The sequence below is a fragment of the Akebia trifoliata genome, chromosome 15 (genome assembly GCF_017979445.1).
Source record: "Akebia trifoliata isolate Shusen 1 chromosome 15, ASM1797944v1, whole genome shotgun sequence".
NCBI classification, from domain to species: domain Eukaryota; kingdom Viridiplantae; phylum Streptophyta; class Magnoliopsida; order Ranunculales; family Lardizabalaceae; genus Akebia; species Akebia trifoliata.
In genome coordinates this window covers 27,353,516-27,472,286 of record NC_141389.1, presented here as the reverse complement: position 1 = coordinate 27,472,286, position 118,771 = coordinate 27,353,516, and the positions used below count along the sequence as shown (strand labels likewise).

At 34.2% G+C, this 118,771-nt stretch overlaps 12 protein-coding genes across 21 annotated transcripts in view; 8 read left to right on the top strand and 4 right to left on the bottom strand.

Annotated features, from left to right (window-relative positions):
- Positions 1 to 4,024: 4,024 nt before the first annotated feature.
- On the top strand, positions 4,025 to 19,965 carry LOC147384964 (uncharacterized). 5 transcript variants are annotated; one of them, XM_086425398.1, is made up of 19 exons: positions 4,027 to 4,173; positions 4,712 to 5,204; positions 7,257 to 7,348; positions 8,323 to 8,487; positions 8,588 to 8,981; positions 9,414 to 9,532; positions 9,671 to 9,743; positions 9,820 to 10,040; positions 10,150 to 10,194; positions 10,874 to 10,970; positions 13,563 to 13,754; positions 14,211 to 14,341; positions 14,488 to 14,578; positions 15,195 to 15,347; positions 16,361 to 16,486; positions 17,713 to 17,883; positions 19,207 to 19,266; positions 19,356 to 19,529; positions 19,691 to 19,965. In XM_086425398.1, exons 1-18 carry the CDS (start codon positions 4,133 to 4,135, stop codon positions 19,494 to 19,496), a joined length of 2,805 nt encoding a protein of 934 aa, XP_086281524.1. In that variant the 5' UTR covers positions 4,027 to 4,132; the 3' UTR covers positions 19,497 to 19,529; positions 19,691 to 19,965. The 5 variants fall into 5 exon arrangements, with proteins under 5 accessions (XP_086281525.1, XP_086281524.1, XP_086281523.1 ...); XM_086425397.1 differs by having other exon boundaries at positions 19,665 to 19,965; XM_086425399.1 differs by lacking the exon at positions 19,691 to 19,965 and having other exon boundaries at positions 4,025 to 4,173; positions 4,715 to 5,204; positions 19,356 to 19,687.
- A 13,605-nt stretch (positions 19,966 to 33,570) lies between these two features.
- On the top strand, positions 33,571 to 36,313 carry LOC147384963 (cationic amino acid transporter 7, chloroplastic-like). The gene is made up of 5 exons (XM_086426794.1): positions 33,571 to 34,031; positions 34,111 to 34,333; positions 34,528 to 34,876; positions 35,014 to 35,245; positions 35,681 to 36,313. The coding sequence occupies exons 1-5, from the start codon at positions 33,650 to 33,652 to the stop codon at positions 36,253 to 36,255; spliced, it is 1,761 nt and encodes a 586-aa protein (XP_086282920.1). The 5' UTR covers positions 33,571 to 33,649; the 3' UTR covers positions 36,256 to 36,313.
- A 5,338-nt stretch (positions 36,314 to 41,651) lies between these two features.
- On the bottom strand, positions 41,652 to 48,302 carry LOC147384962 (bifunctional nitrilase/nitrile hydratase NIT4B-like). Its single transcript, XM_086426763.1, has 5 exons — positions 47,676 to 48,302; positions 45,171 to 45,350; positions 43,756 to 44,049; positions 42,549 to 42,830; positions 41,652 to 42,125 (listed from the first exon to the last, which is right to left on the bottom strand). Exons 1-5 carry the CDS (start codon positions 48,127 to 48,129, stop codon positions 42,034 to 42,036), a joined length of 1,302 nt encoding a protein of 433 aa, XP_086282889.1. The 5' UTR covers positions 48,130 to 48,302; the 3' UTR covers positions 41,652 to 42,033.
- Positions 48,303 to 51,413: 3,111 nt separating this feature from the next.
- Positions 51,414 to 52,079, top strand: LOC147384961 (small ribosomal subunit protein eS17-like). The gene has a single exon (XM_086425818.1). The coding sequence runs from the start codon at positions 51,526 to 51,528 to the stop codon at positions 51,949 to 51,951; it is 426 nt and encodes a 141-aa protein (XP_086281944.1). The 5' UTR covers positions 51,414 to 51,525; the 3' UTR covers positions 51,952 to 52,079.
- A 612-nt stretch (positions 52,080 to 52,691) lies between these two features.
- On the bottom strand, positions 52,692 to 58,772 carry LOC147384960 (TLD-domain containing nucleolar protein). 2 transcript variants are annotated; one of them, XM_086425815.1, is made up of 8 exons: positions 58,611 to 58,772; positions 58,416 to 58,518; positions 58,132 to 58,236; positions 57,426 to 57,511; positions 56,209 to 56,450; positions 55,729 to 55,918; positions 55,122 to 55,305; positions 52,692 to 53,253 (listed from the first exon to the last, which is right to left on the bottom strand). In XM_086425815.1, exons 1-8 carry the CDS (start codon positions 58,661 to 58,663, stop codon positions 52,948 to 52,950), a joined length of 1,269 nt encoding a protein of 422 aa, XP_086281941.1. In that variant the 5' UTR covers positions 58,664 to 58,772; the 3' UTR covers positions 52,692 to 52,947. The 2 variants fall into 2 exon arrangements, with proteins under 2 accessions (XP_086281941.1, XP_086281943.1); XM_086425817.1 differs by lacking the exon at positions 58,611 to 58,772 and having other exon boundaries at positions 58,132 to 58,293.
- A 2,169-nt stretch (positions 58,773 to 60,941) lies between these two features.
- LOC147384959 (uncharacterized) lies at positions 60,942 to 65,363 on the top strand. The gene is made up of 3 exons (XM_086426483.1): positions 60,942 to 61,195; positions 61,973 to 62,155; positions 65,025 to 65,363. The coding sequence occupies exons 2-3, from the start codon at positions 61,997 to 61,999 to the stop codon at positions 65,190 to 65,192; spliced, it is 327 nt and encodes a 108-aa protein (XP_086282609.1). The 5' UTR covers positions 60,942 to 61,195; positions 61,973 to 61,996; the 3' UTR covers positions 65,193 to 65,363.
- Positions 65,364 to 80,713: 15,350 nt separating this feature from the next.
- On the top strand, positions 80,714 to 81,830 carry LOC147384958 (protein GL2-INTERACTING REPRESSOR 1-like). Its single transcript, XM_086425949.1, has 2 exons — positions 80,714 to 81,138; positions 81,241 to 81,830. The coding sequence occupies exons 1-2, from the start codon at positions 80,929 to 80,931 to the stop codon at positions 81,616 to 81,618; spliced, it is 588 nt and encodes a 195-aa protein (XP_086282075.1). The 5' UTR covers positions 80,714 to 80,928; the 3' UTR covers positions 81,619 to 81,830.
- A 5,224-nt stretch (positions 81,831 to 87,054) lies between these two features.
- On the bottom strand, positions 87,055 to 90,512 carry LOC147384957 (uncharacterized). Of its 2 annotated transcripts, none has more exons than XM_086426351.1 (2): positions 90,360 to 90,512; positions 87,055 to 89,027 (listed from the first exon to the last, which is right to left on the bottom strand). In XM_086426351.1, exon 2 carries the CDS (start codon positions 89,023 to 89,025, stop codon positions 87,163 to 87,165), a length of 1,863 nt encoding a protein of 620 aa, XP_086282477.1. In that variant the 5' UTR covers positions 89,026 to 89,027; positions 90,360 to 90,512; the 3' UTR covers positions 87,055 to 87,162. The 2 variants fall into 2 exon arrangements, with proteins under 2 accessions (XP_086282477.1, XP_086282476.1); XM_086426350.1 differs by having other exon boundaries at positions 87,055 to 89,041; positions 90,360 to 90,496.
- A 3,700-nt stretch (positions 90,513 to 94,212) lies between these two features.
- LOC147384956 (ubiquitin-conjugating enzyme E2 variant 1C-like) lies at positions 94,213 to 98,076 on the top strand. Its single transcript, XM_086425658.1, has 4 exons — positions 94,213 to 94,372; positions 96,238 to 96,377; positions 97,101 to 97,226; positions 97,699 to 98,076. Exons 1-4 carry the CDS (start codon positions 94,339 to 94,341, stop codon positions 97,837 to 97,839), a joined length of 441 nt encoding a protein of 146 aa, XP_086281784.1. The 5' UTR covers positions 94,213 to 94,338; the 3' UTR covers positions 97,840 to 98,076.
- Positions 98,077 to 100,668: 2,592 nt separating this feature from the next.
- On the bottom strand, positions 100,669 to 102,064 carry LOC147384955 (uncharacterized). The gene has a single exon (XM_086425657.1). It carries the CDS (start codon positions 101,888 to 101,890, stop codon positions 100,736 to 100,738), a length of 1,155 nt encoding a protein of 384 aa, XP_086281783.1. The 5' UTR covers positions 101,891 to 102,064; the 3' UTR covers positions 100,669 to 100,735.
- Positions 102,065 to 111,314: 9,250 nt separating this feature from the next.
- Positions 111,315 to 115,142, top strand: LOC147384954 (putative CCR4-associated factor 1 homolog 11). 4 transcript variants are annotated; one of them, XM_086425093.1, is made up of 3 exons: positions 111,317 to 112,233; positions 112,894 to 112,975; positions 114,151 to 115,142. In XM_086425093.1, exons 1-3 carry the CDS (start codon positions 111,467 to 111,469, stop codon positions 114,295 to 114,297), a joined length of 996 nt encoding a protein of 331 aa, XP_086281219.1. In that variant the 5' UTR covers positions 111,317 to 111,466; the 3' UTR covers positions 114,298 to 115,142. The 4 variants fall into 4 exon arrangements, with proteins under 4 accessions (XP_086281218.1, XP_086281219.1, XP_086281220.1 ...); XM_086425094.1 differs by lacking the exon at positions 114,151 to 115,142 and adding an exon at positions 113,730 to 114,145 and having other exon boundaries at positions 111,318 to 112,233; XM_086425095.1 differs by lacking the exon at positions 114,151 to 115,142 and adding an exon at positions 113,489 to 114,145 and having other exon boundaries at positions 111,318 to 112,233.
- A 1,578-nt stretch (positions 115,143 to 116,720) lies between these two features.
- Positions 116,721 to 118,771, top strand: part of SBPASE (sedoheptulose-bisphosphatase) — a 2,495-nt gene continuing 444 nt past the window's right edge. Inside the window, exons 1-8 of the mRNA XM_086425091.1 lie at positions 116,721 to 116,970; positions 117,130 to 117,252; positions 117,395 to 117,580; positions 117,697 to 117,778; positions 117,871 to 118,092; positions 118,189 to 118,289; positions 118,528 to 118,599; positions 118,711 to 118,771. The exon at positions 118,711 to 118,771 is cut by the window's right edge and continues 444 nt beyond it. Of these exons, the coding sequence (XP_086281217.1) occupies positions 116,857 to 116,970; positions 117,130 to 117,252; positions 117,395 to 117,580; positions 117,697 to 117,778; positions 117,871 to 118,092; positions 118,189 to 118,289; positions 118,528 to 118,599; positions 118,711 to 118,771 (961 nt within the window). The 5' untranslated portion in view covers positions 116,721 to 116,856. The remainder of the gene's footprint in view (positions 116,971 to 117,129; positions 117,253 to 117,394; positions 117,581 to 117,696; positions 117,779 to 117,870; positions 118,093 to 118,188; positions 118,290 to 118,527; positions 118,600 to 118,710) is intronic.

Below are 118,771 nucleotides of genomic sequence, written 5' to 3'. Positions count from 1 at the left end.
CTAGAAAATAAAAATAGGTCGAAGGGGGCACGTTGTCAGTTTGAAAACAAAAGTGGGGTATCTCAAATATTTACCAAAGTATAAAGGGGTTGGGGGAAAAAATGGAGGGAGTGGGAGTAACCACCACGTCATCGCAGGGTTGAAAGTAATATTGTAGGAAGTCAGTATGCAACATTTTACACTTCTATTTTGTGGTGAAACCAAACAGATCCTAGGATTATTTCTATTTTCAATTCTTCTAATCATGTGGGTCTTGTTAATGTGTGCCTGAGGGCACATGTTAGAGTACAATAAATACATATTGGGAATTAGATTTTGTATCAAAAATAAAATAATTTACTTTTATTAAAATACCCTTAGATTTTAATTTCAAAAGTGCATTTATTGCCCTTTAATGAGTGCCCTTAGGGCACATGTTAACAAAAACCCCTTATAGATGCATTGAAACTTGAAAAAAAAAAAATTGGTGGGACCTGATTATTTAATGGGGATGACATCCATATAGTGGTTTATATTTGACTTAATATCTTCACACCGTCATCACTTATCTAAATTAATCTCTATCATTATCTCTCTAATAGGATGATTCTTGATTCTTGATTCTTGAATGAATCTTTCCCAACTTGGAATATTGGGCGTCAAATATATCTTCGTGACAGAGGGCCTGTAACGACACGTCACTAAATAAAATAAAAAATATAAAAAGTCGTGCTCGAGTGACACTAAAATTTACATTGTTTCACATATTGCTGATGTGGAAGTGTCTACCGAACCATTGCACACACTAACGTGAAAGTGTATGAGAACCACATATGCTTTCCTTGAGATACGAGTGAAAAAGCATATGTTGGTTCCTATCCACTTTTACAACAAGATGTGGGATATGAGGTCCAATCTTGAGGTCACTCCCACACATCTCAATTAAATAATAAACATTAAATTTCATATATAATAAAATGGGTTTTGCTAATATGTGTCCTTAGGGCAGATGTTAAAGTGTAATAAATACACTTTGAAAATTGGACTTTAAAGGTATTTTGGTAAAAATAAAATTTTAAAGGCATTTTCCGTACAAAATCTAATTTTCAAAGTGTATTTAAAATTAACTAAATATTTGTGAGGACAAAAAATTAAAATTATCTTCTTTTTTCCGTGTAATTCAAAAAACAAATGACTGATATTTTAAAGAAGAGTTGAATTTAATCCAAATTTCTGGTATCATCACCAAAAGAATTTATCAAATTGATCCCGATCCCATTAGAGCTCAATTAAATCGAACTTTTCTTTCAGCCTCGTTCACTCTTTGACCATATAGGCAAACTAGTACTATTGAAGACTCCAACGAACTCCATGGTCCCCCTATCTATTTGTACCATAAAAAGTGGCATTCGAATAGTCGATTTTCATTAAAAATAAGTGATTGTGGGGATGCTGAGTATGATTTGTATGAAAATCGACAGTCAAACCATCACTTTTCATTAACTTTTTGAGTTGACTTGACTCATTCATTAAGTTTTTGAGTTCTAAATAACTTATCTTCCTTCCCTAAAAAAGATTTTGTATTTTGGATCGAGTTTGGGTGGAATCTTGCTAAGGGTTGTCGAACCCTCATGAATTGCCACGTTGGCAATTTTCTAGACCAGATTTACAATGGGGGCAATTGCCCACACAAGAATTTCTAAGACTTTTTAGGAGTTATTTGTAAATTAAAATTTTTTAAAGATCTTTAAGGAGTCGCCCCCTCCCCACAATTTTTTAACTTTGAAGGAGTTTATAGTAATATAATTTTCTTTTATATCTTTAAACAATGACCCACGTTTCGTAGTGTTTCGAGACCCATTTAATTACTGGGTCGTATAGATTCAATTATGTTTAAGGTTGAACTCGGAAACTATATACTTGGGGACTGGACATATATGATTTCTTATTGGGCCTGACCGTCATTACAAGGGCGAAGCTGGAGTTAGAATTTTGAGGCCTAAATAGAATTGGGGCCTGGCCCATTAATAGTCGTACACTCGTAATTGCTCCGTAAGTGCTTGTCCAATACAAAATTTTGATGCAATGAGTTGTAATGCAAACCATATTTTTCAAAATAATTAAAGGAGGGACCTCAGTGGGAGACATCTTGACGTGGTGGTGCACGCATGCCCGTAGATGCATTTTCTGCCTGATATGAGTAAAATGCAGCTACGGACATGAGCGCATCACCACGTTAAGGTGTCTCTTGTGTGTCTCCCACTGAGGTCACTCCAGCACGACTCATAATTAAATAAAGCACTTTTAAAAATTGCAAAATCATGATATTTGTTGGTGATTTTACAAAAGTTTCCTTATACAAAATAGGTCCCAATTACTAAAATACCCAACAATGAATAGTTAATATTTCGTTTTCAAGAGTAAGCTATGGAGTACTGATTAGGCTTTTTCGTAGAAATGATATTAATATTTTATGTTAAATTATTAGAGATACATATAGTAGAAATTAGCTTTTGTGGAATGGAATGCATCTGGCCAAACCCATATCCTTGGAATAAGTGTTTGATGATGATACCATGGCCAACAAACATCATACACAATCTTAATCGTCATCGGAATTATATAAAAATCGAAGGTGTAAAGAGTCTTTTTTCTACTTCTTTTTGGGGCTGAATCATATTGGACTCAAATTAATGGAAGTTTTTTGTTTTGTTTTTTGGAAGGTAATTAGGGGTTTAAGCAAACCCCAACATACGACCGCTCATTTGCGTCATCTTCTACAATACAATTTAGTTCATTGCTAAAGTCTTGGGGCCTTAAGGTGCCCTCTTGAACAGTGGAATACATAATAGAAACGTAGTTAACTGCTCTGTTAGTTTACTTATGAGCATGAGAACATTGTATATGTGTTAATTTTTCCATGCTTGACTTGATTTCTCTAACTAAATGTTTAACCTGCCAAGGAGAAAGGATGGAACCTTATAACATTTGAACCGCCACTTGTTAATTAGATGCAATAACCAACCTATCACACCCAAATCTGCTTGCAAGTTTGAGCCCTTCTATTACGGCTCTAAGTTTGTGGAATAAGACAAATCAAAAGAATAGAATGAAGGTAGAAAGCAGACGTAGCCACCGGAGACCGACCCACGTAAGGCACTTTGGGCTGTGCTTCCTTGTCTTTACGATCTATCTTCACAATATTCTTTTTGAATGTCTTGCTTGTGCAAAAGCGTAATTCAGTAGCCACCGGTGACCGACCCAGTAGGGCACTTTGGGCAGTGGGTCCTTACTATACGATTTAGCAACAAGAGCGACTCTTCAATCGATATTCTATACGAAAATCTAAAATATCGATTTTGGCGCACTACGGCTGCTTTGAAGCCTCCTCCTTTATAGTGTAGTTCCAGCAAGAAAACTAAAGCACTACTACTCTGCAACGGTGCTCGTAGATCAAACGCGCTCCCTCTGCTGTGGTACAACCTACATAAGTCACAATAGGGGTACCTTGTTGGTAAGGCCTCTCATAGAACCATATGTGTTCAAAGTCCAGGCACCCATGGGATAGGGCTCCCATTTGCATCTTCTCAATTGCATGTAATGGAAGGATGGCATGAAATTCCATGTTTAAAAGAAGGCTCGAGCCGAGGGAGAGTCGATAGCTTTCGATTCAAAGTCCAGGACTTCAGGCACCATGACCACCAAGAAGGGTAAGCCCAAGGGGTTGGATCTAGATTTAATTTTAAAAATTATAAAGATGAAATTAAAATAAGCCAAAATTGGCATGGCAATAGCAAAAGTTGGTGTGGCAATAGCAGCGCTATAAAAAAAATTCAGTCTAACCCACATGTACACATAAAAACCATGGTCCGACCGCTATGACAAATTTTCGGTCTAATCGTTGTTCAGTTTCTAAGACATAATCGTGAAGATTGGGACAGAGAAAACGACAAGTTTTATGATCTATGGCCACATAATGCCACGCGTACAGATACAACAACAGCCACGTCAGTTCTATAGTCTCTATCCACAAAAGCCCGCGTAAGTAGTTTCTCTTTATTTCCACCATATTTCTTTGGTTCTTTGGAGCAAATCTTTTGGGGCTCCTCAGTCAATCCAAGTTGAAATATTTTCCTGAATTTTTCGCTCATCAATGGAGGTCAAATTGCAGAATCACAGCTTCATCTCTTCAAGGTACCTAATCTCATTTTCTTTTTTGAGTAAATTTCGTGATTTTTAGGGTTTCTTCACTGTAAAAGAATTACCGTTTGATTGTATTTCGATCGTTGAGGTTATCTGTACCAGCAGAAAGCTCTGTTAATAGTTTGAAAATTTTCGTTTATAACAGAAAGATTCATAATTTGTTGCATTTCGTCTTAAATCTTTTAAATTTGTTTTTGTAATCTGCGAGTATTCAAAGATCGCTCTTTTTGGAGTTTTGTGGAATTTTGCGAGCTAATGGTTGCATTGGAGTGGATAAATTGAGGTTAAATGCAGTTTATTTGCTAAAAATGTTTTCTATGATTAACTTGTCATGTAGATATGGTAAATCAATTGAAGTTTATAAGTTTAATTACAAGTTGAGTGAGTGAGTTCAAGTTAGTTACAAGAGAATACTTGATTAAATCTATAAATTTGTTTCTGTAATCTGTGAGTATTCATTCAAAGATTGTTCTTTCTGGAGTTTTGTTGAATTTTGCGTTGGAGTGAATACTTCATGTTTGCTTTGCAGCAGTACGAATCCATGCCTTCCACACAAACCGATTAAGATTCATTTTTTCTGCAAGAAAGTTGTTGGCCTAAATCAACTACTATGTGAATGGGGTTATCCAAGGCAGAGATATCGTATGATGCATGGTGTATCGAAGTATGATAAGCACAACCACAGTTGCAGGACGGGGGCATTTAGAAAACTCAATTCAGACATTTGTAACGTTAGAAGGCTGGGGCAACTCTCTCCATTAGCTTCTGCTGATGATGGTGTAACAGTAAATGGGACTCCCCAGGCCAGTTCCAGCAGTGATGTGGAGGAAATGTGGGTCAAACTGAATCAGTCTTTGCAAAGTGAAGATTGTAATGATGGACTGATCCAGTCATTACATGATGCAGCTAGGGTTTTTGAGTTGGCAGTTAAAGAACAAAGCCCCTTATCGAAAATCTCTTGGTTTTCAATGACATGGCTTGGTGTAGACAAAATTACATGGGTGAAGGCACTATCTTATCGGGTTGGTAATGCTATGTCCTTCGGGATTTACAGTATTTTACAACACATGACCAATATTTTCCATAACTTTCAATATGTAGAACACATATCATGCATTTGCAATTGATAGTATCACCTAATCGCACACTCGCCAAGTGTCATGACAATTATGTGATAATGTGCTAACTGTACTTTATTTTGAAGAAATTTGGGTTCATTATAATATGTGTGGGTATTTTTGTTTTCTTAAAACTGCAACTCTCTTGTTTGACATCTTTGATGTTTATAATGATGATGATGGAGGTGAGAAACCACATGATACATGTGCTCTTGTACCATGTAGAAGAGTTGATAAAAGAGAAAGAAAAAAGAGTATAAGACAGAAATGTGATAATTTAGTAATAAGACACTTTTAATTAGGATAGTGAGGCAAAGAAAAAGCCTAATGCACCTTAATGCTCACCCCCCACCCAAACATCCACCCACACACACAATACAGTTTAACGTATATTATGACAATACAGCCCTATTATTCATAGTCACCATTTTTTTTTATTGAAAAAGTCACGATTAAATCATGAATTTTTTCCTTCAGCAATTTAATTATGAACTTTTCAACAACTTTTAGGAACTTCGTGATTAAATCGTGAACTTCACTATTAAAACACGGAGTTTGAGGTTAAATCGGGAAAAACGAAAGATGACCTTGATGCACTTGTAAGATTGGGAATTGATGGAGGTTACATCTCTTCTAGATCTTCTTAATTCAATCCAACTCAGAGAAAACGAGCAGGACAGAAGAGAATGGTTCAAGGCTAAGGATAAGAAATTCTCTGTCAAGTCTTTCTATTATTGCTTGTTGCCGTCGGGTGAAGTTTCTTTCTCTCCTTCTGTTATTTGGTCCTCTCTTGTTCCATCTAAGGTGTCTTTCTTTCTTTGGCTTGCGTCTTTGGGTAGAATCCTCACTTTGGATAACTTGATCTATCGGAGGTGGATTACTCCAAATTTTTGCTATCTTTGTTCTAAGGATGGGGAGTCTGTCAACCATATTCTTATCCATTGTTCTTTTTCTTGGATTATTTGGATGTTTTTCTTATCTCGTTTTCAAGTGGATTGGGTCCTTCCTTCATCTCTCTTTGAACTTCTAGAGGGTTGGAGTTTCAATATCTTCTATTCTAGGAAGAAACATCTTTGGGCCATCCTGCCTTCCGCCATTACTTGGGGTCTTTGGAGAGAACGCAACAACAGGGTATTTCATAGTAAGGAGAGCTCGTCTCACACAATGATCTTAGAGATTTTGGGTTTTCTATTCTTCTGGTCAAAGTTGAGTAAAGACTTTGAGGGAGTGGGGTTCCAAGATTATGTTTTTAATTGGGATACTATTTGTAACTCGTAGAATCCCACAGGGAGTGTATTTTTGTTTTCTTTTTCCTGTTTTCCATGTTGTTTTTTTTCTTGTTGTTAGGGGGCTACCTCAGCCTCCCCTTCTTCTTCTCTTATTTAATCTAATTTATATTTATCAACAAAAAAAAAAAGATGACCTTGATGAAAATGATATTGAGGAAGTGTCGAATAATGAGGATGGCATTGATTTTAATGATTTTGACCAATTGATGAATCCTAGCTTGGACTCATGATTGCATTATTTTTTATTTTGAAAAATATAAACCTTGAATGTGTTATGCACCTCTGGTTACTTGCTGTGGATGTGTACATGATATCAACATGGGGTTCAGTGATTTATTATTGTAGTTTAATATGAGATTTGATGATACAATGAGAAACACCACTTAGTATTATACCGCACCTTAGCATGATATTTTCCTTATTTTTTAAAGATTTTTTTCCTCCTGATTTTACCGAATTTTATGGGTTCTCCCCCTTGCCAACTTATTCCTGAACCCCGACTTGGTGACTATGCTATTATTATTTTGTCATATTTTCTTTGAATAAAGCAAATACGCAAAGTTCAGATCATGAATTCTTAGTGTAAATATGTGTTTCCTTAGAATGCAGCAAGTCAATTCTTCAACATTATGTTGCTTGTCTGATGATATATGAATTATTTTATCAGGCTTCTGTATATTCTTTATTGCAAGCAGCAATTGAGATTTCATCTCGAGGAGATGGAAGAGACAGGGATATTAATGTTTTTGTTCAACGGAGGTCGGTAATATTTCCAGTGCAAGCCTTTGTGTTTTAAGTTTCTATGCCAATCTTGTGTAGCTTATGTTGGGAGTCCATTTTCTCTACCGTTTATGTCTGAAAAATTAGGCAAATTTATTTTGAACCTGCATGAATGATGAACTTTAGTTGCAACTTCTATAGTCAATATTATTTTCCTCTTTTGGTTTGTATGATTGTGCATGGAAAACGGACGGAAAATTATTCCCCTCAAAGATAGAAAATTTCAGGTGTATTATTGCACTTTTTCCCTGGAATTCATTTTCCTTCCCAAAGTGATTTTCCACCCTGGGAAGGAAAATGCTTGCCCACCCCTGTGAAAATGATTTTCTCACCTAATGTTATTATCTCACTTTTAATCCCATCCCCAAAACTAAGAGCGAACTCTTTTTGACATTTTCCTAGGTAAAATCAAATGACGGAGTTTATTTTTCTGTGACCCTTTTCCTTAGGAACCCATACTTAACAAAAAAAATAAAAAATAAATTTTTTTGCAGTGCAATGATGGAGAATGAACTTTCTACCCTGGGTGCCACTCCCACTCCATCTCCTGCTCCAAAGCTCTCTCTCTCCCACATCCGCTTCTTAAAATAATTCATTTAAAACTGGTTTGTTACAGTTGCTTCCTCTCTCTCCCGCACCCCTTACTTTTTGAGAAACTAAGGTTTTCCTCATGACTTCAGTTGAAGAAATCACAATGACATGCAGAACTCATCTTTTCTTACAATTTCTCATGGAGTTTGGGAGCCTAAAGATCCTATAATGACATGTGTTAGATCGCTTAAGACTTCTAACCTTTTGGTTATGATGTTCATGTGCCTGATGTTAGGATTACATGTTTTATCTTGCGAATTACTTCTATTCTAGTTCAACTTTAGTTTCTTACTTCAGTACTTGTCTATTTATCTTGCCTCACATAAGTTCTAGTGATTTTTTATGCAATATTTCTGTTGCAGCTTAATGCGACAATCTGCTCCCTTGGAGAGCTTAATCAGGGATGAATTATTAGCTAAGCAACCTGAAGCTTATGAATGGTTTTGGTCAGAGCAACTTCCAATGGTTGTTACGACTTTCGTTAACTATTTCGAAAAGGATTCACATTTCAATGCAGCTACTTCAATGTATGTAGTGATGGTCCATGTACTTCCATCTAGAGGCTTTATATTTGCTTGGATGAAATTGCTTTGAGAAATGAATAATGTGTCTTTTCTATACTGCTAGATACGGAGGAGGACCACCCTCAGGTTTCGGCAATGCAAGTGATGTTTCACTCCTCATGCTTGCTCTGTCGTGCATTGCTGCAATCACGAAGCTTGGACCAGCTAAAGTTTCATGTTCTCAATTCTTCTCCATGATTCCTGATGTAACTGGTAGACTGATGGATATGCTTGTTGATTTCATTCCAATACGTCAGGTTTATTACCATATGAAGGATGTTGGCCTATGCAGAGAATTTCTTGTCCACTTTGGTCCTCGGGCTGCATCCTGTAGACTTAAAAATGATCATGGAGTAGAAGAGGTAGCATTTTGGGTGGAACTTGTACAGAAACAGCTTCAGCAGGCTATTGATCGGGAGAGGATATGGTCAAGGCTGACAACTTGTGAAAGTATTGAGGTTAGAACCCAAGGGCTGCTTAATGTAGTACGGTGGAAACAACTTTTGTCTGTTGCTCATTCAATAGGTGTCCTTCTAGGGTTTGGAACTCTGCATGGGCTTGCTGTCTTGAACTGACACAAAGCATTGCTCTGTGAGGTTATGCTGTATTGTGTGGCTTTGCTACATGTTAATGTTGGCTCCCTAGTATTTTTTTTTAAACCCTGGGTTTGATATCATCTTTCTAACTCTCCTTGAATGTGCTTTAATTGACAGTATCCACCCCGTATTTCACTTGTTTTCTTTCTTTCTGTTTTTTTTTTTAAATTAGTTATAAACTGGGCCATTACAATGTGGGTTTTTGGGAAACATGCAGAATCAGATGGAATAATAAATATGCAGGATTAGAACTGTGCTCATTGTTTGAAAATATTCCATGTTGATTTGCTGCAGGTATTGGACAAGGATCTAGCAATATTTGGGTTCTTCATTGCTTTAGGGAGAAGCACAAAGTCCTTTTTATCTGCAAATTACTTTGACGTCATTGATGATCCTATTGAAAGCTTCATAAGGTATTACTCATACTTTGTGAACCTTGTGTTTGAAAGCTTCATTGATGATACTTTTAATCTGGATGTTCTCCCTAACATCTTGTTTTTCTTCTTTGCTTTCTTTGGTTCTTTATTAATTTTTTGTGAGAGTTTTTCCAGGTACCTCATCGGAGGCAGCGTGCTATACTATCCCCAGCTCTCATCAATAAGTTCTTATCAACTGTATGTGGAGGTCAGCACGTTTCGTACTTATTGTCTTGGTAAAATATGTTTCCGTGGTCAATCATAAAATCTGATTTTATAAACAGGTAGTCTGTGAGGAGCTGGAGTGGCTTCCTTTCTATCCAAGCAATCTAGGCACATTCAAGCAATCTCGTGACCATAAAAGTAAACGTGAAGAACCTCCCAATGCAGAAGCAATTCCCCAGGTGTTAGATGTGTGCTCATACTGGATGCAAAGCTTTATTAAGTACAGTATATGGCTGGAGAATCCTAATAACATTAAGGCAGCCAGATTCCTTTCTAGAGGGTAATTAAACTTCTGATTGGTCAATGTGTAAAATGATTTTAATTCGTTGAAATGCTCTTATCTATTAAGCCAGTATTTTATTGTAAACGTTTTCTATATTTTCTCTCAGGCACAACAAATTGAGGGAATGCATGGATGAGTTGGGAATAGTAAAGTAAGTTCATAGATGCGAAGTCCTCAAGATACAACCATATCATCCTTTTGCCCATTATAATAAAAAAAAAGAAGAAAAAACAGCCTTGTTTGCTCATCTGTATTTTTTTCTTTTCTTTCTTTAAAATTTATTTTGGTTGAGTCAGAGGAGACCAACTTGTTACAAACCGGAAGTAGTACCTCTTGGCTCATGGATGTGGTTTATCCCAAGTTCTGAACTTGTATAATTAGTTCATATGGGAAGTGTTATTAAATTCCTACACTTATGTTCATATGGGAAGTGATATTAAATTCCAATAGTTTATGATTTGAATTCTAAAATTCAAATTAAATCTTAAGCCAAGAAATATGAATTTTGTGTGAGAATCCCTTCAGATAAAAATACCTTTCTATAAAATATTCTATCAAATCTTTTGATTTGTATAAAAACATGGGGCGCATTTTCAGGTGAAAACAATTACTCCTATGTTTTTATGTGTTTGTTTTATAATGTAGGGTATATGTTTTTATGTGTTACTTTTCCTAAACCTTAAAACACACTACAAGAAAAGAAAATAAAAATTAGTTGGTGTTCTTACTGATCATATCATCTTTCTCACAATATTAAACCTTCAAATTTTATTAGCACTTCATAATGATTGTTTGATAATGATGTAAAAAATTTCCAAAATGGTCTGCAGGAACAAAATGAGGCAAATTAGTCTGCAGCATCCTGGTGACCGGACTGGATCTGGAACTTGTTCACCAACTGAGAGAGAACTAGATTCTTTTGATAAGGTATATGTCACCCTCTTATATCAAATAATCACTTCAGTGCAGTTTATTTAAAGGCCTTTTAAACCTTTGTAAGTGACCACTGCTGCTATTTGTATGAGTCTTAGCATTCTCTTTCTTTTGGTTGGGTAAATGAACAACTAATCCATAAGGCACAACCTATTTAAAGAAAACAACTAATACGTAATACATTGTTGCATGCAGAAATATGTGAAACGTGGTGTATTTGAGGTTGATATAGATTTAATTGGCAATTGTGACATTATATCTTGAAAATGTAAGGCATCCTGAGACACTGCAAATGGGAATTCTTACATACTTTGGAAGTAACCATTTGAATGAAGTTTTGTATTACCATCACCATTCTTTTCTTTTTCTTATTAGTTTCCCCGATTTATTAGTTTTTGTTATCCTATTAAACTGAAAATGGTTTAGTTTACGATATGTTCTGGAATACTTCTCAAAACAAGTGAACTTGTTCCTTCCTTCTCATATGTTTTTCTAATATGATTTTTTTTGGTACATGTTTTCTGCATGAGTTACCTTTACTATTGTGTTCATATGTTGGTGCTGACTGCATACTGCAATATCTTATTTTGTTTCTCTTGGATCGCAAAAGGTATTTATATAAGGATTCTAGGAAAGAAACATGTTAATGATAAAGCATCAATCTTCTTTTTTGTTTTGGATGTGGTAAAAGGAGCCTTCTTTCCAAAACATTCCAGCTTGGAAACCCCCCTGAAGGCATGGGCATGAAAAGTGTTAGAAGCATATTTCAAGGTTTGGGCATGAGCTTTGGAATTCAATATGGTATGGAGTGTCACATGTGGTGGATACTTTAATGATGACATGAGTGTATTTTTTTTAAAATTATGTTATATATGGTTTATATATTGTATATTTAGTGACAAGAACACAGATGATGTTATATTTCCTACTGAAATGGAGAAATGAAAGAGAATAAGATAGAATCACATAACTCTCACATCTTACTGATCGAAGAAGAAAAAACTCACATCTTAGTCTGTGAAATGCTGGAATTGGACACACTTTGGACCATATGCTTCCTTGTTTGAAAGAAATATAGTGACAAAAATCTGCAATTTATTGAAAAAATCACTAAATCACAATTTTAAATTTTGTCAATTAAATCACAATTTTTCAAAAAGTCACAAAATTTTTGAAAAAATCATGATTAATCAATGATTTTTTATTTTTTATTTTTATAGTATTTTTAAGTGTTATTTTATCATTTAGTATATGATATGCATTTTTATACTTTAAAAAAAATATATTTTTTTTAATTTATTCGATGTTTTTCTGACTTTATCTCTTTTGCCAATTTTTTCCAAAGCTTTCTACTGCCGAATTATTCCTGAACCCCGACTTTGTAATTATGGGAAGAATCCATGCAACTTAGCTATTGGGGATTTTGGAAATGGAGACATGAAACAATGGGATGTTGGTGGGACATGGATACCCTTTTATCTTTCTTCGATGGGTCAGTAGGGATCAAATCTGTGTTCTCCTTGTGGTGGTGCATTCAACTAGCGCAACAGCAACTTGTTCCACCATAAAAAGGGAAAGGGAAATGTGCCAGAAACTTATGAATATTTTTTGCATGCTTTCCGGTGTTAGCTTGTTTTGAAATTTCATTTGTTCTTCAAAGTTGAGACAAATGATGTGTGACATTAAAATAGTCATAATCACATCATCCGGTTTGTAAGGAGGTACGCTTTTGGTATGTTTCTTGTCCGTAAGGAGGAGTTGCCGATCATGGCTTATAATGGAAGATTGTTGATCCCTGCCACTGGTTGATATTGGCCATGCCATAAATCTGTAGAATTTTGGTTCTTTTAGGTTTTTTTGCTTTCGGTATTGGGTGATGATTTCTGTATTGAAAAATTCTTGCTGGTTTCCTGTCTTTGTGTTTTGGCCAGGAAACGACCAAAATCCCCCAGGAATCCAAGGCCTATCATTATATGGGTGTAGATGTGCTATTAGTGCTTAATAGACCATGAAGTAGGTCAAGTACTGAAGCAGGCTAGGCTGACTAATTTTTTGAATCTTATAACTTACCTGGAATATCTAAACAATTTGCATCTTATCCTGGTTAGGGTTTAATGGGCTGAGAACTGAAAAATGTAGCAAGAAAAGAAACAAGGTCATATTCACCTGTGTACAATCTCATGTCTACGCTCACCTGGATAGGGACATGTATTTGTGTTTCTGCTGGATACTATTTTTTGTGTTAAGCGCCTGTCATTTATTATGAGGAATTGGCAATCCCCTTTATTCTTATTGATGTGCTTTTTCTTTAAAAGAAAATTAATTTCTTTGTCTTCTAACTCGAACATATGCAAGTAGCCATGCTACTACTAGACATTTCACGCATCAGAATTCAGAACATCCATAGCTCAGAGTTGCCTTGCTCCTTAGTTAACTAGTCCTCTCAGTTTTGTTGGGGTCCCACAGTTTAGCTCTTATAGAAGAGCAGTTTCTGTCCCATGGTCATCCTGGTCCTTTTCTATGCTTTAATATCTCTGGACTTGTTAACGCTTATAATGGTACAATAAGATTGATATGTGGTACCAGGCATTGGAGAATGTTGAAGAAGCTCTAAAAAGATTGGAAGAATTGCTTCAAGAGCTACATTTCTCCAGTTCTGATTCTGGAAAGGAGCATCTAAAAGCTGCTTGTTCCAACTTAGAGAGGATAAGGAGACTTAAGAAAGAAGCTGAATTTCTGGAGGCTTCTTTCAGAGCAAAGGCGGCTTCTCTCCAGCAGGTATTTTCTTCGTTTATTTCTTAATTTATAATTCAATATTACATATTGTGAAACAATGTCATTCGTTTGGGAATTACTGAACTGGTTCATTCATTTAGTCTGAGCCTATTAATCTTTTTGATATGCATAAGGGTTAATATGGGGTTTTGATCCCAGGTCTGCAGGATCAATTACGTGTTAATAGTCAATTAATTAACACTTAATCAGCATCACATCACAAATTTCTTGAAAGAAAAGTAAATGGAAGCACAGATCTCTCAATAGTTAATCATATTAGCCCAGTGTACACTAAAATCAATGGAGTCTCTCTTGGCTCCGCTACTTTTTTGCCTGCACATTGAACTGTCTGTAATGCTTTTTCTTGATAAGAAACACACACATTACATTAATGACATTAGTTCAACTTGATCTTGATCTTACCTTTTTCTGATGGTTTCTTTTGTGCTGATCAACCAGGGAGATGATGAAGGTCTTTCGATGTCTTCTATTAGTAAGCAGGGACAGCATTCAGTGAGGAAAGGTGGAAAAAGCGCTATTGTGATGCCCAAATCAGATAGGAGTTCCAAAGATGAAATCTCAGCGAATAGGTTTGGTTGCCATGCCTCAATCTTCTTGTGATTTTTTTCCTTTGTTATATTTTACACATTTGATTTTTTTCAGAGAATGGACCTTCAATTGGATTCCTTTATTCCTAATTTGGTACACTCTAATTTACATGGAACTTCTTTTTCAGGGTGTTCGGTAATCCTCGTGGTTTGTGGAGCTTCTTAGTGCGCTGTTCCACCGGGAAGTTAGGGACCAGGTCATCAGCATTGGATCAAACTGTATGAATTGTCTTTACCATTATTCAGTTATTTCTTATGGTTAGAGTACTATCTATTTAGTTTTTTTTTCTTTTTAACATACCAAAATCGCAATGGAGGGGGAATTTAGAAAAATAAAATAACTATGTGAGAGTATTACCAAAAGGGGAACCAACAGTTTACCTTTTTGTATTGATATTTATTCTGTAGCCAATATAAACTAAGCTTATCAATCCTGAGATTTTCATCTAGTTTTCTTTTTTCTTTAATGGTTGAAGAGTTTTGTCTAGTTGCATCTTAGGGTTTCTTCGAAATGTTAGCAAAGAGCCATAACTTTTCCTGTCATGCTCAACCCTTTTTATCTTTGTTTTGTCAAACCACATAAGATTGTTTCTTGCCGTGTAAATATGATCTAGAATTAAGGTTCATGGTGGGATGGCTTTTAACCAGGCAGAAATTGTAGGATTGAGGGGCAGAAAAAGGTACAATTTTGGGGCTTGGGGATTTTACCATTGGGTTTAGTCGAAAAAATAGAGAGAATTAACTCTGGAAGTTTGGTTTCTTTACTGTGAAGTAGAAAGTTTTCATATTTCTTTCGAAATGTTGATTTTCATATACTGTGTTCTCTTTTTTTCAGGAAGATGAAGATTTAGAACTGGCTACTACTGCAAATAAGGGTGATGCAGACCTAGAGTCAAACGAGATACGCCGCTTTGAACTTTTAAGGCATGAGCTAATTGAACTTGAAAAACGAGTTCAAAGAAGTACCAACCAATCTGGGAGAGAAGAGGTATCTCTTGAATATATTGTTTAGTTTTGAAATCTTGTGAGAGATATTCCTAGGACATTTGCTAGAAGATCTGAATCTGTGGTAAGAATTTACCAAATGTAGAATTCAGATCCAATCAATTGATGTATGATCCGAAAACTTGTTGGAGGCAATCGAATTTCTATTAGTCATACCAATCTTTTACCTTCCAAAAAGCTTGTCTGGCCTATAGCCCCCCAGCTTGTGCAACAAAGATGATTGGATTTATGATCATCCATCCAGTTTCTTTCTATTCATTTTTGTTTTTTGTTTTGAAGATGTCTAAGTTCGAAGGCTTAGGTCACTGTTTTTCTAAGATTTCTTTCAGTGTGATGGCATGATGGCACCCTAAATTTAGCAAAACTCACTGATCCCTCCTATTGTACTTCTAGGAGTTTGTTGTTCTTGTTTCTTTAAGAGAGACAGTGGAATGCTAGGAGGGGAAAATTTTCTAGTAATCTTAGTTGTTCTTTCTGTGTTTCCTAGGTAGGATTTCACAATCTCCAAGGTTTTGTTGTATGTACTATCGATTCTTTAATAAATTCTTTGCTGATTAAAAAAAAGGTCTTCGTGTCTTCTCCCAAAAAAGTTATGGCCGGAAAAAAAAAAGGAAATTGTTGTCAAACCTGTATGTATGGTTTGCAATGAAAGATATAAGTAATATATTAAGGCTACCTATAGCTCTTTCAATAAAGATGAGTAGTTACCCAAGTAGATGTTTTTTTCCTTTCCCCCCAATTGCACCACATTACTCTTTGCACCCATAAATCAGAAGGATTCAGTTTCAAAATAAATGATCGACTTGTTTGACCAATCATTGGGATCCACCAATAGATATCACATTGTATGATAGCATGTCAATGATGGTCAGAACTCCACTAAATGATGTTTTTTTGTAGTTTCTATTTAATACTCATGTTCGCTGCCATGAGTTCATTGCGGTTGTTTTGGATCACCACTGTTCATGAGGCTGAGATGTTTGTGCATTCTCTCAGGATATTCGAGTTACAGACGGCAATGCCAGTTATGGTGCTGAAGCTGCTGGTCGTCAATTAGTTCAGTTGCGAAAGGAAGAAAATCTTATTAGCAAATCAATGAACAAACTAAAAGAAGCTAGCACGGTATGGATGTATTCTATTTTCATCAGTTATTGGATGATCTGAGATGTTACAGATGCTAATCATGGTCTATAAACAGAAGTGCTTGTGTTGGTGAACCATACAGAAAGCCTGATAGATTAAAGCATATGCACAGTTATTAAAGTAATGAAAAATATAGTTATATTGAAACTATAAGTGTACTAGAATTAATGAGGAAAGTGGAATATGAAGATTTTATGGTCATCATCAAAGCCTTATCCCAAAAAATTATGAGTCGGCTGATGAAGATTTTTGTCATAAATGATTTGCATATTAGGTTCTGTGATGTTTTATTTGCTTATTTTTCTGTTTTTTTTTTTTTGTCTTTTTTTGTTTTTGTAGTTTTTAGACTCACCGAGATTGTATTCTTTTGTGATTGTTCTTTTAATGTTTGTAGGAACTGGTAGATTCTTCCTGATTATTAAATATTTCTCATTGTCTTAATCTTAACAAATTAATTTCACTATAGCTATATGCTTAAGAAATAGTTATAATAAATTGATGATTGCATGCATGTATATGTCACAAGGTGTTGTTGAAATCATATTATGGGTGACTATGTAAAGGTCACCTAACAATTTGCACTTGATATATCATAGATGAGTTATCACTAGGGTAGCATACAATTCAAGATTTTATTAAGAGTATTACCAATTATAGAATTTACAAATTATAAGAAACCAGCGTCAATTATAGTAAAAATATCCTATTTAAGAAATAAAATGCACTTTCATGTATTTGTCGATAACAAACTTTTATTGAATGGTAGACTAGTCAAGCCATATTTTAACTAGTGAACTGTTATTTAATTAAACTGGAAGGTGGCATGTGCAAACGCACATGTGTATGAAGGGCTTATTTGTAATTTAAAATATTAATTAAATGGTAGTTTTGAAGATTACATAGTAAAAATGATATTTTTGTAATTTTGAAAACTAACCAGCGTGGTTTTAGGATGTGCAATTGCAATTTTCTTGATTTTTGACCTGAGTGAGTGATTATATTAAATTTAAATGTTGAGGTGGGGGGATTTTTGGAATCTAAATTTTGGTGTCGAAACCCTTTGGTGGACTTCAAAGTTTGGAAGTTCACCAATACGGTCATTCTTATTTGTGCACGTTTAAACAAGAAATTAACATATCACTATAGAGATGTTTCTTATTGACCTCACAACTCAAGAAACTTGCTATGTTATGTTTGTAAAACAGGATGTTTGGCAAGGCACTCAACTCCTAGCCATCGATGTCATTGCTGCTCTAGAATTGCTCAGAAGATCTCTTACAGGAGATGAACTAACAGAGAAAGAAAAGAAAGCACTTCGAAGAACCCTAACTGACTTGGCATCCGTGGTACCAATCGGCATTCTTATGCTTCTTCCCGTGCGTACTTACTGCTCATCTTCTCTTATTTCTGTTTGTGTCTGCTACATGTTCTCTTGATCTGCTGTACTCATTTCTCCACATATTAACTGACGTTTTGGGAAATTATGGCTGTGATGGGCATAGAATGTGTTCCTGGTGGTGTGCCATGGTGGTTCATCCATGCATTTATGCAAACTAGTCAATGAGTGAGTTGGCCACCTATTGCAGGGACATGGTCCAAAATGTCTATTGGCTTGTCCCAATCATCAAGTGATTAAGTTTTTTAGAGCCCTTTTTCTTTGTATGCATCTTTTACTCATGTATTGGTTTTGACATATTTCCATTTCCACAAGGTCTGACATGAAATTTAATCGACAATTCCCTTTTGTCTATATTTCGAAAGAACTATTAATTTTGCGAAATATTTTGGTGAACAGTAAAATTTTGACTGAAATAAGTAAATTTCTGGTATAAAAATACAAGATTTTGGTAGAAATATGTCAATTATTATAAAAATATGAGTAACATCTATAAAATAACAACAAAAAAAAAATAGTTTGCTTGTAGAATGGACTTGTGAACCACACATAATATCCATTCATATTAGAAGTCAGTTATGATTAGTCAAGTAATTATTTATTATCATATTTTCATGTATTTTAAGTATGTTAGCACATTCTCGTATGGACATGCATACAATCGTTCCTGTTCTAATTAGTTGGATATATTAGTAATTTATTCCTACATATTAAAAAATAAAATAAATATAACAAAGCTCGTTAATTTATACTAGTATTTGACATATTAAAGTCTCTTTAGTTAATACAACTTTATTATTCTAATTTTCATGTAGAATTTAGTTGTTTGATAGCTTAGGAGTATGTTTTCATGTTTGTTTAATCAGTTCCTACAAAGATTAAATGAAAATTTTCTCAGTATTTCCATAATTTCTACCAGATTTCCATGAAAAAATTAGTGATCGAAATATTTCAATTTCCAGAATGACAAAAATAGACACCGTAACCAAGATTTAATAACTTTGTTATACTTTAAATGAGTGCCCACCCAAAATTGCAGTCTACATGACTAGAAGAGACTTTAAAGTATACTATATTTTTTTGAAAATGCTGGACTGACTTTGTTCAACACTGTAATGATGTGGCAGTGCACAGATAACCATAGATTTCTTTCCTTGTATCTTGAGGTAAAGGTAAGATATCTATGGTTCTCTGTGCACTGCCACATCAGCGCAGTGTTGAACGAAGTGTCTAGCGACGTCAGTGTATCACGACTCACGCAGTGTTGGATTTAACATTCAAACCATATTCTCATGATTAACAGGTTACTGCTGTCGGGCATGCAGCCATGTTGGCTGCTATACAAAGATACGTACCGGCTCTGGTATGTAGCTCCTCCTGTCTTCTCCTCGAGATCTAGTGTCTCCTTGGAGGCGTGAATATATAATATGGACTCAAAACTGTTTTTGGCAGATACCCTCCACATATGGATCAGAGAGGTTGGATCTCTTGAGGCAGCTTGAGAAGGTGAAGGAGATGGAAAGAAGCGAGATAATCCCCGAGGAGATTGCAGAGGGAAATAGTCCGAGCAGTAATAGCCCAGACAACATATAACTCTCGAAATGGAAACTAGTTTTCCCCTCCAAGGTTTGGATATCAACTAATTGTTCTCATTCTAACCCATCTTCATTGTTTAGCTCTCTTTGGCTCTGTATTTCTTGTGAAAACAGATGACATAGAGAAGCTCATGATTTAAAATATTGTATCATTTGAATGATTCAGTTAATGAAAAAAACAATTCGGTACAGGCCGATACATTCGATACAAACCGATACATTCCCAAAACATTATGTTTGGGAGTCAATGTTTCGTCTAGTTCTTGGTCGATACAGATACATTCTGATATTTTAATCCTTGGAGAAGCTTATTCCATGTCTCTGGCACTTCGGGTACTGACGAGGGTGCCTCGATCTCACTGGATTGCAGGTGAGGTGACCATCTTCCCTAAACTCTGTTAGATGTATAATGTGTAGAAACTTAGCATTTCTGCTTGCATTCTTCTGTATAATTAAACAATTGATTTATTTATACACAAACAAAACCCATTAACAGGATGAGGAGAAAAATAGTTTTCAATTACAATTGATTTTCATCAGAGATTACAATCACTATCAATGTGAATGCTTTTTATTCAAATATAAAATAATTATTTGATAATTTAATCATTTTACTTGGGCATTTAAGTTTCCGATTGGGATTGACTAAAAAAGTGTCCCGAATCCAATTTGGATTGGTAAGACTCAATACCTCACTAACAGATTTAAGATGGGTGTAGTTGAGAGGACTATATTACTACTGATTTGAACTGTCGAAGGAGATCCCATTTTTCTTTTACTTAGAAACCAATTTCCATTTTGACATGATCGCTTTTTAAGACCATGATATCAAGCGTATACCACCTTAGTAAAATATAAATAAACAATTTGACTATCTCATAAAATAGAGTCGTGATATTTGGACTATATTTGGACTCCGAAAATTTTCACTTTTCACTTGGTCTGTACTTGTTGATGTGGCAAGTGCACAGAATCATAGATCTTTTTCTTCGGGATACAAAAGGAAAAACACTTGCCACATCAGCTGCGTACAGGCTGAGTTAGTCTTTTCGAGTAGTGTCATTAGCCAATTAAATATCATAAGACTTGACCTTAAAGGAGTGGTGACATTGATGATGGCAGTTGAACATAACAGAATTGTTGATTATTGGATTTTTTTTAAAAATAAAAAGAAAAAAAAGAAAGAAAATGCCCCTTATCTATAACATCTAGCCTACAAACCCTTGATGTTTCCAAAAATCCATCATCTTCAAGCTTTGCAACCTTTAGGGTAAATTTTTTTTTTTTATGGATTCAACCTCATATAATGATTATGCCACCCAAGATTCTATCAACTTTTACTACCCGGAAGATCCTATTTTCTCGTGTGTTGAATGTAAAGTAGATAGAATCTTCAGATTGATTGAGAGGATAAATTTTTTTTTTTGCCCAAAATGAGGACATTTAAGTCATTTTAAGTCAAATCCATCAGAGAAGACTGATGTCAAGGACCTTTCCATCAGTTTGAAGCCAAGGGAGGTTTCTCAAATTTCACCAATACGGAGGGGTATCGCTAAATCACCCAAAAAAAGAATTATTTTGTTGTTGTGATTGGGCTTAGGTGTGATCTGATTTAGGTCAGGGTCACATTCCTTCATACTGTAAGTGACATGAAACCTCCCAATCATTGGGCCCACCTTCCCAAAATGCCCTCCAAAAGATAGCAAAACTACGAAACTATACACCTTCATTTTAATTTTTGGTGGTACAAACCATTGCAAGAGAAAATACACAATGATAGAAGGAGTCCAAGGACATATAGGGCTGCCAATGGGCCGGGTTTTGGTCTGGCCCATCATGAAATAGTTTTAGATCTTTTTTGCCATTCTTTCACAATCTTCAACTTGAATGTATCTTAAAGCAAAGTTTAAAACCACCTATGTTGAACATTAATAATAGGACTAGTGATAAACTGACGTGGCATGTTAACAGAACCTTAGATGTTTTTCCTTTGTGTATCTCGAAGAAAAAGATCTATGGTTCTATGCACTGCCACATCAGAGAGCATACAAAGGGCGTCAATTTATTAAGACTCCATAAGTCTTTTCTTAGGGATGCACAAGGAAAAGATCTATGGTTCTGTTCACATGTCATGTCAGAGAGCATACAAAGAGCATCAATTTATCATTAGTCTTAATAATATTAGGAGTCGTGATAAACTAACACTCTAAAATTAACACTCTTTCTATGCTCTCTGACCTGACAATTCACAAAACTATAAATCTTTTTCTCTGGGATACACATGTCATGTCAGAGAACGAACCAACATAGGTCGATTCCACTAAATTAGAATTAGAACTAAACCAAAATGTCATTGGGACCAAACCAATCCAAATTGAACTAAGGTCTATTTGGTTCTATGGGTTGCCAACATTCTATAAATTATAAATTAGAAGTAACATATTTTTAATGAAAAACAAACATATAATAAATGTAAGATTTCATACAATAAATCTGAATCTATACATAAAAAAGTCGTTAGTTTATCCATAATAAAGTCTTTAATCAACGTCTGAACTCCTAAATAATTCATAATACATTAATATATTTATTTATTTATTAATTACTTTAAGGGTTCAGTTTGGATCTTTACAAACTTGATTAGTTACGAAAGAAAATTTAATTTAAACATCTATGTAATAAAATACAACTAAGTTGCTACAGTTTTGTGTTTTTTGAGTTGAAGATAAATATCCCCATCAGCTATAATTTTATAATTGGACAAATGTCCTATTAACTTACACTATACTTTTTTACTTCATATATCTTTATTTATATCTCTTCTATAAATCATTTCATTATTATTATTATTATAACTCAACTTGACAGGGTATCTCGAAAACTCATTGATGTGGCAAGTGCAAGAATCATATGTGCAGTTGTGTATCCTAAGGGGAAAAATCTACGGTACACATTAGTTGAGTTACAAAAGAGTATTGATAATTTGACACCCCCAAGTGGCATACTCAAAATACTCCCTTGATGTGGGATGTGCTAGAATGATACATTTTCTTTCATCGGAATACACAACTGCATAGATGTATGGAGATGTGCAATTGTGTATCCTAAAGGCATAAAGTCTATGGTTCAAGCAAATGCCATGTCAGGAGAATATTTTGAGTATGTCGGGGGAGGGAGGGATTATTATATTTTTTTAATAATATTCCTCTAAATTTTTTTTTTTTTTTTTCATGTTTATCTGCTAAACCCTAATGGGAGAGAGAAGAAGGTTGCGCGTTTCGAACTCTATGAGTGATCAAATTTTGTTGTGTATTTTAGGAAAAATCCACGTGACAAACTCAATTGACTACCTTAATGTGACAAGCTCGGGAATTATAGATTTGCGCTCCTTAGGATACAAAGCCGCACTACCCCATGAAATAGTGTATCTCGAGGGAATCATGTTTCTCAAAGGCTCTATGTATCCCGAGGAACACAGATCTAGGGTTCTCGAACTTGTCACGTCAGGTAAGCAATTGTGTTTGCCACGTGGGTAGTCAAATTATCACGACTTTTTTAGTAATTTTATAATAAAACGAAGTAGTCTTATAGATCCATAAGCAAAATCTACGTGGCAAAATTATAGAGGTTAAGAGTTAAAAGGTCAATGATCAATGGTCAGTAGTCAATGGTCAATGGTCAATGGTCAATGATCAGATGAGATCAGAGCAGTAGTGCAGATGGTTGGATGTAAAGTGTACCCACTTTACCTAATGTCTGTGGCCAGCTGTGAACCCCATACAGTTGCAGTGGAAAAAAAATGGGATGATTGGATAAGTGATAAGGGAGACATCTTTTCTCTTTATCCACACAACTTCTATGCTGACTCCACTTTGTAAGGGCTAATGGTACTCCTGGCCTTCCCCTCATCTCTCCTTTCGTATCTAAACCATCTTTGATCGACTTTCTCAATTAATTATCTCTTTTAGGGACAATCGAAATAAAATACAAATCACACACAAAAACACGGTTTTTACGTGATTCTCTTAATATTGAGGTACGTCCAAGAATTACATCAATTTAACTATAAAGAGAAAACTCGTCGTTAAATATTACACCCTTTCACCAAAAACAATACCTCAAGAAACCTAATTCGACCTAACTAAATATGTGGCTTGATTTACAATAAATTTTTGTTGACCAATACTATCAAACAAACCACAATAATCGAAAAAACTAGAGTCTAGGTCAAGGTGTGTGGGTCCCTTCCCCCGGGTACGTGCAACGCCTGCACATCACACACACACCAAGTAAGTGAGGGTGCATCCTTGAGGGTGGCCTTGAGAAATTAATGCTCATACTAGATATTGAACTCACGACCTATAAACTTTAATCGCTTATTAGTTCAAAATTTTCATTAAGCCAATCCCTCAGGGTTTTCACTTACTATAGTTACTTCTACATCTTCTTTAAGTACTAATTTTTTTTAAAAAAAATTCCTTAATCTTTTAGTCATCTTCTCTACTATGTTGAGTTTATTAACATGATGACTTCGATTTCCCAACATAGAATGTCATAAATCTCATAAAATTTTTCCCTAATCTTTATTGGTTGGTCATAGCTTTTTAAAAGCACACTTGCACTTTAACCTTTTAATTATGATTCAATCGTAGACACTATTAAATGGTAGACATTTTTCCCTAATAGAATGAAATGTGTTGATAAATTAAAGTAACATTAGGGGATTTGTTGCCTACAGTTTCATATAATCATTTAAATCAACCTTTTGACCTAGAAAATTTTCCATTAGAAACAGTGGACCACTTACGCATCGAGTCGTGATAATTTGACTATCCCATGTGGCAAACTCAATCGACTACCTGACGTGACAAGTTTGAGAACTGTCGATGTGCGCTCCTCGATGGTTCCCTCAAGATACACTTTTTTATGGGGAAGTGAAGCCATGTATCTTGAGGAGAGCATATGTACGATTCCCTAACTTGTCACATCAGGGTAGTCGATTGAATTTGTCATGTGGGGTAATCAGATTATCACGATTCTTACGCATCAAATCAAATCCGAATCATGAATATTTGGGCCACTTTTGTTAAAAAATCATTAAATTTTTTTTCGATAAAAAATTATTTACAAAATTAAGTAACACCATCATCCTTTTTGGTTCTACTAAAGTCTAAGGATCTTATAAAAGAAGCATTTTTGTGAAGATAAAAAGAAGATATACTAAAGGTATTGAACTTTTTAATGGAGATGGGGATGGTATAAAGGTTGAAAGTGAGCAGATTCTGACCCACCAAAGACTCAAATATTTTTTTTATTTTTTGATATTGGTTAGTCCTTCATACATAAAATACAATAAATTTATATTTTAAAAAATAAAATAAAATTACTGCCTATTTGAGATACCCCAGTGTTTTAAAACTAATGGTATACACCCCTTTAACTTGGCCTGAATTGGAAGATTAATGAAAATGACCTAAATTCCCTTATTTTTTTTCTAGTCTCTAGTCAAAATTCCTTAATTTCTCTCGAAAAATCTATTATTTTCTAAATCTTAAATCTTTACAGAAAATAATTTTTAGCCTACTCAATCTCGTCTTCAATCCATCCTATTGTAAAAGAGTCATGATAAACTAACGCTCTTGACATGGTAGTATACAAAACCAAAGAAAAAGATCTATGGTTTTGTGCACTGTCACGTTAAGAGCGTCACTTTTTACTAGCATAGTTTCAAAACTCGTCCGAGATCAAAACGTATCACCTAAATTGTCTCGATATCAGCATGAACAAGACAGACAAATAGACAAGACAATTTTTTGAATGAGATCTAAGATCCCATATTCATTTTTCAAATTTTAGAATGAGAAATCTCAAACATATCGAAAAACTCGTCTGAGACAACTCGATATCTGGCATGGATGAGACGAGACGTGAAACTAAGTTTTAAAACCATGTTTACGAGTCAATTTATCATTAGTCATTGTAAAATCAAACCTTGATTTTTTTTTTTTTTAAACCCAAATATCCATCACTTGACACTTTCTAAAATGGTATCTTGTTCTTGGTGTTTAAAAGATGAGGGTGTTAATGTTATTTTCAATTAATCATTTAGAGAAGAACCACGTCAAGGAGTATCTTGAACGTGGAGTGGTCTGTTAATATTACCTCACTAGAACTATTTTATTTCAATTTATAAAGTAAATCTATTTATTATTTATATAAAAATTTGAAAATAAAAAATAAAAAATAAAAAAATCATCAATTTTGAGAAAATCTAGTCTTCTTTGTCGTTTGACCGAGACAGTGAGACCTATATCTAATATAAAAGATATAAATATTTATTTCTATATTGAGACCTAATTAGTAGCTGTGAACCTGTAATCAAGAATGTAATTAGTCAACATATCTGGTCAAAGTGAACAAAATATTAGTTTTGTGTTGTTTCAAGCCTAGATTTATTTTAATGGGTCTAATATGTAAATAATGACAAAATGGCTTGGTGGGTGTAAAAGATATGTCACATGAGCTTAAAAATAATAATAATTGTCACATTGGAAATCTAACTTGAATGGACTTCAACTAATAAAAACAATTTGATGGTGTTGTCATTAGGTCTTCTTCAGATATAGATTAATTAAAAAAAATGTTGCCAAATTGAATACTATTTGATTTTAGGGATGAGATCGAGTGACGGGTTTGGGCCGGTTTTAGCTGAATTTGACCTTAGCCTGATTATCATTATTCACCTCGAACCTAACTCAAATCCAAGGGCGGAGCCGGGATTTTGCTCATGTAGGGGCGACCAAGAGTAGAAAAAAAAAAAAATTGTGGGGACAATTAAGAGTGAAAAAAAATAGTTGTAGGGATAACTAACAGTGGAAAAAAAAATTTTGTGGGGACAATAATGACAAATTTCTTTATCTATCGATAAAATCTGTCGTAATAGCACATTAATCTATAGAATTTGAAAACTCTTGTCGGGGAAAGAGCCCCCACTCTAAATCCGCCCATTTTCGGATTTAATTTTTTTGACCTATTCCAGTCCATCTTTGAAAAAAAAATAACTCGTCAACAAGTAAAAGATGGAGTGCCAATAGAAGCTCTTTCTAATTCTTTTTTTTTTCTTAGATTTCTATTTTGTGGGTTTCAGATTAATATGAACTTAATCAAAATTATGAACAACAACCGAAATTGTTTGAAAGATTGTTAAAATGTTTTGGAATGTTGAGAAAATAATTTGAACAAAACCTCTATAATGTTTGAACGGAGTGCTTTAGTCTTTAATTTTTATTTATTATTATTATTATTTCCGGGGGAGGGGGGGCTAAATCATTTAAGAAAATGGGGTGTAATATATCAGGGTGGGTTAACGGGATATGGTATATCAAAACCATTCTCACCCCGAAATTAAATTGGGTTTTCATTTTTAATACCAAAATCTTTCTGAAACCATTTAAAAGTGTGAAAATCTAACCCTACAAAGAGGAGTCAGGGTGGGGTAAAATTGCCATTCTTGTTTGATTTTTCCCAAAAATCAATCAAAATGAATTTATAAAATTAAAAATATTATTTAAAAATAAAAATCAATTATTTTACTTTCATTAAAAGAATTTTGTCTAGAGATGGTAAATGAGGGTATTTAGGTTATACAAAGAAAGATCGATGTAAGGGAAGTATGTTGTCCATGATCAATGCATGGGGGGGGTTCAGTGTTGAGTCTTTTTCACACTTATTTTTAAGATCTTTATAATTATTTGAAAAAGATTGTGTAGATGTCTCCTACCCTTTATTTTCTTATGATTATTCAATATCAAACCCTCTTTTTCAAATTAATGATGTATTCGTGACTATGGTCCTATAAAAATACAAAATGCAATCAAAAGGTCCTTATCTTCCATCTTTTTTTCAAAATTTTCTCATCTCCAATCTCTTCAAATATTGATTTATTTGTTAAAATCATATAAAATAAAAAAGTATTATTTATTTATTTTGACAAATTAAAAAAAAAATAATAATTAAAATATAATATTTAAGGGAATGCTATCAAGATCTCATGAGGACATTAGCATTGTCTACCAAATTTACTTTCCAATGATACCCCTCCCGATTTCGTCTTTTAATAAATAAATAAAAAAGGATATATTGATCTTTTACATAATAAAGTCTTGTTTATATAATAAATATTAAAGGTATTTTAGTCTTTTGATTTAAATATCTTTTTTTTTTATAATAAATGTATTTATTAAGAGTATAATAAATGTATTTATTATATAAAAGACTAGCATACCCTAATCTTTTTTACTAAAAGATAAAAATGAAGAAGAATATTATTAAAAAAATAAAATTGTGGAGAATGCTAATGTCCCCATGACCTCATGGAGACGTTAGGGGGACGTTAGCATTCCCTATATGTGTATATTTTAATAGATTGGAAAGTCTATGGTATCATCATTAAGAGTCTTTACCAACTAAGCTAACTGGCAACTACTACAATAAATGCATCTTGGGAATAAGCATCTGTTTGATATAATTAAAAAAAAAAGAGATTTTTTAAACGGCATTTTCAATACAAAAATCAAATTCTATACTTAATGTAATTTAACGTGTGCCCTTAGTGCACATTTTAACAAAACCTTATTATAATATCATGAATTCTCGTCGTAAGTGATTTTATTATAAAATCATATTAGAAATGAATAGATGCTATAGTGACAAAATCTCATTTCATATGTTGCTTATTTTATAATAAAACAATTCTAGAAAAGATTTAAATAAAAAAAAATTAATTCCGAAAACAAAATTTACTTATTTAAAGCTTATTTTGATTAAAAAAAATTAGAAAGTAGTTTTGGGATGATAAAGTAATTTTTACAAAATAGAAAGTAATTATCGTTTACTTTTTAAAAAAAATAAGATTTTTATTTTTTTAAAGTAATTTTCTAAAAATGAATTTAAATGTGCTTTTTTACTTTTTCTTTTAATAACTTTCATAAAAAAGTTACTTTTCTATGTCCATCCAAACAGGATCTTATTGGATCATCAAATGCCTTTATTTAGTTAAACAAAGTTCTATAAAAAATAAAATAAGAGTTACGTGTCTTTGGCTTTTTGTCTTTTGCACTAATTCCGTTCTTATCCTCACAGCGACACTTTCTAAGTTTATGTCACGTCAACGTCACGTTCAAAGATGACTAGACACGTCATTTTCTTTACCAATGAACTTTCGCCACGTTTACGTTTGACATTACTCAACTAACATCTGGCCACACCTGTTAAAATTTCAGTTGAAACGGTGACATTGACGTGGCATGTCTTCATCAATTCGTTAGATAGGTGTTTTTAAAACCGGACCCAACCATTGGTCCTATCAGGTCCAACCGGATTTGTTATAAAATTAGTCCACTTCTGAACCACCGGTTCTTATGAATGTTAAATTATTATTATTATTATTTTTTCAAATTTCTGAAAAAAGAAAAAAAAAATTCATTAAAAAATGATTTTAATGAAGAATCATGATAATCTGACGTTCTTTGTACGTTTTTTTCACATAATCGTAGATCCATTGCTTTGGGATACATAAGGACAAAGATTTATGATTCTGTGAATTGTCAGGTCAGAGAGAGTACAAAAAAAAGTGTCAATTTATCAAAATTCTTGAAATGAATTATTATAGAAACTCCGCAAACTCTTTGAAAAAAATCCCAAAACCTATCTCCATCATAAGTTTCTATCTATAATCTAAATACCTACGTCAAATAAGAGAAAAATGTTTCGATTTGTGCTTTTCTTCTTCTTCTAACATGCTCATGTCATATCTAAATGCCCTCTGACCAAGTAGATTAAATGTATCATTTGATTTGTACGTAAGTTCAAACTAACGAACCTAAGCAAATCAATAAACAAGTATCTTTTCGTACTACTATGAATAGAGTTCATTTTAGAGTGGCGAACCCCAAGTTGAATTCAGATCAAGCAAGCCAAGTTGCATAGAACTAACCTTTGTTTTATAAAAAAAAGATCCACAAATTTTGGCATTATTATCTTGGATATTGAATCACATAGATTACAAATGTTGAGTTTAGTCCCACATCGGACACTTATTGCCTTGTCCTTTCCTTATTAACTCCTGGACATCTTCACTCATTGTCAATTGGTTTTGCATTGGACCCTCCAAATTTTCATGATATCAGATAATATTTGTTGAGTTTAATTTCACATTGGACACAATTTGCCTTGTCTCTCTCCTTATGAGATCTTGGGTCTCTTCACTCATTGTCAATTGATTTTGAGTTTGACCCTCTAAATTTATCATGGTATCAAAGCAAGTTTTTATTTCCTCCACATCACCCAATTCATATTTCCACGAGCGGGGTGTATTGAGTTTAGTCCCACATCGGTCATTCATTGCCTTGTCTCTCTTCTTATAAGCTCCCGGACCTCTCTATTCATTACCAATTGATTTTGAGTTCGACCCCCAAATTTATCATAAATATTTGTGAAGTGTGGTTAATGAATTAATTCAATTATCAGGTATTAAATAAGTTGCACCATAAACCGATTATAAGTTGCAACTAGTTGTTATATATCAATAATTTGAAGAACTTATTTTTTCCATTAGCAATAAAAACAAGTAAATATTTCTATTATATATTATAATTGAGAATAACTTATCACTAGAAATTAAATTTAATTAAAACAGGATTGATAATCAAAAAATATATATATACCTCAATATTCAAATATATATAGGAAACCTTTCGAGTGGGATTAATATGATTGGAAAAAATAATAAATGTATAGTTGTAAAGGGTCGGACTAGATCCACCAATTAAGGGATATGATATGATGATATTCGTGTCGTTATCGTTGCTCTAGCATTCATTTTCATTCCCCTCCCTTTTTCTGTCCCAAAAAATAAAAAAATGAATCACACACATACTTTAGATGAGATTTACGACAAATCTATGTGATTTGTCGGGTATTCATTCAAAGAAATATGAACTAATTCCTTAAGAAAATGATCACGAGAAGATTAATTCGATGGTGAGAAAATATAAAAAATATATATAATAGTTGATCTTTAGTTCTCGAGGATGGGGATGATCATGAGAGAATAACATTAGGTGGGAAAATCATTTTCTCTCTAAGGGTGGAAAACTATTTTTGTGGAAAATCAAATTCTTGAAAAAATGGATGAACCTTTCAAGTTGGACTAATATGATTGTGAAAATAATAGAATAGAGTGTCGGACTAGATCCACCACTTAAGGGATATGATATGATTTTCATGTCGTTTTCCTTTCTCAGACATTCACTTTTCTTCCCCTCCATTTGTCTCCTCCCCTAAGGGCACACACATACATTGGGTAAGATTCACTAAGGGCCCTTATGGTTTGTACGGAACCCATTATAAGAAATATGAATTATTTGAAAAAAAAAAAAAAAATACTTACGAGAAATTGAATTCCATGAAAAAATGAATACCACCATTTTTAAAATATATATATATATATATATATATATATATATATATATATCAAAAGAGTCGTGATAATCTGATGCCCCCATCACAGAATCATAAATCTTTTCTTGTGTATCCCGAGGCAAATGATCTACAGTTCTGTGATGGGAGTGCGTATGTCGCGGGGGGAGGGGAGGTTATTAGTATTGTGATGGGATAATCGTGAGAGAATAACATTAGGTGGGAAAATATGTTTACAAGGATGTAGGATGGGAAAATTGCTTTGGTTGCGAAATTGAATTCTTGAAAATTTTGTATAGAGTATAAACATACATCTAAAATCATGTTTTTCTAGAGAAATCTTTCCCATCCATTTTTCATGGGTAATCGTGTGGTCTCTAAAAGTTTTTTTAAAACAAATAATCTTGGGATCAAGTCATCAAAGATAATTAAGAAATTGATAGAGTATATACTTATGGATCATTTAATTAGCTAAAAATTAAAAGGGGAAAAAAATATTCCTTTGGGTCATAGAATTCCATATGTTTTCCACTCCCATATTATTAAATGTTTGATTTCAATGCTTCTTTATTTGAGTAAGACTAGTCTTACTAACTCAATAAGATTTCTAATCTTAATAAGGGTCGTTGAGCTCACCTTGTGGCATTTAAAAACATGATCCAATGCCACAAAGATGTAGAAGGGAAAATTCTATGAATTTTGAAAAAAAAAACTTAATTTTTTTTTTAAATTTTAAATTTGAGAATTCTGGGAGTTCAATAGTTGTCCTTTACCTTAGGTATAGCTCAAAAAAATTATTTTTTATTTTTATATTTTTAGATATAAGTTTTCCATGAAATCTAGAGAGATGTCGTGTTGCATTGCCAATTTGGTAATCCATTTGACTTCAATGACCCTTTGTAAAATTTAAAATTTTACGGTGGAAAGTGTTTTTCTCTTTATTTAATGAGAGATTAATGGGACAAACCTATTTGTTTTATCAAGTTTATTACTCAATAAACATTAGAGTGTGACCTTTGTCATTTTAAAATGTTAGATACCAATGATATCCTCCCTACTTAAAATCAAATACATAGTTTAACCTCTCTCCTCTTAAACATTGATTCTCTCCCTCAAAATTATTGTTAGGGCAAAATGGTCATATTGACAATCCAACACGGTAACACTATGTGAGATTGATTAGAACTCTTTTTTTTCTTATCTATGTATTCTGGCATGGGATCTGCCTTAACACCCCCCCCCCTCTTACTTTTCAAAAAAATATATATATCATAACACTCCTAATTTCCTAGTAAACTCATATTCAAAACTATATAATAAAAAAAAAAAATTTGGTTTGATCAATGATTTTGGGAGAGAATGGATTTTGATATGAGAATGAGGATATAAATGATATTTGATTTAAAAAACTGAGGTCATTATATATATATATATATATATATATATATGTGGGAAGTGTTCGGAGGTTCTAAAGAGAGTCAAACATTTTTCAAAATAGGGGTTAGAAGTTTTAGAGTGTGCTAATTTTTTGTGAGGATGATTTTTATGGTGAAGAGATCATCCTCATCCTCACCAAAAATTAGCTCATTTCGAAACTTCTAACCTTAATTTACAAGTTGAATAATCATGAATTGTCCAATGAGAAGATCATCCTTATAAAAAATCAGTCCATTTTGAAATTTCTAATCCATACATTAAAAAAAATGGTTGGCACAATGCTTAGTTCTCTTTAGGGCCTCCAAATGCCGCCCTGTATGTACATAATCTTTTAAAAAGATGATGTGAGTCCCACTCTAAGATTTGTTAAGTAAAGGTAGAATTTCAAGTGAGTTTTTGTAATAAGAGTCTTGTTTACATGTGCCCTAAGGGCACACGTTTACTTGCATTAAATACACTTCGAAAATTAAATTTCCTATAATTAAAAAAAATTGACACTAAAAGATTTTTTTATTTTATTTTACTAGAATTACCCTTAGGGCACATGTTAACAAAACACTTGTAATAAAAATGTAACAAATAGCTTTGCCAAGTAAATCTCTCTTCATTTAATTATGAGTTTTACTAGCCTTACAATGCTAGTAAGGATTTCATACTAAGGGTCCTTCGGCTTAACTTGTGTCATCGAAAAACATGATAAGATGCTTTTGAGTTGTAGAGGAAAAAAAAGTCTATGTTGCGATTTTAATTTTAGGAGTTAGGTGGAAGTTGAGTAGCCGTCCATTTTCAAGACTTAAGATCAAGCCCAGAAGAATAGTTTTTCTTCAATCTAAGTTTTTTCATGAAATATAGAGGGTTTTGGTGTTGGATTGATAATGTGGCAATCCATTTAAGCCTTAAAATCTTACTAACTTAGTAAGGAAAGAGTTTTTCTTTAACTATTTGGTCCAAACCCTAATTGTATTTGACTCTTCATGAAACGAACGGTTTGACATGGGACCATACTCCTAGAAATTCTAATTCCTTAAAATAAAGAAATAATCTCTAGGATCTTTTTTTCCACTGATCTCAACCATTTGTTTGATAGATAGAATCGAACACCGTTTGAGATTAGAGAAGAGAAGTCTCTTTACTTCACCCTCATCCACTCATGAAATCCTCGTGGTGCCTTACAAATCTCTCTTTAAATGTCTTTGTTTTAGACTTTGAGAGAGAAAGAGAGACTGAGAGAGAGAGATGGATAGCCACGGCTCGTCTTTCTCAAGCTTCAAAGCTTACGCTAAAGCACTAGTTGACATTCCAAAGCGAGTGGCTCGAAGGGCTGGTTCGGTTTCCACAATGTTCGAGGAGACTAACTGGGTTCGAGCCCGGTCCGGTTCATACATGCAGAAGAACTTAAGATGGTTCGACCTAATCGGTTTAGGCGTAGGGGGTATGGTTGGTGCTGGCGTCTTCGTCACCACAGGTCGAGCTAGTCGTCTCTATGCCGGTCCAGCCGTCGTGCTATCTTACGCCATTTCAGGACTCTGCGCACTCCTCTCTGCTTTCTGCTACACTGAATTCGCCATCGACATGCCTGTCGCGGGCGGTGCTTTTAGTTACCTTAGAGTCACCTTTGGTACGCATTCTAGCATCTTTTCTTGAAATTTTACTGAAAAAAAGTTGAGTTTTTGAACCCTAATTTTGTTCATTTGAAGGTGAATTTGCTGCATTTTTAACTGGAGCGAATCTCGTAATGGAGTATGTCCTTTCTAATGCTGCTGTTGCGAGAAGTTTTACGGCTTATTTTGGAACCGCGATTGGAGTTTCTGCGACAGAGAAATGGAGAATAACGGTTTCAGGGCTTCCAGAAGGATTCAATGAGATCGATTTCGTAGCTGTTGGTGTCGTTTTGGTTATTTCTCTCTGTATCTGTTACAGGTGATAAAAATAAAAATAAAAATAAAAAATCGCATTTTTTTTGTTACCAACTAGAGCTCTGTTTCAAAGGGGTTTGTTTTGTTTTGGGTTTTTGCTAATTTTCTCTCTAAACGATTTTTTTAGGTCTAATCTTGCGAACCCACATCTGTTGCTCTGTTTACGATCTTAATTTTTTTTTTCTTTTGGTTCTACAGCACGAAGGAGAGCTCTTTGTTGAACATGGTTTTAACAGTAATTCACATACTTTTGATATTTTTTATAATTCTGATTGGGTTTTGGAGAGGAGATTGGAAGAATTTCACAGAACCATCTGATCCAAAGAAACCAAATGGTTTCACCCCTTATGGAGTTTCAGGGGTTTTTAATGGGGCAGCCATGGTTTATCTAAGTTATATAGGATACGACGCTGTTTCAACAATGGCGGAAGAAGTTCGAAATCCTATACGAGACATCCCAATCGGTGTTTTGGGTTCAGTTCTTATCGTAACGGTTCTCTACTGTTTAATGGCCGCTTCAATGTCGAAACTCGTCCCCTACGATGCTGTAAGTCTTCCGAGCCGTTACAGAAAAAAAAAAAAAAAAAAAAGTCTAGAAGACTAAGATTGGTTAAAATTACCATATTATCCTCGCAACTGTCTTAATTCCTTAATGCACTTTGCTATCTTATCATGAACACACAGATTGATACGGAAGCGACATTTTCAGCCGCATTTAAGGGATTGGACGGTTGGGGATGGATGTCAAACTTGATTGGTGTGGGGGCCAGTTTTGGGATCTTGACTTCGCTGTTGGTGTCGATGTTGGGCCAGGCTCGATACCTCTGTGTCATTGGACGGTCCAACGTCGTTCCTTCTTGGTTTGCCAAAATCCACCCCAACACCTCTACACCTGTTAATGCTTCTGCTTTCCTTGGTAAGTTATATGAGACTGCAAGTGTTGATGTTATATTACTACAGTCTCCTTTGCTTGCCACGTACCCCAAGTTTAGTCCAACCTTTAGGTGGACCTACTAATCATAATTCTGTGGATTAAGAAAACAGTGCACCACTGGATAAAAATCACCAATCAGGTTTATTTTTATTTTTGGCGGGATGGCCCACACCATAGATTATGTGTGGGCCCTATCAATCATGAAAACATGTACACCATAAGTAATACTCGTGAGTACAGAATACGGACTTATAAATCAAAAGTCAAAAAACAACAACTCTTTACTTTAGTTATTGTTCGTCGGACATCAGGTGTCCAGCGTCAATGGAACTTTTAATTTATGCTAAAATGCGCATATAATGAGAGTTTGTCAACTTGTATGCTAACATGCGCATATAACACATGTTTTCCTTTCAGGAGTGTTCACGGCGGCAATAGCCCTCTTCACGGACCTTGACGTCCTCCTCAACTTAGTATCAATTGGTACTCTCTTCGTCTTCTACATGGTAGCAAACGCCGTTATCTACAGACGTTACGTGTCCATTGGAAGAACAAACCCATGGCCCACACTATCATTCCTCGTATCGTTCTCCCTCACATCCATCATCTTCACTTTGATCTGGCAATTGGGCCCACCTGGAAAACCCAAAATGTTGATTCTTGGTGCTTGTACGATAATGGCGGTTTTACTTCTACAAATATTCCAAGTGTCCGTACCACAAGCTCATCAAGAACAAATCTTATGGGGTGTCCCACTCATGCCATGGATACCGTCCATTTCAATCTTCCTCAACGTTTTCTTGTTGGGATCTCTTGATGGGGCATCGTATGTACGGTTCGGATTTTTTTCGGCTATGATAGTGTTGGTTTACTTGTTGTATAGTGTTCATGCTAGCTTTGATGCTGAAGGGAACGATGAATCTTTGGAACAAAAAAATGTGGAATTACAAAAACAAATAGGAGAAAATTATGATGGTAACCTTCAAGTGTAAATTTTTGTAAATATAATAATAATAATAATATGCAATGGTCCAACTTCAATTCCGATCATTTTACGATTCTACTCCAATGATCAAGTTATTTATTTATTTATTTATTTCAGAGGCTTGAGATTTTATTCAAAAACTAAATTGATGAAGGTATTAAAGCAAGCTATTAAAACGCTGGACAATCCAATGTTTTAATCATTTAGAGGGCATTTTTGACAAAGCAATGTATTTTAATATATTAAAATGCTGGACAATCCAACGAGTTACTAAAATGTTAGACTGTCTAATGATTTAATTCATTTTTGTTAATTATTATTATTATTTTTTTTTTTGTAAATATTAAAATACTTAATCCTTTTTTAATAATTTTTTTATTATTCATTTTTATATAGTTTTAAAAAAAAAAAAATTGACTGTATCGTATGTTGTCCTGTCCGTATCAAATTGAGAACGTCATATTTTTTTGTATAGTCTATTTTAGAGTGTGACCACATGTAATGTCACAATTTGTCTATTCATCATGCCACATGTTTATTCGAATAATATGTCTATTGTTATTTCACACTTTTGAATTTAGGTCAGGAATTATTGGCATATTTCTATCAATACTCTTACTCATGTACAGTGGAACTTGGAATTAATGGGTTCTGATTTTTTGAGAATAAGAAGCATAGTTCTTAAACTTGAGTCGATTCGTCTATGCTCCTTTAATGCATATAAGCGCAAATATGGTGGTTTTGGCATCTTACATCAGGATTAGATGATTCATTCATATAGAAAAATCATTGATTTTTGAAACCCTCTCTCTCATCTTTTTAACTTCTTCATATAGTATTTCTTCTCTATTTTTTTAGGATGTGGAAGAGGAAACCATTAAAGATGTTTTTATAATTCCAACCATAAGTTTGTAAACTTTAACAATAATAATATAAGAAAAAGGGATTGAGAGAAAATTAAGAGTAAGTCTAGCCTTTCTAATAAATTTTAATTTTAAATTTGATAGCTTAATAACTGTTCATTTTCAAAACCCTGGATCAAATCCAAAAAAATTATTTTTGCAATGAAACCTAGAGGGTTATGGTGTTGGATTACTAATTTGATAATCTATTTGAGCTAAATGACTCTTAGTAAGATTTGAAATCTTTCTACATTTGTAAAGAAAGTATTTTTCTAAAATTAGTGGAAGAATCTCGATCCTATGCATCTGTAAGGTATATTTTTACTCGTTCTTGTACTCTCCTTCACATTCTTTTTAAATACTTCGTACTATTTTAACAACACGAATATATAGAAAAGTGTTGGGGCCTAGGGATGAAATTATGACCAAGGGAACACAAAATTCAATAAAATGAATAAAATATGTATCCCGAGGATACATCACATATCAATAGAACAAATCTTAAAGGTCAAAATTTTGTTTGTTAAACGGATCTAATTAACCTAATAGAATATTGGTGTAAGAAAATAAATATAATTTAAAAACGAAAATAGAATATAAAAGATTTATTTCATGAGTGTACCTTGTTAGTATAATAATGGCAAAAGTACTATAGAGAGGGCGCCGACCACACGGATGGATCGTAAACTTTAAATTTTGGAGGGATTCGATAAATAATGTAGAGACAAGTGGACAAGGAAGTTATGGGTCTCCTTTCGGTCCTGTACTTTCCCTCTCATCACAATTGGAACTTTTTGTCTATTGTAATTATACCCCACTAGATTTCCTGCTCTTCTTCCTACTTGTAGGGCCTTTTTTCTCTAAATGTGACCTACTAAGACCACCAAATGACATCTATAAAGTCATTTTGTTTAGTGCATTTCAAGATGGAAGGCATGCTATGACTTGCACAATATCTCAATAATCTCTCTCACTCTCTCTTTTTCTCTCCTCTCTTGGTGGACATAAATTAAGATTTAATTTGATATTTGATATGGATTAATGGGTGTTGCAAGGGAAAACATAGAGATATTTATGAAAAAGTTATCAACTTTTGACAAATTTACAATTTCAACTCATTGTTCATTTTAATTATCAAAGTGTGAACGATAATGAATTCAGAGGTTTTTAAAGTGACTATTTTAACGAAAACGTGATTGTTCACGTTTTGATAATTAAAATGAACATTGAGTTGGAATTGTACATAGCTCATTTTCAGATCATGAAATGGTAATTCACTCAAAAGTAGTCTTCTAATATGCATATTAGGTGATTTGTCACGATGGAATGCTTGTTGTTTTAGCTTCAATACCACCTAGATTCTTTTAATCATAAGATTTGTGCTACACTTCTTGTGTTGGACGTTGGATTCGACACCGAGCTGACTTGCCAATGCATAGATAACCATAGATTTATTTTCTCGAGATACAAGTTAAGAAATCAATGGTTTTTTATTCATTGCCAGGTCAACTCAATGTTGAACCTAGTGTCCAACGCAGACACAGTCAAGCATTTTTTTAATCATAAATAGACTTGCACTAATCTCAACATAAAAGGATGAGCCCGATCTCAACTATTTGTATGCATTCGCTTAACTCACTCCTAACCTGCCTAGGATCCATTTTCCTTACTATCGACACGAGAAAGAAAAAGTTCATAAGTAATTAATTTATAATTTTAATGAGAGAGAGGGAGAGAGAAAAGTTTAAAAGTAATTAATTTATAATTTTAATAAATGAGATAATGACATGAGAGAGAGTAAAGTTCATAAGTAATTAATTTTTTTTAACTTTGTATTCTAGTCGTTGGATTAAAGTGAATCTAATTGGTTGCTTATATTTTAATAAAAATATCGAAAAGCGGATTGGATTTTTTTTTGGATTGGATATACATCTGAAACTGATCTAAAATTTTGTCAGATCTAGAAAATTCAATATGAATCCGATCCGAAAATTCAAATTACACATCCAAATCTGATTTTTTTGGATCGGATATAAATTGGATCATTGTTAGCCTAATTTTTCTACCACATTTCCTAGTTTTACGATGACACTGCAAATTTTTTGGTCACATCGAAGTTGCATGCACTAGAGATTGTCCCTCTTTAGTCATATCTAAAAATATATGCTTGGTTGTCAAGTGATTGATGTGATTTCAAGGACCTAAAACGTTGACATGGTTGAGTAGGGTTTTTTATTAGAAATTCAATGTGCCTACCCATTATCCCTATAATACATGATTTCTCCCATCCAATGTAGTCGAAATTTAGGGACCTTTATTCATGTCTATCAAGAATTTCCTTTCACATTAGCATGTTACTTTCCATGACTTTTGATAATGATAACTCTATGTTTGTTACGCACGTATCAACTTGTAAAGTTGATTAAAATTTGTGAATGTTGATATCACGACCTGGGTTCAAAGTCTATTTTCATCTATATATATGAGGAATACTAACGTCAAAGACCTCATAAAGATGTTAGTATTATCCAATACTAATTTTTTTCAATAATATCCTTCTTCGTTTTGTCTTTTAGTGAAAACGATAAACGCATGTTAGTCTTTTACACAATAAATACATTATCATATTATTAATAAATTCATTTATTATGTTAGCATTGATTGTCAAAGCATTTACTAAAAAAAAAAAAGATATTTAATTCAAAATATTTAAATGCCCGTAACATTTATTATGTAAACAAACATTTATTGTGTAAAAGACCAATACACTCTTATCTTTTTCATTAAAAGATTAAATGAGAAATAGTATTATTGAAAAAAAAAAAGTGTTAAACAATACTAATATCCCCATGAAATATAGACGTTATATATATATATATATATATATTTATTGATAGTTGTTAAGCCATCAATCAAGTTAGTCAAACTTTTTTAAAGAAAAAGATAGTAATAAAAATAAGGAATATTTCTATGTAAGATAAGATATGCCCTTGTAAAATTATATTACTACCTTGCAACAAGTGGTGGTTGATACCATTAAAGTCTAATATAAAAAAAAAAGTACAAGAAAAAGAAAAAAGAAAAAAGAATCTTGGTGCTTACAAGTGGAGTTATAATTCGTCCACTATCTTAGATTAAAGTCAAAGGTCAAAAAGTCTTTTACAGAAGACCAACATAAATTCAACTCCCTTTCTCAAAAAGGGGAAAAATAAAAAAGTTTCTCAAAACTTTTTGTTAGTTGCCCACTTGATTTTGATTGGACTGAGCATAGTTAGCACAAGTTGGATATTTATTTAATTAAAAAATAAAAAAGTTTGACAAATTTAAAAATTAAAGAATAAAAGAATTTGATGTAACAAGTGAATTTTTTTTTTTTAATATTTGACGAATTGTACATCATCATTGCATAAATAAAGTTTTAATAATTTGATGACGTTATATTTTTATTTTTGTAATACTTTAAAAATATATAAATAATTCTTGAATAATATTCCATGGCTGAAAATACATGAAATTTGATGTACAATTATACATTTTTTTTAAAGAAGGAACCGATGTGTAATATCAAGTGTATAACATTATATTCTGGTTCGAAAATTTTCACTCGGTCTGTAGTCGACGTGGCAAATGCACAGAATCATAGATCTTTTTTTTCGAGATACTCAAGGGAAAAAGATCTACGGTTCTGTGCACTTGTCATGTCGACCAATAGAAAATTTTTGAGTCAGATTATCATTAGTTTAAGAAAAAGCAGGACATTCCTTCAAATTGTCGTATTTTGCCTAAATTTCAGGCCCATAATGTATGGATGGTGTTTATACACATAAGCACAAAAATACAATATGAGTGACCCACTCTGTGTTTTCCCCCACTTGCACCAAAACTGGTTGGTGTGTCCATATTTGGATTAAAGTTGGGATAACAGACATTCATAATGTCTTCTGTCCTCATCTCAGCTCCACATATATATATATATATTTTAAATAATAATAATAATAATACTAATAAACTACCCATACTGAAACAAAATTTGGCTTCTCCTTTGTCTTGATCTAATATGGGGAATCTTGGGATTCACACATATCGTGATCTGAACCACAAATTATTCAGATTTTAACTAATTGTCTGAGATACTCAAGTTAGGACTTGTATCTTGATGAAAAACATCTATGATTCCTACCCACTTTCGATGTGTGATATGAGGTACAATCTTCAAATTGTTCTATACACACATGTTCAGTTTAAGAGGTGACACATGTAAGACGGGGGATAAGATCAATTTCTTTTTTTCACTTTCGCATGGGTAAAAGAGAAGTTAAGGTGATGACATGTATTCTCTTTCCACATGTCACTATCTCATTGGTTGTCGAAGTTAGACCCCAGAAGAACTCATTATATAACAAAGTGAACCATACATCAGTTGTGGCCACCATCTGATTGATTATGAGAACTCTGTCCAAAACAAGCTTATAATTTAAGGCAGGTATCGAAACAACAAGTATTAGCGAGGCGAAATAACGTTGATTTTGGCATAAAATATTGAAGTTGCAACATCTGATATCTACATAAGTACAGTAATTTCTCTCAGACAAGATGAATCTTAAAGTTAGTCTCATATAGCTGGGAAACTTGAGAAAATGAGAAAAAGTTCTAAGTGCAAGCTGTGCTAGTTTTGAACCCCATTCCCCCATAAACCCAGAGAAGCTGGGAACCCAACAAAACCCAGCTTCATAATTTCAAGAATAGTCAAGAAGAACTCTAAGCAAAAACCTAGTCAGGCCGTTTTTATATATGGGAGAGTAGGTGTAGACGATCCAAACTTTAACTTTCTGTGCAACTCTTAGTGTGCCATTACAACTTCTATGAACCTTCAGTTTCAAGTGCTAACGAACCTGATCCTTCGTGATTGAACCAACAGAGGTTGTGCATCCTACCACGTTAAAATCAAGCTTTGCTCGAGAGATTTCCCCAAGATCTGCAAGCATCAAAAGAATGATTAATATTACAAAAATCAGGGAGATTTTAATTCAAGTACACAAGTTACGCTTTCAAAAAAATGTTCAAAAGGAGGTATCACCGCATAAAATTCCCATAGTTTGATATCTTGATTTTATTCAAACACACAACGAGCAAATCTATAATTTCGTAATGTAATTAGGAAATTAAAATCCACATAAGCGATTAAAATGTTCAAATGGATGTATCATTCCATATAAATCCCACAGATTGGTGTCTCGATTTTATTAATCAGATATCAACCGCATGCACACGAAGCATACAGAAATCCTTGTGATAAACCATATAAATGTTCTCATTAGAGGATCTTATGCTCCCCAAGTTTAATTGTATTTCTTATTGGAATCGGTTTTGAAATTGTTCAAAGGAAGTCAAGCCATACCTAGATCAGCTGATATAAGGGATTCCCCTTGAAAATTGGGTCCAGCCAAAATAACCCCTGATGGTGAAATAATGACGCTGCCTCCGGAGCACACAATTGAATCCGGAGAAAGATCTCTATCTGCATCTACGGCTACACATTCTGGTGGTAATGGGTAGTCTTTCCTTTGGCAGAACTGGTTTGCAGAAAGAACAAAGCATCCACCTTCAATGGCAATGTGGGTCATGGACGCCCGCCATACATCTCTGGCATCCGCCGTGGGTGCACAGTATATTTCAACTCCTACATAAGTAGGGAACTGATGAAGTTTGAAAGAAGGATTGAAAGATTATCATGGAATACAGCCATGCCATCATATTATAATACAAAATGGTTTCTACAATACTTATGGTAAACATGCCCATTGATACAGATTGGACCCATCGATGCCCAAGAATCATGCAGGCCATCCAGTAGTATTAAAATACATGAAACAATGATTTTTAAAGAATTTGGTGTGTCGGACAAAAGGCAGGCCGAGTTAACCTTTCGGGTTAAGTTATCTCCAAGGTTGCATCCATATTATATACTTTGGACTTGTTCCATGTGCATCAAATTTAAGGACACCCCGTACTATTAAAATTATAATAGAACCTCGCGGTGTTCTATTTCTCCTGTACAACTTATGTAACAAGAGCACTCCATTTTCTACAAATTGCCAAGTCCAACATTGTGTAGTAACCATGTGTCAGACGCAAGCCAACACACTTTAATGAAAAAAATTCAAGTTATCCAAATATATTTTTCCAGCTATATTTGTCCATGATCTTAATGTATATCATCTTATACATTCTATCTATACGTGTTGACATATCAAGTTGGTGGCAGTCAAGTGTTTCTGACACTTTGCCAAGTTGGACACTGACATGCATCTGTCTTTATTACATAGTTTAGACAATAAGCACGACCAAACTAATCTGGTCAGCCAAATAACAAAAGGAGAAATCAAATAACTCACGACCAATGTTGAAGAATCGCTGTAGGTTCACTTGGATCCCGTAATCCATGGTTTCTGAACCATGTTGGTGTATGTCATCAATATCAAAATGATGTACTTTGTGGGATTGATGATTGAAATCCACAAAAACCATTAATATAATGATGCAGCTACAATATCAAGCCTCAGAGCAATAAACCACGGATAACAATCCTAGTAGGAAAGGTTTACCTTTAGAATATAATTCCGTTCTTAACATGGGCATCCTATTATCCCAGCATATGAGTCCGCCTATCCTTCCAATTTGTGTCTTGTACACATGTGGTGTTGGTTCATCTCCCGAAACCCATATTGTGTGTTCTGATGCCATTGGCATGAGTTTGCGATGTTTTCCAAGAAACTGGCCTTGGGAATCAAAAAACAGAATCGTGCAGTAAAGGATGGATCCTTCTCTCTCAACAACTCCCATTATTAAATGGACTTCATATTTTCCAGCGATTGCAGCCAGTCGGTCAACTTCAGGACCTGTATACACAAACATCAATTGTTAGAACAAAATCCAAACAGCAAAATTTCATGATTAGTTTATGATTACTTGCTTTTATTCTGGTTGATGATTTATGCAAGGATCATATTTTATCAAATAGCTCTGGGTATGAAAACTTGCAAGTAGGCTGAATCCAAAAATTATAACGAGCCCATGATTTCACTCTCATTGGTCATTATAGCCATGTAAGTAGGTTACAACTTGCAAGTCAAGGGTTTTCCAGATCTGATTAAACCAGCCAAACCCTAGACTAGAAGAAACGAACCATGATGCATGGAACAAGGAAAATGGGGAAAAGCAAAAGAAAAACAAAAAGAAATCACTCTAGTACCTATTTACTTAAACCCTAGTATTAAGAACATAAACTTGAAAAGGCCACCTAGATATGCCTCTGTTATATAACTATCTATAATGTTGATGAATCTATTCACTCTGAAGGTCACCCATAATTATGGGGTTCCTATTATGTTTTATCAACTCTTTACTTTTTTTTCCTAAAGGTCATCAAATCCAACATATGAAAGAATCTAACTTTTAGCTAACAATTTTAAACTTCTTCTATGAATCCAAACTTTCATTTTTTTTTTCCTATCATCTTTTTGTTGAGTTGCTCGAGTTTTGATTCTCTTGTCCTGCAATGCATGTAGCAAGGACACGACCAATTTCACATATTTACAAGTGTCAATGTTTCAAAACATGTCCTGAGACATAACAACAACAACACCCTTTAGTCCTTCATTTTGAAAAATCCTTTTGCTTTAAATATAATTAGCATATCATATTATAATATATGTGCGCGTACATGTCTATAACTTAGGGTTCTTAAAGGCACCAGTCAGACACCTCATGCCTATCTCAAACACCAACGCACATTTGTGTTGTTAGCACATAGATAGTAATGAATATGGCCTTCAGTATTACAGATGTTTTAGTCCATTTTTCTTTCATATTGTGCAAGTCCCACTCTTGAAAAAAATTTGAATGCAACCCATATCATTTCTGTTGTTTCTTCGGACATATCTACAAACTGAAAAACGAACTAGGGATTGTTAAAAAATAGAAGCAATAAAGACCTTGAATTACTAAAACGAGATCTAACCAGGCACATCAATTGCGGCAGCACGATACTTCTGGAATTCTTCATTTCCCTCAATGGAATGGCTTCCCTCCGTAACACCGAAGTTTACAATACGGGGATAACCACCAACGAATGCCTCTGGAAAGACAACTAGTTGTGACCCATAAGCCGCAGCACCTGCAATTAGCCTTTCAGCCTTATCTGCTTACAAGAGTAAAAGAGGGTTTTCATTAATAGCAAACACAAGTAATTGCAAGAAAGAAAAAAAAAAAAAAAAAAAAGGAAGAAAGTTGAGGTTTCAATGCAACGTAAAATATGGTTCGGCTTCTCAATTCCAAACTGTTGTGCTTGCATGACTACTTAGGTTTCAAGAACACAGTTGTTAATTTAACTAATAATTGAGAGGAACGGTCTAATCATTGATAAAAAGGTTCACTGTCTGAAAAGCTACAAGAAACTAGCAAGCTTATGCATAAAACTACGTATTCAGATAATATCCGAGATATATGAAATTAGGATGCTGGTCCACCTTGGTCAACCAATTATGTTATTTTAATTAAATATTCCCTTTTGATTGGTCAAGAAACAATGGTAGCCATAATCAGATCCTAAAAGATCAATATCAATGAACAGAATGATGGAAAATTTTGAATATAAATGTGGAAAAATTCAAATCCAACATTTTCGGAGTCTAGAGAAAGCTACGGGTCCTCCCTCAGGACACAATTCTATCTATATATAAAATATGGGATGACCCCTAGAGGTGTGGAATCTTTTTGGGTTCCAACCTCTTGGGTTATAGAGTTTTGGTTTATCCTTCTTTTCAGATTGAAATAATTAAGATTTATTTACTTAAAATTAATCTCATTAATTTTCTGATAAAAACTCTATTAGTTATAGAGAAGCCTAGTAAATTATTTGCAATGGGACATACCAAGGTTTTAGAATATTACAAAGACCCAAATGTCATGTATTCTTTTGAAGTCATTCCTCCTAATCAATATCCCTCAAAGGCCATTGCAATCCCACTCCGAAATTCCTTAATCACGCCTTCGGCAAACTACATTTTTACAAGGTCCCCCCCACCCACCCACCCACACACACACATTCCTAGCCCAAAACAAAAATCTCACTTAAAATCCTACTAAAACTAGGATGCCATACAACCTCATCTAACCTATTAGAGCACTCTTTCACGAGAACATTTTTACAAAGTCCACATTGGAAAGCATTACTCCTTCACAAATTTTCAAAATATCACGGCATCACCCACACCCATACTTTTTTTGGCGTCGCCCACACTCATTCTAAAGCTTATCAAGGACCTAGATATACCCTTGTAAAGACCCTACTTGTAACTATAAGTCTACAACTAGAAAATATAACCATACACCGTCCATCACTACAACTACACCTTAATACAAGGACAACCCTCTTCATAAAACTTCCGATTTCGACTAAATTTCCATTCTCCACAACCATTAACCAAATTAATCATTATCACCTCCCCAATAGTGATCTTGTTAGCAAATTAATTAAATTCCCAATTAACCAAACATTATCTCTACCACTCCATACAAGGGCGGAGCTAGGATTTTGCCCACGTGGGGGCAACTAAGAGTGGAAATTTTTTTGTGGGGGCAATAACGGTGGATTTCTTTATCTGCCACTGTTATCTGCTGTAATAGCTCATAGAACCTCAATAGACTTCAAAATCCTTGTGGGGGCAATTTCCCCCATTGCCCACAATGTAAATCCGCCCGACTCCATAGGAAATTCCTCTAGAGTCATTTGGAACGGGTGACTATAGAACCCACTTCCCAAACTAAGTTACAACTTAACCACAATCACAAAGAAGCTTCCAGATACTTACAACCATGGTTTTAAATCTCGTCCGAGTCATCTCAATATCATTCTCCACCAAGTCGAATTTACACGACGTCTCAGGATTCACATATCTCACAAGATAAACGATACGACTCATACGATATTTTAAAAATCTAGGCGAAGTCAGTAAAACTCGACTGAGTCAAATGAGATTTTGTGCATTTTAATTAAAATAATTAAATTTATTTTAGAATTTCAATATTTATTATCTAAATAAAATAAGAATTTATGATTAAACATCTTCTAATATTTTCCTATTACACAAAAATATTTATAATTCTTTTATAGAAATATACATGAATAAACAATTGTAAACCGAATTAAATGCTTCATATCAACTCTTCAAACCAAGATTTGAAACCATGGTTTACAATCTACACTAATAAATACAATTACAAAATATTATCCAAAAATCCAAACTCCTAAGCATTCCAAAGAGATAAAAATAGAGTTTCCATTGCCACACCAACTGTATGCAATTCTTTGGTGATTTACATAGGAATTGGTGTGGCAATAGCAACTCTCTAAAAATATTACCAAAAAACAAATCTAATTACAAAATTTTAACATCATAAAACCCTACAAATCTCCCCTTAACAAAACCAGAAAGAAAAAAATATATATATGGCTAAATAGTACCTAAGGTCGCCTGAGTGTCATAGAAGACGGTCGAGGCTTGAACCACAGTTGCCCGAACCGTTGGTCTTGGACCGGGTTCAGACCCCGAGTCATCCTCGCCAGCTTTCGTATCCAAGACCCCACCGTTCGCAATAGGGACTAAAGCCGTAATTTTTCCATTAACACTGTCTTTTGGGTAAGCAAAAGCGATTGGAATCGGAGCGGAATCGTTGGCTGAGTTCACTCTTGGAACGATTTTCGAAAAAACGGTTTGTGGGATAACGAGTTCGGGGCGAACCTGTTCAAGAAGCCATTGAATCGCTTCTCCATTGGATCTGAGACCGAGTTCCTGAGTCAGATGTGAGAGACCCGGGGCACATGTTGCCGGAATTCTGATTCTGCTGTTACGTCCGTCGTGTTTTACGTTACCATCCGTGTTGACACGTCGACGTTTTCCGGCCGGTTGTACCTCCATTAACGTGCTTCGCGGTGTTCACGAATCTCTCTCTCTCTCTTAGTCTTAGGTTGGTGCCGCTTACAGTAAAACTGAAGAGAGTTAGTCCATTAATATGAGTTTAATGTGAAGCTTTCGCATCAAAACAGTGTATGTGAGAGCGCGTTAAACAACACGTATCCATCAAGATCACACAAATTAGAGTAGAAATTAGTGACCACACGATACAAAAATGCTAATCCCTAAAAATTCTATATTGACTCTCCTTTGTTTAGAAAGTTATTTTAATATTGGATTTTCTTGCCAAAATGTCTCCTTAATTTTTCATGAGCAACTCCAATATCTAAAATAAAAGAGCAACTCCAATATCTAAAATAAAAGAGGAATGATTTTCTGACTTTCCCACGTGGCATACTAAAAATACTCTCCTGACATGGCATGTGTTAGAACCATAGATCTTTGTTCATCGGGATACACAACTACATATATTAATGGGGATGTGCAGATGTGTATCACGAGGCAAGAATCTATGATTATAACACATGCCACATGGGGGAGTCAAGTTATCACGACTCAAAATAAAAATATAAGACAAACATTTTCCATATTAAATTAGGGGCGGGCGTTTGATTTGAATTCAAGAAGTGTAATTGGGTAATTTTTTTTTTTCACAAAATCAGTTTTTAGAAATAATGTTAACTAAACGGGATTTTAGATTCTGAAAATCAGTTTCTATAATCTGATTTTGACTATTCATAATCAGAATCAAGATCTACAATCCGAACCAATCCAATCGCCCCTTTACTAGCAATCCAACACCCTCTAAATTTTATCGACAAAAATTATGTTTTCGGATGCCAAAAGATGAGCCAAAGGATACCATTTTCGTAAGGCTAGCGGGACTTAAAATATAAAGTGTCGGGATTTTGGTGACACATGAAGAATGACTCATAACAGAACACACGATCCTAACCTAGGTAACACAAAATCCAAATGGTTGGGGTTTATATGTATCTAAAAACATACATCTCGAACATACTTATCTCAAGGTTGATTATCAATCATTAGAATTTGAGTTTAACGGTTGGGATTATTGTTTTTTCCATGAGTCATCAAATCCGAGGTACTGACCCAAAAATAGGAGGAGATTCTATTGGCATGTCTCTTTTTACTAACGCCACCCCAAGTCATATGTAGATCATCAAAAAATTGGTGCACATATTGGGGTGGTGTTAACCCATAGTAAGGCGAATGGGCAAAACATTGATCTTTAACCTAGTAAGAGTAAGGCCAAACTTTATTTTTGCAAGTTAGGGAGGTGAGCTAAATCTTAAGAGCAACTCCAACCACTCTCTAAAACTCTAAATTTAGAGATAGAGGCATCAAAATTTAAGTCCAATCGGTATTTATCTTAGAGAAACCCCATCTAAATCACCATTCAAGTTTCTAGATCAAGAGATCTTGAGAAATTTTACAGGGTCTCTCTATCACCGTTCACCTTTTTAAAATATATTTATCTTGCCCCCCTTCCCCTTCCCCTTTTTTTTGACCTTATCTTTTCATTGAACATTTTAAATACCATTTTTATCCCTTTTATTTTTGAACTTTTACAAGTGAATAAATAGCATTTTAGAGAACCCCAAGGAATTAGCCTAGTAGCAAGCCTTGATATGCTTCTTAAGAAAGGTAGGTCAAGTGAACAAAATCCCACAAAGCAATGAATTCCTTGAGACCACCCTCCAGGGTTCAGTTGACCCATGACTCAACCAGTTGCATGTAGGACTTTTTTAGGGGCTGATGTTTTGGTACGATAGATGTGCACCGTAATCGAAGACAGAAACGCCTGTGATGGAGAAAGTGATGGTCATCGCTAGCCTTGAAGGTGTCGAAGGGAAGCATACTACCATCTGATGGTGATGATGGTGTGTATCAACGAAGGAGATTGACTGAGAGCTTTCTTGAGTGTACGACAACGAAGTCCTATTTCGAGTTAGGTTTTGCACAAAATTATAGATACACCATTGGTTTTCAAATCCAATGATATGCCCTTTGACATTTTCTTCTACTAGAGATTAATTAATTTACAGAAATGCCCTCCTCGTGAATTTCTCTAAAGTCTAACTTGATCAACTGGATGGATTGGTTAGGGGGTAGGGTATCAATGGATTGGTTAGGGTTCCATTCCTATCGTTCGAGGTTGGGCTAAACTTGATTTGACTGAGCTTTACTTAAGATTTTAGATAGGGACCGGGCGGGTAATGAAGGCTCATTTAGTAAACAGCGAGTGGTGTAGGAGCATGCGTTGAAAAGCAACAAGCGGAGCAACAAGTGTAGGCGGGAGTTGCAACGCTTCAGGTTATTAATTGAGCTTTACGAAGCAAGAAGCAGAGTTGCATGCCAAAGCGTAAGTGCGCACGTTTATATTCATTTTTCAGCACATTTTAAGAGGACCCTGAGAGGAGCGAATGGAATTGAAACCCTAAAAAATTGTGGTCTTAAACGATTTCACTTCTCGATTCCTATCGAATTTTGATTTATTCCAAGAGACACGACTCTAATTGGTTCCAATTAAGAGGATCTAGAAAAAAGATTTTAGGTTTCAATTCAATTCAGGTTAAGGTGCTCTTTAACACCCCTAGTTAATTCCCCCTCCCCCCTCTTATTCCCTCATAATGTGATATAGCAAATGTTTTTAGAATATTATTTTCATAAGATCTTAACCTAAAGTAAAATGTCTCTTCAAAGGACAAAAAATTTAAAGTCTTGTTTATTATAAATTTCAACTTTTACTTTAGGATTCTGTGCTTAGGAAAAGTAGAAGTTCAGAGTTTGAGAAATTATATCTAGGAAAATCTTGTTTGTTATAGAAACTGATGAAAAAGTAAAGGAAAGAGGTCAAATTGATTCTATTATTTGATCAAGAGTTTAAAAGAATGAGGGTTCATTAGAATCTTGTTTTTTGTTGTTGGCTTCTCATAATAGTTATCACGCAATAGTAACCCCAGCAAAGCTTCTCAAAAACACTATTTAGGATTTTTCACAAAAGTTATTGTCGTAGAAGTCGTTACCAACAAATGTGTTTTTTTGACTCAAAGCCCAAAACACCATCGAAAAAATGCGTAACAAACATACCCTAAATCCTTATTTTTATAATGAAAGAAGGAAAAAAAAAAAAAAAACTATGCCAGGTAGTAAGGAAGTAGTATTGAAGTCGAATTGCAATCGAACATCGGGTAATACAGGATAACAGGAGGGTGTTTTCGTCTTTTGCATTAAACGCGCGTAAGTTAAACACAATCGTATAGACTCTCTTATCTCGATCGAACAAGAGGAAAAAGTTTCAGAAGAACTGCTGACATCAATCGAAGAAGAAAAAACAAGGACTCCCTAACTCTCTGTTTCAGAAGAACTGCTAACATGGGCCGAGTGCGCACGAAAACTGTGAAAAAATCCTCTCGACAGGTAATCGAGAGGTACTACTCACGTATGACCTTAGATTTCCACACAAACAAGAAAATGTTGGAAGAAGTTGCGATCATCCCTTCAAAGCGACTCCGAAACAAGATTGCTGGGTTCTCCACCCATCTCATGAAACGGATCCAAAAAGGTCCAGTTCGTGGGATCTCTCTGAAACTCCAAGAAGAGGAGCGGGAGCGTCGGATGGACTTTGTTCCTGATGAATCAGCCATTAAAACGGATCTCATTGAAGTAGATAAGGAGACCATCGACATGCTTGCGGCGCTTGGCATTGCTGACCTTCCTGGAGTCGTGAAGCAAGCTGAACCCACTCTCGCTCCTGCCCCTGCTTTTGGTAGAGGTGGTGCGCCTGGAAGGAGATACTGAGACGCGAAAGCTAAGGTTTTTTATTTTAATGGGTTAGTAGTGGTTGGAATTTTGTTGATCTGGTTTTGAATTTTGGGTTTATGTTATTTTGGTTTTAATATGGAGATTTTGATCAATTTGAACGTGTAGATGATCAAATTATTAGTTTTTATTTTTATTTTTTATGAAGTTTTAATTTAATAATTATGTCAAATTGTAGAAGAAATTGAAGATTTTCGAGAATTTGATTTTGGAGGAAAAAGTTTTTATCTTGGCATGTCTTGGATAACCTTATGATATGGGTTCAAATTGAAGTAAGTTGTGTCACTCATGGTTTTGAAACTCGGTTTCGTGTCTCGTCTAGGACAAGTTTTCCGATAATGCGGGGTTTAATATCTCGTCCAAAAAAATTGACTTGTCTGTCCGTCTCGTGCAGAGACTCGGGCGGTCTCAGACGAGTTTTGAAACCATGACTGTCACTGGGTTTGATTTTATAACCCTATAATCAACCAGCTGCACAAAAGAAAAGCAAGCAATGATAAAACACACACAAGACATTATCATCACATCAACTAATCCAACCCAAAATCTCATGATGTACATTTCTGTGGAAGCATATGGAACCTGCATTGCATCAAGACAGGAAAACGACTTGGACAAAACACCATTTTCAAACAAGTTGGACACCATGTTCCACATTATCAAATACTAGAATCATCAGAATTTTATGGAATGAAGACTAATAGATATATAAAAATAAATAAAAAGAAAAATCTGGTGTAAGCAATGTAAAAATTAAAATACATTTTCAATAATTACTACCCAAAAAATCAAAGAAATGGGCGGGCAAATTTCATAACTTGTATTTCCGTAAATTTTAATTTACATACATAGAACATATTTGGGTACGCACTTTGCATAGAAATGTTTCAATGGTTGTCGGGAAATTATTCTTCTGATGATATACCACCAGCACAAGATGATTAGATCGACTATTTGAGCGAATGCTCACCCAATTCACTCACTAGAATTTGCGAGACCCACCATGTTAAGCATGTGACGGTCCTCCTTAAACCTTTCCAACACAGTACCTTGGACAGCATCAGCCTTTCCATGTTGTCCAACTTTCGGCACAACTCCCCAACATTCTATTACTTCTGGAGTTATTCGGTTAACCTTGGAAAGACATGGGTTGCCATAGGTGCTGCAGGTGAATGTGTGCCCTTGATCAAAGTTTGCCGACAGGAACAGACCAAAGTGATTCGCTTTTCCTCCGAAACCAAGACCATTAGGGATGCTCTCTGAACTGAAATTCACCGCACACTGCCAATACATGCTAATTAATATATCAAACTATTGTTATTGTTGATAGATATAATATTTACATATGCATTAATGCGGGTGGCCAAATATTAACATGCACATAGATAAGGACAGACGAATTGTTATAATGTACTCCAAGGGTGGGATTCCTTTCCAAAATAAGGATCCAAGTACTTATAATCACGGTAACAAAGTTCGGATTCAATTAATACAGAAACGTTCCGTAAAAAAGTCTGGCAAAATTTCAAAGATTATACAAAATATTTTTTGGGATTTCTTACTAAAAGCTATCATCTTCAACTTCTCTCTAAACCCTACTTCTTCTTGATGTTTAAATGTTGAAAAAACTAAAGGCCCGTGTGGATTGACTTTTCTAAGTACTTCTGACTTTTGCGAGGAGTCAGAAGCACTTTAAAGGTGTTTGAATAAATAACTCCTGGAAAGAACTACTTTACTGTGGAGTCATTTTAATATTTTTTCACGGAGTACCAATGGTGCTACTTCTCTAAACTACTCTTACGAGGAGCCACAAAATATTATCAAAATGACAGGATTGGGACAAATATGCCCCTCATAAATTTTGAAAATTACAAACCTACCCTCAAAAAGGCAATTGGAATAATATTATATTACTATCCATTGATATGGTGGTAGTCTTTTGGTGTAACATTTGGGACAAGTATACCCCTCATAAATTTTGAAAATTACAAGCATACCTTCAAAAATGCAATTGCAGTAATACTATATTACTATCCATTGATGTGATGATAGCTTTTTGGTGTAGCATTTGAGATAAGTATGCCCTCATCAATTTTGAAAATTACAAGCATATCTTCAAAAATGCAATTAAATAATATTTTATTATTATACATTGCTGTGGTAGTAGCCTTTTAGTGTAGTATTTGAATTTGGATTTCTATCTCCCCCAATTGTTTACTCAATGATTTATCCATGAGCATTCCAACCATGGTTGAAATTTTCTTATTGCAAGATTGATATGAACAATTACACACAAATTTACTATCCGTTGATGTGGTAAAAGCTTCTTCATATTTTTAGTGGTTGTATATATTTGCTCACAATATCTTCTATTTGTTTATAATTGTTGGGTGTTTATATTAGTTTTTAGAGATAAAAACAATAACTTTTATTTCTTTTGAAAAATAATTTGTTGAGTTATAATGTTAAAAATAGTAACTGATACTTATAAGGGCATTTTGATCATTTTAACAGAATCCAAAATAATTTACAGACATAAAACTCTATCAAAAGTACTTTTGACAGTACTTTTCAGAACCTGCATTCAAACACACAATAGTTATCCACCTACTCCATACAGTACTTCAAAAAGTACTTATGAAAATACTTTTATGTTCTAAGTACTTATGGCTCCTGTATCCACACGGGGCCTAAAATTTTGGAGATGAAGGGTAAAAATTTATCATATTCCATGATTAATTCACCAATTTAATCGGCCAACCATTAATTTGGAGAATTTTATGACAGTGCTTATAATGTACTTTTTGTTGGTAGCTAAATAAAAACTAGTTTGGTCAAACTTTGGCTACCAATTGCTCACTTGGAAGTTGAGTTCCTACCAATAAGATACCGCATCTCTGTGTTTCTTTTGATAAACAAAAACATCAACCTAGCCCTATGAAACTTGTTTGCCTATGAGATTGCATATGGATAAATACAAGATATGGCACGCCTAAGACACAAGAAGAGGGCTAACGTGCAGTGGAAGACACAGACCAAGCATTAGAAAGAGTAACTCCATCATCAAATCAATATAACGAGTAGAAACTTACCTAGAAAGAGTAACAAGTAACTACATTACCAAATCATTATAAGGACTAGAAGTTTACCCATTGCAAATTACTGTTTGCTCCAGTGGGTCGGAATATAGATGGCTGTGGATATAGTTGAAAAAGAAAAGACTTCATATCCCCGTAGAAATCACTATGCTTCTCCCAAGGCTGAGATGCATAACCTCCATATATGCAACCTTCTTTATCCTTGATAATCAGCACAGTTGGGCCTTCTCCAATTCTGTGGTCCAAATTTAACAGTTATTCATTTGGCTCCTACTTGAACTCAAAAACATAAAGATGCGGCAACCAAGAAGCTAAAATGAAAATAGAGAAAATTTAGCTACAAAATTTGAGTCACAAGTGTATATGTCTAATATATTATAACAAGTTTCTAGTGTCTAAATGTTTCTGACTAAAATTGCCCTTCATCAAAGATGGGTGACAAGTACATTATCTCACGTCCAAAATTTGGAACCACTTTCTTACAAAAAAAATGGATGACAAAACATTAATGTAATAACAAGTTCCTACTAGGCAGAACATATTAAACATTGTTCCATACTAGTTCAACAGAAGTAGTCATTAAGTTCATTGGCTATCTACGGAACCGAAAAAAGAAATTAATTTAAATGCGACAACAACCAAAATTATAGGTACTCACGATACATTGCCCAAGAATGTGTTAAAACTTTGGCCATTTACAGCACTATGGTACAAAAGCTTCCATTCCTCTAGTTCATGTTGAGAAAGAGCTCCTCCTATATGCCAAGCATATTCTCTCCTCAATATAAGAAAATTAGAATCTATATTTTCCGAATGCAGCAGACAAGGAACTTGAGAACCTGGTCTCCCTACACAAAATTAGTATTTTATTAAGAGACAGATACAAAAATGTTGTATCTTTTAGCATAAAAAGTTTCCAAAACATCAAATGGATGCTAGAGAAAACAAATGAAGCAGATTAGCACAAATTCAACATTCATTGAAATAATTGTATAATTAAGTCCAAAAAGTAACATTGAATATGATCTTAAACCAAATCATCTAAACTCAACCTTAATTTAGATGATATTGTAAATACATTCAGACAAAAAAAAAATGTACAAAAACTGTACCAAACTGAATGAGAAAAGTAGAACACCTGGATCAGGGGGCATCAACAAGCTTCCAAGAAACCTCCTGACAGAGGGAAGAAGGCTACACCAAGTTTTAAAATCCTCAAAAGACATACTATATTCATCACATCCTTCAACTTTCTTTGAAAATGTTGCGGCATTAACAAATATGCCAATGATGTCCTCATGAGAACTCAACCCAGGTCCAACATTTTTTGGGGTAAAAATGTCATCGAGGATTGCAGTTAAAACAGCTTCCAGATCGGACCTGATAAGTAATTTTACAGACTCATCATACTAATACACATACAAAACAAAATGAAGATAGAAAGCACGTTGAATTTCAGATAAAACCTTTACATTTAAACTTAAATTTTTTTTTGAACTCTTATGAAATTGTGGAATCATTTATGGTTCACATACATATCCAGAAAGAGAAAACACTTAAAACGATAAAATGTCAATGCAAATCTGTTCCTTTTCCTTTCTGGGCACAAATTTGTTAATCTTTTTACACTGGTTTTGGAATGGCTATACCAATCTTCGGCTTCAATTACTATCTAAGTTGCTGCTAACTATTTTCCAATTTTGACTCAACCTCAACTTAGAGCATCACCAAACTTAATCGATAAAAAATAAATATCACTAAAATTATACTAATAAAAAACTGATTATAAATATAATATACTAAAACTATATGAAGGAAATTTAATGTCTAAAAAATGCATGATATAACGCTTAAGTGGATGTTCTATGCAATTATGATTGGCCATGGAATTGTAGCCTTTAGTAATGTTGTGTAGCTAGGCTCAATTTCCAAGGATAAGAATAAAGAAACTCAAAATGAAATATTAATAAGCAAAGACATTCAATTATCCTTACACTTGAATCTAGAGAAATTTTATCTACAAATAGCAAGAGAGGATCATTCGTCAAAAATGATATACATATATATATCCTTGTTTGTGTGTGTGGGGGGGTATAAACATCCATTCAACAACAATGGAGTGAGATCCACACTATCCCACTTTATTGTCTTTTCTCTTCATCCCCTTCAACTTTATTGTCTTTAGTCTCCTCCCTCCGTTCAATATCCCTCCAATTTCACTATCTTTCCTCTTTTACCCCCACCCCCTTCCCATATTTCAATAATATACCTCTTAACTTTACTATCTTTCCTCTTTTACCCCCAAAACTCTAGTATAATAATAAATTTAGAGATGGTCGGAGATTATGATTGTACCTTCCCACGATGCCATCTCCATTTACATCCAATAATTGATAAATGAACTCCTCAATTTCGTCTCGCGATCCTTTCTCATAGATTCCCTACACAATAGAAATTGAAGAAAATAGGTTGTATATTTTGAAAATATATTAGATAAAAAAGCTAACCATTATAAAATAAACAAAATATGGAAACTAACTACGCATATGTGCATAAATGCTTATAAAACTTAGCAGCTGTAAACAGGAACAATTTATTTATCAACCAAGAAATTACATTTGACGAACATGTTGCAATTGGCACCTCATAAAGCTATTAAGTCTTATATACATTTACAAACGCACAATTTATCAAGTCTTATTAAAAATATCAATCAATCAACCACACCACAACCTAACTATACGAAACATTACCCTATGTTCGACTCAAAATCAGGAACCAAATCTTGCCTTTCCAACCATTCCATATGAGATTTGATCAATTATAATCCAATTTTATCACTATTGCCCAAACAAACACTCAATAATGAATGAAACATTAGGCATTCCATGAGGGCAATGCACGTCGACCAACTTCACAGCTTGATTATAAGCTAATTAATTTAAAATAATGACAACAAAAAACTGCGAAAGAACAATTTAATCCATAATTTAAAAACATTGCATTGGAAAAAAAAGATTAAAACAACTGTAAATCAACATTTTAGTACTATATAGCATACTTTAGCAATCACGAGGTCCTCAAAGGTGAGTTTTTGGTCACACCGCTTCTGCGTAACCAAATCAAACATCCTCTGACTGAGCTGACCTGGAATCCCAAAATACGCCTAAAAATACACCAAAAATGCAATATCAGAGATCAATAGATCGAAAGAGCACGCACACTGCACACATAAACACATAAATTGAATCAAAATTTGACTTATTGAACCAAAAATTGAGGAAATTAGGGTTTTGTTAAAGAGATTGGGATTATGGGGATTAGTGAGGGAGAGAAGAATTTAACCTGAAAAACATAGGGAGAGATGTATTGTGAGTTGCTCTGCGATTGATTAGCGAGAGAGACGAAAATAGACTTTAGATCTTCAAGCCCCTTCTGTGTAAAAGCTCTGAAAATAAACGAAATTAAGAGAGATAGGGAGAGAGAGAGAGAGAGAGAGAGAGAGAGAGAGAGAGAGAGAGAGAACGACTAGTTGATTACCTGCTCGCAGAAGCAAAGCGTGGATCAATTGAAGATGACTGAGAGTTGCCCATCGTCTCTCTCTCTCTCTCTCAATCGAGATGCGTAGAGGTGCGCATGGAGAGCGCCCCTGCGAAGCGTTGTCAGTGGATCGGAACAAAATTTAAATCCGATCCGTTCTATTTTGATCCGATACCTTTGGATCTGGATCGAGGATTTTTGGATTCTATAAGTATAAGGATCCGATCTCATAACATAGGGGATCGGTTCTGGATCAATAATGTCCCGATCCGATAAGGAGTATGTAAATTATATACCTTATTATTATAGGGGTGTCAATGGGAGGATTCTCGGTTGGTCCACATAAACCTAGAATCGAACCCTAAATAAAATCTCAATTTCGATTTTGATTATGGATCCTTGGAATCATAACCGACACAACAAATACTTGATACCTAACCGTTGGGTTATGTTTTTTTTTTTAATGACAATAAAAAAAATTCAATAAAATAGACAATTATTTATAAAATGTAATAATTTATCAGTCCTCGGTTGAAGGTTAAGATCAATAAAAAATTCTTAAAGTAAATCAAACTTTTGAAAATAAAATCATAGTATGAATCATTTATTTGTCATTGAAATTGTATAAAAATATGAAAATGAATGAGACATCTTTCATAAGTATTTAATTAGGTTATTAATTTTACTATAATATAATAAATTTACTATTTGGGTACCCATCAGATACTCGTCAAGTACTCAAAGGAGACCTAATTCTTATTGGGTCCTTAAGATGGCTACCCAGAAGTGGATATAAAAATGATCAAGTCCATATTAGTAGACCCAAAATCAACTAATCAATTTCGAGTACATCAGGTAATTGGGTACCTATTGACACCCTTAACCTTATATTTTGTTTAAATGAGTTTTATATCAATCGGATGTGATCCAAACCAAACCAAATCAAATCTATTTTGTTATCGAAGTGGACTTTCTTGCAAATCAATGTTGTGTCTTATAAAAAACCACAATCAACAAAGGGGCCCATCCAATCTTTTAGACAAGAAATTGGGGACAATGATCACAAAGACCTAATTTTTTTAAATATGTACCAAAAGCCTTTTCTAGAAATTATGGACTATTTTTTATCAAATATTAGTCTAGAAAGGAATTTTGAAGTGAAACTACCATAATTACCCTTTCAACGATTTTTAAAGTTTAAAGTAACATGTTTATGTGAGAATATTTGAAGTACTCTTATGTTTTAAAATGAATGACAAGTCCTTTAACTATGGTAATCTCTTATAGAACAATGAAAAGAAAAATCTGTGTTTTCTCTTCTCAAAACTAGTAATCTTTAATACACATGGATGATGACCACAAGAAAGATGACGGTAGAGATGAGTATGGTCATCATCATCAAACTAATTTGATTTATATATGTTAGATTTATTCAAATATATAAATAATTTTTATTAATTAAAATATAATTTAAAATTTTGACTTAAATGTTCATCGAATTGAATCAATTCAAAAATTAGCAAGTCGACTTAAATGAGTCAAAAAAAATTATGTTGAATTTATGAATAACATTTAATAAATAATAAAAATATTTTTTATTTTTCACATAAATATTAACAAACAACTAAATTAGTCAAGTATTTATTTGATATTGTATATTTGTTTTGCTCAAACCATTTTGCAAAGTTATTAAAAGGGTATTTCAGATTATGTTAGTGTGTGCCCTTAGTTCATTAAATACATCTTGGGATTTGATTTTTATATCAAAACTCTTCTCAAAAAATATTTTTTGTGACCAAAGATACCCTCAGGTGCTTGTTCCCAAGGGCACGTGTTAACAAGACCATTTGTTAAGTGGGACTTAAATGACTCATATTATTTAGTAAAGGACTATTTGACACATCTTCTCAATAAAAAGTCCTTCACAGTCATTGTCCCAAGAAATTAATCAAAGAGATTCTATTATCATACCAACTTTTATTAAAAGCACACCAATTCATATTATACGTTAATATTAGGGCTGGCAATGGGTCAATTCAGTACCAAATGAGTATTGAACCGCTATCGATTCGAAATTATTACTCTATCATCCATATTTGATCCGATCGGATTAATATATCCTTTAACCTAATCTGATCCGCTTAAGACTTTGTCCAATCCAAAATCTATCCGATTCGATCCAAATTCAAGAATTAATAAAATAAAATTGGGCTTGGGGGCTAAATACCTAGGGTTCGGGCTAGAAAGAGAGAGAGAGAAGATCTCAGTTGGTGTTTTAAGTATGGGGTTTGAAAGATCTCCACGATGCCAGCTTAACTTAATATACATCTTGTGTGCTCTAAGTAAAAGTTAGTGTGGCAATAGAAGTTCTAATTAACGAGCATGAAAGTCTGCGAGTACGAAACTAATTGTGCGTCGAGCCGAAAACCCCATTTCGAGACAGAAATTGGAACAGAAAAGGAGACAAATTTGCTACAGAGAATCGAATTGTTTCAGTGATGAAGAAAGAAATTTGATCCAGATTGAGCGCAGATAGTGGAAGTCCAGTCATTTGTTGTGATGCTGGTCGTATCGAGCTTCGATCTGTAAGTTTTCTCGTTGAATTTGATTCGCCAAACCTAGAGTTTCGTTTCTCCTAGTTGATTGAAAATGGAATAAATGTTTATGCTACTACAAGTTCATTAAAATTAGGGTTTTAACAGTTTGTTTTAGTAAATTTTATTCTTCACGGGTATTTTAGGGTATATGCCGCTACAAGTTCATTAAAATTATTTCAGTAAATTTTATGCTTTACGGGTATTTTAAGGTTTATGCAACTTCAATTTTGGTTTTGATGCAATATTTCGTTGTTATTGCTGTTCAAAGAGAGTTTGATCGAGATGAATTTCGGCCAATTAGGTTAAAAGTGTTTAGTGTTCGGCAAAACGTGTGCTTCACAGGAAATCTATGGTTTATGATTCTCAAAATTCTATTTTGACGCCAAATTCGGCAGTCACTGCTATTGAGAGAGAGAGCTCGATCAATAACTGTGTTTCGGTTTCTAGTTTTTTTTTTTTTTTTTTGGGATTTATTGATGAGAACCTCATGTTTGCCTCGAATAACATTAGAGGCCAAAAAAAGAAGTAATTGGTACTCATCCTTAGTTTCTATAGCATTCAAATGGAGGGAGAGAGATTTGTAAATCTGTAAATTTGATTTGTAGTTTTTCTTGATGGAAAATGTGAAATTGGGAAAAAAAAATTCCTTTTATTATATACTGAATTGTTTTAATTTGATTCCTATAAAATGTGAGATCAGAAGCTTTGATATCCTCCGTTGTAGTTTTTTAGGGATTACAATACTTATGTGTTAGCTGTTTTCAGGTTATGTGAGAGCTTCTAGTAACGATGTCAAGACCCATCGTGTTTGTTTTCCTGTTGCTGATACTCATAATCACATCCCAGTTTGAATGGAAACAACAAATTGTGAATGAAGTCGAAGGAAGTCCGAGTATTCCCCAAAAGCAGCAACAGTTTTCTTTGCGGGAGGAAACTGTAAAAGAAAAGGTAATTCTTAAATATTTAAATTTCTTTGCTAATTCTGTTAATTTCTTTATATATATTTTTTCAATTTTTTTTTTTTTTGGCTTCTTAGGCTTTTTTTTTTTTTTTTTGCATTTTTTTAAAGATATATGTACTCAAAGAAACATGCACATGATGCTTCCACGCGTATGGGCATAAACTCGACATGTTCGTAGATATAATGTAACTTTTCATTATAGCATAGTATCTTGAGGGTAAGAAGTGCCACTTAGCTAAGTGGTAAGACTTGTGGAGGTTATTCCTAGGTCCTAGGTGCAAACCACTTGAACCCATACTTCTTATACTAACGATTAACAATTAACAATATTCCTGTACTAACAAAGCATTTACCTATAATAAATAAAAAAAGGAGGTTGAGGGTAAAATTGCAACATTTGGTAACTAAAAGATTCTTTTTCATTGTTCCCTTAGGAAAATAATGTTTATCAATGGTTTGGATCTATGTTAACTAGTTTGCTAATTCGCTCAATTCGAATTTGGGTTCGTTATTCATGGTTTGCTACTCTAGAAAGAACCTGGTTCATAGAGGTATTTTTATAAAGGGTATCTAGGTCATTTAAATTAATTAGAGAAGATGACCCAGGTCAAAGGGTCTTTCTAAATTTGAGAAAGGTGGTGGGAATATTATTTTTCAAAAAGGTATATCTAACAATAACAAAATAATGGACTCTAATAGTGACAAAACAAGGGAGGGGCATCTCTAATATCAACAAAAATAAAGGAGTACAGTTGGTTCATTACTTTCACGAATTATGTGCGAATTGAATTGCGAAGTGGTTTGCAGTTCATCATGTTGTTCTAATTTATTTTTCAGACAAAATAGGTAACATAGGTTTGGATGGTATTGAAATTCTGTTGTTCTGATTTATTTTCAGACAAAAAGAAAAATTCAACATATTCATGAATCTTTATGCGATGGTTCATATTTTACTAGATTACTCAACGTTCCATTATTTGTATCTCATTCACATGGATTCAAGCATTCTTGGGCTTTAATCTCAAAAACTCTTAACTCATTTTGAAGTTATTTGTCCGTGCAAGAAGTTTCTAAATCCGAGGTGGTTAAATTCAAATGCTTCTAAATCCAGCAATCCTCCATTATCAAAGCTATGAGTTTTTCATGCCAGAAGTTTATGCCTATCATCTGCCAACCATTTGGCATGATCTCAACATAATGATATTTCTTACTTTTTTTCCCTTTGTTTTGTTTTCTTTAATCAGTGTCAACATAATGATCTTTAATATGTTTCTAATAATACTTACTACTGTGGCTTTGATCCATAGCTCAGTTGGTTTGACACATTGCAAAACAACTTTGAGGTTATGCGTTCAAGTCCAGCTTACCCATAAAAATAACTATTGGAGTATGTGATGATGGACTTCAGCATGTTTCTCTATTTTGCATACATTATTGTTAACAGGACTAATCAGATCATATTGTCCTTGATACTATTAGAAGTCTAAAATCCATAGAATTTATCACAATCCAGTGACTTTAGTTATCGTGTTGTTTTGCCTGATATTATGTGTTTTAAAATAACTGCAATTCATCCATATATGTGGGGGATACACGCATCATGTGAAGGAGTTATACTAACCTCTTTTTGGGATTTATTGATGCACCCTTGGTATAATCATCATATCTATGGTTGAAATGAAAACATACTTGACATACACAGCTAGAGGTATTGAATGTGACATGATTTCCTTATAAGCAAGCTTACTGTTCTGTTTATCATGAGTCATTCAGGTACCCAAGTGAACATTAGGTCAAGTGTTCAAAACCCACGAAGCAATGAATTTCTTGGGGCCACCCTCCAGGGTCCGGTTGCATGTAGGACTTTCCGAGGGGGCAGTGCCTGTGACTGTGGTTTTAGTCTCACCCGAAGGGTGGGGATAGCCACGATACGAAAAAAAAGTACCCAAGTGAACATGATGGTACAAAACAACTCATGAGGAACTACTATCCGCAACAAGTTGGGTTTGATTACCTTTTTGTGTGTGGAAAAAGTATAAATTTATTAAGGGTTTGATTACTTCACTGTACATCCAACACTAATCTGAGGAAAGATAAACAAACTATATCTATCATTTAACGAAAAGTAGATGGCATGGTTCATGGATTTGATCATGCATGAAAAGTCAGTGTCTTTTGTCTGTAAATAGGCCTTCTTTCCCCCTATAATTGAAATCTAAAAAGGTAACCAAGAATAGACTCCGTGGCTCTGCACTACATCGTAGAAACTCTTATGGTTCTCATCGAGTATTAGACTGATCCAAGCACCTATATCCTCAAGAGTCAAGATCTCATATCAGAAGTGTGATAATGCCCATTAAATATCAGATACACACAATCAGCTTAAGAGAATATCAGCTCTACACAAATTGGTTGGTCTTGAACTAACCTTCGAGAAATTATTATAATTAGTTATTATTTCATTGTATTATCTTTTTATCATTATTCATGTATTTTGTTTGATCAAAGTCCTGCATGCACAAACTTCAAATCGTGCATGTACTATTGTTGTTTGAGAAACAGAGACACTGAGAAAAGTCATGGACTCTACTCCAAACTATTAAACCCTAATAGCGCACTTTGGCTCCTATCGATTAATCTCGTCTGCCTCTCTCAATAAAGGCGTCTCTTCACTTTTGGGTTCACATGATCAGTAGCGCACTTTTGCTTTATTTTGACCAACTATGAATTATAGGTGCTTTAATAAATTATATGTACTTCAAAACATATATGATTCTACTAAAGGTCAATTTGATCCAAGTTCTGTAGTTTATTGTTTAATATACTTGATACATGAATTGTTTGTGACAATATCAGATCATCTTATCCCAAGAGAAGAACATTCAGAGACTCAGTGAGCTTGTGAGGGATCTTAGGGAGCAGTTGCTACAATGTAGAGGCAGTAACGATACCTTAAATGACACTGCCAGTCTGTTGAATGAAAATATAACCAAACTTGAGCGGCAGCAAATCCTGGAAGGCTAATCAAGGCTGTTGCGAGCCCGTATTCAATTTGTTTTGTATTTTCAAGTACTAAGCCTTTGTTTCTATGTCCAAGCGATTTAGTTTCTCTGTAAGGTTCTCTCTTGCATGTAAGATCCACATTATTTCAAATTACCCACAAATCCTATAATTTCAAATTCTCATTATTCTCCATTGATCTCTTGTTAATAGACAAACTCCATTTGTTTTGGAGGGTACTTAGTAATTAGTATTTTGCAACCAATGTTGTTTACTAGCATATGTGATTTCGCACATTGCATATGCTGCAAGAAATTTGAAAAAAAATATGCCATCGCATGTTGGCAGATAGCATAATTTGGGGGGTATAGGACGGCATTTGACAACACTGTTCGCAACGTTGACCAATCTCATAGTGATCTGATGGAAACTTAAAATTAAGGTGGAACATGTAAGAAAATAGGATGGTTAACTGATCGGATGACTTTGTATTTAGGGGGCATGATAACCTTAGCTTTCTGAGGGGGTGGCAATGTTTATAGGGTGTGAACTCCTTTGTCAACTGTGGGAGTACTCGAGCTTGTTTAGTTGGGAGACACTTTGTTATTCCTTCTGAAAATTCGGTCAACGTTGACAGGTAGGTTTTTTTAATCGAATTGGATGCATTTGGGATCTGTTTGGGAGTGTTTGCAACATCCACCTTGATAAAGTTGTAACTCTTCAATTCCTCGCAACTCTACTAAGCGAAAGTTGATTACTCGCCCTAGAGCCCAACATAAGAAATCAAATGATGATCATCATCTGTTTGACTATATAGGATAATCTAATAGGAACTCGAATCTGATCTGTGCATAACATCTTTCGTTTCGTAAATAACAAATAGAGAAATCATATTAGTAGCCCATGAATTTGCACCACCCAGTCCTGGTGGGGGGCCACATCCTACTAAAATATGTGCTCCAAGTAGAACGCCAAACATTTTCCAAATTATTGGACTCTGCAATATTTCTATATGCACTTCTTAAAATTATACAATATTTGTGTTGAATAATGGTCAAAGTTTTATCTCTTACTTTGCCCTACTATTTTGATGCATCGTAGAGTACATAACGTCCTAACATCTCTAAAGACATAGTATCCAACCTCTTGACGTGCAGTCACGATGAGCATTCCATGCTTTCTAAAGGCTCTCGTTGCATGGGAGACACCTTGGGACAATGCTTGGGTAAAGGTCTAAGTTGACAACTCATACCAGTTCGAGGCTCCATTAATGTGATTTAGTTCGATACAAAGGTAATAATCTTATCGGGGCTTGACATGTTGTGAATCCTCTTGAAAGAAAAGGGTGTTGGTGTCCGCAAGAACACCGATACAAGTGGTGCATGGCTGTCGTCAACTCCAACAACTTCCACAATCAGAAAGACTGGACTCTCGACTATTTGGACATGTACATCTTTGATAAATGACATTGAATCTTGCCATAGGTTAATGCAAAGAGATACACTGTAAACATTACAGGCTGTATAAGCATTACAACCACCATTTTCTGAATGTTCTTAATAGCTCTTAATTTGTGGATTCTGAATGTTCTTAATAGCTCTTAATTTGTGGATTTCAATTCTCACTCTCTTCTACATAGAGAAACAGTTGTAAGCTAATTTCAAGGCCTCTATCACTTAATGTTTCTGCATATATACTTCATCAAGTATGGGAGTTGAGGAATTGAAGTTTCATTAAGTTAAGAATTTAAAATTGATCCCTTTTCTCTCTTTGTTTATGACATATTTTGATTTCCCCATGTGATGGAGAGACATCACTTGAAGGTGTGGTTTTAAAATCCTTGTTAGTAGTTGTTATCAGCTTTATGTGCCAAACTTTATACCTGAACCAATTCATAATTGTGCATTTAGAGTGTTCTTTTAAGATCCAATGTCGTCCCATGCTTTTGTGTCCAACAAGCAATGATATAAAGTAGGCAATAAGTTTCTTTTTACAAGAAAAAAATTGATTGAAATAAAATATTAATGATTTATTGCAACTTAGAAGCAATAAAGCCAACAATGATATAATAATACTGTGAAATTGATAATTATTGATTCAAATCTTGTCAAGATATTTTTTACTTGAATGTAGCTCTCTTGATAGGCCTATTGTAATCCCACTTTGAGGTCACAGGTTCAAGCCTTGTTTACACACAGACACACACACAAAAAGGAAAAAAAAATTAAAATATTGTCTCAGCTATGGAATTTGTCTAAAAGCTTTCAAGTATGAGAAAATCTCAAATACTAGATGGGAGAGAATACTATCAATTGTAAGGGTTTGTTTGTTACAGATTTCAGTTCTTTAGGATTCTATGTTTGGGAGAAGCAAAAGCCCAAAGTTTGGGAAGGTGCAAGTCTAGGAGAATCTTGTTTATTATAGAAGTTGATGAAGAAGTAGTAGAGAGAGGTCAAATTGATTTTGTTGTTTGATCGATGAGTTAAGAAGAATGACCCCATATGTTTTTTTGGTGTTAACTTCTCATAGTGGCTCGTGTGTGAAAGCAACCCCAAGAAGGTTTCTCAAAAACGTAATTTTGAGCTTCTCGCAAAAGCTATTGAAGCATAAGCTGTTACCAACAAACGCCCTTTTCCAACTTTTTCAGCTCAAAGCACAAAAAATCGCTGAAAACCTCTATAACAAGTGTAAATATCTGTAATGAATAATTGTATCAATCAATGCAAATAAATTATGGGTATTGGATAGGAATGAATATTATCAATTGTAAGTTAAACAAAATCAATTTGATCTTAAGAGATATTATCCATTATAAGTTATAAAAGAGAATGTGTTTACATAACAGGTATCATTCTAGTGAGATCGTGTTTGAGCAAATAAGATAAGGAAGGCCATATTCGAGGCCTTTCGAAAGCTGAAAATACAGGTTTTGTTATTGGGATCATTAGACGCATGAAATTGAACTCCTATGTTCATTGCTCACGTACATAATTGACCATGTAAATGTGAAATCTAATTATTGAGATTTATGTTAGGGATTCATTATATATTCTTGGGACACATCTTTTATTCCGATTATTGGATTTCACATTTACATGGTTGGGATTATGTTTGAGCATATGAGCTCCTTTTACATGAGTCTACTGGTCCTGATCGTGGATAAACTTTCATACAATTAGAATAAACATCCCATCCAATTATAGTTTTAGTGGAATCCACTGTATTGTCTTTCTGCTCACTCTCTCTATCTTTACTAGATTTTCATTTTTTCTCTTTTAATCCACTATATTGTTTTTTATTTTTTACCCTTTAATCTCAATATTTTTAATAATACCCCTTGATTTTATTTTTCTTTTGCTTTTAACCCTTTAATCCCAAAGAGAATGCCCATGTCGTACCTATGACACGAGTGAATTCTAGTATATAACAAAATAGGACATTTGCCCCTCTTTTTTCTCAAGATTTATATCCTATAAATAATTTATTTCGAGGATGTTCATCCCTTCTCTTTTGTCTTTTATCTTCTTTCCCTTTTCAAGAATACCCCCAATTTTATTGTCATTTCTTTTTTACCCCTTTTTAAAAATACCTTATAATTTTTTATATTATTTTTCCTTTTTCAATAATACTCTTTCAAATTTATCGTTTTACCTTTTTATACCACAGATAATGGGGCGAGGGGGGGGGGGGGGGGGGGGGGGGGCAATTGTCACTAATTAAGGAGAAAACCCAAAATAGCAATAACAAGACGTTGGGTTCATAATTTTGAGGATTTATGATCCAAATCAGAAAAATAGACTTAGAAAATATTGAATGTTTCTCCCCCCTTTTTGGGGGATGGATGGAACATTGAGATGGTCAAACTCTTCCCACCAACCGTTAGGTATGTGGACATTGAATGTGTTCATGTTCTGGTTTAATGGAAATATTTGACTTTCATATAGATCATTGCCTGGTTTTGGCTTTCCTTAACTCATTCTAATTTAAATAGACCAAGTTTGGATTTGGTAATTATTTAGGCGGTTAATTTGGATAAATCCGAGAAAGTTTTTTTTTTAATTTTTTTAAGAGGAAAAAAATTAGAGATTATATAGATGATGTTTTTGAGGTTTCTTTAATTCATAAATCTGTAATCTTCAACCTCCCTAAAAATGGTATCTTGTTCTTGAGGTTTAAAGATTGAAGAAAATAAAATATTGACGTTGAAGGGTAAAATTTTTTTTTGCTAGAAGTTGAAGATTACGAGGGAAAAATCAAGTTTCTTATCTTATATTAAAGTAAGAAAATAAAAGAATGTTTAATGAGATTTTGAAAAAGAAGGAGAATGATGGTATCGCTGAATAATTAATCGATTCGTTGATCAATTGATTGGTCCTTATTTGATGGAATTTTTGGAAAAAATTGAAGAATTTTGTGACAGTTTGTACTTCTTTCTCTTACGGCCATCAAATCAGCCCAAACCCAAAATTGAATCCATTTCATAATTCTACTCGTGAAAAAAACTTTGAAACTGGCAGCCTACTTTTAAATTTTGAAGGAACTCTCTCCATTGGATTACATGGGCATTTTCAATGAGGAATTTCAAATTTTAACAGAAATGTAGGGGTGTGAAATAAATTCCAAACGATGTGTCTTTTAACAAGGAGGGTTCCTTCAAAGTCGGACCCATTGTTCGTAGTCCTTCGTCCTCCATTGTTAAAAGGTTTGCTACTTTACCTCTTTTTTCCGAAATACAGTAACGATTAGGATCATTTGGCAATATCGTTATTGGATATGAACCATGTATCCATCAACCTATCAATCTTTCAAAATAATGTACCAATCAACCTGTCTCCCTCTTCGCCAATAATTTTTTTAATTCGTATACTAAGGACTTAATAGATTGGTCTCTATATAGGTTGATCAATTCTTGATACGCATAAAAAAAAAAAAGGTAAATTTTTTTTTTTTTTTTAACTTTTGAAAGTTAAAAAATTTGCTTGAATTCATTTCAAAAGTGAAAAAACTATTAACTTCTTAAAAAGTAAAATGAAATTATTTTATATTTTCTAAAAGTTACTTTCTCCCAAAATTATTTTGTTCATACCTACTCTCTACGTTCTATCCAAACAAACGATAGAAAAGAATGAAAGAGTCATACATGACTTTTTTTCAAAAAAAATTTTGAATTTGAGATCAATTTTTGTGTGATACTTGCCTTGAATTTATTTTATTTTATGTTTTTTATTGAGTTGAGTTTCAGGTGTCTTCATATTTGGTCTTGAATTTGATTTTTTTTAATATTTTTTTATTTGTTTTAATACATGGTTTTAATTTATTTATTTTAATAGTCGCATGCCTAGTACAAATTATATCGAAAATTGGTTTGCTTTGTACATGTTCATGGTTCAGTCTAATAGAAATGAATCTTGTAACACAAGTCCAAACCCAGGGCGGAGCCAAGATTTTGCCAACCCGGGGGGAGGGACAACCTAGAGTGGAAATATTTTCCTAAAGGCAACTAAGAGTGAAATGTTATTTTTGTGGGTGCAAGTAAAAAAATAAAAAAATGAAAAAAAATAAAAATAAAAATAAATTATAAGGGTAATAATGACATATTTTTTTTATACGCCGTCGTTATCAGTCACAATCGCCCATGCATTCTTAGAGTTTGAAAATTCTTATGGGGCAAGTGTCCCCATTGTAAATCCACCCGAAGCATAGTGCCACCTTGGGATGATCTAAGTTTGTCCTCGTTGGGTACCTTGTGATGACTCCAAAACCTACAAAAAAATTAAATTTGAAATTTATTTCTTGCATACATAGAAAACTTGCAAGAGTCTGTTTGGATATATTTAAAAAAGTAATTTAAAAAAAAAGATTGAAAATTTAAAATAAGTTTGAATTCATTTTAGAAAATTATTTTTAAAAATAAAATATCTTAAAAGAAACTACTTTCTACCTTATAAAATTACTTTCTTTTTAACTACTTTTTACCAAAACAAGACCTAAATATAGGATTGATGTTAGTCTTCATGACTTGTACAAAAAAAAAAAAAAATGAAGACATTGTAAAATCACTCTCGACCCCAATATTTGGAATATAAGGTGAGACAATTGTCACCACTGCCTCTCTAAATGTTTTCTTTACGCTACATTACTGGCACCAAGCCTGGATAGAGGATTGCATCAAGTTTATAGTTAAAAAATTTGTCATTTCCAAACACGAGTTTTGATGATGTGATAGTGGCTTAATGGGCGCTCCACAAGTAAATCATGTCGTTACGGATTTGATTTCAAATTTAAATTCTTGGTAGGTAGAGCTAGAAGAATCTGAATCCTATACACCCAAGGTGGAGGAATGAAACTCTCCCCCCACACCTCAATACATGCCATATAAGCCACAATCTTATACGTTAAACCCTAAAATATATCTCCTTTCAAAATTTCATGAGTCCGGATCTTATGCACTTAGGGTGGAGGATTGAAACCCTCCTCCCACACTTCAATATATGCCAGTTTATAAATTAAAACCTAAAATATCTCATTTTCATAATTCACTTGGTTTGTGACTTACGTGACATGTAATAAGGTGTAGAAGGAGGGTTTCAATCCTCCACTTAGATGTACAAAATCTGGACTAAGTCTGGACCCTATACACTTAGGGCGGAGGATTGAAACCCTCCTCCCACACCTCAATATATGCCATGAAAGCCGTAATCTTAGAAATTAAAATATCTCTTTTTTCATAATTTTCTTTGGGTTCTTCTCCACTTGGGGTGGAAGATTGAAATCCTCCTCCCACACCTCAATACATGCCACATAAGCTACAATCCAAGGAAGTAATGCCTATAATATCTCATTTTTTAAATCTCCTTGAATTAGTGTGAGAGGAGCATTTCGATCCTCCACTCCAAGTACATACAATATGGACTCTTTTCTTGAATTGTGGCTTAGGTGACATGTATTGAGGTGTGGGAGGAGGGTTTCGATTCTCTACCCTAGGCGTATAGGATCTGGATTCGGAACTAGAAATACATGAAATACAATTCTCGCACATCCACGCATCCACACATGTGGAACTATTAACCTCAAACCATAGTAACAAAAAACGATGATTTAAAACAAATGTGTCTTGCATCTCTAACGATTAAAAAACAAGAAAAAAACATCGTTTTGTTCCTAAATTTTTCTTTTTTTTCACGTTTTTCTCACAAGAGAAAAAATTAAATATTTTCTTGTTTTTTCAATGTGGGATTTGATACATAATAGAATTTGGTGACTCATAAATATAAAAAATTGAGATTTGATGATAATAATTTGATTTTATGAATTTTCATTATATATATATTTCATATATTTTTTTATCTTTTATTTTTATTGTTTTTTCCCGTTTTCAAATTTTTTCTTCTAAAGTTTTCCCTTGCAAATTTAAAGCCATACTCCGACTTTGTGACTATGCCTTAAACGGTATTTTAGGTAGAGCCTCAAAGGTACAACTGAGGTGGAAAACTATTTTTGGGTATACCATGGACATTCATCACAAAAATGAATCCCGAGAAATCAGTCTTAATGTCTAGAAAAAGTGTGTTTTTTTTCTCACATCTCAACCATACATTTGATTTTATGCCTCAAGTGTCATTTGAGCCTCTCTTTTTTTTTTTTTTCTTATCGTGGTATACCCTACTCGTGAATCAACTCAAATAAAAATATATAAAAATTATCAATAATTTAAAATTATTTTTTGTGTTAAAATAAATAAAAATTATTATTATTAGCTCTCCACGAAGTTATTACATATCTTTTAATAACTTAATCGAGTTTACAAGTCGTTTCGATGATTTGATCAAGTTGACTCAGAGAGCTCGTTCCATCAAGTTTAGAGCCCGAATCACCTCGAAATCCAATCCGATCAAGTTCAATTTGACTCAGCCAAGTTTTAAGTTGACTTGATGAGCTTTAAAACTTTGATCCAATCAAGGATAAATTACATTAATCATCATTAATGAGAAACCATCAAATAGTCCAACTAATTAGATTTTTTTTTGTATTTGATGAGATCATCATCATCATAATGAAGGTAAGGGTTTATATAACCAAGGTCAACGGAACGTGGACCACTGGATAATATTAAATTAGATCTTGTTTCATACATCGTGATTGGTGATTGAAAATTAAAAACCATTTAATTCTTTCCAGCTCCATCATTGACTTCCAAATTTAATTGCCAACCCCTTAACATTACACATTTAATTTACAGTACCCATTTATTAATCAAAAAGTAAGATTTTGATGTAAGATTTTCTCATTTATTTTTTTAGATAATCAAATCAAACGGTCAAATCAAACATCATTTTCTGTTTGGGTCCATCACTGATTGGTCAAATATTCACTCGTGTTCAATTTTAGTGACTTTGTATCGAGTTTTGATGCGGATGATGCGCATCAAACTCAAGGACCATTTAATCGTAGACGTGATGATGAGTGTATTAAACATCCCCTCTTCTCAAGCCGAAAATTAAGAGAGAAGTTAATGGCACTCTTTCTCGTGAAGCGAGTCAAACAAATGCTAATGGTGAAATGACTATAATGTCCTTACATTTATTTAGTAATGACAGTTGTAATCTAGATGTCCATTAAATTGAGTGAAAAGTAATGGAGAATTAGAGATCTTCAAGTCAACTGTATTTGATATTTCTAACCAATTTCTCATATAAAGATAAATTAGAAACTCTTTTAAATTTTTTTTTTTTTTTTTAAATTTATAATTTTACTACTTCAAAAACCCTAATCCTAAATCCTAAACCCAAAACTTAAATTTCCGAAAAATGCAACTAATGATAATCCGATGCTCCATGACCTGGTAGTTACAGAATCATAAATATTTTTCTTGTGTATCCCGTAGCAAAGGATCTATGGTTCTGTGATGGGAACGAGCGTCTGAAAAAAAGAGCGTCGAATAATCACGACTCAGAATATACATGATGTTGCACATCTTCTTCGAAGATTTTCTTTTGAGTTGTTCTAAATTAATTTCGTTGGACACTAGACTCAACACTATGCTAACGTGACAATGGACAAAAACCCATAGATTGTTTTCCTTGAGAAATAAGGGGGAAAAAAATCTATAATTCTCTACCCACTGTCACGTCAGCAAAGTGTTGAGTGCAGTATCCAACGAAGTCAATTCGAAGGTGGGTATTAAACTCTAGTTGTGATATTGATACTCTAGGCTTTAACCAACTTGGCAAGCTAGCTCTTTTTGTCTTTTTTTTATTTCGAGAATTGTTAGTGATGTTTATATGTATGAAATTTAAGAAAGAAATTACCTAAGAAAAAATAATAAAAAAATTATACACGAAGAAATTTTGCTATGGGACTTTCTTAAGAGGCTTGATGTATAGAAATGAAGGAGTGTTGAATTTATTTTTATTTTTATTTTTAATGTTATTAAGAGTACATAATTATCCCGTGTACCACAAACAATAAATTAGGTATATGTATCGTTCCAATCATCCAATCAATTGTATAACATCATAAATCAAATGATCTCAATTGCCTGAATTGAAATGTGAGCCATGAACTTGAATTTGATGTTGGGCCAAAATAGCTTATGAAGGGATGTTGAAGAAAAAAAAAATTGTTCACCATGCTTTTCTTGGTCATGACTCATGACGTGACAAGGTTTTAGAAAAATTTACCATATTTTACAGGTGGTAAATTTTGTAAATTGTTGGAAAAAAAAAAAAAAAACTCTCAATTTTTAAAAAATTATTCAACCAACAAATTTTAATATATCTAATTTCATAACTATTTAATTTTACAAATCCAATAAACAATGAATATGTGCAATATTTCCTCGGGGTCACCTGAGAGGGTGTTCCCTCACTTACCTGGTGTGTGTGATGTGTAGGCGTTGTACATGCCTGGGGAAGGGTCCCATATGTCTTGGTTCCGGCTTTGGCCCTTCTGTTCCCCCTATTCAAACGTAAGTCTAGACACTCCAATTATTATTATTTTTTAAATATATATTTAATTTTACGACAATCTCATTTATTATTTATTTATGTAATTTTCACTTTCTTCTTTTCATAACTCATAAGTTGGAGTTGTTGGATTTACAAAGACACCCACCTAAATCATAAATAGCTGAATAGTTTTCACAACATGGCACCATGATTCACAGCTAAACAATATAATAAATAAATAAGAATAATGAAATGGTCCACTGATATACCTTTTCTTTATGAAATAATGATTTTCAAACTACCTCTTTGAAATACTCCCCTTTTCTAGTCTCTCGACGTGGTATGTGATAAAATCGTAGATTTTCTTTTCGAGATACACAATTACACATATTTACGGAAATGTGTAATTGTGCATCCCGAGAAAAAAATCTATGATTCTGTCACATGTTACGTCAAAAGAGTAGAGGGGGAGTAAGAAAATCGTGACTCTTTCTTCTTTTATTTTTTGGTTGCTAGACTACTCCATGGGAACATGGCCTTTGTCAGCTCACATAAAAACCTAAATTAAAGTTCTTTTACTAATGTTACTAAAAGTAGTTTCTTACTTAATAGATTTACTAAATTTTCAGTCTCTCATTTACTCCATATTTAAACTTATTTAAGACCTTTAGTTGGTGTTTTTAAGACAAAAGTTAATGAGGCATTTTTTTTTAAAATTAAATAAACATTTCAGAATTATTTTTTTCCATAAAATTAATTCCATGTGGCACATTATTTAGATTCACCAACTTCATAATTATTGGTTCATTATTTCAACAATCCACCATTCACACAAAAAAAAAAATCTAGCATTTGAAGTTGTGCAAAGCTTAAAATGTCATTTAAAAAGGAAAAAAAATGATAAAATGTCATTTGAACCATAGATTTTTCTTTGGGATACACAAATGTACATATTTATGGGAATGTGTTGTTGTGTATCTCGAGAAAATCTATGGTTCTATGCATAACCACGTCCGGAGATTTTGGGGGGGGGGGGGGGGGGGAGTTCGAAAATCACAGACTCTTTGGGAAAAATATTTTGGTCAAGGAAAAAAATATTCTAATACAATCCGATACATTTGAAAAAACATTCAACATTTTGTGGTCAATATTTCATATCGTTTCTGATCGATACTATACTTTTCATATTTTTATCTATTAATTTGATTATAGCAAATCGAAAATACTTCAATCCAATGGCTAGAAAATCACCTATCAAGGAGTGAGTCTATGAAGGTCCACCAAAAAAGTGGTCCAAAACATCAAGTTAGCAGCTTAAAAAGAGAGTCATGCTAGGGTGACACAGGATTTACTGGGATTCTCACAATTCTAATATGGGATGCACACATAACCGTAGATTATTTTTAATCGTATCACGAGGAGACACTTCTATGGTTATGTGCGCAACTCCATGTCAGAATTGTGAGAATTGCAGTAAATCATGTGTCAAACCAGCATTAGTGTAAAAAAAATATATGACACGTGTTTTTGTTAGGTTGGCGTATTGTGTTTTAGTCAACTCGATAGTATATTATCACACACTCTCCCTCGATCATCAGAAAAAGTCTTATAAATTCACACGAGATGACGCCATTTTACCTCTTATTTATCGTATAGTGAGATACTGATTGAAATAGGATAACGTTGACTTAAAAAATTCTCCACCCGTGTACGTATCAAGTTGAAGAAAGTCAAATTAATTATTCCCTTGCCCAAGATGAACCGTTAAAACTAACGGAAAGTATTTTGTGTTTAGTTAACTAGTATTTAAATGATTGAATTGTTCTTGTACAGGTACAATGACATTTACACCCCTCTTTACATCAACCACTTTCTTAGTAGATTATTTTTATATTTCAAATAATTCATCGAGATTTGAAATCTAAATCTTGTAACTATTTTTTTTTTTTTTTTTAATTCTTTTATCTTAAATGCCCAAATAGAAAGTAAAAGCCAAAATTATCTAGCTTAAGATGATTTTGAAAACTTATCAAAAAAGTCCAATGATACATGATTCTGACTTCTATAATTAAAGTTATTAATAAAACAAAACATTATTAAAATGGTAAAAATGTCTAAAAAATAGAGTAAACGAAGAAATTAGACCTAAAAACAAATCATTCATAACTTGTTATGAACCTTGAAGATCTTAACACTTCCTTTCAAGATTGATTTTCTCATATAATTTTGACATCATTGCCCATCTGGGGGTTTGTGGGTTCGCTTAGGCTTATTAGAGTGAAAATAACTTGTCCTCAAGTTCAAGATGTTCAAGCATATGGTCCAATTGTATTTAAAAACGAGTCTTATTATTAGAAAAAAAAACACACACACACACACAAATAAGATATAAATATATACTAAAAATATATTATTAGAAAAATACACAAATGATCCAAAAATATAAAATTACTAAAATAGTAAAAATGAATTAAGCATGAAAATATATACTATTTAGCCCTAAAAGTAAAAAGAGAATTGACTGTGTCTGATGTTGAATTCTATAACTAAAGTTATTAACAAAAAAAAAAACGTTTCTTAAAAGACAAAATCATCTAAAAAAATAGGGTAAACGAAGGAATCGATCTTAAAAATGGAAAGTCCATAGCTTTCTATGAATCTTGGAGGTTTTGGAAGTTTTCATTCAAGAAGGGACCTCCTCGAATGATTATAATTTTATTACTAGTTTGGGCATGTAGACTCACTTGGGCTTGTTGCACTGAATGGAAACGTTGAGATCTTCAAGATCTATAGCAATCTATAAACTTCCATTTTTAGGCATGATTCCTTCGTTTACTTTATTTTTCCATTTTGAAAAAAAATTATTTTGTTAATAACTCTAGTTATTGAAGTCAGAATCACCCACCGTTCACTCTCTCTTACTTTTAGGATTAAATAGTTATTTCCATGCTTAAGTTATTTTTACTATTTTTAAATTGAATACATGCGAAATTTTTTTGATTAATAAAATTTATGTTCTTATTGAATTTTCTCTTTATTTTCATTTGGTTGGTATTTTGTGTGAATTAACAAGTTTTTTATGTCCAATTGTTCGATATTCTTTTGAGAATCAACGAATTAATTGGAATATTATTCTTCACTCTACATCATGTATAAAACTGCGTTTGTAATTTACTTTTTTTTTTTTTCTTCTTCTTTGAATTTTAAACAATTTTTTTAAAAAAATATTATAAATAATCAAATAAAATTAAATATTTATTTTAAGTAAAAATAAATAAATATCAAAATTTTGTCTGTTGACTTTACCAAAACATCTGATTTTGTAATTGTATTTGATCGATTTTTGAAGAAACATGATTTGGGGCATTTGATTTTTTTATTTTTATGAATTGAGTAAAGTTTGTAGATAATGAATTTTACGACGGTGTTGACCAAGGTCAAGTCAAAGGGTGTATCTCTAATATATGCTAAAATTAAGGATGTAGCAAAATTATCCAAAAAAATATAAGCAAATTACCTAAAATGGCGGCCATAATTTGCAAACAGCTTACAACTACTCTATTTACAAGGCGTATCTGCTTTTCTGTCCATATTGATTTTACTAATTAATTAACTTTAATTCTATGAAAATTTCGAATTTTTCAGTACATCTTCACAAGAAAATGAAGGAAATTTATTATTATAAATAAATGGTATTTAATAAATAAAAAAATCTGGTTTATCTCGCAAGCCGAAGAGCCGCCACCTAAACATGGGATGTCAGGTCCACAGCATGTGGGCCCATCTTTCATATGGGTACAGGTGGCACCTTGTTAACCTATGAGAGACCTTTTTGCTGTGGCATGGCTGCATCAGAAAGAAGTAGAAAATTATGAGATATTGAAAATTTCAAAATATCGTCTCATTCATTCTTTATCAGTCCCACCAATGACCAGTCCTATGCAAACGGGAAAAACTTTGAAGCGGCTAACCACTTCAAAATTTCTGTAGAACCCTCTTATTTAGATTACACGTGGCATATCTAAGAGATATCTCAAATATTACAAAAAGAATCTTGATAATATTAGGTTCATGTTGACACACGCCCCCATCACATAACCGTAGATCAATTGCCTCAAGATACACAAGAAAAATATTTATGAATATGTGTATCTCGAGGCAAATGATATGTGATTTTGTGATGGGGGCATAAGAAAATCATTGCACTTAGAATAATGATTTTCTGACTCCCTCCTCTGACATATGCTCTCTGATGTGACATTGTTAGAATCATAAATTTTCCTCGGGGTACACAACTATACATATTTATGGGAATGCATAATTGTGTATGCCGAGGAAATCTATGGTTCTAGCTTATGTCATGTCGAGGAGCGTATGGGAACTATGTCACAGGGGGCGTAAGAAAATCACGACTCTAAATATTAGTAAAAGAGTTGTGATAAACCTACGCACTAAAATGTACGTGATTGAGTGGCAAAGGCACAGAACCATAGATCTTTTTCTTAGAGACACACAAAGAAAAGATCTACAATTTCGTACCCTTGCCACGTCAGTTGCATACAGACCGTGTATGTGTCAACGTGTCCTTTGATCATTAGTCTTAGTAAAAATATAGGGATGTGAAATAATACAAAAATCCACATGTCATCTTGTGAAGAGGGTTTTATCAAAATTTTGAAGGTGCATGCTTATTTCAATGTCGGATACCATGCAAAGCCAATTTCAAAAGCACTCTCCAAGTGCCCCCACCTTATAAATTTGTTCAAATCATAGTTTTAAAACTCGAAGTTGAGTCCATGAATTGAAAGTGACATGATTCAAATGAAATTAATTAGATTTATAAATATTTAAAAATAAATGATAATATTTATCAATAGAGTTTCAAGTTGATGAGTTGACTCGACAATCCACTAACTTGGCTCATTGAGTTGATTCCATCAATAGGGTAATTTGCTAATACCTCCATAAGAAATTGATGTTTAGCCCTAGACCCAAAGCCAAAGGTTGCTTTTTGTTGATGAGTTAATGATGAAATTTTGATTTTTTTTTTTTTCTAGGAATGATTTAATTTTTAAAGATCATTGTGAATGATATTAAATTTTTACTTATGATAATTTATTTTTTTTGATAATCGAGTATCCCTGTGGACAATGAATTGTGTCTGTATCTAGCTTTTTGTCCAGTTCAAAGACCATGGTCTTATCCAAGGACTAGTCCCATGGCACATACAACACCTACACATTACACACACCAGGTAACTGAGGGTACGCTCTTGCGGGTGGCCCTGAGGAATTAATGCCCGTACTTAATGTTGATTTAGATCAAGAAAGCAAACCTAATACCACCAATTTCGAAAGGGGTATTACTAAATTAACCTTCAAACTATAGTTCAAATATAAAGCTAACCTAAAACCCAAATGAAAAAGTTCACACAAACACACATAGAATCCAATCTAACTCTTATTTGATTTACTTGGATTAGATGCTTTTGAGATGCACAAACTATGACTATAAGTTTTACTTGGATTAGATGCTTTTGAGATGCACAAACTAAGACTATAAGAGCAATGAATGAAGACACCCTACCCTTGTAATTGCAAATTTGTTTCCTACAATAAATACATTTCTCTGGCCTCAAAATTTACATTCATCTTCTATCAATCCTTCAATTCCATTCAATCCCCCTTCTTTCCTTCCCTCTCTGTTTCTCTCTCTACTTCTTTATACCCTCCACCTCTCCCCCATAATTAAATTAAGCTTTAAATAAAACCCTTCTCTCTCTCTCTCTCTCTCTCCTTTCAATTCCTTATATAATGGCCTTACATGTTCAACAACAACAGCAACAAATCCATGTTTGTGACAGTGGTGGTGATGGTGTTGTCTCTAATTCAAGCTTAAACCATCTCCCTCGACCCATATTAGTAACTCTTGATCTCTTTCAGCCCAAACCCATTTCGTCCCTGATCGAATTAGAGGAGCCTTGCCTACTGCCTTGTGATTGGCAAAAGTTCCTCAATCTTAAGGTAACATACCCATGTTCATATTTAATTTCTTTTAACTATTTATAACTAATTCAATTTAATTCTAAATTTTAAAAATATTGTTATATTTCTTCTTATTATTAGACCGGTGAGATCTACTATACAAATATGAGTCGAAGGAATCCAAAGCTAGACTTGAGGCTGAACCTTTCACCTCCAAGGGTGAACCCACTTGTAGAACAACCGAACCCATCGGTTACGACATCTACGTCACCAACATCGCCTACGATCTCATGTGTGTCATCTGAGTTGAACAATAGTGACCACTCGAATAGCCCCGAAGCGACATCGATGGTGTTGGTGGGGTGCCCACGTTGTTTGATGTATGTGATGTTGTCTGGGGAAGATCCCAAATGCCCAAAATGCAAGAGCACTGTTTTGCTTGATTTCCTCAATCCCAACCACAACAACAGCAGCAGCAGCAACAACAACAAGAAGGGTAAGAAAACAAGGAAGAATTAGGCATGTTTATGGGTTCAAATATTACTATTAGTTTTTGCTTCTTAGGGGGGTCCTTTTGTTTTAGGTTTTTTAACTTTTTTTTTTTTTTTTGGTTTCTCTAGCATAGAATGTCAGCAATATCATTATGGTAGTCTGTGTGTTTCTATTTTGTTTTGGGTCCTCCTTTGCTGAAGACAATGTAAACAGGGCTGACTACAATTGCTTAGGTTTTCTGATCAAAGGATCTTGGTTTATGTTGGTGTGTTGGCTAAATATGTGAGAATTATTTTATGGACTTTTCTAACCTCAAACAAACAATAAAATTACAATGTGTACGGTTGAGATGAAAGGGAATTATTGTATTTTAAGGTGCCAACTTACCATCAATGGTTAGTTGAGATGATAAAATGGTAAAGCTGATCAGGTTTGCTCCCCAGGTCACACCTTCAAATCTCTATGTTCCCCTCCACATAAAATGACTACATTTAAATGTTGAACATGTGTTAGGGTGGTTGGTATATGCGGCCCGCCTAAACGAAAAAAAGGTGCCAATATGATAAGTTGGTTGAAGTATGAAAGGGTTGATATCACAACTTGAGTTTAAAACCTATATTCACACCTACCTACAAATTACACACTACTAGTGGGCTTGTTTATAAAAATAAAGGAAAATAAATAAATAAAGAAAAGAGAGAGAGAGAGAGAGAGATGGAAGGGAAAAGAGGGTTTCCTAGGGCTAAATAGGACTTTCCTAGGATCCATTTTATTGAAGAACCCTAAGAAAATCCTCGAACGATGGCACATTTATTTGATTGAGAGCCTTTGAGGTTAGTATCTTTGACTTTACGGGACAAGATCTTGTTTGCTCATCACCGAAAGGAACATACTAGTCTGAAATGACATTTGTATTAGAGCATCAAAGGAAGGGTTGTAAGGGAGGATTCTTTGAGAATTCTTAGAAAAATATCCCTGAAAACAAGAGTCGTGCTAGAGTGACCTCAAGACGCACATCTTGATGTGAAAGTGTGTAGGAACCATAGATGCTTTTTGACTCATTACTCGATGAAAAGCAACTATGGATCCTACATACGTTCACGTCAGGATGTGTGATATGAGGTACAATCTCGAGGTCACTTTAACATTATTCAAAAAACAGTACCATTCCTTTAGAAACTAGTTTTTTTTTTTCCTTTCTTTTCTTTTATCTCAGCCGTATGTTTGATGAAGAGCCTTAAACCTTGTCGTACAGTTTTTATTGTACTTAATGTTTCTATCATGTGCTCTTTATTGAGACACCATGAATACAATTGTCCCCTACTCTCTTCTCCTTCCATACATGTAGACAACTAAGCTGAAGCACGTTAAATCTCTGTCTTTGTTTATGTTTGATTTCTTTACTTTTAAATGAAAGGAATTTCCTTGCTTCGAACCACATTTGAGTTAAAACATCAAACATCGGTCTAAGAAACAAGGAAAAATATATACGTTTTAGTAAAAATTTCTTAGGGATTTATTTTCTTGAGAATCCTTAGGAATATCTTCCCATGTCAACTGTAGCTTCGTGCGACGACGCCACCACCCACTAGTATAATTAAAGTAGAAGCTAATAAAGGGTATTCTTGAGAAGAAAGAAATTACCATATTCACATTGCATTAACAATGACCATGTGAAGTAATTAAGTGCATGGATTTATAGCACAGAAGGGCATTTGTGTCCACATATTTCAGAGTTGATAGAAATATACCTTAAAGCAATTATGTCTGGTCACTTTCTCATCTGTCTGTGATATTAAATAATGTATCTTCTACACAACTACACACATTATGTGTCACACACACACACACACACACACACACACACACACATATATATATATATATAAATGAAAAAGAAAAAGCTAATTTAATAATTAAGGAAAAAATAGCTTAAATGGTGTAATTAAGTAAATTAAGGGAAGGTAGAAGGGTGATTTGGGAAGAGAGAGGAGTGGGGTTGGGTAGTTCGAGCCATGAAGCATTGAAAAGAAGAAGCCCATTTGGATTGAATTTCCATTAATGCAACAGTAATTGAGACAGTTGAGAAAATAATGAGGGTATTACGTCAGATTGATAAATACAAATTTATTTCCACCTCTCTCACCCTTAGCTCCTCTTTCTCTCACTAAATGCCATCCTCTCTTCCCTTCATTCTTTATTTGCCCAACCTGTTTAATCCCTCCCCCCTCCCCCCTGCCCCCCTTTTTTTTTACTAGTTGTTGCCATCTCTCTCTCTCTCTTAATTATGGTTTCAAAACTATTCCGAGACCGAGACGTATTGTCCGAGTGGTCTCAGTATCAGGCATGGACAAGATGGACAAACAAGTCAATGTATCGGATAAGATTTAAAATTTCACGTTCATTTTTTTCATTGTTGAACGAGATGTCTCAAATGTATTGGAAAACTCGTTCGAGACGAGATGTCAAAATGAATTGTAAAACCATGCTCTCAACACTAATCCACAGCCCCACTCAAGAAAGATGACCATATTCCACTTTACAATAGAGAAATTTGAGAGCATTTGAGAAAATGGAGTAAATAGACAATGAATTAAGAAAAAAAATGGATGTTTTGTTACGATCAACGAAAAGTGATTACAATCTCAATTAGAAAAATTATACAAATTGAAGATTCTAAAAAGACTTGAAGGTATATAAGACTAATATAATGAAAGTATGTATGAACATACTTTCAACTTCACTAATAAAAGATGTGATTCTGGATAGAATTGAATCGAAGAAGAAGATTTATTTAACCAACCCCAACTATTTACATTTAAATATTTGACAATGATGATAGTATATGGTAAAAAGAAATAATGGGTTTTTGTTGATTTTCTCTTTGTTTATTTAGAGACTAGGTGAGAAGTTAAAGATAGAAAGTATAAACTTAACTATAAGGAAGTGTTCGACAGACAACAATAGTCTTATATGACTTAAAAGTTTTGGATTGGAATAATTTTTTGTTAAAAAAGCAGTCCAACCTGAAACTTCTAATCCCATCAAAAGTGGTTTAGAATTGTGAATCATGATTTTTTTATCGTTAATTTATAAATCACTTTTGATGGGGTTAGAAGTTTCAGATTAGGCTAAATTTTTTATGAGAATGATCATCCTCAAAAGAAATCAACTCAATCTGAAACTTTTAAGTCATATAGACCAACTGTAACTCCCAATGTTGACCCCTAACTTTGAGTGTCGAACGGGACTTATAACCATATTGTCATAGACAAGCCTAGTGATGTTAACACAAATCCAACACAAGATCTAAAGAAAATTGCATCATGGGCTTCATGTGGGACCCTTTTTGTACATGATCATGTTCGTATCCCAAAGAAAGTAATTGATCGGATGGTTGGAAAGATATGATCAACATGGCATTGACTTGAACTGAACAAAAGTGCGACATAACATGCACTTTGGGGCTTATTAATCACAATTATGTCTGGCCCACTTTTTCTTGGACTTGTAAACTAAGAATTGGTCTGATTGGTGATTTAGTAGTTGTGTGTGAGTATTTTTATTAAGGATTTACTTTTTTCAGGGGAAAGTACAAAATAGGGGTGTACTAAAAGTCAAAATTACTGACATTTTTACAATATTTAGAAAATGGTGGATATACCTAGGACTGCAACTTGGGCTGATATTAAACGCAACTAACAAAACCCTCAACCCGAACTCAACTCAATCTGACCATCAGGCCCAAACTTGATCAAATAAGATTGATTTCGGGTTAGATCGAAGTGATTTGGTCGAGTTGGACTCGTTGGAATAACCCTAATTTCATTTTTATTAGTAAATAATTATTTTATTCAAAAAAAAAAAATATATACGGGATCAAAAACAAAACTAGTAGTAAATAAAATGCATACAACCTTCAAATCCATCATTAAGAGAACATTTAGACAAACCATGGTAAACTAGAGTTCACATTAGTATTATAGCTAATTGTACCACTAGTCATAATAATAAGATGTAATAAGAAAGTTAAATAAAAAAAATCTATAATTAATATAAAAATATTTATATATTAGTATGTAGTGTTGGGTTCAGGTTGCTCATACTCTCAACCCAAATTGAAATAGGGTTGAAATACTGTAACCTAGGCTTAATTCATCTTCTACGTAACGTGCCCAAGCTTGCCCATCAATTGGGTTGAGTTCGGGCCAGCTCGCCCCGGCTGCAGCCCCAGATATACCTTATATATGGTATATTTGGATTTATTTAAAGGTTTGGAATTGTAGATTTATAGAAGAAGACTTAAACATGAAATTCTTATAAACACGAAATTCCAACTGTCGAAGATTTATCTTAGTGATACATATGTATCCTCGGGCTATATGTATTATTGAATTTCACATTTACGCTGTTGGGTTTTCTTATTTTTTAAGAGTCCTTTTCACGAATCTACGAGTTAGACCCTTTTTTAAAGAAAGTTTTTTTTTTTTCCCATCGATATAATTTGAAAAAAAATAATTAAAAAAAAACACTAATTTTGGTTTCTCACCACCCTTTGTGACGAAATAACCAATATTTTTATCCATGGGCCTAACCCATAGAATCACCAATAGGCTGATATTTTTAGTATAGATCCATGGAATGTGGGTCAAACATTAATCGGTCAATGGGCCCCTGATAGCATTGTTTTTAAGACTATATATTGAGAACATATTTGAGAAATAGAAAAGTAGTTTTTTGGAAATTTAATTCTGATAGATAATGTCAACAAATATATGTGACAAGTAATAATAGATAAGTGTCGTCACAAAATTATCTGATTTTTTCCAACCATTTATAAAATCCTTGAAATAAGGACTATTAAATTAAATCAACAAGTAATTTATCAATTAGTCGTGGAAACATTTTTTCCCTTTCACCCTCAAAATTTTATTTTCTTCAACATTCAAATCTCAAGAAAACAAATGCATTTTATAGATGTTCAATATGATGGGTTTTGTAAAGAAACTAGAAAATCACTCATATATTCCAAATAATTTCCCCATTTTTGTACAAAACTTTCCCAAATCTATCTGACCGAATCCGAACTTTGTAACTATAATAAGAGGTTTACTGCAACAACTAACTATAGAAAAAAGTCCATAGTGTGGCACGTAACAACAGAAAATATATGCCAAAACCAGCATAGAACATCAACCTTCATGAAAGATAATTTCTAAAGCTCATCCATATGCATTCTGAAAATTAGGTGTGGACTAGAATCATGAATGAGACCAAGTCATCTCCCAAGAGATTTAGAACAATGCCTTCCGAGTCGGAACAAAATATGCCTTTGAGATGAGTTGTCAACTTGTCTCGATGGTTGATGATACTGAGATGCAGTCTCGGACGAGATTTAAAACCATGACTAGAATCAAACAATATACATTCTACACTACCTCTTCATATCTTCAGATGGAAACCTGATAGTAAATGTGCATGTAGATTCAACAAAAGCAGAGTTACAAGTAAAAAACATGTTTGGATTCTAGAGGGTTACATGGTATGTTGGCTGAAAAACAAAGAAATCTATCAAAATTTGCTTTGATCACCTTCAACCCACCCACTACTGCTTCTAATATATTTATCCACAATACCAAATTCTCTATTCTGCGCAACCCGTCTGGCATAGTTCTCTGCCGAAATAGAGCCCTTCTTCAATCGTCGGTAATAAATGATCTCCCATGGCCAGAGCCGAGCAGACCCAAAGTGAGCCTCTATGGGTAAGTGACCTTCATTTTCTTCTGGCACTTCAAAGCCATAGTGTTTCAGAACCGTGTACATCTCATGTGTTGATATGCTTGTAGAATTTTTAATCCGGGAATGAACAGAAACCTCTGGGTTTGGCTTCTCAAATGTTGCCTGTGTTTGCTCCATTTCCATAGGATCCATGCAAGGACTTTTTATCTCATATAGAATCTTGGACGTAGAATGGTTTCCATAGTCTTCCGACTGCCCAAATTGATCCTTGGCCATCTCAACCTCAACTTCGAAGGAAGGCAATGTATTTTGATCTTTCGGTGTGACACCAGTAATTTTCGGTTCGTAATTCTCTGAACTTGAATCACTTTGCACTGGCTCTCCCTGTTTAATCGAAAGGTACTTGGATTTGTTTGGGGAAGTCTCCATCTGCAACTTATTGACAGAAGATGGTAAAGGCGGGTCCAATGACACGGACAAAGACAAGGATGTAGGAGACCTTGACTTCGACATGGACCTAGAGCTGTCAGACCTTAGATAAGATGATGTCGACATGGACCTTGAACTAGAAGACGGTGAGTGTGTCCTTGAAGATATTGATCTTGACCTTGACTGGGAACTGGTCCCGGAGGACGGTGAATGTGAGCGGGATCTAGATGCAGACCTCTTTGCTTTCCATCCAAGATATTTCTTTGGACTTCTATGCTCCCTCCCAAGTCTCTTCTTCCTTCTAGAGTCCCTTTTAAGCTCATACCCACAATTTTCTTTACTCTTGCTGTCCCTTTGCAAAGGATCTCCACTTGAATAAGGCCCTTCCAATGATGTAGGTCTTAGTCTTTTCAGCCCCCCTTCACCTCTACCTCTAAAACTAACATCTTTGTCTTGCCTACGATCAAATTGGGAAACCTTCTCTCGTCGATAACCATCTGCTTGAGGACAGTTACGCATTCTATGACCGATTAGGCCACACTTGAAACAGATTTGACGTGATTTTGAATGATCAGGCTTCTTCAATGTTGTATTAATAGTTCGTTCTCTTCGAGGTTTTACCCAAGAGCTTTCCCGAGGAGAACCATAAGAACTAGTCATCTGGTGGTTTCGGTCTTCATCTCTTCTATCATAACCATGATAAGCTTCATAACGTTCAAAGTCAACTCCATTCTCCATTTCATTTTTATTCAATGGGTCACTAATACATTCACCCCATCTATCATTCTCCATTGAGTTCTCTTTCGGATTTTGATGTTTTTCTCCTTCACAATCTTCAATATTGTCATGGTGATAACTTCTCTCCTTAACAAACAAATCATCCATGTGAGCTCCTCCTGCTTCGTTATCTGGATGCTTGGCAGCCATTTTCAATTCTTTTTGATCATGTGAACTCGTTTTTCTCATACCATAATCTACATTTCTGGTGGCATTCCTTCGATGGTACGGTTCATAGAATCTGGAACCTTTCGTAAACCTTTGAAAAGCTTTGGGTTGTTTGTTTGACCATGTAAGAGATATTGGTTCCCCACATATATTCTTTCCTCGTAATGCTCTCAGAGCTTTCTCTGCATTTGCGGGAAGATCATAAACTACAAATCCATATCCCTCTTTGAGGTTCACGTTACTCCGCCCAAACCTCCTGAAAACACGTTCAAGTTCCTCCCGTCGAATGTTAGGAGTGAGATTACCCAGAAACAGAGACATCCCTAACAAGAACGAACTGAAATTATGCATCACACATGCATAGCCATGACAATCAAAATTATAGAAAATAAGAATCAGAAAAGAAAATCCATCTAAATGAAAATAATAAATCATAAACTTAGTTATCATTCTGAGTAATATTGCAGAAACTTGCTTCCTGTTAGGATTGGTTCTGACGAGAGCTCAAAGCTCATTATTAAGAAGCATCCTTAAGGCTGCTATGAGCTTCTGCCTGATGAGCTCTTCCCCATCGGAGACAGAAGCTCTTCGCTATCCAAATGAGGCCTTGGATGGCAGGCTATTCAACATGGCAGAGGCTTTCTTACATATGAAACTTCTTATTGTTTATTGTATAACAGATTACCATACTAAAATAAGTGATAAATTTATAGACAATTTCAACTTTCGCATAAAGAACGATCCATCTAAGTTTCTTTAGTGAGAAAGTCACAACTCAAACGACGCTTGAATATTAATTCTTAACTCGAAAAACACATAAAATTAACGTGACCACACAAAAAAATTTATTATGGGTAAGCTGGACTCGAACCCACGACCTCAAAGTTGTTTTGCAATGTGACCACATAATCTTATACCGAAATATATGAAATGGCATTCGTATAGAGCGACATTTTCTGAACTTTCTTGAAAACATTTGAAGTGTAAATCATCATTTTTCAAAGAGAACAAAATAAAACAAGAAACCCATTATTTTATCAACGATTACTTGATCATGAAACTATTAAACCACTAAATCTCCTTTGGCATTACTGAAAATTTTGAGCTTAGAAATTGAATTATAAATAAACTAAGGTTTCAAAAAAAAAATTCATTCTTCTATTATTGAGAGGATATATAAGAAGACAAAAAAAAAATTAATTGAAAGTCAAGAAACTTGAATACAAAAGTGACATTTGATTAAGAAAGAATGAACCCATGATTCAGATTTTGAAATTAAACAACCAAACAGACAATTTATCGAACACCTAAAATGCAAAAATAAACAGATTGAAGTAACATTAATAATACAGTGATAATTGATTAAGCAAGAATGAACCCATGATTCAGAGATTCTTCAACATTCAGATTTAGAAATTAAACAACCAAACAGAAAATTTATCAAGCACCTGATATGCGTAAACTGCTTAAAAACCTACATTTCCATCTAAAAACCATCTGTTTTCAGATATTAAATTCCAGTTAGGGTTTTTTTCTCGTTTCTTTGATGGAAACGTAACTTAGTCTGTGATAAAACCCTAGCAAATGGTGATTAAGGGGAATTTGTTAGTTTATTCGAAGGATTGCAGTTGGTACCATAGAAGATCAGAGATTACCTTAGAAAAATTTATGGAGATTCGCTCAGACTCAGAGAAAGAGAGAGAGAGAGAGAGAGAGAGAGAGTTGCAGCGATGGTTAAAAAATTTTGGGTCTTAAATCATTTAAATGGAGGATTTTCTTATCAATCTTGACCGTTCAAATAGTGGGTCCAATTTAAAACATCTGTCTGATTAGAAATCAGTTTCATCAAATTTCCTAGACTGACAGATGCATGCAAGCAACCTACACACAACACGTGGGAGGTGAAGAAATGTTATATGAGAAACATTTTCCTTACTACCTTAGTAAGATTTTAAATCTTACTAAGGGTCGTTTTACTCAAATGGATTACCACAGCCCTAGCTCCCAAACTCATAATTTGTCCTCTACGAGCTTGAAACATTTGAGTACGTTTTTAGATGGCATAAGGTGAGGCCAAGTACTCTTATTGAGAATGAAATCCTTACTAACTTTGTAAGGTTAGTCAACCTCGTGTTATATTACCACCCATGGGACTCACATAAAAAAAAACATCATCCTAACCATTTAAATAAAATCTAGTGATCGAAATTTATCCTCAAGACAAGTATCCTCGAGATTTGTGCAATTAAGATAAATATAAATTTCAATCATTGGATTTTTGTGTATACATGGTCATGATCATATGTTTTCTTATGAGTTATTTTTAATGAGTCACCAAAACCCAAACCCTAATTAAAGAGTCATGATTTTCTGACTTAATTTTTTTCACTCGCTATGTACTCGACTAATGTGGCAAGGGCACAAAACCATAGATCATTTTCTTTGGGATACACAAGGAAAAATATCAATGGTTCCGGGCTCTTGCCACGTCAGTCGAGTACATACATAATGAAAAAAAATCAAGTCAGAAAATCATTTGCCCTAATTAAATACTAAAAACGGATGAGGATTGACTGAAGAAAAAAAAAAAAAAACATTAGTTAAAATGGTCAATTTTGGCCATCTCTTAACATGTTCGTATGGTCCAAAATAGGAGGGGGGAAAAAGACTTAAAACTACAAAGGATTGTTATGATGAGGTGATAGTCTCGTGGTCTACCGAGGCCACACCTCAGGAAGTAATGTCTTGAGTTCAAGGGATTTATCCTAGAAATTACCTGATATGCGTTAAAAATAAAATAAAATAAAAAAGAAGATAATTTTAATTGCCACACCAACTTGTTTTTATAACACATTAATTAATAAAATGAAACGTAGCACTGAGAAAAAAAGAAAAGAAAAATAGCACTAAATATCTTTTAATTTTCTTAAAGAAGAAGATCTCATTTTCTTATTCACTAACGGGAGAGGGAGTTTAAAATCCCAAGTGAGATAAATATTACTTCTTTACCAATCATTCAAAATCGTTGGGAACGCCTCTGCTCTATCTTTTTTCCTTCTTCTAGAACCATTGAAATATGTTTATTTGTAAGAATTCTTCCTTTTGAAGAAAATCCCTTTTTTTTTTTTAATATTGTCCCCACCTCTCTCTTTTTTGCTCTCCCTTCTTAGAATCTCTTTATCTTTCCACAAAGACTCTACTTCAAAGAAACCATTTCTCTTTATTCTCCACCTATATATCTCTCAAAATTTTATTCTTCAAAAAATAAAGTTGAATTCTTTTTCTTCATCTTATTCTCTTATTTCCTTTTTTTTTTTTTCCTTCAACTTTATTTCTCTCAAAATAAAGTTGAATTCTTTGAAAAAGGATGTTTGTTGATGGTGGAAATTTTTTTTATTAAACCCAATCATTTTAGTTATACAAATGGTGTGTAATAAGAAAAATGTCACGACAAGAATTAGCATGGAGTGAATATTATTTTAAAAAATAAAGTAAATATAATTAAGACATAACATAGGTAGGGCATGACCCGACATTACTCAACACAACCCAAATCTAGAAATGTTGTCTCCAAATCTAGGGATGTTTCTAATGTGAAATGCATTTCAATCTCACTTGATCAAACTGGCTAACCCAATAAGCTTTGATATGATCTTGGTTAGTATGATTCGATTCATATTTGGATCCATTGTTATCCAGATCTAAACATGTATATACTTAGATCTGACCCATTTTGTTTTGTATTATCAATAGAGTCGTGCTAGAGTGACCTCAGTGAGGGACACCTTGACATGATGGCACGCGCATATTCGTGATTGCATTTTACTTGTATCTCGAAGAAATGCATTTACAGGCATGTGTGCACCACCATGTCAAGATGTCTCCCACTGAACTCACTCTAGCATTAATCTTATCAATAAGATAAATTTTGCAAGCAAAATCAAGAGTTTCTATTGGCACCCCAACTTTTTTTACAACACTCCAATTAAATAAATAAAAGGTCGATTAATGATTTTCTGACTCCCCCACTTGGCATACTCAAAATACTCTCTTGATATGGCATATGCTAGAACCATAGATTTTATATCTCAGCATACTCATTTGCACATCTATGTAAGTATGTGTTGATATGTATCCCATTGCATAAAATCTATGGTTCTAGCACATGCCATGTTAGGATAGTATTTTGATTATATCACGGGGGGGAGTGAGATTATCACTATTCTAAAAGATAAGTCAATAGTTGAGAATAAGTAAAATTTGGGATGTCAATAGAATCTCTCTCTCTCTCTCTTCTAGAATTTATTTTTGTTAGATTTATAATTTTATATGAGTCTAGTCCGAATTGTAAATAATAGAATGAACCAAACCTTTTTAATATTTGAATGTTGTGTTTTAATATTTAATTAGGGTGTGATAAATAATTTAAAAGATTGGAGTGTAATAAGTAAAAGTTGGAGTGCCAATAACAACTCTCATAAAACTTGTAAATATCTATACATACAAGTTCCAACCTTTCACCAATAAACTAGGGGTGCAACTTAATTTGGTTCAAACAGAGAATCGAACTGAACTGTAAATTTTGGATTGGGTTGGTTCAGTTTTAATTAACGGTTTGGTTTTGGCTTAAAAAAATAAAAATCGATGGGTTCGATTTGGTTTTCGGTTCAAAGTTGGTAAATAACTGAACCAACCAGAGAATCGAACCAAGATATTATTTAATATAAACTGTAAAAATTTTTAAAAATCCTAACCCTCTTCTACTCTCTTTCTCTCATCTCTACAGCTGACTTGCGGTTGCGATTTGCGACCTGCAACCTACGGCTGCGACCTGTGATCGGTTCATCTCTTTTTCTCTTGCAACTGTGAGTTGGCTGCAACTTATGGTATAGGTTTTGGTTATGATCCAATCATTGATAACCATAGACTCAGGCCTTGAGATTCAGATTTCCCATGTGCAGCCTTGAAATTCAGGCATCCCATGTGTTAAACCATCGAGTCATAATCTTAGTGACGATCTTTCTGTTGGGTTGATATCTTGGATTGCTTACTTCTTAGGAATGACCCATTGAATTCAAGTCATTGGAATGTGAAGTCGAAGTCTCTCTTTGTTGGATCTAAAAGAAAAACTGATTCTCTCTACTTGTGTCGTGTGGCCCTCAAATGGTTAATCCATAAATTGAACAGTTGAATCATTCAATCAATTTGATTGAAAGATAGGGAATTTCTGCTTTTTGTCAGAAATGAGAGAATCTCTTGGCAACCCATGGAACCGAACCAAATTAAAGTCGGTTTGGGTTGGTTTGATTCTAGACCAATTCGATTTGGTTCTAATTCTCATATAATAGAATCGATCTTAGTCAATTAACCCAAACCAAATTGCACCCATACAATAAACCCATAATTATTTTTTAGATCTGTTATTGACACACTAACGTTTACTAACGCCAAACCAATTCTGCTTATACAGTGCACATAGTTGGTGTGGTGTTAGTAAAATTAGATGTGGCAATCGTAACTCTCTTATGTTTTTTTCTTTTTCCTCTCTCCGTCTTCAGATTCTCTTCTTGTTGTCCAAAATATTGACCTCGATCAGATCTCAACACCCCTGTAGAGGAAAAGTTTGAATCATCAATGGCGATTGGCTCAGGTGGATCGAGTATTGTGGGTAAGTCTCCAAACCAATTGCTTCACTTTTTATTTCATTTGGTCATTCTATGATCATAATCTTTTGTTATCTCTCGAAATCTACTCATGGGTTCTTTTATATTTCACAAATGATCTGGAAATCTTAATGGGTTTGGGTGATTGCATGTTGGGTTTTATGGGTTTCTTTGTTTCTGCTCTTTTCTTGTACCTTAGATTATTCAGAGATGGGTTTCATAGTTGTTTTATTTTTTCCCTGTGTTGTTGATCTAATTTGTTCGGAATTAATTGTGAATGATGATGGTTCAATGTCTAGGTAAGAATAAATTTTGATGGGTTTGCATTTAATTGTGGATTTATTGTTTAGTTTGATAGATTCATCTGGTTCTCTCTCTGGATATTCTGCAAAAGGTTTGTTATACGTTGCTTAGAGAAAACCTGTATTTTCTTTGTGTTTTTAATGACATTTCACCTGTTGCTTCAATGATTTGCTACCAAGAAAAGAAGCTTTTCGAAGCATCAAATTTTATACTCTTGTTGAGGATATTATGGAGACGTGCACATTGGCGTTTACAGAGTAGATTTGCTCTCCGCAAAATAAATTTGCACATAAGCCTACATACACTTGAAGAGCAGAATCTAAACCTTGTCGGACCATTACTATATCTGACAATAACTCCATGGAGAGGCAGACCCATCTTGAATAAACTAGTTGCAATTCAAGAAAGAGTCGTGATCCAGATTGGTGTCCCGTTCATATATCAACATACAGGGTCTACATGGCACGTTTTGGTTGGAATTTAAAACACGTAGGGCTGCATGCCATAGAAAATGTTTTGTTAGGAGCTCAATGTATTTTAAACACCTAACAAAACTTGCCACGTAGACACAAGAGTCGCCATTTCTTTGGTTAGAAAGAAATGCAAGAACTTGTCTAGGAAAGGCACAATTGTCACAAGAGTTGATTATTTCAATTCTTGGGCTCTTGCTCTTTTGGTGCAAAATCTTTAAAGAGTTTGGAGGGATTTTTTTTAGGACTTTTTGTCCTGGTGGGAGAACATTTATAGCATTGAAATGTCTTAGTGGTTTGCTGTTTCTTTTTTGGTTTTTTTCTTTGGGAGGGTCATCTCGACCTTCCCCTCATTGTATCTTTCTTTCCCTTATTAATTAAAAACAAAAACAAAAAGCTTGCCATGTAGACACCATTTCTATTCTAGAGGAACGGGACACCATTCTTCCAGAAATGGTTGGCCCATGAGGAAGGGGGAACCCAAAGCACTACCCATCATTGATTACATGTAGAGGTTGCAGGAGACCTATGCTGGTACATGATGCCAATCTATGTTTATTTGTTAGAAATAGAAAATACAATGCTTAGGGAAATGACCTTTTATAGCACATTTGCTACCTAGAATTGCTTTAATTGCGTACTTTTTTCTTATACTTTTTGATGCATACCTTATTGTACACAGGACAAATGAGATGTTTACTATAATATGTTACAATACTTTACATTATGGTAACATTTCATAGGATTCCTGTGCCCGTAGTTTACAAAGAATTGTATTTTGTTGGCTACTATGTGGTTGTATTTTTATTTTCCTAGCAAAAATATTTGAGCTTGGAATAACACATGAACATTCCAAGGGTTATTTTGTGGTTTTATGCTAGATGTTGTATTAGTAGTTTCTTAAGCGTTTCCTAAAATAGATGACTCAATACTCTAGAAAGCACAAACAAAAGCCATAAAGTCAAGTTATTTTCTGAAGATTGAGGCTTTATTATTACTACAATTGGTTTTGCTAGCCCTTGGTGTATCGATGACATTTTTGCTGGGAACTTCATAATTTTCTGGGTTCCTCTTTATGTCTTTGTTTTACCATACAGTCCCTCGAAACTTTAGATTGCTGGAGGAACTTGAACGCGGAGAGAAGGGCATTGGAGATGGTACAGTCAGCTACGGAATGGACGATGGAGACGACATTTACATGCGTTCTTGGACTGGTACCATTATTGGTCCTCACAATGTAAGCCCCTCTTTTGTTAACATCTTGTCATTTTACTTTAAAGTGGTCTCACATAAATGTTGTGATTACGCTTATTATGTCGTAATCCACTTTGTTGTTCCTTTATGTGAATTAAATATCTAACATTTTGATGTATTGGGTTTTATTCTGATTTTCTTTCTTTTCTGGTACCCTTTTCCTCTTCTTGATTACCTCTTATTTTCCACCTCTCTATGCACTATGGTCCTGTTTGGAGGTTCTCAAGGCAAGACAGGTCCAAAAATTTTGCTGAAAAAAATTAGAGAGGTGATATTGGCACCCCAACTTTTACTTATTACACCCCAATTCAAAATAAAGAAAAATAAGTGAATGGTTGAAAATAAGTAAAAGTTAGGGTGCCAATAGAAGCTCTCTTGTAGTCACCTTGGCTCAGATGGTTGAGAATCTTACCCGACTAATTGGGTCTTGTCAAGGCTGTTAGTTAATGTTTATTTTAAACTTTCATGGCCCTGATAATCATTTTTGGCCTTGTTAACTGGCTCATAAATGTGCTTGGTTAGGTTGAACAACTTTTTCTGAAATAAATAATGGGTGTTAGATTAAATCAGCGACAAAATGATGTTTTAGAATTTAGATGGCTTTCTTGGGTTTATGCTGGAATTAACAAGCGAAAGAAAAGTCGATGTTTGGGTTGGAATTGTTTTCTGATATGGATGGCTTATGAGCTCATTATTTCCTTTTCAGTCTGTGCATGAAGGTCGCATTTATCAATTGAAGCTGTTCTGTGATAAAGATTATCCGGAGAAGCCCCCAAGTGTTCGTTTCCATTCACGGATTAACATGTCTTGCGTGAATCATGATACTGGAGTGGTAATATTGCAATTAATTGTAAATTTTAAATTAGCAAGTGTTCAAACCCGGATTCTCAGGTTTGATCTATATATCACCCTTTTCACGGGTAAAAATTGTGAGATTATACACAATGGGTGGTTCATTGTGTAGCAACTCCATTACTTTCAAGTGCCATGCTAAGGCCCCGTTTGGATAGAAAGTAGCTAGGAAGAAAGTAACATTGGGAAAAAGTAGTTTAAAAAAAATAGAAAGTAGTTTCCTTTTGCTTTTTAAAAAGTTGGGATTTTTTTACTTTTTCAAAGTAGTTTTCTAAAAGTTACTTTTTTTAAAAAGTGTATCCAAACGGGCTCTGAGAGTTCAAGATATAGTATATATTTTTCCTGATTCTTGTGTTGACTTCCATGAGCTATGCATCGGAAATCTTGACTTTTGGGCTATTTGATGTTTGGATCTCTGACACGCAAGCTTTGATTGCACTCGATTGGTGCAGGTAGAAGCAAAGAAGTTTGGGATTCTGGCAAATTGGCAACGAGAGTACACCATGGAAGACATACTGACACAGCTGAAGAAGGAGATGGCGGGCCCACATAATCGGAAGCTGGTCCAACCTCCTGAAGGTACCTACTTCTAGTCGAAGAGTAGATGAATAGAGGACTGAATCACATATATAATATCGTTTTATGATACCATGTCAATCCCATGAGAGTTATAGAGGACAAAAGGGTGGATTCTTAATAGGTTTCAGTATTCCCCTATGCATGTTCTTTCGTGTTTCTTCTTTTGTTAAACTGTGTTTCAGGGATGCTGTTTTATGAGTGGAATTGCCGGTGTATCATTTGGAAAATGCACTCAAATTAGCTTTCGTCAACATTGATGTCTACTATACTATTATTCTACACCCACACGCACCTGCTCACCCACAAATGCATGCACAGAAGAATGGTGACAATTCCCTTTGTAGTATACATGTGGCACGTGGACACATTGATCCCACAAATGCACGCATGGAAGAATGTTGACAATTCCCTTTCTAGTATACATGTGGCACATGGACACATTGATCTCATTTCAGTTGGTAGAGCAAGTTTTGATCCTCAAAGAAGATTTCTAATGTTGGAAGGGGTTTGATAATCAAATTTTATAATGTTCAAGGTGGGGGTGTAGGTGGCCACAGTCTGAATCAATAACAGTGTTCATCCTATATGTCTCTTATTATCTTGTTGCAAATCCATGAATCTGTTCTGTTTTCGAGTGAGGGTGTGCTTGGTTGCAAGCAAACCCGTATCCGTGTTGAACCTCCCCTGCTGTTTTGTCTAGGAGAAATTATTTTTGCTCACAGAATCCGTGATCGGTATGCCAGCATCTATTGAATGGCATCCTCAACTTACAAAATTACCCTCATTAGGTTTGACATGGCATGAACTAGAGAGTCGTGAGCACTGCAACGAGAGATTCTGTGAGCAAAAAATCACCCTGTCTAGGAGGGGGCATTAGTTAAGGTTGCTTCTATGGATGCATCAGTTCTTAAGAAGGCCAATGTTTTCCCATAATGGAATTTCCCTTTAAGAAATGCTAAAGTAACTTATTGTCCTAAACTGACTTCGTTGGACACTGCGCTGATGTGTCAATTTTTCTTTCAATCAAGAACGTCCACCTCTTCATCACCAATTGACCGTTTTAAACTCCAGATAAAGCAATCTTCTTAATCATTTTCAAGCATCGTGTGGTTCTTGTAGAGGTTCTGATGTTTAAGTTAGAAAGATTGCTCAAAGTCAAATAATAATCGAAATGTATAAATTTCTTTACCTACTTCATCTTGCTTCTTGTATACGATTTTCCTTCTAATTCCATTATCATTTCCACAATCTTGGAAATATGTTAACATACATTGTCCCTAACTAAAGAAATGTTGAAGCTGAACGGCCTAAAGAGCTATAAGAAGAAGACCCAAAAGAACGTGATGAAGATAGTGAAAGCAAAGATGATCTCACTTTCAATAATAGACGACTTGAAACTCAGATAAAACTTTGTTGTCGATATTGTTATTTTTTGGTTTATAAATATAAGCAATAGGAGTCGATCCAACTCGCAAAAATAGAACTCATTCTGAAAGATTCTCAAGTGTCGTTTGATAGTTGCTATCAATCTACTCATGAAGAGACCTTTTCTCAGACACCAAAAATCCAGGATTTTGAAGACTTTCTTCACTCACCACAATCCCTTGAAGAAATTTCATCACTGATCATCTGATTAACAACGATCTTCTTGAACTCATCTGCAAATAAGTAATGTAAGAGATTGTAAAACCACACAATTCATACCTCTATTTTGGTGTTCCGAGTAATATCTGTCCTAAAAACATGAACAGACGTACTGAAAGAGGCGATCTAATCTCATTCTCCACATTTCCTTATTCTAATCGTCATCTTTAAATTAACATAGTTATAATAAAATAGTTCTAAATATATTTGCTTCTTTCTCCTTCACAATTCACATATCAAACTTTCATTTATCGTCATCATCAACTTTTTCTGTACATTTGCTTATAATTGCATGCACGATAACTTTAAAATATATTTTTACGACAAATAATTGTGAATTATATTTTTTTTTACATACAACTTATTTTATACAAGTCATCATCATTTTTAAATTATCTAATATTAATGTGGAATGAGCCAACCTGAGTTGTGTTGTGGGTTGGACAGTACAGGTTGTTGTTTGCACCGACATGTCGATTTGCACCCTAAAAGGAATTTCTAACACCACTGGTGACAATCAGCATTAATAAAAATCATGATAACAAAGACAGAGTGATCATAAAAACAAATAAACTCAGAAGTTCTCATAATACTTAAAAAAAAGTCGTGCTGGAGTGAGTGTGACATTGCGCTGACATGGAGGTGTGCACAGAACCATAGATGCTTCTCACTCTTATCTCAGGGAAAAGCATTTATGGTTATGTGCACGCGTCTATGTCTCTGCATTGTGAAACCCAGTGTCTTGTGCAGGCACTTCAGCATTTTCAATAAAAAAATTTCTTCATCTCTCTTTTGAGGGTTCAAGTCCAGCTTCCCATCAAAAGATTTAAAAAAAAAGGAAGCATAAACTGTGACGTGAAACAGATCATCGATTGTGCCTTGGGTCTTCTTGTAGCACTTCTCATGGTGGGTGAAAAACGAAATGCAGAGATAAGTAGGATTCAGTTGAACCCACGACCCACAATTGCAGAGAAAGCACCATGTAATCCAGCTTTGGCTTGATTGTTTGAATCCTTTCCATGCTCAAACTTGCAACATTAGAGTCTCAATTCAACAATTTACGAGATACAATAATTTCGTCAATTCTTGCAGTCTGAACTGGAGAGGGAGCATCACCCCAATCTTAGTAGGCTCAAGGCATGACAAAGCAATCAACATTACTCATCTAAGATCCAACTTGAATTGAAGAGAAACAAGTATTGAACAATAAAATGTAAATCTTTAATATAACTGTAAATGGGCATCCTACAACATCTTCAACTCACTTCAATCAGTTCTAACTGGTAGTTCTAGAACATTGTTCTTCCCTTGGTACGCCATTAACAGTTCAGGCAATATCTCCCCATACTTGGTCACAAACTTCTTCAAGAAGTCGTCCTCCACCATTGTCAACATTGTAGTTGTTCTTCGATTTTTCTCAACTAAACCTTTCGAGATAAGAACTTGAATAACAGAACACCTTGGAATAATCCTCTTCTCCAAACTAAGCATGAGACACACAGGACGTTTGGCAATATCGGACGGATCATAACCCATCTTGTTCACAAGAACATCCATTATGCTAGTTATCTTCTTCTCCGAAGCAATCATACAAAAAGGTTGCTTCTTGAACGCCATCATAATCTCATCCTTGGACCAACCCCACTTTCTATAAACCTCCATTTTCGCTTCCCATGTTGATTTGCTCATTGATGTCAATGCATGGATAGCAATTACAAACATACCCGCTAACGGATTGAACCCCATTTCCTTAATTTGATTAACAATCTTACTAAACTTATTGGCATTTTGCAAGAATGCCCGAGGTTTGGATATTAATAGCATTGAAATATTAGAGTCAGACACGCCAACATCCCTTAATATTGCAATATTGGGTTCCATCTGTTTGTGTTGATTTTTCAGAAAAACCCATGTCGAGCATTTGAGCACGGCAACGACATTTCGATCGCTATGAACAATACTCTTGAGGAAATCAATTGTGGGGATGATTTGATTTTCTAAGCTTCTTTTCAAGACACTTGAATCTTTAGAGAGGACATTTGCAAGGTCAAGGTTTGAAAAGCCTAAAGAATGGAAAAACTTGAATTTGGGTTCAAGGGTTGTGTTGGGATCGGATAAGAGTAATGATGGGTTCATGGCAACAAGTTTGGAGATGTGGGTTTTGGTGAATCCATAGTTTCTTAATAAGGAGAGGACTGAGTCTGGTCTAGTAGTTGTTTCAAAATGGAGTTGTTTGGCTGCAGCGATAGCCTTTTCTTCTGATAATCCACATGTGTTGATGAGGTAAGAAACTGTAATAGAGTTGTGATTTGTGGAGAAACTACAGATGTGTTTAATAAGATATGGGTTTTGAAGGAAACATTGTAAAGTTGTTGAATCTCCATTTGATTGAAATGGTTTTTTGCAGAGAAAACGAAACATGGATGAAGAAAGTTTAAAAAAAAAAAAAAAAAAGGGTTTTTGATAGAAAACTCACTGTGTTGTTAAGAGCATTAGAGAACTAAGGGTTCTGAGATTTGAATTCTTGTCGTTGTAGCTCCCTTTGAGAAAGATCCAACCTCTAAGAATGTTGAATCCCTAAAAAACATATAAATTGCAAAAGCTTTTCTAAGTTTCTAATCATTTAAAGGAGTTTCTATTGGCACCCCAACTTTTCCTTATTATACGCCATTTTTCCCTTAAAAAATAGAGTAAATTACACTTTGACCTCATTAGTTTGACATAATTCCATTTTTACTCCCTCTACCGTCACATTGCTGTCAACCTAACCATTTGTTTCCTTTTATAAAAACCATTTTATCTTTTTTAAAATGTTATTTATAAGGGAGGTAAATGCATTTATCAAAACATTAGAGGGTTAAAATGGAATTATGCCAAACTACGAGAGGTAAAGTGTAATTTACCCTAAAAAATAGAGAGCCGTGCTTGAGTGACCTCAAGATTGTACCTCATTTCGCACGTCGTGGCGATAAAGTGTATAGAACCATTTATGCTTTTTTACTTGTCTTGATGAAAGGAATCTAAGGTTCCTACACACTTTCACGTCAGGATGTGCGATGTGAGGTACAATTTTGAAGTCACTCCAACATTATTCAAAAATATAACATAAGATTCAGGAGCCGCAGGTCTCTACTGCTCTTAACAACACAGTGACTTTTCTATAAAAACCAATTTTTTTTAACTTTCTTCATCCATGTTTCATTTTCTCTTCAAGAAACCATTTCAATCAAATGGAGAATCAACAACTTTACAATGTTTCCTTCAAAACCCATATCTTATTAAACACATCTGTAATTTCTCCACAAATCACAACTCTCTCACAGTTTCTTTCCTTATGAATACATGTCATGGTTTTAAAACTCATCCGAGACCAAGACGTATCGCTCAAGTTAACTTGGTATATATCGGAGCTGAACGAGACCAACTCACAAGTCACTTTTAATACCTCGATTTCAACGTTTTGATTTTTTGTTATTGGAAAACTCGTCCGAGATGACTCAGTATTTAGCCTGGACGAGACGAGAGGCGAAAACCGAGTTTAAAAACCATGACACATGTGGATTATCAGAAGAAAAGGCTATCTCTGCAGCCAAACAACTCCACTTTGAAACAACTACTAGACCAGACTCAGTCCTCTCCTTATTAAGAAACTATGGATTCACCAAAACCCACATCTCCAAACTTGTTCCCATGAACCCATCATTACTCTTAGCCGATCCCAGCACAACCCTTGAACCCAAATTCAAGTTTTTCCATTCTATAGGCTTTTCAAACCTTGACCTTGCAAATGTACTCTCTAGAGATTCAAGTGTCTTGAAAAGAAGCGTAGAAAATCAAATCATCCCCACAATTGATTTCCTCAAGAGTATTGTTCATAGCGATCGAAACGTCGTTGCCGTTCTCAAATGTGGTTTTTCAAAAGAATCAACATAAACAGATGGAATCCAATATTGCAATATGTCTCAGTCTAATATTTCAATGCCATTAATAACCCAACCTCAGGCATTCTTGCAAAATGCCAATAAGTTTAATAAGATTGTTAATCAAATTAAGGAAATGGGTTCAATCCGTTAGCGGGTATGTTTGTATTTGCTATCCATGCAATGGCATCGACGAGCAAATCAATATGGGACGCGAAATGGGAGGTTTATAGAAAGTGGGGTTGGTCCGAGGATGGGATTATGATGGTGTGTGTTCAAGAAGCAACCTTTTTCTATGATAAAAGAAGATAATAAGCATAATGGATACGAGGTGTGATCTGTTTCATGTCACAGTTGTGTGTTTATTGGTGCAATCTTGTGCTTGAAATCTCTGAAGGGATAGGGACCTTTTTTTTAAAGTTTTATGAGAACTTCTGAATTTTTTTTTTTATGATCCCTCTCAATCCTTGTCATCTGAATTTATTCCTTTTAGAGAGAAATTGACACGTTGGTGCACTCATGGGTAGATTGATAGCAAATATCAAACCACATTTAGGACTATTTAAAATGAGTTCTACTCTTGAGTGTTAGCGATGGAGTTAGGTTGTTCTCAAGAGGGGACCTACTCTAGTCGCATAATATTTATACAACAAAATCGACAACAAAGCTTTATCCCAAAGATTTGGGATTAAACCAATCATATTCCTCCATTCCATTCCTTTCAGAGTCAAGTTTTCTTTTATTGAAAGTGAGATTATTTTGTTTTCATTATCTTCATCTACGTTCTTTTGGATTTTCTTATAATTCTTTTAAGACCTTCAATTTTGACATTTCTTAGAATCAGGACCAACTCATGTCTATCAAATAACATATTGGAAGACCACAGTAGAAAGAAAGTACATAATAGAAGGCGTAGTGGAAAAGTCACATACACAGAGTAAGGTCAAATAGGTACAAAGAAATTAAAATATTTTGATTATTAATATTTGAATTTGATCAATTTTTCTAACTTAAACATCGAAATCTCTTACAAATACCACATTGATGCTCGAAAATGATTAAGGAAACTGCTTTATCTGATCAATTGGTGATGAAGAGGTGGGTGTTCTTGATTTAAAGAAAAATGGACACTCAACAAAAGACATTTTCAAATTTAAATTACAAAGAGGTTTGGGCAATGATATTATCATATCATTATTCAACTAATTTTGTTATAAAATTAAGGGGAGCGTTCAAAGGCCCTAAAGAAGCCAAACATTGTACCAATTTTTTTTTTCATACGTGGGTTTGAGGTTTCGGAATAGGTTGATATTTTGTGAGGATGATCTCTATGTTGAGGAGATCATCCTCACAACAAATCAGCTTATTATGAAACTTCTAACCCTAGTTTACAAGTTGAAGAATCGTAGATAGTCGAAGTTTTAAAATGGGCTAATTTTTTGTCATCGAGGAGATCATTCTCACAAAAAATCAACCCGTTTAGAAACTTCTAGCCTATGTATTGAAAACTGCTTGGCACAATGTTTGGCTCTCTTTAAGGCCTCCAAAAGCTTCTCTAAAATTAAGTATGATGTTTATTCATGAGGAAATGGTGTGGTGATAGCACAGTCCTAATGTTTATAATGTTAATTTTAATTTTCAAATTCAAAAGTTACCTTCAAATATAATTCAAATAACCAATTAAACCATAGCCATCATATCTACGTGACCTTGATATCCACAACTCCTCTCTACCAAATGTATAGATATTTTACCGTTCCACCCTAGCTAAAAGTAAGATGGCAATCGAGATAATGGTTATGTTGAAGGGTAGTTTAGTCATTTAACATGAAATGTGAGAATGAAACTAAGTAGCTGCAGATGTTTTTCATTAAAAATACTAGAAGTTGGCATGTGAGTTAAAAATATGTTAGGCGGAGTTGGAGAAACTTCATGTTTTCTTCCACATTCGATGGATCCCATCGAAGATTATCTTCTTTTATTTTATTTGGGATCAACATGAATTATTTTAAAGGTGGTCATACTCTAGTTTTATTTTCATTTATTTTGTTTCAAATTTTAGATTTTAGAATCGAAATTCATGAGTTTTGAATCAGCAATAGGGGGACACTATATGAAACTTCTGAAGTTCAAATTCTTATTTCTAGACTTCAGATTTCAGAAGTGTTACCAAACATAGCCTTAAACATCTATTTAAGAGAACAAAAGTTATAAAAATCTACTTGATTGCAAATAGCTAGTAATTTGATCCAAAAATCTTAAAAGAACGTTCAAATCCAATGAATAGTGTGTGTGTGTGTTTTTAAATGGTTTGATCCCTTTTCTTCTATCCTCTCTTTTGATGGTAGCATTTGAATTCTTGAACTTTTAATGATTCCAATGTTTCAATGATCAAATCAATAGATAATTTGATAGAATTTTAACTCAAGTGATAGTAAGAGTTATATATATTTATATTCGTTTATTATATATTTACAAACTTAAGATTTCTAATCGTAATACATGTTAGGTGTATCATATTGCTTATAAAAATTTTGACAAATTCCAGAAAGAATTTTTTTCCCAAATGAGATTAAGTCATTGCATGTGCCCGAGTTTGTTGTGTGGGTTCGATTGATGGGTAATTATCTTGTTTGTCTAACACATAATATGTGGGGTGAACTTAACAAATCATTATATACAAGAGGACAAATTAATTTTCTTAAAGTGATGCATTTTGAATAGAGGTCAAAAACTCTCCAAAACCTTTTCAAAATCCTAAATTTGTATTCCCAAGTTAATAATTAACCCTAAATCTTAATTTTCAACTTAAAAACACTTAGAAACTTTAAAAAACACCTAAAAAGTCAAGAAAAAATTCAAATTTAGAAGAAGGAAATCTTATTTTAGATATCGAAAAACAATCTAAAAGCAAAGATAAATCAAGAAGATTCACACGAGGAATGCTCACCGTCAGTTTCGAAGGGAATTGATTGTCACAATCACTCAGATAAAAACAAAAGTAATTTTTTTTCTTTTATCTTTATTATAAACTTTTACCAATTTTTACAATGTAAATCTTTGAAAAGAGTAGAATCGACTTTCATCAGGCGGGATTAGTACTTAACACCTTTCAATCCCAACTTTGCACTTGAAATTTTGTATCATTATACACTTTCTATTGAAAAAAATAATACGAAAACAATAAATGATTGATAAAACTAAGAAGATCAATTATTCTTTAAGACACGTTGTAACGACGTTTTCAACCACTTTTTTTGGATCAAGTCCAGCATTTGAATCAAACAATTATTCATCAAGTTAAGATAAAACCAATCATTTAGTTGACAATTTGATCTAAGATGGATATTATTTCATCCAACTAGATGTAACATATGCTTTTCTTATAATTTTTAAAAACTTTTCAAACTTCCAAATAGTTGACTGACACATCAAAGATATCTTGATCAAACAAAGGACATACGATACATATGATCTTTTAGTCTCTATTCTTGGGGTGTAATAACTAAAAGTTGGGGTGCCAATAGCAGTTCTATTAAATAACCATTATCCCTGCCTAATGCATGGACTTTTACCGTTCTACCCTAACTAAAAGTAAGATACCAACCATTATATTAAAGGATAGTTTAGTCATTTAACAAAAAGACAAGAAAAATACATCTGAGCTGACTATGGTCCACATGAAGCGTGAAAATAAAAACACTAGAAGTTGGTATGTCATGTGCAATGTTCGTTGCACCCCCATCTAATAAACAATGAAAGATTATCTTCCATTGTTTTATTGGGACCGATGTCGATTAATCTGGACCATTCAATAAATTAAAGATTAAAACATCTATTTAAGAGAAAAAAAAAATTAAAAAAACAGGTTCAAATCGGATGTTGTGAGTTTTCTCTATAATTTGATTCCTTTTTTCTTCTATCATCTATTCTGATTGTAACATTTGAACTCTTGATGAATTTGTAACGATTTTACATAAAATACTTTAACGATCAAATCAGAAGATAATTTGATAAAATTTTGTTTATTATCTATTTTAAACTTGAGATTTTTTTGTCATAAAATACATGATGGCTTCATCTTATTTCAAGCCAAATTGTGTGTGCCCTACTTATTATGTGGGTTCATTGGGTGGGTTATTGTGATTTGTGGAGTCTGATAGTATTGATCAACAAGGAGGTACTGTAAATCAAGCCATGTCTTTATCTAAGGGTACTTTCGTAATTTTACTAATATTACGTAAAATCTTAGATAGTTTTTTTGGGATATTTATATTTATCGTTTTAGTGAAAGGGTATAAGCTGTAAGTACGAGTTTTTTTTTATAGTGGAATCGATGTGATCCGTTGACGTACCTCAGTCTAGAGGAAACCATAAAAAATCTCTGTGTTTCTTTGTGTGATTGTATCTTGTATTTAGTTTTTTCGATTTGTTTTCTTATTTCAATTGCCCCTGTTTTCTTAACATGGGTAACTATCTTATTAACGTACAACGTAATACGTGAGATAAGCGTACGTAACAAATCATTATGCGTAAAAGAATTTTTAAAAAGATATATTTTGTGTTATTTTCACTTATGTTGAATTCGTCTGATCAAACGGTTAGAAGGGTGATTCCCTTCTTGTTTGAGATCAACTCCTGATCAGACTCTATTTTCGTGATCCCACAAAAATAGAAATCGTCGATGATCAATTTTGGTCCATAGTTTAAATCAAACAATTGGTCATCAAGATAAGATACAACTTGATCATTTAGTTGACAATTAGGTCTAAGATGGATATTGTTTCATCCAGCTAGATGTATCTTATGATTTTCTTATAATTTTTAAAGACTTTTCAACTGAGGTTGACTGATACATCAAAGATATCCAGTTGACCTCGTCCCTGATCAAACAAAGGACATAGATGTTTCCACCATTCTTGACCGTTCAATCATCATGGGCCCACTTTCAGACTTTCTGTTAATGGGTTGGTGGGCCATTAACATAGTTCAAGGTATCTAACTGGTTTTATCGACTTATTGCTTCGAAAGAAAATAAATATTTAAATAAACAATAATTAATTTCAATAAATAAGGCAATTTTCCACACGGTTTGCACGTTCGAGCCGACTTTAGCTTCACAACTACACACGACTTCTGCGTATAGGCAGGGCTTAGAAAATAAATTTGGTTTCAAATTGGTCAATGGTCAAACACGGCTCACGCCGATTCCAACCGTCCATCTTTAGTCAATTTAAGTAGCAGAGTATTTTGACTTGTCTCTTCACATTAGTCTTTTTGGACGACTTAGTAGAAATGACCTAAATGCCCTCTTCTTCAACCTTAGCTATAAGAGTAATGATTTTCCAACCCCCCCCTCCTCCCAATACATCCCCTACACCCCCATCATAGAGCCATAAATCATTTGCCTTGGGATACACAAAATCATAAATCTTTTTCTTTGTATATCAAGGCAAATGATCTACGATTTTGTGATGGGGGCGTCAGATTATCATGACTTTAGTTATAAACCCTTAATTTTACTCTAAAAAATATGTTTGTCTTTAAAATTTTCAATTTCAAGGGTAAATTTATTTTAATCTACTTATTATCTTCTTAAATTCATGATCTTCAGTCTTATCATCAACCTTTTTATGGAAAACCCTTGATTTTTTATTAAAAAATCCATCCACTTTAATTTTGATTTCTTTTGAAAATATTGCTCTTTAGACATGTAGGTTGAAGGAGAGGATCATTTTATTGAAAAATAAATTAAAATTTTTTAACCAAGTTATTTAAGATAACTATTTTTTTAGGAGAAAGATAAAGTGTTACTAGCTAAAAATTAAAGGTGAGCTTGAGTTTGAATTCCCTTATGATACATGTAAGAGAACTGTACGTACCCTGATGATTAGTTAAATATTATAAGAGATCTGAGATTAAAAGTGAGGGTATTTGAGTCATTTTAAATTGATCTCTCTCAAAAGACCAAGCTCAAAGAGCAATTATCATTTTGGAAAAAAATACAAGTAAGCGCTAGTGTGCATCACACCGTTTCAAATTTGGAGAAAGTGAAGCCGCTTCACTAACTTTTCTCCATTCGGCTTATTAGTTTCCCAAAGTCCCAAGTTGCTTGTTTGGGAAGATTATTTAGGATTTTATTTATTTATTTTTGAGAAATAAATTTTTTAGATTTTTTTTAATTATATTAAAAATTTAATCTTTTTAATCATTTTAATTAGTATCTTAAAAATATTCTAAAGAGTATTTGATCATTAAAATAAAAAGTAAAAGATCCTCATCCTACGGGTGAGACTAATTCTGTAGTCACACACACCGTCCCCCCAAAAAGTACTATGTGCAACAGGTTGAGTCAAGAGTCAATCGGACCTTGGAGGATGGCCGTAAGAAATTCATAGCTTCATTGAGTGTTGTCAAATTATAATTTCACATCATAGGAGTGTTATTGGATAATCAGAATCAAAATCGAAAACTCTTATTTTGATTCTCTTTTTATTGGAACTGATTAGAGTCAAGTCTAATAGAATCGAACTGATAGGAACCTTAACCATTAGGTTTCAGTACTATGTGCAACAGGTTGAGTCGCGAGAGTCAATCGGACCTTGGAGGATGGCCGTAAGAAATTCATAGCTTCATCGAGTGTTGTCAAATTATAATTTCACATCATAGGAGTGTTATTGGATAATCAGAATCAAAATCGAAAACTCTTATTTTGATTCTCTTTTTATTGGAACTGATTAGAGTCAAGTCTAAAATAGAATCGAACTGATAGGAACCTTAACCATTAGGTTCTAGTACTATGTGCAACAGGTTGAGTCGAGAGTCAATCGGACCTTGGAGGATGGCCGTAAGAAATTCATAGCTTCATCGAGTGTTGTCAAATTATAATTTCACATCATAGGAGTGTTATTGGATAATCAGAATCAAAATTGAAAACTCTTATTTTGATTCTCTTTTTATTGGAACTGATTAGAGTCAAGTCTAAAATAGAATCGAACTGATAGGAACCTTAACCATTAGGTTCTATCTGATGGGTACTCGCGGGTACCCAGAATCGATTTATTTTGTCATTTGTTTTGTGCATATTATACAAAACTCTTCAATTTTTCATATAAACTATGGACTAAAGCTTAAAATGAGTTATTTCTATTTTTTTGAAAAAAATCATTAATTTATTTTTTTAGTATAAAAAATAATGTATAATTTTGTATGTAATATATTAATTTTTGAAAGAAAAAAAGGTTTTATAATGATTTGAAATACCTGTTTTCTCATTCGATTCTTGAGAACCAGAAATGATGGGTACCCATGATTTTTTTAGTTCTATTTCTATTTATTTTGAGATCAGAATCGAAATCAAAACCAGCAAGAATCGCAATTGAAGAAAATATAAAAATGGAACCGGAACCAACCCATTGACACCCCTACTTTTAGGGTCAAAATAGTGGTAATATGGAGGTACTTGGGGGATTGTTGTAAGAATTGTATACTTCGAGATTCGTGCCACAAGTCATCACTTTCAAACCTTCTTTTCCATCCACCGTTCGATCCTTAAGTTAGATTCATAGAGAATTGCCAATCATGATTTCTTTATGTGTGTCAGATGGTTGACATGTTTTATGGTTATGGGTTCAACTCCATCACTCCAGCCAAACCATCCAAAGAAAATGTGAGGAACCGAAATAGATAAGCCATGTTGGCTCTAAGAAAGATCTGGAGTTGGTTAGCTAATCAACTCCAACATCTACATGATCAACACTCATCAGCTTATCGAAGAACGGCTCTGGTTTCGTACTGAGTCGCCGTGTAGTAGAAGCCAAGCCAAGAGTGTCCAGTCCGTTACTTTCGAGACAACTTAAGTGGGCCCCACACATGAACTTTCCTAAAATTAGCCATTATTACTTTCTAAAGGAAGCAGACTCTTTACTCATTACGTGTTCTCCCTTCTTTAGAAGCAAAAACCGTGCCTTTTATAAAATGCCCTAAGTTCTCCCCTAATTCCACCACAAAACCCTAATTCTGATTGATAGATCGATCGAATGTTAGAGTGTTTTAGAGATCAAAATCATCAACAGCAATGGTTTCGAACAAATACTCGAATCACAAACCAATTGTAATTCGAGAAGTGTGGTCCGCGAATCTTGAATTTGAATTCAAGTTGATCCAAGGCGTTGTTGATCGATACCCCATCATCGCGATGGATACTGAGTTTCCTGGAATTGTTTATCGACCTGAAGGAGACTATTTCTATCAACGAAAGCCTTCTGATCACTATCTGATCCTCAAATCGAATGTTGATGCTTTGAATTTGATCCAGGTTGGACTCACTCTCTCTGATTCTGATGGAAATCTTCCAGATCTCGGTACTGGTAATCAGTTTATTTGGGAATTTAATTTTCGTGATTTTGATGTTGAGAGGGATGCGCATGCAACCGATTCAATCGAATTACTTAGGCAACAGGGGATTGATTTCGAGAAGAATAGAGAACATGGGATTGAATCGTACCGATTTGCCGAGTTGATGATGTCGTCGGGTTTGGTCTGTAATGATGACTCTGTGAGTTGGGTGACGTTTCACAGTGCTTATGATTTTGGGTACCTAGTGAAGATCTTGACTCGCCAGAATTTACCAGATGAGATTGTTGAGTTTCTGAGTCTTCTGAGGGTGTTTTTTGGGACGAAGGTTTACGATGTGAAGCATCTGATGAGGTTCTGTGAAAGCTTGTATGGTGGGTTGGACCGGGTTGCGAGAGCACTCCAAGTGGACCGGGCGGTTGGGAAGTGTCATCAGGCCGGTTCGGATAGCTTGCTGACATGGCATGCATTCAAGAAGATAATAGAGAGGTATTTTGCAAAAGATGGACCAGAAAAGTATGCAGGGGTTTTGTATGGTTTGGAAGTGTTTTAAGGGATATTTAGTTTAATAAAATTACAATTTTAGTTAATCTGTCAAAGAATTATGATTGTTTATGTGGTAATTGCTAATCTGCACCATGTGCTGTGTAGCTTAGGAACTCCAGTCAATTTTCTTGACTAGTTCTAGATGGTAAGAATAAGATTTCTAGTTTTGGTAGAATTATGTTTCATTTTAGGGAGTGTTTGATTGTCTGGATAATTCAGTAGAAAATTGATTAAAATGGGATTGCCATCAAAAACTGATTGAAATCCCGGGAAAGAGTGAGCTTTTAATTTTTTGGTTCCACGGGGAAATCATTTCGAGGTGTGGGTAGTAAAAAATGACTTTCGGGCCGTCTTGGGCAAATAGCTTTTTTTCCTGAAAATCATGTTTCCTTTGAGAAATTGATTTTCCCACTAGTTTCTTAGCAATCAAATGCAGTCTTGATTAAATTGAAGGTCAATATTAGTAGGTTCAAACTAAATTTGGTGACCCCTGCAATTTTATTTCTTGAACTGTCTAGGAACTCATTTTACTTGGCTTAGGATCTAGCAGCTTGTAGTTATTTCTGGGATTCAACTGTCTTGAGGTGTTCCGTGTCATAACAGGAATGCAGAATTAGTTGGGATTTCTAATCAAACTGTGTGGAGTTTAAGATGGATGCTTGAGCACCCAAGAGATACATCTATGGTAAGTCAAGTTTCATCCATGGCTTCTTTTCTTTTTTTCTTTTTTGATAATTATTCATCTCATGACTTGGGTCGTTTGATTTTGATAAGAAACATATTCAAGCCTAGGTTTGGATTATTTTCTGTTTGTTTCTATTTTATAACATATCCTCTTTGCGTGTGCGCGTGTGTGCGTGCGTGCGTGCATGTGGGTAGGGGTGTGTGTGTGTGTGTATATGTGCGTGTGCTTGCGTGTGGGTGGGCGTGTGTGTATGTGTTTTTGTCTGATAGGAAGCTTTTGGCTGGGACAGTCAAAGATGAGTGAAGGTTATGATGTGATTTAAAAGTGAACTTTAGTGGTGGTACTATGAGAGATGGGTAGCACTATGGTGGGTTGTTGAGAGAGATAGGAAGGACAATTCTCATCGAGTAATTCCTATCACGATCTAGCACTCATTGAGCACACTATCTTTCCAAAATGTTGCTGTGTGGGGGCCTCGGTTCCCTTCTAAAATTTCTTTTTTCATGTGGACAGTGGCATGGGGAAGAATTTTGACCATGGATCAGTTACTCTAATATGTGCTGCATGTGCAACAGAGACGAAGCAGCAGTTAGGCATTTGTTTTTTTTTTTTTTTTGGCTTATCGTGGATATCCCCACCCTTCGGGTGAGACTTCCCACGTTCACACGCACCACCCTACATGCAACTGGTTGAGATGGGGTATTTGTTATTTCATTGTGACGTTGCATGAGATATTTGGTTGCATTTTCTGCAGTTATTTAGTGTGGAGGGATGCATACCTCTCTGTTAAGGACTTGTTGGAGTTGGTCTAAGATGGGTTACTGTTTTACTAATTTCAAGAGGGTTTTGTGGAGCCTAATACCTTTTCCCATTGTGTGGGGGATTTGGAAGGAGTGAATCAGTAGAATCTTTGGAGGAAAAGAAAGCTCTTCAAGATACGCTTACCCCTTTTCTATATTTACTTTTCTTTTGGTGTAGTTTTTGTTGAACTTAATTTTTTTTTTCAAGGACTTTTTTGGGGAGGTGGGATAGAGTGCGTAACATTTCGAGGGGGGGATAGGTTTCTTGGGATGCTTAAGTTCTTTGCTGTATTTTCTGCTGGGTACCTCAACCAGCATCTAATATAATTCTTTCTTTACTTATCAAAAAAAAAATGTTGTGGTTGGGATACTCAGAGAGGTGATAGTATATCTTGGTTCATCAATTTTGGTTGCTTGGAGAACTTTGGCCAACAGAATTGGAGTGGAGTGAATTGGTCTTTGTTGGTGGTTTCCATTTTGATTTCTTCGATGGGGTGTCCCTTGAAGACTCACTGGATGTAGTAGTGGGAGTTCACAAACCTGAATTGGTTGTGGTATCAAGACATTTTGGTCAGGTCAGATGGATCTTTAGTAAAAGCTACTATGTTGCTGGGGTAAGAGTTACGAGGGGGTCAATGGCAGGATTCCATGTTTTATTTAGGAGGTTGAAGGAACTTTGATATCTACAACTTGTTAGGTAGCTCAGCTTGGAGTACAGATTGGTCAAAAGGCGTGTTGATTTCATTTCTTCGTGTTGATTTCATTTCTTCATGGCTATATGTGCCATGTTTTGGCATAATTCCTCTTGTTCTCTTGTCAGATCAGATTGTTGGCATGTTCAAATTGTCAAGAGATGCCTATCATTGTTGCTCTCCTCGCTATTGGTCACGATGTATTGATACAACACATTATTTGAAGGATTGTCGCCGACTTGTTAAAGCAATATGCTCAAATTTGTGTTTTAGTGAGATTATATATTAAAAGATAGTACTCATGGAGAGAATCAATTTCATGAATTATTTTTGTTGGTGCCACACATGGATGTTATCAATCTAGTCAACTCTGGTGGAAAGCACCTAAATAAAGGGATGGAAAAAATATGTTGCTGTGATAATGTTGATTGCGAGGCCATCATTAACTTCAATAGTAAGAGAAGAGAAGTAGGTCAAATGTTTGAAACCCCACCAAGCTATGAATGTCTTAGGGCCACCCTCCAAGGTTTGTTTGACCCTCGACTCAACCTGTTGCACGTAAGACTTTCTGAGGGGGCGGTGCGTGTGACCGAGGGATTAGTCCCACCCGAAGGTGGGGATACCCACGATATCAAAATAAAAAATAAAAAAAATAGAAAACTTGACAAAATGGATGTATTTGCTTGAAATGAAACCTATTTGGAGTTCGACTAATATGGTTCCCTAACTTTCTTCCAAGTTATTAATATTTTTTCAGTCCTCTTTTAACTTATTTATCTTAATTTTAGTTTTATTAAGAAGTGGTTGCTATACCAAGTTTTTTTTAAGGGGTTGAAGTTTAATTGGACTTCATTACTAGTCATATTTCTTTTAAATAATGGTATTATAGTCAAGGATTGGCAAGTTTGATGATTAATGAAATTGGCTCAGTAAACTTCAGAGAATCGATCATCTTACATGATTAATTCTTCCTTTAATCCCCTTTTTATTTTTATATTTTTAACAGTTGATATAATCTTAAATGGGCCAATAAAATTTCGTAACATTCGATCACAACTAGATGGGTAGGGCTTATCTCTAGCTTGATTCGGGTAGAGTCCGACTTTGTAGTGGACAGGCCGCTTCAAATTTTGAAGGAACCCTCCTCGATACAAGACACGTGGTGTTTTTAATTTTTTTTCACGCCCCAACATTTCCACCAAAATTTGGAATACCACCTTGAAAGTTTTTTCCTTTCAGGTAGGACTCAACCTGGCTGACATGAACCCAGGCCACTGAGATGCAACAACACAAGATTGTTTTATGTAACATAGATACATAAGAAAATTAAGAGAAAGTCAATTAAGAAGGTTAAAAAATGCTTAATAATGACTGATTATAATTCTAATTAGTAGAATTTTTCACATTGAAAATTTTAAAAGATACTGAAAAAGAACATGGATGTAGATAGTGAAAATATATATAAACACATTTTCAACAACATAAGACGTGGCTATGAATGTCACCCCCAAAGGATTGGGCTTTGTCTTTGGAATTTGGTGGACTCTTGACTTACCCTATTACACGTTGAGAAACTTATGTGGGGATGGGACGTGCGACCGTAAAAAAATTTAAATAAAGAGTCGATAACATGACTCGCCAGGTGGCATACTCAATTGACTCCCTGGTGTGGATAAGTTTGGGAACTGTAGAACTGTATGCCTTTGGATACACGGCTCCCTCAAAGCTACGATTCCCGAACTTGTCACGTCAAGGAGTCGATTGAGTATGCCACATGGCGAGTTATATTATAACGACTCAAAAATAAAACAAGTGTTGCTTTGAACAATGGAATGGAAGAACATGATTCATTTAATCAATCAGAAACCCTATCGCCTGGAGACCGTAAGGCGACCAACTCATTTTTAGAAGGAAAAAAAATAGCTTCTACTATTTTAAAATAAACCACAAACAAATTATACCAAGCTGAATAACTCGGTCGAGTTTTTGACCCAACTTGGCTCCATCGAGTTTTGAGGCCAAATCACCTTGAAATCCAACCGAGTTGAATCGACTCGACGAGTTTAAAAAAAATATGCTTCACCTACGTATGCAAACGTTGGCCGTTAAGCAATATGCCAAGAGAAATAGGGGATCAGTAAGAGCCACAAATTGGAAGGATGGGAATCAACATAAGTCCCATACACTATCTTTTTAGCATGACACGTGGCAGAAGCACATTTAACTGCTTATCTACTATCCTTGAGGCTCTCCTTGTTTTCCAAGCTCAACCCATAACACACACACAGACACACACACACACACACTCATACTAACAGAGAGCTTCTTCAAGGAAGCAAGTCTTGCAAAAATTTTCATTAAATCTATAAATTTCAGAAATATTGCAAAAATGGAGACCAGCATCACGTGCTACGCACGTGGATCTTTTCCACCGAACCTATCGTCTCAGCGATCGACTACATTAGCGTCTCCAACGTCGATTTCTAGATCGTTTAGTTCTCGGGTATGAAATATATTGAACCATATCAACATTTATATGATCATAATTTTATTGAATTATAGTCATATTCTTTATTTTATTTTATTTTTTCGAGTTATATTGTACAAACAATAACAAATTATTTGAATGAAAAAATAAATAAATATGTGATATGTCTTGCAGCGTCTTAAATCGACTTCCCTCTTCGGTGAATCTTTGCAAATGGTATCGAAATCTTCAATTAAGGTTTCAAACCCGAAGAGTTCTTCATCTCTAGTGACTAAATGCGAGATCGGAGATAGCTTGGTAACTTATATCAATTTATTTTTAATGCATGAGTACTTGGTCTAGACCTTATTAGGAATTTAATCAGATTAACTAATCAAATTTTATTGAAAAAAAAACGGTAAGATTCGACGATTTATGGTGTAGAGTTTGTTAATTATAGGAGGAGTTTCTAAGCAAAGCAACCACTGATAAGGGATTAATAAGGGTGATGATGTGTATGGGAGAAGCACTAAGGACCATAGCCTTCAAAGTGAGGACTGCCTCTTGTGGAGGAACGGCGTGTGTTAATTCGTTCGGAGATGAGCAGCTCGCTGTCGACATGTTAGCCGATAAGCTCCTCTTCGAGGTTAGAGATACCAAATTTTGTACTTTATTGGTTTTGATCTATGTTTTGAGATTGAATTTCATGTTTCAATTTCAAGAACAAAAATAAGCTCAATTTCTCTAATCTTTGATTCCTAGGCTTTGAATTACTCGCATTTTTGCAAATACGCTTGTTCTGAAGAAGTTCCCGAGCTTCAAGACATGGGAGGCCCAGTTGAAGGTCTATTATAATTCTTATCGAAACCCGTAAATTGAATTGAGGAAAATCAAACTATAAAATAAAAACCCATTTTTGTTTAATGATCCGAATAGGTGGATTTAGCGTTGCTTTTGATCCACTCGATGGGTCTAGTATCGTTGACACAAATTTCACGGTGGGTACGATCTTTGGGGTGTGGCCCGGGGATAAGTTAACGGGTGTAACAGGAAGAGATCAAGTTGCAGCAGCTATGGGTATTTATGGACCTCGTACGACATATGTCCTCGCTCTTAAAGACATCCCCGGGACACACGAATTCCTTCTTCTCGATGAAGGTTATAACTAATAATCCCTTTTTAAACATTAATTTTTTTCTTTCTTTTTTACTACATCTATATATATAAACCATCTCTCATTGATGTATTTTCTAGGAAAGTGGCTACATGTCAAAGACACCACAGAAATTGGTGAAGGAAAGATGTTCTCTCCTGGAAATTTGAGAGCCACATTTGATAACCCTGACTATGATAAGGTCTCCATTATTTGATTTTCTTCTTTTTTATTGCTACATTAATCAAAGAATAATGCTGAAGTGACCTCAAGATTGGACCTCACGCTGCACATCCTGACGTGAAAAGCATTTATGGTTCTCCTATCCATTTTCACGTCAAGATGTGCGATATGAGGTCCAATCTTGAAGTCACTCCAGCACGACTCTTAATCAAATATTCCTTTTAAATCTTTAAATTTGTGTAATTGTCTTACAACAGCTCATCAACTACTACGTAAAAGAGAAGTACACGTTGCGGTACACCGGAGGAATGGTGCCTGACGTTAACCAGGTCTTTAATCTGTTTCTTGTGAGCTCGAATTGACTCGACCACGTTAGTGAGTTGGGTCATTTTAATTGAGTTCATCTACTAAGATTTTTTGATTGTTTGTGCTTCTAATAGATCATTGTTAAAGAGAAGGGTATCTTCACAAATGTGATATCCCCGACAACCAAAGCGAAGC

Excerpts from the sequence above, each read along its gene's own strand:
- LOC147384964 (XM_086425398.1), top strand. The coding sequence starts at position 4,133 with ATGGAGGTCAAATTGCAGAATCACAGCTTCATCTCTTCAAG. Across the intron at positions 4,174-4,711 it reads CACAGCTTCATCTCTTCAAG|CAGTACGAATCCATGCCTTC; the intron begins GTACCTAATCTC and ends TTTGCTTTGCAG. Across the intron at positions 9,744-9,819 it reads CTTATCAACTGTATGTGGAG|GTAGTCTGTGAGGAGCTGGA; the intron begins GTCAGCACGTTT and ends TTTTATAAACAG.
- LOC147384963 (XM_086426794.1), top strand. The coding sequence starts at position 33,650 with ATGGATAGCCACGGCTCGTCTTTCTCAAGCTTCAAAGCTTACGCTAAA. Across the intron at positions 34,032-34,110 it reads TTACCTTAGAGTCACCTTTG|GTGAATTTGCTGCATTTTTA; the intron begins GTACGCATTCTA and ends GTTCATTTGAAG. Across the intron at positions 34,877-35,013 it reads AACTCGTCCCCTACGATGCT|ATTGATACGGAAGCGACATT; the intron begins GTAAGTCTTCCG and ends ATGAACACACAG.
- LOC147384962 (XM_086426763.1), bottom strand. The coding sequence starts at position 48,129 with ATGGAGGTACAACCGGCCGGAAAACGTCGACGTGTCAACACGGATGGT. Across the intron at positions 44,050-45,170 it reads TGCCGCAATTGATGTGCCTG|GTCCTGAAGTTGACCGACTG; the intron begins GTTAGATCTCGT and ends TTGTGTATACAG. Across the intron at positions 42,126-42,548 it reads CCTTATATCAGCTGATCTAG|ATCTTGGGGAAATCTCTCGA; the intron begins GTATGGCTTGAC and ends TGATGCTTGCAG.
- LOC147384961 (XM_086425818.1), top strand. The coding sequence starts at position 51,526 with ATGGGCCGAGTGCGCACGAAAACTGTGAAAAAATCCTCTCGACAGGTA.
- LOC147384960 (XM_086425815.1), bottom strand. The coding sequence starts at position 58,663 with ATGGGCAACTCTCAGTCATCTTCAATTGATCCACGCTTTGCTTCTGCG. Across the intron at positions 58,237-58,415 it reads TCTCTCCCTATGTTTTTCAG|GCGTATTTTGGGATTCCAGG; the intron begins GTTAAATTCTTC and ends GTGTATTTTTAG. Across the intron at positions 55,919-56,208 it reads GTTGATGCCCCCTGATCCAG|GGAGACCAGGTTCTCAAGTT; the intron begins GTGTTCTACTTT and ends AATTTTGTGTAG.
- LOC147384959 (XM_086426483.1), top strand. The coding sequence starts at position 61,997 with ATGTCAAGACCCATCGTGTTTGTTTTCCTGTTGCTGATACTCATAATC. Across the intron at positions 62,156-65,024 it reads AGGAAACTGTAAAAGAAAAG|ATCATCTTATCCCAAGAGAA; the intron begins GTAATTCTTAAA and ends TGACAATATCAG.
- LOC147384958 (XM_086425949.1), top strand. The coding sequence starts at position 80,929 with ATGGCCTTACATGTTCAACAACAACAGCAACAAATCCATGTTTGTGAC. Across the intron at positions 81,139-81,240 it reads AAAAGTTCCTCAATCTTAAG|ACCGGTGAGATCTACTATAC; the intron begins GTAACATACCCA and ends TCTTATTATTAG.
- LOC147384957 (XM_086426351.1), bottom strand. The coding sequence starts at position 89,025 with ATGTCTCTGTTTCTGGGTAATCTCACTCCTAACATTCGACGGGAGGAA.
- LOC147384956 (XM_086425658.1), top strand. The coding sequence starts at position 94,339 with ATGGCGATTGGCTCAGGTGGATCGAGTATTGTGG. Across the intron at positions 96,378-97,100 it reads CCATTATTGGTCCTCACAAT|TCTGTGCATGAAGGTCGCAT; the intron begins GTAAGCCCCTCT and ends TTTCCTTTTCAG. Across the intron at positions 97,227-97,698 it reads TGAATCATGATACTGGAGTG|GTAGAAGCAAAGAAGTTTGG; the intron begins GTAATATTGCAA and ends CGATTGGTGCAG.
- LOC147384955 (XM_086425657.1), bottom strand. The coding sequence starts at position 101,890 with ATGTTTCGTTTTCTCTGCAAAAAACCATTTCAATCAAATGGAGATTCA.
- LOC147384954 (XM_086425092.1), top strand. The coding sequence starts at position 111,467 with ATGGTTTCGAACAAATACTCGAATCACAAACCAATTGTAATTCGAGAA. Across the intron at positions 112,234-112,893 it reads TTCAAGAAGATAATAGAGAG|GAATGCAGAATTAGTTGGGA; the intron begins GTATTTTGCAAA and ends GTGTCATAACAG.